At 50.2% G+C, this 144179-nt stretch overlaps 1 protein-coding gene across 4 annotated transcripts; it reads right to left on the bottom strand.

Moving 5' to 3' along the window:
• Positions 1–14837: 14837 nt before the first annotated feature.
• On the bottom strand, positions 14838–112460 carry LOC134928685 (uncharacterized). Of its 4 annotated transcripts, none has more exons than XM_063924678.1 (7): positions 112212–112460; positions 38420–38520; positions 31246–31314; positions 30044–30151; positions 19170–19802; positions 18980–19045; positions 14838–16757 (listed from the first exon to the last, which is right to left on the bottom strand). In XM_063924678.1, the coding sequence occupies exons 2-7, from the start codon at positions 38505–38507 to the stop codon at positions 16012–16014; spliced, it is 1710 nt and encodes a 569-aa protein (XP_063780748.1). In that variant the 5' UTR covers positions 38508–38520; positions 112212–112460; the 3' UTR covers positions 14838–16011. The 4 variants fall into 4 exon arrangements, with proteins under 4 accessions (XP_063780748.1, XP_063780746.1, XP_063780747.1 ...); XM_063924676.1 differs by lacking the exon at positions 112212–112460 and adding an exon at positions 100743–101006; XM_063924677.1 differs by lacking the exon at positions 112212–112460 and adding an exon at positions 41034–41257.
• Between the last annotated feature and the right edge of the window lie 31719 nt (positions 112461–144179).

A 144179-nucleotide genomic window follows, 5' to 3' on the forward strand; every position in this document is an offset into this window, starting at 1 on the left:
CTCCCTTGTGTCTCATCTGCTACATCGTCTCCCGTATACACTCAGTAACAGACCCCTCCCTTGTGTCACATCTGCTCCATCACCTCCTGTATACACTCAGTAACAGACCCCTCCCTTGTGTCACATCTGCTCCATCACCTCCTGTATACACTCAGTAACAGACCCCTCCCTTGTGTCACATCTGCTCCATCGTCTCCTGTTTACACTCAGTAACAGACCCCTCCCTTGTGTCACATCTGCTCCATCGTCTCCCGTATACACTCAGTAACAGACCCCTCCCTTGTGTCACATCTGCTCCATCGTCTCCTGTTTACACTCAGTAACAGACCCCTCCCTTGTGTCACATCTGCTCCATCACCTCCTGTATACACTCAGTAACAGACCCCTCCCTAGTGTCACATCTGCTCCATCATCTCCTGTATACACTCAGTAACAGACCCCTCCCTTGTGTCACATCTGCTCCATCGTCTCCTGTTTACACTCAGTAACAGACCCCTCCCTTGTGTCACATCTGCTCCATCGTCTCCCGTATACACTCAGTAACAGACCCCTCCCTTGTGTCACATCTGCTCCATCGTCTCCTGTTTACACTCAGTAACAGACCCCTCCCTTGTGTCACATCTGCTCCATCACCTCCTGTATACACTCAGTAACAGACCCCTCCCTTGTGTCACATCTGCTCCATCACCTCCTGTATACACTCAGTAACAGACCCCTTCCTTGTGTCACATCTGCTCCATCACCTCCCGTATACACTCAGTAACAGACCCCTCCCTTGTGTCACATCTGCTCCATCGTCTTCTGTATACACTCAGTAACAGACCCCTCCCTTGTGTCTCATCTGCTCCATCACCTCCTGTGTACACTCAGTAACAGACCCCTGCCTTGTGTCACATCTGCTCCATCACCTCCTGTATACACTCAGTAACAGACCCCTCCCTTGTGTCTCATCTGCTCCATCGTCTTCTGTATACACTCAGTAACAGACCCCTCCCTTGTGTCACATCTGCTCCATCACCTCCTGTATACACTCAGTAACAGACCCCTCCCTTGTGTCACATCTGCTCCATCACCTCCCGTATACACTCAGTAACAGACCCCTCCCTTGTGTCTCATCTGCTCCATCACCTCCTGTGTACACTCAGTAACAGACCCCTCCCTTGTGTCACATCTGCTCCATCACCTCCTGTATACACTCAGTAACAGACCCGTCCCTTGTGTCACATCTGCTCCATCGTCTTCTGTATACACTCAGTAACAGACCCCTCCCTTGTGTCTCATCTGCTCCATCACCTCCTGTGTACACTCAGTAACATACCCTTCCCTTGTGTCTCATCTGCTCCATCGTCTCCCGTATATACTCAGTAACAGACCTCTCCGTTGTGTCACATCTGCTTCATCGTCTCCTGTATACACTCAGTAACAGACCCCTCCCTTGTGTCATATCTGCTCCATCGTCTCCTGTATACACTCAGTAACAGACCCCTCCCTTGTGTCTCATCTGCTCCATCGTCTCCTGTATACACTCAGTAACAGACCCCTCCCTTGTGTCACATCTGCTCCATCACCTCCTGTATACACTCAGTAACAGACCCCTCCCTTTTGTCACATCTGCTCCATCACCTCCTGTATACACTCAGTAACAGACCCCTCCCTTGTGTTACATCTGCTCCATCACCTCCCGTATACACTCAGTAACAGACCCCTCCCTTGTGTCGCATCTGCTCCATCACCTCCCATATACACTCAGTAACAGACCCCTCCCTTGTGTCCCATCTGCTCCATAACCTCCTGTATACACTCAGTAACAGACCTCTCCCTTGTGTCACATCTACTCCATCACCTCCTGTATACATTCAGTAACAGACCCCTCCCTTGTGTCACATCTGATCCATCGTCTCCCGTATACACTCAGTAACAGACCCCTCCCTTGTGTCACATCTGATCCATCATCTCCCGTATACTCTCAGTAACAGACCCCTCCCTTGTGTCACATCTGCTCCATCTTCTCCCGTATACACTCAGTAACAGACCCCTCCCTTGTGTGACATCTGATCCATCGTCTCCCGTATACACTCAGTAACAGACCCCTCCCTTGTGTCACATCTGATCCATCGTCTCCTGTATACACTCAGTAACAGACCCCCCCCTTGTGTCACATCTGCTCCATCGTCTCCTGTATACACTCAGTAACAGACCCCTCCCTTGTGTCACATCTGCTCCATCGTCTCCCGTATACACTCAGTAACAGACCCCTCCCTTGTGTCACATCTGCTCCATCGTCTCCCGTATACACTCAGAAACAGACCCCTCCCTTGTGTCTCATCTGCTACATCGTCTCCCGTATACACTCAGTAACAGACCCCTCCCTTGTGTCACATCTGCTCCATCACCTCCTGTATACACTCAGTAACAGACCCCTCCCTTGTGTCACATCTGCTCCATCACCTCCTGTATACACTCAGTAACAGACCCCTCCCTTGTGTCACATCTGCTCCATCGTCTCCTGTTTACACTCAGTAACAGACCCCTCCCTTGTGTCGCATCTGCTCCATCGTCTCCCGTATACACTCAGTAACAGACCCCTCCCTTGTGTCACATCTGCTCCATCATCTCCTGTATACACTCAGTAACAGACCCCTCCCTTGTGTCGCATCTGCTCCATCGTCTTCTGTATACACTCAGTAACAGACCCCTCCCTTGTGTCTCATCTGCTCCATCACCTCCTGTGTACACTCAGTAACAGACCCCTCCCTTGTGTCACATCTGCTCCATCACCTCCTGTATACACTCAGTAACAGACCCCTCCCTTGTGTCTCATCTGCTCCATCGTCTTCTGTATACACTCAGTAACAGACCCCTCCCTTGTCTCATCTGCTCCATCACCTCCTGTGTACACTCAGTAACATACCCCTCCCTTGTGTCACATCTGCTCCATCATCTACTGTATACATTCAGTAACAGACCCCTCCCTTGTGTCACATCTGCTCCATCGTCTCCTGTTTACACTCAGTAACAGACCCCTCCCTTGTGTCACATCTGCTCCATCATCTCCTGTATACACTCAGTAACAGACCCCTCCCTTGTGTCACATCTGCTCCATCGTCTCCTGTTTACACTCAGTAACAGACCCCTCCCTTGTGTCACATCTGCTCCATCGTCTCCCGTATACACTCAGTAACAGACCCCTCCCTTGTGTCACATCTGCTCCATCGTCTCCTGTTTACACTCAGTAACAGACCCCTCCCTTGTGTCACATCTGCTCTATCACCTCCTGTATACACTCAGTAACAGACCCCTCCCTTGTGTCACATCTGCTCCATCACCTCCTGTATACACTCAGTAACAGACCCCTCCCTTGTGTCACATCTGCTCCATCACCTCCCGTATACACTCAGTAACAGACCCCTCCCTTGTGTCACATCTGCTCCATCGTCTTCTGTATACACTCAGTAACAGACCCCTCCCTTGTGTCTCATCTGCTCCATCACCTCCTGTGTACACTCAGTAACATACCCCTCCCTTGTGTCTCATCTGCTCCATCGTCTCCCGTATATACTCAGTAACAGACCTCTCCGTTGTGTCACATCTGCTTCATCGTCTCCTGTATACACTCAGTAACAGACCCCTCCCTTGTCTCGTCTGCTCCATCACCTCCTGTATACACTCAGTAACAGACCCCTCCCTTGTGTCACATCTGCTCCATCGTCTCCTGTTTACACTCAGTAACAGACCCCTCCCTTGTGTCACATCTGCTCCATCTTCTGTATACACTCAGTAACAGACCCCTCCCTTGTGTCACATCTGCTCCATCGTCTCCCGTATATACTCAGTAACAGACCTCTCCGTTGTCATATCTGCTTCATCGTCTCCTGTATACACTCAGTAGCAGACCCCTCCCTTGTGTCACATCTACTCCATCACCTCCTGTATACACTCAGTAACAGACCCCTCCCCTGTGTCACATCTGCTCCATCGTCTCCTGTATACACTCAGTAACAGACCCCTCCCTTGTGTCACATCTGCTCCATCACCTCCTGTATACACTCAGTAACAGACCCCTCCCCTTGTGTCACATCTACTCCATCGTCTCCCGTATACAGTCAGTAACAGACCCCTCCCTTGTGTCTCATCTGCTCCATCACCTCCTGTATGCACTCAGTAACAGACCCCTCTCTTGTGTCACATCTGCTCCATCGTCTCCCGTATACACTCAGTAACAGACCCCTCTTGTGTCACATCTGCTCCATCGTCTCCCGTATACACTCAGTAACAGACCCCTGCCTTGTGTCTCATCTGCTCCATCGTCTCCCGTATACACTCAGTAACAGACCCCTCCCTTGTGTCACATCTGCTCCATCTTCTGTATACACTCAGTAACAGACCCCTCCCTTGTGTCACATCTGCTCCATCGTCTCCCGTATACACTCAGTAACAGACCCCTCCCTTGTGTCACATCTGCTCCATCACCTCCTGTATACACTCAGTAACAGACCCCTCCCTTGTGTCACATCTGCTCCATCATCCCCCGTATACACTCAGTAACAGACCCCTCCCTTGTGTCACATCTGCTCCATCGTCTCCTGTTTACACTCAGTAACAGACCCCTCCCTTGTGTCTCATCTGCTCCATCACCTCCTGTATACACTCAGTAACAGACCCCTCCCTTATGTCACATCTGCTCCATCACCTCCTGTATACACTCAGTAACAGACCCCTCCCTTGTGTCACATCTGCTCCATCATCTCCCGTATACACTCAGTAACAGACCCCTCCCTTGTGTCACATCTGCTCCATCGTCTCCTGTTTACACTCAGTAACAGACCCCTCCCTTGTGTCACATCTGATCCATCATCTCCCGTATACACTCAGTAACAGACCCCTCCCTAGTGTCACATCTGCTCCATCACTTCCCGTATACACTCAGTAACAGACCCCTCCCTTGTGTCACATCTGCTCCATCACCTCCTGTATACACTCAGTAACAGACCCCTCCCTTGTGTCACATCTGCTCCATCACCTCCTGTATACACTCAGTAACAGACCCCTCCCTTGTGTCACATCTGCTCCATCGTCTCCTGTTTACACTCAGTAACAGACCCCTCCCTTGTGTCACATCTGCTCCATCACCTCCTGTATACACTCAGTAACAGACCCCTCCCTTGTGTCACATCTGCTCCATCACCTCCCGTATACACTCAGTAACAGACCCCTCCCTTGTGTCACATCTGCTCCATCACCTCCTGTATACACTCAGTAACAGACCCCTCCCTTGTGTCATATCTGCTCCATCCTCTCCCGTATACACTCAGTAACAGACCCCTCCCTTGTGTCACATCTGCTCCATCCTCTCCTGTATACACTCAGTAACAGACCCCTCCCTTGTGTCACATCTGCTCCATCATCCCTGTATACACTCAGTAACAGACCCCTCCCTTGTGTCACATCTGCTCCATCACCTCCCATATACACTCAGTAACAGACCCCTCCCTTGTGTCACATCTGCTCCATCGTCTCCTGTATACACTCAGTAACAGACCCCTCCCTTGTGTCACATCTGCTCCATCACCTCCCGTATACACTCAGTAACAGACCCCTCCCTTGTGTCACATCTGCTCCATCGTCTTCTGTATACACTCAGTACCAGTCCCCTCCCTTGTGTCTCATCTGCTCTATCGTTTCCTGTATACACTCAGTAACAGACCCCTCCCCTGTGTCTCATCTGCTCCATCGTCTCCTGTATACACTCAGTAACAGACCCCTCCCTTGTGTCACATCTGCTCCATCGTCTCCTGTTTACACTCAGTAACAGACCCCTCCCTTGTGTCACATCTGCTCCATCGTCTCCTGTATACACTCGGTAACAGACCCCTCCCTTGTGTCACATCTGCTCCATCATCTCCTGTATACACTCAGTAACAGACCCCTCCCCTGTGTCATATCTGCTCCATCACCTCCTGTATACACTCAGTAACAGACCCCTCCCTTGTGTCTCTTCTGCTCCATCACCTCCCATATACACTCAGTAACAGACCCCTCCTTTGTGTCTCATCTGATCCATCATCTCCTGTATACACTCAGTAACAGACGCCTCCCTTGTGTCACATCTGCTCCATCGTCTCCCGTATACACTCAGTAACAGACGCCTCCCTTGTGTCTCATCTGCTCCATCATCTCCCGTATACACTCAGTAACAGACGCCTCCCGTGTCACATCTGCTCCATCGTCTCCTGTATACACTCAGTAACAGACGCCTCCCCTGTGTCATATCTGCTCCATCGTCTCCTGTATACACTCAGTAACAGACGCCTCCCCTGTGTCATATCTGCTCCATCATCTCCTGTATACACTCAGTAACAGACGCCTCCCTTGTGTCACATCTGCTCCATCGTCTCCTGTATACACTCAGTAACAGACGCCTCCCCTGTGTCATATCTGCTCCATCGTCTCCTGTATACACTCAGTAACAGACCCCTCCCTTGTGTCTCATCTGCTCCATCACCTCCTGTATACACTCAGTAACAGACCCCTCCCTTGTGTCACATCTGCTCCATCGTCTCCTGTATACACTCAGTAACAGACGCCTCCCCTGTGTCATATCTGCTCCATCGTCTCCTGTATACACTTAGTAACAGACCCCTTCCTTGTGTCACATCTGCTCCATCACCTCCTGTATACACTCAGTAACAGACCCCTCCCTTGTGTCACATCTGCTCCATCACCTACTGTATACACTCAGTAACAGACCCCTCCCTTGTGTCACATCTGCTCCATCATCTCCTGTATACACTCAGTAACAGACCCCTCCCTTGTGTCTCATCTGCTCCATCACCTCCTGTATACACTCAGTAACAGACCCCTCCCTTGTGTCACATCTGCTCCATCATCTCCTGTATACACTCAGTAACAGACCATTCCCTTGTGTCACATCTGATCCATCGTCTCCTGTATACACTCAGTAACAGACCCCTCCCTTGTGTCACATCTGCTCCATCACCTCCTGTATACACTCAGTAACAGACCCCTCTCTTGTGTCACATCTGCTCCATCACCTCCTGTATACACTCAGTAACAGACCCCTCTCTTATGTCACATCTGCTCCATCACCTCCTGTATACACTCAGTAACAGACCCCTCCCTTGTGTCACATCTGCTCCATCACCTCCCGTATACACTCAGTAACAGACCCCTCCCTTGTGTCACATCTGCTCCATCATCTCCTGTATACACTCAGTAACAGACCCCTCCCTTGTGTCACATCTGCTCCATCATCTCCTGTGTACACTCAGTAATAGACCCCTCCCTTGTGTCACATCTGCTCCATCACCTCCTGTATACACTCAGTAACAGACCCCTCCCCTGTGTCATATCTGCTCCATCGTCTCCTGTATACACTCAGTAACAGACCCCTCCCTTATGTCACATCTGCTTCATCATCTTATGTATACACTCAGTAACAGACCCCTCCCTTGTGTCACATCTGCTCCATCACCTCCTGTATACACTCAGGAACAGACCCCTCCCTTGTGTCACATCTGCTCCATCATCTCCTGTATACACTCAGTAACAGACCCCTCCCTTGTGTCTCATCTGCTCTATCGTTTCCTATATACACTCAGGAACAGACCCCTCCCTTGTGTCACATCTGCTCCATCACCTCCCGTATACACTCAGTAACAGACCCCTCCCTTGTGTCACATCTGCTCCATCACCTCCTGTATACACTCAGTAACAGACCTCTCCCTTGTGTCACATCTGCTCCATCGTCTCCTGTATACACTCAGTAACAGACCCCTCCCTTGTGTCTCATCTGCTCCATCATCTCCTGTGTACACTCAGTAACAGACCCCTCCCTTGTGTCACATCTGCTCCATCACCTCCTGTATACACTCAGTAACAGACCCCTCCCTTGTGTCACATCTGCTCTATCGTTTCCTATATACACTCAGGAACAGACCCCTCCCTTGTGTCACATCTGCTCCATCACCTCCCGTATACACTCTGTAACAGACCTCTCCCTTGTGTCACATCTGCTCCATCGTCTCCTGTATACACTCAGTAACAGACCCCTCCCTTGTGTCACATCTGCTCCATCCTCTCCTGTATACACTCAGTAACAGACCCCTCCCTTGTGTCACATCTGATCCATCGTCTCCTGTATACACTCAGTAACAGACCCCTCCCTTGTGTCACATCTGCTCCATCACCTCCTGTATACACTCAGTAACAGACCCCTCCCTTGTGTCACATCTGCTCCATCACCTCCTGTATACACTCAGTAACAGACCCCTCCCTTGTGTCACATCTGCTCCATCATCTCCTGTATACACTCAGTAACAGACCCCTCCCTTGTGTCACATCTACTCCATCACCTCCCATATACACTCAGTAACAGACCCCTCCCTTGTGTCACATCTGCTTCATCATCTCCTGTATACACTCAGTAACAGACCCCTCCCCTGTGTCACATCTGCTCCATCGTCTCCTGTATACACTCAGTAACAGACCCCTCCCTTGTGTCACATCTGCTCCATCGTCTCCCATATACACTCAGTAACAGACCCCTCCCTTGTGTCACATCTGCTCCATCATCTCCTGTATACACTCAGTAACAGACCCCTTCCTTGTGTCACATCTGCTTCATCACCTCCTGTATACACTCAGTAACAGACCCCTCCCTTGTGTCACATCTGCTCCATCGTCTCCTGTATACACTCAGTAACAGACCCCTCCCTTGTGTCACATCTGCTCCATCGTCTCCTGTATACACTCAGTAACAGACCCCTCCCTTGTGTCACATCTGCTCCATCACCTCCTGTATACACTCAGTAACAGACCCCTCCCTTATGTCACATCTGCTCCATCACCTCCTGTATACACTCAGTAACAGACCCCTCCCTTGTGTCACATCTGCTCCATCATCTCCCGTATACACTCAGTAACAGACCCCTCCCTTGTGTCACATCTGCTCCATCGTCTCCTGTTTACACTCAGTAACAGACCCCTCCCTTGTGTCACATCTGATCCATCATCTCCCGTATACACTCAGTAACAGACCCCTCCCTAGTGTCACATCTGCTCCATCACTTCCCGTATACACTCAGTAACAGACCCCTCCCTTGTGTCACATCTGCTCCATCACCTCCTGTATACACTCAGTAACAGACCCCTCCCTTGTGTCACATCTGCTCCATCACCTCCTGTATACACTCAGTAACAGACCCCTCCCTTGTGTCACATCTGCTCCATCGTCTCCTGTTTACACTCAGTAACAGACCCCTCCCTTGTGTCACATCTGCTCCATCACCTCCTGTATACACTCAGTAACAGACCCCTCCCTTGTGTCACATCTGCTCCATCACCTCCCGTATACAATCAGTAACAGACCCCTCCCTTGTGTCACATCTGCTCCATCACCTCCTGTATACACTCAGTAACAGACCCCTCCCTTGTGTCATATCTGCTCCATCCTCTCCCGTATACACTCAGTAACAGACCCCTCCCTTGTGTCACATCTGCTCCATCCTCTCCTGTATACACTCAGTAACAGACCCCTCCCTTGTGTCACATCTGCTCCATCATCCCTGTATACACTCAGTAACAGACCCCTCCCTTGTGTCACATCTGCTCCATCACCTCCCATATACACTCAGTAACAGACCCCTCCCTTGTGTCACATCTGCTCCATCGTCTCCTGTATACACTCAGTAACAGACCCCTCCCTTGTGTCACATCTGCTCCATCACCTCCCGTATACACTCAGTAACAGACCCCTCCCTTGTGTCACATCTGCTCCATCGTCTTCTGTATACACTCAGTACCAGTCCCCTCCCTTGTGTCTCATCTGCTCTATCGTTTCCTGTATACACTCAGTAACAGACCCCTCCCCTGTGTCTCATCTGCTCCATCGTCTCCTGTATACACTCAGTAACAGACCCCTCCCTTGTGTCACATCTGCTCCATCGTCTCCTGTTTACACTCAGTAACAGACCCCTCCCTTGTGTCACATCTGCTCCATCGTCTCCTGTATACACTCGGTAACAGACCCCTCCCTTGTGTCACATCTGCTCCATCATCTCCTGTATACACTCAGTAACAGACCCCTCCCCTGTGTCATATCTGCTCCATCACCTCCTGTATACACTCAGTAACAGACCCCTCCCTTGTGTCTCTTCTGCTCCATCACCTCCCATATACACTCAGTAACAGACCCCTCCTTTGTGTCTCATCTGATCCATCATCTCCTGTATACACTCAGTAACAGACGCCTCCCTTGTGTCACATCTAATCCATCGTCTCCTGTATACACTCAGTAACAGACGCCTCCCTTGTGTCACATCTGCTCCATCGTCTCCCGTATACACTCAGTAACAGACGCCTCCCTTGTGTCTCATCTGCTCCATCATCTCCCGTATACACTCAGTAACAGACGCCTCCCGTGTCACATCTGCTCCATCGTCTCCTGTATACACTCAGTAACAGACGCCTCCCGTGTCACATCTGCTCCATCGTCTCCTGTATACACTCAGTAACAGACGCCTCCCCTGTGTCATATCTGCTCCATCGTCTCCTGTATACACTCAGTAACAGACGCCTCCCCTGTGTCATATCTGCTCCATCATCTCCTGTATACACTCAGTAACAGACGCCTCCCTTGTGTCACATCTGCTCCATCGTCTCCTGTATACACTCAGTAACAGACGCCTCCCCTGTGTCATATCTGCTCCATCGTCTCCTGTATACACTCAGTAACAGACCCCTCCCTTGTGTCTCATCTGCTCCATCACCTCCTGTATACACTCAGTAACAGACCCCTCCCTTGTGTCACATCTGCTCCATCGTCTCCTGTATACACTCAGTAACAGACGCCTCCCCTGTGTCATATCTGCTCCATCGTCTCCTGTATACACTTAGTAACAGACCCCTTCCTTGTGTCACATCTGCTCCATCACCTCCTGTATACACTCAGTAACAGACCCCTCCCTTGTGTCACATCTGCTCCATCACCTACTGTATACACTCAGTAACAGACCCCTCCCTTGTGTCACATCTGCTCCATCATCTCCTGTATACACTCAGTAACAGACCCCTCCCTTGTGTCTCATCTGCTCCATCACCTCCTGTATACACTCAGTAACAGACCCCTCCCTTGTGTCACATCTGCTCCATCATCTCCTGTATACACTCAGTAACAGACCCCTCCCTTGTGTCACATCTGATCCATCGTCTCCTGTATACACTCAGTAACAGACCCCTCCCTTGTGTCACATCTGCTCCATCACCTCCTGTATACACTCAGTAACAGACCCCTCTCTTGTGTCACATCTGCTCCATCACCTCCTGTATACACTCAGTAACAGACCCCTCTCTTATGTCACATCTGCTCCATCACCTCCTGTATACACTCAGTAACAGACCCCTCCCTTGTGTCACATCTGCTCCATCACCTCCCGTATACACTCAGTAACAGACCCCTCCCTTGTGTCACATCTGCTCCATCATCTCCTGTATACACTCAGTAACAGACCCCTCCCTTGTGTCACATCTGCTCCATCATCTCCTGTGTACACTCAGTAATAGACCCCTCCCTTGTGTCACATCTGCTCCATCACCTCCTGTATACACTCAGTAACAGACCCCTCCCCTGTGTCATATCTGCTCCATCGTCTCCTGTATACACTCAGTAACAGACCCCTCCCTTATGTCACATCTGCTTCATCATCTTATGTATACACTCAGTAACAGACCCCTCCCTTGTGTCACATCTGCTCCATCACCTCCTGTATACACTCAGGAACAGACCCCTCCCTTGTGTCACATCTGCTCCATCATCTCCTGTATACACTCAGTAACAGACCCCTCCCTTGTGTCTCATCTGCTCTATCGTTTCCTATATACACTCAGGAACAGACCCCTCCCTTGTGTCACATCTGCTCCATCACCTCCCGTATACACTCAGTAACAGACCCCTCCCTTGTGTCACATCTGCTCCATCACCTCCTGTATACACTCAGTAACAGACCTCTCCCTTGTGTCACATCTGCTCCATCGTCTCCTGTATACACTCAGTAACAGACCCCTCCCTTGTGTCTCATCTGCTCCATCATCTCCTGTGTACACTCAGTAACAGACCCCTCCCTTGTGTCACATCTGCTCCATCACCTCCTGTATACACTCAGTAACAGACCCCTCCCTTGTGTCACATCTGCTCTATCGTTTCCTATATACACTCAGGAACAGACCCCTCCCTTGTGTCACATCTGCTCCATCACCTCCCGTATACACTCTGTAACAGACCTCTCCCTTGTGTCACATCTGCTCCATCGTCTCCTGTATACACTCAGTAACAGACCCCTCCCTTGTGTCACATCTGCTCCATCCTCTCCTGTATACACTCAGTAACAGACCCCTCCCTTGTGTCACATCTGATCCATCGTCTCCTGTATACACTCAGTAACAGACCCCTCCCTTGTGTCACATCTGCTCCATCACCTCCTGTATACACTCAGTAACAGACCCCTCCCTTGTGTCACATCTGCTCCATCACCTCCTGTATACACTCAGTAACAGACCCCTCCCTTGTGTCACATCTGCTCCATCATCTCCTGTATACACTCAGTAACAGACCCCTCCCTTGTGTCACATCTACTCCATCACCTCCCATATACACTCAGTAACAGACCCCTCCCTTGTGTCACATCTGCTTCATCATCTCCTGTATACACTCAGTAACAGACCCCTCCCCTGTGTCACATCTGCTCCATCGTCTCCTGTATACACTCAGTAACAGACCCCTCCCTTGTGTCACATCTGCTCCATCGTCTCCCATATACACTCAGTAACAGACCCCTCCCTTGTGTCACATCTGCTCCATCATCTCCTGTATACACTCAGTAACAGACCCCTTCCTTGTGTCACATCTGCTTCATCACCTCCTGTATACACTCAGTAACAGACCCCTCCCTTGTGTCACATCTGCTCCATCGTCTCCTGTATACACTCAGTAACAGACCCCTCCCTTGTGTCACATCTGCTCCATCGTCTCCTGTATACACTCAGTAACAGACCCCTCCCTTGTGTCACATCTGCTCCATCACCTCCTGTATACACTCAGTAACAGACCCCTCCCTTGTGTCACATCTGCTCCATCGTCTCCTGTATACACTCAGTAACAGACCCCTCCCTTGTGTCACATCTGCTCCATCATTTCCTGTATACACTCAGTAACAGACCCCTCCCTTGTGTCACATCTGCTCCATCACCTCCCGTATACACTCAGTAACAGACCCCTCCCTTGTGTCACATCTGCTCCATCACCTCCTGTATACACTCAGTAACACACCCCTCCCTTGTGTCACATCTGCTCCATCATCTCCTGTATACAATCAGTAACAGACCCCTCCCTTGTGTCACATCTGCTCCATCACCTCCTGTATACAATCAGTAACAGACCCCTCCCTTGTGTCACATCTGCTCCATCGTCTCCCGTATACACTCAGTAACAGACCCCTCCTTTGTGTCACATCTGCTCCATCGTCTCCTGTATACACTCAGTAACAGACCCCTCCCTTGTGTCACATCTGCTCCATCGTCTCCTGTATACACTCAGTAACAGACCCCTCCCTTGTGTCACATCTACTCCATCGTCTCCCGTATACACTCAGTAACAGACCCCTCCCCTGTGTCTCATCTGCTCCATCATCTCCCGTATACTCTCAGTAACAGACCCCTCCCTTGTGTCACATCTGCTCCATCACCTCCTGTATACACTCAGTAACAGACCCCTCCCTTGTGTCACATCTGCTCCATCATCTCCCGTATACTCTCAGTAACAGACCCCTCCCTTGTGTCACATCTGCTCCATCATCTCCCGTATACTCTCAGTAACAGACCCCTCCCTTGTGTCACATCTGCTCCATCTTCTCCCGTATACACTCAGTAACAGACCCCTCCCTTGTGTCACATCTGCTCCATCGTCTCCCGTATACACTCAGTAACAGACCCCTCCCTTGTGTCACATCTGCTCCATCTTCTCCCGTATACACTCAGTAACAGACCCCTCCCTTGTGTCACATCTGCTCCATCGTCTCCCGTATACACTCAGTAACAGACCCCTCCCTTGTGTCACATCTGCTCCATCGTCTCCCGTATACACTCAGTAACAGACCCCTCCCTTGTGTCACATCTGATCCATCGTCTCCCGTATACACTCAGTAACAGACCCCTCCCTTGTGTCACATCTGCTCCATCGTCTCCTGTATACACTCAGTAACAGACCCCTCCCTTGTGTCTCATCTGCTCCATCACCTCCCGTATACACTCAGTAACAGACCCCTCCCTTGTGTCACATCTGATCCATCGTCTCTCGTATACACTCAGTAACAGACCCCTCCCTTGTGTCACATCTGCTCCATCCTCTCCTGTATACACTCAGTAACAGACCCCTCCCTTGTGTCTCATCTGCTCCATCCTCTCCCGTATACACTCAGTAACAGACCCCTCCCTTGTGTCACATCTGCTCCATCCTCTCCCGTATACACTTAGTAACAGACCCCTCCCTCGTGTCACATCTGCTCCATCGTCTCCCGTATATACTCAGTAACAGACCCCTCCCTCGTGTCACATCTGCTCCATCGTCTCCCGTATACACTCAGTAACAGACCCCTCCCTCGTGTCACATTGTCAGTGGCTGGTGCGATAGTTGGTCACTGTATCAGACACTTAGGGGATCACCTGGTAACAGCAGCTGCATTATATACTCGTTGTTAGTATAGAACACAATGGATTATTACACCTTATAAACACTTTATGGTCATTATACCCCATGAGGAAACATGAAACGTTCTCTGGTTTATTGAGGTAGTACCACTATATGTAACAATAAAAACGCAGCATCATACGGTGCAAAATCAACGTGGAACTAAAAATCTAGATGTAAAATGCGCTATGGGCGGAACTCCTGCTGTATGCAATGAGCGATTATCACACAGCGGGCCCCAATGAGTAATGAATAGGCCCCTTATTCTGTGTCATGACGGATACAGCAGCGGACAGTGAAACAATAAGACGTTGGCTGATGGGAGATTGGAAATGGCGACCAGCTCACACTGTCATAGCGATACGTGTGTTTGTAGTGTAAGCGACTGACCTGTATGTATCGTCAGTGTGAGTATATATGTGGTATTATACCTCACTCGCAGTTCACTCCTCCCCCTCCCGTGGTCCTTCACCAACAGCGCCATGCAGCGCAGCCGGACACCCTGATCCATCCCCTGCCGAATGTTCATGTTACGCACAATGGGGGGGATTCAGATCTGATCGCTAGGCTGCGTTTTTTGCTGTCCTGCGATCAGATAGTCTCCGCCTCCAGGGGGAGTGTGTATTCGCCGTGCAAGTGTGCGATCCTATGTGTAGCCGAGCTGCTAAAATCCAGTGTGTGCGCAGGCCAGGACTTACTCCTCCAGACGCCACACACCCGCCCTGACACGCCTGCATTATTCCCTGACACACCCAGAAAACGCTCAGTTACCACCCACAAACGTCCTCTTCCTATCAATTACTCTGTGAGCGCACGTGTAAATGGAATTTTCGCACCATCCCATCGCTGACCGGTGATCCCCGTTGTTGTTGTCCGACGCGCATGCGCATTGCGGTGCATATGCGTGCGCTGTTATGACCTGTTCGGCCGCTGTGCGAAAACACACTGTAGCGATCAGGTTTGAATCCCCCCCAGAGTGTGGTTCCAGCATCGCTCCCTGCAGACTGCTGACAGAACTTACACTGACATGTACAGCGCTGTATGTGACACGTATGTGACACTGAATGACAGGTCGGGTGTCCACGGTGCCAGGGATACATTAGGAACGTGTCCACACAGGGCGAGGCCTTGTCACAGTCACATGACAGAATGACGGCACATAAGTTGTGTTACTGTGAGGTTCACAAAAATATCAATGATGTAACATTGTCCAACAAGCCTCCCCGAGGGCCGTCCAGCGCTTCCCTGACAGCTCAGTGTTTCTGCAGCGACCTGGGCTGGAAAGCGTAGGCTGACCTCCTGACGTGGTGGCTGCCTGTGTAGACCTCCGAGGTGGTGGAGGAGGCGGACGCGGGCTCTGCGGAACCGGCTGGGGACAGGGCTGGAAAGTCGGACATGGCTGACAGCAGCAGGTGGCTCGGAGTGGTCTGCATCACGGGAGGCTTGGGTGACGGTACGGGAGACGAAGCCCCCGAGGCCGTGGGGCTTACGGCCGGCGCTTGCTGCAGGGTTCTCATGGCCTGCACCATAGCCCCGTAAAACTGTTTGGTGTCGCTGAGATAATTCTGGAACATGAGATTAAAGTGCGCTTGGTTCATGTGTATCTGGCGCACGTGGGCGTTCAGCTCCCGGACCTCCGCAGCCAGCCCCTCCAGATGCTGCACCACACTGGCGTTGCCGGCCACCACGTTCCGCCGCAGCTTGTGCAGCTCGGTGTTGTGCGACTGTCTCAGATGCCGCAGACCCTTGCTGTAGTCATCCTGCAGCCGCAGGTAATGCTGCTCAGCCCCTAGGGACTCCTGTGCCATGTCTGGCGGGGCGGGGATCTTATGGGACTGGTGGGGTCCGTCTGCAGACGATGTCTCATCGTGGACAGGGGCTGCAGGAGAATGGGGGGCTTCCTCCTCAGACTCGCTGACCAGCTGGATGTCCAGCGGGGAGGTGGCTTCTTCACAGTCGGAGACAGGCTCGTACGCCGGCGGCTGGATGACCTGAGTGACTGAAGCAAAGTTCCTGTCAGCTAAATATCATTAGTAACCGGTCAGCGTTCACACATTGCATTGTTCCAGAACATTACTAGTTTCTGTGACGGTGCTGACCATCCAGTACAGAGGCCATTGTTTGTTTTCCCTTACCCATAATGCCCCTGTCTAATGGAGGCGTTATAGTCTCTCTATACTAGGCCTTGGGGGCATGACCTAGTGGCAAGGAACATACATGATATCTGTATGGTGTTGTATGATGGCAGAGCAGACACGACACCCGAGACGCTGACACCCTATTCCCAGTGCTGGGCACACAAAGAGCAGACCCTGTAATACAGGGCCAGGCAACGTCTGGCACTCCAGCTGCTGTGGGACTACACATCCCAGTATGCCCTGTCACAGTTATGGTGTGACCTGACAGAAAACCAGTCAGGGCATGCTGGGATGTGTAGTACCACAGCAGCTAACCCCTGCTTTAAAACACCAGTGACCAGTTTGGTGGAAGTGGTTAATGATATGCTATAGTAATAGGTGGCATAGGACAGATTAGGTGGCTAATGTCGTCGCTATCCAGGTGTAACATAGTAACTAAGGTTGAAAAAAAGACAATTGTCCATCGAGTTCAACCTATTTGTGGTCTCCTATGCAGTCTTATTATAGATCGAGGTATTTTTATGTAGGGCAAGTTCATTTACCTATAATGCGTGCCTACACCCCATAACCCTGAATATATTTATCCAATAGGATTTTATCTAACCCATTCTTTTTTTTTTTAATAATACTTTATTGGACATTTGCATAAAACATATATATAATAATATGTAGCATAACGACATGATAACGCAGAGACAGGTTGGTATGATACAGAAATGTACAGTACTGGTTAGGTAAGGATAATAAGTGTTTCCTGACAATTCTCAAAGATTCCTAGAAAGGGGGTTGACCCGTGGCAAGCGTTTCAAGAGTGTACCAATTAGTGTGTGATATGGCTTGTCGAAGAGGGTTCCTAACGACTTCCGCCTGCGTCTGTACATAAGGGAGCCAAATATCGAAGAACCTTTTTATTTTCCTTTCCTTGCTGATCAACATTTCAAGCCACTCCATGTGAAATAGATATGATAACCTTGGTAGGAATAAAGCTAGACAATGAATCCGTAGCTATCCATTGTGACAGAATGTTTTTTTTTTGCCTGCAGCCGCTAGTTTAGTAAATAGCATGCGCTGGCCAGGTGGTGGTTTAGGGATGGAAGACGTGCTTTGCATGTCCCAGATAGCCCAATCAGGAGAAGCCACTATATCAATGTGTAGCTTATCTTTAGTGTAGGCTTGTATTAAACCCCAGAACTTGCTAACTTCAGAACAACTATCTAACCCATTCTTAAAGGTGTTGACTGAGTCGGCAGTTACTACTCCCTCAGGCAGGGAATTCCAAACATGTATCGTCCTTACTGTGAAAAAGCCTTTACGCCTCAATGTGTGGAATCTCCTCTCCTCTAACCTAAGCGAGTGACCACGTGTCTTCTGTGCTGATCTTATAGAAAACAGGACCCTCCCAAGCTCTGTGTATTGTCCCCTTATATATTTGTAGATGTTGATCATATCCCCTCTTAGTCTCCTCTTTTCCAGTGTAAACATGCCTAGTCTTGCAAGCCTTTCCTCGTATTCCAGCGTCTCCATGCCCTTGATTAGATTGGTCGCCCGCCTCTGAACCTTTTCTAGCTCCAGGATATCCTTTTTGTAGTACGGTGCCCAGAATTGTACACAGTATTCAAGGTGTGGCCTCACAAGTGATTTATATAATGGGAGTATAATACTCTCGTCCCTAGCATCAATACCCCGTTTTATACATGATAATATCTTATTAGCCTTCTTTGCTGCAGTCCTACTGTGGGTACTGCTGCTTAGTTTGTTATCTATGTGAACCCCTAAGTCATTTTCCAGTACAGAATCCCCTAATTTTACCCCATTTAGTAATATGTGTTATAGGGAGAAGTACAGATGGAGCCACATTTATCTTGGCTTCTCTGCTGCACCTAGGCGCACCATGGTTATTAGCATAAGCCTTTCATCTATTGTTCTCAGCTGCAATACAATACAGAGAGAACAATACAGCAGGGGGTTAGGTCTGACTGCCCAGTCTCAGTTATTCCTAGTAAAGGCCAAGATAAAGATGGCTCCATCTGCAGATACATCGGTTTGGGATACCAGGACTGTATAGAGGCACCAGGGTTCTTACCAGAAGTATCGATGGTGGGTGACCAGGACGAGGACAGGTGCGTGGTGGTCTCTGCGGGACTGTGATCTGCAGGAGATAATGATATAAGTCAGCACAGGTGCAGGAGGTCTGCAGGTCCGGGTGCCAGGCTGCCGCTGGGGTCTCTCATTATAATAATACATCCCGCATTGCTGCATGCTGTGCCTCTTACCTCCCAGGTCCAGGCTGGAGGGTTCACAGGTGTCCAGCACATGCTGAGGTCCACTCGCTGCCACCGAGCTGATCTTCTGCCGGAGGTTTTCCTCCCAGTGGCTGAACCTGATCTGCTCCAGAGGGTCTCCGTGGCCCAGCGCCTGGTGCTCCATGGCGGCCATCTTCAGCTTCACCGCCCGTCGACAGTCACCGTACCGCTTCTTGCACACTTCGATAGTCCTGTAAGTTGTCCCTACACTGTTGACTTTATTTACTACCTCCTGCCAGAGGCGCCGTTTCTGTGAGGCGCTGCCCTTTAGTGAGGAGTGACCACACAGCTCCTTATAGTGACTGAGTACCCCGGCCACCAGCGCCTCGTTCTCATCGTCACTGAAACGCTGGCCCCGCTGCCTCTCCTCCTCCACGTACGTCATGTCAACTTTCTTCAGCTTGCGCTCAAATTGCTGTCGATCCTTGTAGAGAAACTGGTGCCAGCCTCCTCTCCTCCTCCGCCCTGCCCTCTGGTGCCCGCTGCCCCTCTCAGTGTCTCTGGATAAGCCGTTGTACCCCGATCTGTAGGCCTGGCCCATCTTTCCATGTACAGTGTCCCCATAATGATGTTTCCTAGGGCGGCCCCCCCTGCCTCTGTATACTGCTCCCCCCGAGAGCGCAAATCAGAATGTTATATATATATATATATATATATATAGAGAGAGAGGGGGGGGAGAAAAGACAGGACACATCATCAGCGGGTGTAATTACATTATATATACTGTACCGCACACATAGTCACCCAGTAACTGCCCCCACACCTCTGTATACTGCTCCCCCCGCAACGTGCGTTACAGAGCAAATCAGAATGTTATATATAGAGAGAGAGAGGAGAGAAAAGACAGGACACGTCATCATCAGCGGGTGTAATTACATTATATATACCATACCGCACACATAGTCACCCAGTAACTGCCCCCACACCGCTGTATACTGCTCCCCCCGCAATGTGCGTTACAGAGAGCGCAAATCAGAATGTTGTTATATAGAGAGAGAGAGAGGGGAGAAAAGACAGGACACGTCATCATCAGCGGGTGTAATTACATTATATATACCGTACCGCACACATAGTCACCCAGTAACTGACCCCCCCCATTACCCTCTCCCCATCGCTGCCACACACTATGGGGGTTTTCTCCGGCAGGGTCCACAGGTTATCCACAGGATAACATTGGGATATGCTGGAGCGACAGCGGATTGGCACCAAACGATCACAAGCTTTCTGGCCTCCCAGAATGCACCGGGCTCGTCCATATAATCCCGCCCACCGACTCAGTCAAATCAGTTTTTTGTTTGGTACTGCAGGAGCCGGACCATGGTTACAGGCTGCTGTGTTTGGCAGCCCTAAGCTTTATTTGATTTATTTTTATAGTCATCTTTCCTAACAGCGTCTTATACGCATATTGGAAAGAGTCGCTCCAACAACTCTCCGCCGGGTCGCAACAACGCTTACCCACGGTACAAGTGCTGTCTCGACGGGCGTCTGTGTCGGATGTTACTAGCAGGTCCAGCAGACATTACCAGGCTGTGGCCGGAGCACGGGGAGAAGGTAAGGCATCGGTTCCATGTAGTCGGAGAACACGGACACAGCCGCACTGTATTAGGAGGAGACTATCAAACAGTAGCTGGCGTGCCGCCACCACGGGTGCTCCAGCGCTAGGCTTTAGGGATCAGTAGGTGCCAGGAATAGTTTGAGGTTGCGATCCCTAGGGTTGATGTCAGCAGAGGGGAGTCAGACGCTCTCCTGATCGCCCCTCCCCCAGTTCATGACCAGTTTCTGTGCGTCTCCCGCCATGAACTGATTGCCTCACTTCTGTCTCAGACGCTACCATGAGGGGACTCGGTCGCAGCATAGGCCGCTGCGTCTGTATACACTAAGGTTACTGCTAAGAGACTGGGTCGCAGACATGAGCGTCTGCATGCACGAACGTTCACTGAGCGTCTGTGTCCACTAAATAGTTACCAGAGCGGCAGTGTACACTAGTAGCGTCTGGATCCACTCAGTGTTCGCTAATGTATTGATTGTAGTCTCCCTGTATCCCACTCTACTGAGTACGGGTTATACAGTACTAAAATTCTATCTACATTTGTTGTATGAATAGTTAACTTTAGTGCCTATTGCATATGAGTCTGTGTACATTACTGTGGTTTTCTTTGCAATGCGTCTGAATACTTTAAAGATCTGTATAGAACAGAATTCAGTAATATGTACTCCTATATGCTTTGAGATGTGTTCGTAGTTGATAATCTGCTCATATGATGTGTATAATATATATATATATATATATATATATATATGTATAATATGTGACTGACAGCTAGTGTGATGCTGACTTAATAATAAATGATTGTCGGTTGATCTTCTGATCCTTAATGCAGGTGCATGGGAAGGGTCACACATATCACTTTAGAGAAAAGTGATTAGTTACAGTCACAAAGTTGTGTAGTACACTATGAAAGTGCTGAGTAATTATGTCTAAGGGCAGCAAACACTTAATATGTTGTTGTTCGGCATAAACTGTATTATCCTCTATGATCTGGTACAGGATGGTTATGTGTAAAAATGATTTGCTGTTTAGCATAATACATTCCTGATTTACATCAGGTATAGATAGACCCATTGAGGCGATGTTTGCACAGACCTTGTACAGTTTAGCTGAAATGTTAATTCTTACATTATTAACACATGCCGCTCACTGATTGCGGTATATCCCCAACAGCGTCTTCAATAAGACAAGCTGATGAACCGAATGTAAATAAATCATCAACTTCACAGGCTACACATGATAATCATCAGACGATGAAAGCTCTATATACTCTACCTCAGCATACGAAGAACAGGTAAAAGATATCAGCTAAATAAATAAGCTGAATAAATGAGAGAAAAAATAGGCTAGTCTGTCAATAGAGGCAGCAGAGCCTGGGGTAAAAATAAGGCACTTCGGTTTAAACGTCCCAAAAGATTCTCTGCATGAGGGCAGAATTCAGGAAAAAGGTTTGGGTTACACCCAATAAAGTAGAATGCCCAGTAAATGGGATTCCAATATCTTTTTCAAGATAGGGACTGTTTTAAATAGGGAAGTGCCTCCCAAAATAGATATGCATATCATTTGATAAGGCAAAAATCTATAGGGCCTCTGCCATCAAAAGAATAAGACTATATTGTCTTTGTCTGGGGCAGTCATAAGGCCAGCCAGGACTTCACCTTGTAGTCTACGGCTACACCACACTGGATACTCCCAATCTCATTAGATATTAGTAGCTAAGCAGTGTTCGGCCTGGTTAGTTCTTGGTGGGGAGACCACCTTGAAATACCAGGTGCTGTAGGTACATTGGGCTGAGGTACTGGAAGACAGGTTTCAGCGCCTGCAAGGGAGTAAGAATCCCATATACTGTAGCTCATATGGACACTAATGTTCTAGGGCATCAGCATAACAATCGCTGTTCAAGAACAGCTTGGTTCACGTACAGATAGGTCCACGGTTATCTTGACTAGTTTCTGTGCCTAGGCAAAACATGACTTATAGCATAAACCCTTTATCTGTACATGGGAAGCTGATTCAGAATCTAAGAAGGTTCTGGAAATTTTTGCCTTGGCTGAAAGTTTCTGTTTGAATTAACAGTTATTCCGGAGTCAGAAACAGACTCCAAGAAGGTCGCGTTCTCTTCCACATATAACCCCAAATATAGGGGTCTGATTCAGCCTTGTCGGTCATAAAGGAACGTAACAGCCTTAATACAATAAGTTTGGTAAGGCAAAGAAGCAAAGGCAACCAGAGGCCAGCTTCCAAACCAGAGGCCATCAGTATGATGGTACGGGTCTCCTTCTGGCGGATTCCAGAAGGATAAGGGGCCGACTTATCAGTTTGCACAGATTTGATAGCAGTCTACAAATAGATGCCTAGGTGCAAGAAGCGGTATCTCTAAGGTTATACTTTCCCTTCTGGAACCATTCTCCTAAAAGGTATTCGGTTTCAGCCCGTCTCGGGTAGAGGCGTAGGCGAGGGATTTGCATGAAGCAATTCAGAAAGTATTTTGTCAGGAATAGTCATTCCAGTAACCCATGCACAATGGAGGGTTTATTCCCACATGGGTCAAAAACAATCCCTCGCCCCATTATCAATTTCAAAAACAGAGAAATTTGGGTAACACGGTTCACGTGGAGGCAACTCCATAGTTGGGTGAGGAGCCAATATAATACATGGTATTCCTGGATAAGTCAGGAATTTTACCGTCAGGCTCCTATAACACTGTCATTCAGTGTTATCTCAAGGTTTACCATCATTCAGCAAAACTTCAGGTAGGCCTTACCCTTTGGGTTAGCCACAGCCCCAGAGTATTTACCAAAATGATTATGGCAATTTATCTCCGTTAGCAGAGGTTAAGAAAATTGCCATACCTTGACCACCTTCCTATCCTGACACAAATACAGGAAAGGTTCTGTGTCATCTACAACATACAAATAACTTGTCTGCAGAGGCACGGGTGGTTCGTAAATGGGATCATCTCTGGTTCCGTAACATAACTCACGGTGGGGCTATACTGAATTCGAGTTTGCAGAAAGTAGTTACGTCGGTTCAAGATATCCAAGGCAAAAACTAGGAGAGTGGTTACAATGTCAAACAATATCGATTCACGTAGCAATGCCAATGATGGGTTTGATGGTGTTAACAATACACATAGTGGAGTGGGCATAATTCCACTCAAGACTTTTTCAGCATCTCCTCCATCTAAGGCCGCATCACACTGGATATGTCCAATCTCAATGATGTTGAAAGTTAAGCAGTGTTGTACCTGGTTAAATTCTCCGAGCGCAAGACCATCTAGGAATACCAGGGGGTGTAGACGGGCCAGATGGACAGTACACAAACTAGTACGTGGTACTGGCAAAATAAGGTAAGAAGTAGCCTGGGGGCTACAGACATTCCATCTAGATCAGAGGATACCTTTATTCTTTTTGGATATGAGGTGGGGAAATCCTGACAACAAATACAAGTCTTCACGGCTATTGAGGCCATTTTCCGGAAAAATTATGATTCCGGGGATTATGGACCACAGAAGAAAGGTGCCTGCTAATAAATCTGTTAGCACTTCAGGCCATATACTGGGACCTGATTCAGGCACGAGACATTCCTAAAGGAAGATCGGTCCAGATCCGCAAGGACAAGGAAAGGGCAGTAGTGTACCTTAACTTTCAGAGAGGAACACGCAGATAAATAGCGAGGAAGGAGGTAAATCACATACTAAAGTGTGCAGAACTCCATCTTCCAGCCTTGTCCTCAGGGTTTGTTCTGGGAGCCCTACACTGAAGAGCTGATTTCTCAGTCGACACGCCATTCAGGTAAATGAATGGACTTTTGCACCCTAAAGTCGTTTCAGACTCGGGTAGACAGATGGACTTGGCCAGAGATAATTCTCATGGTGTCCCATCTGAACAACAAAAGCCATAATAGGGTCAGGAACAAAGGAAGTGATCTTTGTGGATGTCTTTTTTAAGGGGAATTTTATTTCTCTTATGTGTTCCTCAAATCATCCTGCTACTCAGGATAGTGAGGAAAATACAACAAAGACGCCGGGAGTCTAATAAGCCCCGGCTTGGCCCAGAAGGCGTTGGTACACGGATCCGCAGACTAAGACAGGGTCCTTGATTATCACAGATATCTGGATCAACTGTTTAGATGGCGTGGCTCTTGAAATCTATATACTGAGGTCCAGAGGATTCTCAGAAATGCTCAGAGCAAGGAAAAACTTCCTTGACTCGTATTTATCACCTAATAAGGCAAGCTTATATGCATTGGTGCAATAAAAGAGGTATGGACCCGAAATCTTGCAGAGTTTCCAGTGATTTAGCATGCCTTCAAGCAGGAATAGATAAAGGTTTAGCGGTGGCTTCCTTGGAAATACAAGTGTCAGCATTGACTGAATGGTTCCGAAAGAAAAAGGCCAAATTGCAGGATGTGCACACTTTTTCCCAGGGAATGCTGCGCATTCAACCTTCCCTTTCTCCTACGACAGGATCATGGAATCTAAATCTAGTCCTCAAAGCCTGTCAAGTTGCTCTGTTTAAACCACTAAGTGAAGTGTATTTTAATGGTTGACAGCTAAAGTTCTCTTCGACTGACTATGGCATCAGCTAGAAGAGTGTCGGATTTAGGAGTACTGTCATGTTAATCTCCTTTTCTGATGTTATCCAGATAAAGTAGTTCTCAGAACTAGGTCTGGGTATCTTCCTAAGGTGTGGTCTATATTCCACCTTAATGAAGATATTATAGTCCTGGTTTTTCAGGAATCTTGATTTTCTGCGGGAGAAGCATCGCTGGACGTAGTCTAGGCATTAAGTATCTACATTGATTGTACCAGTGCCATTAGAAAGACAGATTCTCTCTTCATTCTCTACGGTTTTCACAAGAGGGGATGGCCTGCTACTAAACAGACGCTAGCAAGATGACTTTGAATGACGATTTCAGAAGCATATTCTCGAGCTGATCTCCCTGTCCCGGCTAATGTCTCTGCTCGCTTTACATGTAAGGAAGGTCTTTCATGGGTAGCACAATATTGTGCTTGAGCAGAACAGATATGTAAGTCAGCCACATGGCTTCCAATAAACACATTCAATCAGACATTATGCCTGGGATATCTTTGCCTCTCATGAGACGCTGAATTCGGGCGTAAGGTTCTCCTATTAATCAGGAGCGTCCCCACCACTAAAAATTGCTTTGGGAAGTCCCATTGTTATCCTGTGGATAACCTGTGGACCCTGCCGGAGAAATATACGTTATGGTAAGAACTTACCGTTGATAACGGTATTTCTCCTAAGTCCACAGAATCCACAGGGATCCCACCCTGACGAACCTGATTTGAGGATCTTTATACTCACTATCCTCTTCCCTCTTGTATGGAAGGGTGTGCATGTGTGTTCTTATCGCCTGATTAGGGCTCTAAATGATGCTCCTGCCTAAATGCTTTGGAAACAACTGATTTGACTGAGTCAGTGGGCGGGATTATATGGACGAGCCCAGGGCATTCTGGGAGGCCAGAAAGTTTGTGATCGCTTGGTGCCAATCCGCTGTCGCTCCGTCATATCCCAATGTTATCCTGTGGAAACCTGTGGACTTAGGAGAAATACCGTTATCAACGGTAAGTTCTTACCATAACGTATATATTCAGAGGTGTTAGCAAACCAAAAAAGTTAGCACAATTCGGCAAAACCATGTGCACTGCAGGTGGGGCAGATGTAACATGTGCAGAGAGAGTTAGATTTGGGTGGGTTATATTGTTTCTGTGCAGGGTAAATACTGGCTGCTATATTTTTACACTGCAATTTATATTTCAGTTTGAATGCACCCCACCCAAATCTAACTCTCTCTGCACATGTTACATCTGCCCCACCTACAGCGCAGCATGGTGTTACCCAGGTCTCTCTGCACATGTTACAACTGCCCCACCTGAAGTGCAGCATGGTGCTATCCAATTGCTAACTTTTTTGGTTTGCTAACAATTCCGAATAATGTCCATAGTCACCCCTCCCCATCCCCCACTGCCACTATCACATGCATTTACTAATAACAGGATGCCCACTGTCACACAACATAAATGTGTCGGCCCCTGCATGTGCCACACATTTTACTAATTACATTGTTCGTTCTTTCTTTCCAGGACGGTAGGATAAATATGATAACTAATGAGTCTGGTAAAGTTCCTCTGGGGTCTACACTGTATAGGGGGCCGAAAGGCGGAGATGAGACCAGTATCTTGTGTGCATTGTATAAGGATCACTAAAATCATCACTGAATTATATAAGGATCACTAGAATGTCATCTGTATTGTATAGTGATCATTAAAATGACATCAGTATTATATAGGGATCACTAGAGTAACGTCTGTATTGCATAGGGCTCATAGAATGCCCTATTTATTGTATAAGGATCACTAGTATGGTCTATGTATTGTATAGGGCTCACTAAAATGCCCTATCTATTGTATAGCGATCCCTAGTATACTGTGGGTATTGTGTAAGGCTCACTAGAATGCCCTCTGTATTGTATAGAGATCACTAGTATGGTCTATGTATTGTATAGGGCTCACTAAAATGCCCTATTTATTGTATAAGGATCCCTCGTATACTATGGGTATTGGGGGTAATTCTAAGTTGATCGCAGCAGCAAGTTTGTTAGCAATTGGGCAAAACCATGTGCACTGCAGGTGGGGCAGATGTAACATGTGCAGAGAGAGTTAGATTTGGGTGGGTTATTTTGTTTCTGTGCAGGGTAAATACTGGCTGTTTTATTTTTACACTGCAATTTAGATTTCAGTTTGAATACACCCCACCCAAATCTAACTCTCTCTGCACATGTTACATCTGCCCCTCCTGCAGTGCACATGGTTTTGCCTAGCTGCTAACAAAATTGGTGCTGCGATCAACTCGGAATTAGGCCCATTGTGTAAGGCTCTTTAGAATGCCCTCTGTATTGTATAAGGATCACTAGTATACTGTGGGTCAGAGGCGGAACTACCGGCAGTGCAGGCAGTGCACTGCACTGGGGCCCGCCTCTGTCCAGGGGCCCAAGCATGTAATGAGTCAAACTGACTCATTACATGCCGCTGTGCGCTGCAGGCAACCGCTGCCCGCAGCGCACAGCCGCCCGGAGATAGGAGCTGAGCAGCGGTACAGACGGGGGAAGGAGGAGGGAGCCGGAGGACGGAGCCGCAGCAGCGCTTTGTTACTGGTGGAGGCGCTGCTGCTGCTGCTCCTCTGCTTCCCTATAGGCTGTCTTCCGAGAACAGCCTATAGGGAAGCAGAGGGGCAGCAGCAGCAGCGCCTCCACCAGTAACAAAGCGCTGCTGCGGCTCCGTCCTCCGGCTCCCTCCTCCTCATTCTCTACTGCCCGGGAATCGTCGTCTGACGCAGCTGCACCGAGGAGCCTGAGGGTAAGTATAATTCTTCTTTCTTTCTTTCTTTCTTTCTTTCTTTCTTTCTTTCTTTCTTTCTTTCTTTCTTTCTTTCTTTCTTTCTTTCTTTCTTTCTTTCTTTCTTTCTTTCTTTCTTTCTTTCTTTCTTTCTTTCTTTTTCTTTCTTTTTCTTTCCTTCTTTCTTTCTTGTGCCTGCCTGCCGCAATGTGTAAAAAGGGGGGACTACCTGCCGCAATGTGTAAAAAGGGGGGCCTGCCTGCCGCACTGTGTAAAAAGGGGGGACTGCCTGCCGCAATGTGTAAAAAGGGGGGACTACCTGCCGCAATGTGTAAAAAGGGAGGACTGCCTGCCGCACTGTGTAAAAAGGGGGGACTGCCTGCCGCAATGTGTAAAAAGGGGGGACTACCTGCCGCAATGTGTAAAAAGGGGGGACTGCCTGCCACTATGTGTAAAAAGGGGAATCTGCCTGCCGTAATGTGTAAAAATGGGGACGCTGTCTGCCGTAATGTGTAACAAGGGCACGCTGTCTGCCGTAATGTGTAAAAAGGGCACGCTGTCTGCCGTAATGTGTAACAAGGGCACGCGGTCTGCCGTTATGTGTAAAAAGGGGTAATCTGCCCGACGCTATGTGTAAAAATGGGGAATCTGCCTGCCGTAATGTGTAAAAAAGGGGGGCTGCCTGACGCTATGTGTAAAAATGGGGAATCTGCCTGCTGCTATGTGTAAAAAGGAGGAATCTGCCTGCCGTAATGTGTAAAAATGGGGACGCTGTCTGCCGTAATGTGTAACAAGGGCACGCTGTCTGCCGTAATGTGTAACAAGGGCACGCTGTCTACCGTAATGTGTAAAAAGGGCACGCTGTCTGCCGTAATGTGTAACAAGGGCACGCTGTCTGCCGTTATGTGTAAAAAGGGCACGCTGTCTGCTGTAATGTGTAAAAAGAGGAATCTGTTCGCTGTAAGGTGTAAAAGGGTCTCTACCTGGTGTAGTGGTGCTACAGTGCGGCGTAATTTGAATAATGGAGACTACTGTGTTGGTATTATTTTGTGGCCACACCCCTTCCCCACGAAGCCACGCCACTATGTATTTTTGCGCGCGCCTACGGCGCGCACTGCCCCCGGCGCGGACTTGGATGGGGGGGGGGGGCGGCCCAAAGCATTTTGTCGCACCTGGGCCCACCGCTTGCTTGTTCCGCCACTGCTGTGGGTATTGTGTAAGGCTCACTAGAATTCCCTCTGTATTGTATAAGGATCACTAGTATGGTCTTTGTATTGTATACGGCTCACAAAAATGCCCTATTTATTGTATAGAGATCCCTAGTATACTGTGGGTATTGTGTAAGGCTCACTAGTATGCTTTTTATATTGCAAAGAGGTCACCAGAATGCCCTCTGTATTGTATTGAAATAACAAAAATGAACTCTGTTTTGTGTAGGGACAGTGTCAGACTGGGCTATGAAGGGCCCCCCATGGAATGCAGTCGTAGGGGCCCACTCAAGCTTAAGGGATGTGGCGAGCCACCACAGAGAGACTTGACCAACCATTAGAGAGTAGAGGACATCTAACAGGACACTTTATTGGCAGGAGGGCTAATCTTGGTGTAGTTTCCAGAATTCCTGCTCCACCAAGTTACTGACTCCTGGGGGAGGGGAGAGGGGCACCGGCAATTTTCCCGGTGCACTTGTGGGACTGTCTGGCCCTGTATAGAAATCAATACAATGCGATCTGTATCTTGCAGGGGTCACATCACGTCACTCAGCACACTCTCCTGGTGCGTGCTTGTCACATTGCGTTGTCACTAAGACATATTTAAATATAAAACTAGACGCTTGACATTAGAGGAGCTTGCGGCTCACTGGCAGCGGGCATCTCGCTGCATGGCATATTGAGGCTGGATGTATGAGGACACATCTGTAACTCTGTGATTACTCACCGCGGGCAGGAAACGAGTCCGTATCATTCTTTCTCTGGATTTCCTCTTCTTCCCAAGATTCCTTCTCCACTTTGATCTCCCGCTCATCCTTTATCTGTTCATCCTCACCTGAAAGAAATAATTCCCTTAACCTCTGCAACGCAGGTCAGTGATACCCTCACCCGCTGCACCGCAGGTCAGTGATACCCTCACCCTCTGCACCACCGGTCAGTGATACCCTCACCCTCTGCACCACCGGTCAGTGATACCCTCACCCTCTGCACCGCAGGTCAGTGATTCCCTCACCCGGTGCACCGCAGGTCAGTGATCCCCTCACCCTCTGCACCACCGGTCAGTGATCCCCTCACCCTCTGCACCACCGATCAGTGATACCCTCACCCTCTGCACCACCGGTCAGTGATCCCCTCACCCTCTGCACCGCAGGTCAGTGATCCCCTCACCCTCTGCTCCGCAGGTCAGTGATCCCCTCACCCTCTGCACCACAGGTCAGTGATCCCCTCACCCTCTGCACCGCAGGTCAGTGATCCCCTCACCCTCTGCACCACAGGTCAGTGATCCCCTCACCCTCTGCACCGCTTGTCAGTGATCCCCTCACCCTCTGCACCACAGGTCAGTGATCCCCTCACCCTCTGCACAGCAGGTCAGTGATCCCCCCACCCGCTGCACCGCTGGTCAGTGATCCCCTCACCCTCTGCACCGCAGGTCAGTGATCCCCTCACCCTCTGCACCACAGGTCAGTGATCCCCTCACCCTCTGCACCGCTGGTCAGTGATCCCCTCACCCTCTGTACCGCCGGTCAGTGATTCCCTCACCCTCTGCACCGCCGGTCAGTGATACCCTCACCCTCTGCACCGCTGGTCAGTGATCCCCTCACCCTCTGCACCGCAGGTCAGTGATCCCCTCACCCTTTGCACCGCAGGTCAGTGATCCCCTCACCCTCTGCTCCGCTGGTCAGTGATACCCTCACCCTCTGTACCGCAGGTCAGTGATCCCCTCACCCTCTGCACCGCAGGTCAGTGATCCCCTCACCCTCTGCTCCGCTGGTCAGTGATACCCTCACCCTCTGCACCACAGGTCAGTGATCCCCTCACCCTCTGCACCGCAGGTCAGTGATCCCCTCACCCGCTGCACCACAGGTCAGTGATACCCTCACCCTCTGCTCCGCTGGTCAGTGATACCCTCACCCTCAGTAATTCACTCACCGTCTGTATTAGTAGAAGGGTCTTCCTCTATCTTCACCTCAATTCTCTCTAATACAACCTCAGGGAGACCTGTTATATGAGAACAAGGGTCACAGTGTGATAAAATGGCTTTATCTTCTCTGTATACTCTTCTTCCCCTCCCTCTCTGGAATGCTGGGAGACTGCAGTCTGTGGAAGTGACCCTCATGCAGTGTTATCTTGTGGGCAGCGCCCTCATACTGCTGTGTCTGTGTGCTACTACGCAATCTTGTTTTATTACGGTATTTCCCATCTGCAAGGAGCCGCGGTGTATGCTGGCAATACATAAATGGTAATAATAGTAATAATGTAACCTACCTTCTTCCCCCTCTAGGTAGGATACGTTAATTATTGAGTCCCTCCACCCAACCTATGTGGCTAAATGTATCCACTGGGCCTGCTTGGGTAAGTCCTGACTATTGGTGCCAGATATATCACTCTAATTAGAATATGCAAATATTATACATCAAATTACTGTTTAGCAATTAATGATGCTTTTGTTACAAAATAAAATGTCTTTGTTTTCCTGGAAATACTTGTCAGAGCTGTCCGGCTGATGCACCGTTCCTCACAGGGTACATAGACGTTACACAGGTAATAAAAGCCATCACTTCCCTATACGTACAATAACTATCTACCTCAGGTACTTCCCTATACGTACAATAACTATCTACCTCAGGTACTTCCCTATACGTACAATAACTATCTACCTCAGGTACTTTCCTATACGTACAATCACTATCTACCTCAGGTACTTTCCTATACGTACAATAACTATCTACCTCAGGTTCTTCCCTATACGTACAATAACTATCTACCTCAGGTACTTTCCTATATGTACAATAACTATCTACCTCAGGTACTTCCCTATACGTACAATAACTATCTACCTCAGGTACCTTCCTATATGTACAATAACTATCTACCTCAGGTACTTCCCTATACGTACAATAACTATCTACCTCAGGTACCTTCCTATACGTACAATAACTATCTACCTCAGGTACCTTCCTATACGTACAATAACTATCTACCTCAGGTACTTTCCTATACGTACAATAACTATCTACCTCAGGTACTTTCCTATACGTACAATCACTATCTACCTCAGGTACTTTCCTATACGTACAATAACTATCTACCTCAGGTACTTTCCTATATGTACAATAACTAGCTACCTCAGGTACTTTCCTATATGTACAATAACTATCTACCTCAGGTACTTCCCTATACGTACAATAACTATCTAGCTTAGGTTCTTTCCTATACGTACAATAACTACCTCAGGTACTTTCCTATATGTACAATAACTATCTACCTCAGGTACTTCCCTATACGTACAATAACTATCTACCTCAGGTACTTCCCTATACGTACAATAACTATCTACCTCAGGTACTTTCCTATACGTACAATAACTATCTACCTCAGGTTACCCTATACGTACAATAACTATCTACCTCAGGTTCCCCTATACGTACAATAACTATCTACCTCAGGTTCTTCCCTATACGTACAATAACTAGCTACCTCAGGTTCTTTCCTATACGTACAATAACTGTCTACCTCAGGTTCTTCCCTATACGTACAATAACTATCTACCTCAGGTACTTCCCTATACGTACAATAACTATCTACCTCAGGTACTTTCCTATACGTACAATAACTATCTACCTCAGGTACTTCCCTATACGTACAATAACTATCTACCTCAGGTTCTTTCCTATACGTACAATAACTATCTACCTCAGGTTCTTTCCTATGCGTACAATAACTGTCTACCTCAGGTTCTTCCCTATACGTACAATAACTATCTACCTCAGGTTCTTCCCTATACGTACAATAACGATCTACCTCAAGTTCTTCCCTATATGTACAATAACTATCTACCTCAGGTACTTCCCTATACTTACAATAACTATCTACCTCAGGTACTTTCCTATACGTACAATAACTATCTACCTCAGGTACTTCCCTATACGTACAATAACTATCTACCTCAGGTACTTTCCTATACGTACAATAACTATCTACCTCAGGTTCTTTCCTATATGTACAATAACTATCTACCTCAGGTTCTTTCCTATACCTACAATAACTATCTACCTCAGGTACCTTCCTATACGTACAATAACTATCTACCTCAGGTACTTTCCTATACGTACAATAACTATCTACCTCAGGTTCTTTCCTATACCTACAATAACTATCTACCTCAGGTACCTTCCTATACGTACAATAACTATCTACCTCAGGTACCTTCCTATACGTACAATAACTATCTACCTCAGGTACTTCCCTATACGTACAATAACTATCTACCTCAGGTTCTTTCCTATACGTACAATAACTATCTACCTCAGGTTCTTTCCTATGCGTACAATAACTGTCTACCTCAGGTTCTTCCCTATACGTACAATAACTATCTACCTCAGGTTCTTTCCTATACCTACAATAACTATCTACCTCAAGTTCTTCCCTATACGTACAATAACTATCTACCTCAGGTACTTCCCTATACGTACAATAACTATCTACCTCAGGTTCTTCCCTATAAGTACAATGACTATCTTCCTCAGGTTCTTCCCTATACGTACAATAACTATCTACCTCAGGTACCTTCCTATACATACAATAACTATCTACCTCAGGTACCTTCCTATATGTACAATAACTATCTACCTCAGGTTCTTTCCTATACGTACAATAACTATCTACCTCAGGTTCTTCCCTATACGTACAATAACTATCTACCTCAGGTACTTCCCTATACGTACAATAACTATCTACCTCAGGTACCTTCCTATACGTACAATAACTATCTACCTCAGGTACCTTCCTATATGTACAATAACTATCTACCTCAGGTTCTTTCCTATGCGTACAATAACTATCTACCTCAGGTACTTCCCTATACGTACAATAACTATCTACCTCAGGTACCTTCCTATACGTACAATAACTATCTACCTCAGGTACCTTCCTATATGTACAATAACTATCTACCTCAGGTTCTTTCCTATACGTACAATAACTAGCTACCTCAGGTTCTTTCCTATACGTACAATAACTATCTACCTCGGGTTCTTCCCTATACGTACAATAACTATCTACCTCAGGTACTTTCCTATACATACAATAACTATCTACCTCCGGTTAATCCCTATACGTGCAATAACTATCTACCTCAGGTTCTTCCCTATACGTACAATAACGATCTACCTCAAGTTCTTCCCTATATGTACAATAACTATCTACCTCAGGTACTTCCCTATACTTACAATAACTATCTACCTCAGGTACTTTCCTATACGTACAATAACTATCTACCTCAGGTACTTCCCTATACGTACAATAACTATCTACCTCAGGTACTTTCCTATACGTACAATAACTATCTACCTCAGGTTCTTTCCTATATGTACAATAACTATCTACCTCAGGTTCTTTCCTATACCTGCAATAACTATCTACCTCAGGTACCTTCCTATACGTACAATAACTATCTACCTCAGGTACTTTCCTATACGTACAATAACTATCTACCTCAGGTTCTTTCCTATACCTACAATAACTATCTACCTCAGGTACCTTCCTATACGTACAATAACTATCTACCTCAGGTACCTTCCTATACGTACAATAACTATCTACCTCAGGTACTTCCCTATACGTACAATAACTATCTACCTCTGGTTCTTTCCTATACGTACAATAACTATCTACCTCAGGTTCTTTCCTATACGTACAATAACTATCTACCTCAGGTTCTTTCCCATACGTACAATAACTATCTACCTCAGGTACTTTCCTATACGTACAATAACTATCTACCTCAGGTACTTCCCTATATGTACAATAACTATCTACCTCAGGTTCTTTCCTATACGTACAATAACTATCTACCTCAGGTACTTTCCTATACGTACAATAACTATCTACCTCAGGTTCTTCCCTATACGTACAATAACTATCTACCTCAAGTTCTTCCCTATACGTACAATAACTATCTACCTCAGGTACTTCCCTATACGTACAATAACTATCTACCTCAGGTACCTTCCTATACGTACAATAACTATCTACCTCAGGTTCTTTCCTATACGTACAATAACTATCTACCCTAGGTTAATCCCTATACGTACAATAACTATCTACCTCAGGTACTTCTCTATACGTACAATAACTATCTACCTCAGGTTCTTTCCTATACGTACAATAACTATCTACCCTAGGTTAATCCCTATACATACAATAACTATCTACCTCAGGTTCTTCCCTATACGTACAATAACTATCTACCTCAGGTACTTTCCTATACGTACAATAACTATCTACCCTAGGTTAATCCCTATACGTACAATAACTATCTACCTCAAGTTCTTCCCTATACGTACAATAACTATCTACCTCAGGTACTTCCCTATACGTACAATAACTATCTACCTCAGGTACCTTCCTATACGTACAATAACTATCTACCTCAGGTTCTTTCCTATATGTACAATAACTTCTACCTCAGGTTCTTTCCTATACCTACAATAACTATCTACCTCAGGTACCTTCCTATACGTACAATAACTATCTACCTCAGGTTCTTTTCTATACGTACAATAACTATCTACCTCAGGTTCTTCCCTAAACGTACAATAACTATCTACCTCAGGTTCTTCCCTATACGTACAATAACTATCTACCTCAGGTTCTTCCCTATATGTACAATAACTATCTACCTCAGGTACTTTCCTTTACATACAATAACTATCTACCTCAGGTTCTTCCCTATACCTACAATAACTATCTACCTCAGGTTCTTCCCTATATGTACAATAACTTCTACCTCAGGTTCTTTCCTATACCTACAATAACTATCTACCTCAGGTACCTTCCTATACGTACAATAACTATCTACCTCAGGTTCTTCCCTATATGTACAATAACTTCTACCTCAGGTTCTTTCCTATACCTACAATAACTATCTACCTCAGGTACCTTCCTATACGTACAATAACTATCTACCTCAGGTTCTTCCCTATACGTACAATAACTATCTACCTCAGGTTCTTCCCTATATGTACAATAACTATCTACCTCAGGTACTTTCCTTTACATACAATAACTATCTACCTCATGTTCTTCCCTATACCTACAATAACTATCTACCTCAGGTTCTTCCCTATACGTACAATAACTATCTACCTCAGGTTCTTTCCTATACCTACAATAACTATCTACCTCAGGTTCTTCCCTATACGTACAATAACTATCTACCTCAGGTACTTTCCTATACGTACAATAACTATCTACCTCAGGTTCTTCCCTATACGTACAATAACTATCTACCTCAGGTACTTTCCTTTACATACAATAACTATCTACCTCATGTTCTTCCCTATACCTACAATAACTATCTACCTCAGGTTCTTTCCTATACCTACAATAACTATCTACCTCAGGTACCTTCCTATACGTACAATAACTATCTACCTCAGGTTCTCTCCTATACGTACAATAACTATCTACCTCAGGTTCTTCCCTATACGTACAATAACTATCTACCTCAGGTACTTCCCTATACGTACAATAACTATCTACCTTAGGTACTTTCCTTTACATACAATAACTATCTACCTCAGGTTCTTCCCTATACCTACAATAACTATCTACCTCAGGTTCTTCCCTATATGTACAATAACTATCTACCTCAGGTTCTTTCCTATACGTACAAGAACTGTCTACCTCAGGTTCTTTCCTATACGTACAAGAACTGTCTACCTCAGGTACTTTCCTATACGTACAAGAACTATCTACCTCAGTTTCTTTCCTATACGTACAATAACTATCTAGCTGTGGCGTATAGTGTTCCTGTAGGTGTATAGGCATACCTCCCAACCGTTTTTTTGGGACTGTGCCGCTGTCCCACCCACGGGATACAGTGTCCTGCGGTGGGGGGCTCCTGGCAGTCAGTGTTCTGCTTAGCACGCGCACAGTGTCTATTCACTAGAGATGAGGGAGAGGGGGCGTGTCAGCAGCTCATAGTGCACTGGCCATGCCCCATAGTGACGGAAAACGCAGCCGTCTGAGCCCCTGTCTCTGCGGGTGCAGGATCATACATCCAGGAGAAGAGATGGCATATTGCAGTGCGATCCTGGGCTGTAATGAAAAATGGGCCGTTAGCATTGCCGTCCAGCAAACGCCCACCGCTGTCAATCACATTGCGGCCGCATCCTTCCATGCACAGTTTGACGATGATGGCAAAGTGCTCTGCAGATCACTGATGTAGCAGAGTACCAGCCCCTATGTGCGGTGTTATGTCCATGACTGCCGTCCCTGTGTCCTCTGCAGAGCCAGCGGCACTATCTCAGTGCCTCGCTGTCAGCACTCACCTCACGGAGGGCTGGATCAGGACACTAAGCACCGCCTGGATCTGAGGTGACGGCACTGCCGCAGCACCGCTCACCTGTAACACGCATCTATACACATAGAATTATTATCTACAGTGTTAATATCAATTGATCTGACATGTAACACACATAACCCCCACCGGGGGGGCGGAGTGCCGTTATAATGATAATATATGGAAATGAACAAACTAGTCTTATGGCACCAAAACCCTAATTTGTTCTTCACCTGATTAATACAGTATGTCCGTGTTTATGTGTCTGGACAGGTGGCGCTATGTGTTAGTGCCCACATCTGGCAATGGCGGCTGCGTTACTAACAGAGACTGCGATATCCCAGGAGAAGGAGGCTATCACCGCGTCATGCATTCGCCTTTCAGGTCTATGACAGCCGGCAGGGGACTGTGACAATCAGGGTTGGACTGGGCCACAGGGAAACAGGGGAAACCACCAGGGGGGCCCTACTCCCAGGGGGCGCACCTCCTCCTCCTCTAGGGATCATGTTCCAGACTGTGCACTTGAATTGTACATTATACATATTATCTACAGTGCATTGCAGTTATTAATCTGGTACATTATTATGCATGCACTAGCAGTATTTATTGTATATATTTATCATGGGGCCCAGACCATGGTTAGCCTCACCTCTAAGCATGGGCCTCTACCACTGCATTCCCCCGGCGGGCCCTCCATGCCCCAGTCCGACACTGGTGAATATATAATGCCGCAGTTATCTCAGTGCCCGCTGTACTCACGTAGCAAGTTGGGGTCCATGGTGAGGAAGGCCTGGGCACCTCTGATGGTGCTGAGGTAGGGGTGCTCCAGAGATAACATGTCCTGCATGATGGACGCTCTTCTGCAAGAGAACATAACAGAGATCACATCTCGCCCGAGTGTCAGACATATAACCAGCTGCGCAATATGCTGCGTTATATCAGCCGTGCTCCCCGGTTCTGTCTGCCCGGCCTTATGTGGAGTTGGGGGGGTCGGGTGCGAAGCACCCCCTAGGTATGTTTTTTATAAAAAATAAAATATGTAAATATCTCTTTAAAAATACTATTTAAACTTTATTAGTCGGGTCTAGGGATGGACATTGATGGTCGATGTTTGCTGACCTGCGATGTTTTTCTTACGATAGTGTATTTGCCATTTGATGGCATTCGCATGTTAACGATCTGATGGTGTTTCGATGGTTACCTTTTTTTTAAAATATGCTGAGAGCTGCGCCGTCCCTGTCTGCCTCCAACGATCGAGATGGTATATATCTGTGACTGCTCTGAGCCTCACCCCGTATCTCACCCCCAGTACCGTCCCCTATCTGCCCCCAGTCCCATCCCCTATCTGCTCCCAGTCCCATCCCCTATCTGCCCCCAGTCCCATCCCCTATCTGCCCCCAGTACATTCCCCTATATCACCCCCAGTACCGTCCCCTATCTGCCCCCAGTCCCATCCCCTATCTGCCCCCAGTCCCATCCCCTATCTGCTCCCAGTCCCATCCCCTATCTGCCCCCAGTCCCATCCCCTATCTGCCCCCAGTCCCATCCCCTATCTGCTCCCAGTCCCATCCCCTATCTGCCCCCAGTCCCATCCCCTATCTCACCCCCAGTACCGTCCCCTATCTTACCCCCAGTACCGTCCCCTATCTGCCCCCAGTCCCATCCCCTATCTGCCCCCAGTCCCATCCCCTATCTGCCCCCAGTCCCGTCCCCTATCTGCCCCCAGTCCCGTCCCCTATCTGCCCCCAGTCCCATCCCCTATCTGCCCCCAGTACATTCCCCTATCTCACCCCCAGTACATTCCCCTATCTCACCCCCAGTCCCGTCCCCTATCTGCCCCCAGTCCCGTCCCCTATCTGCCCCCAGTCCCGTCCCCTACCTGCCCCCAGTCCCGTCCCCTATCTGCCCCCAGTCCCATCCCCTATCTGCCCCCAGTACATTCCCCTATCTCACCCCCAGTACCGTCCCCTATCTGCCCCCAGTCCCGTCCCCTATCTCGCCCCCCAGTCCTGTTCCCTATCTCACCCCCAGTCCTGTTCCCTATCTCGCCCTCAGTCCCGTCCCCTATCTCGCCCCCCAGTCCTGTCCCCTATCTCTCACCCAGTCCCGTCCCCTATCTCGCCCCCCAGTCCTGTCCCCTATCTCGCCCCCCAGTCCTGTCCCCTATCTCGCCCCCCAGTCCTGTCCCCTATCTCGCCCCCCAGTCCTGTCCCCTATCTCGCCCCCAGTCCCGTCCCCTGTCTCGCCCCCAGTCCCGTCCCCTATCTCACCCCCAGTCCTGTCCCCTATCTCGCCCCCAGTCCCGTCCCCTATCTCGCCCCCAGTCCCGTCCCCTATCTCGCCCCCAGTCCCGTCCCCTATCTCGCCCCCCAGTCCTGTCCCCTATCTCGCCCCCCAGTCCCGTCCCCTATCTCGCCCCCCCAGTCCTGTCCCCTATCTCGCCCCCAGTCCTGTCCCCTATCTCGCCCCCAGTCCCGTCCCCTATCTCGCCCCCCAGTCCTGTCCCCTATCTCGCCCCCCAGTCCTGTCCCCTATCTCGCCCCCCAGTCATGTCCCCTATCTCGCCCCCCAGTCCTGTCCCCTATCTCGCCCCCCCAGTCCTGTCCCCTATCTCGCCCCCCCAGTCCTGTCCCCTATCTCGCCCCCAGTCCCGTCCCCTATCTCGCCCCCCAGTCCCGTCCCCTATCTCGCCCCCCCAGTCCTGTCCCCTATCTCGCCCCCAGTCCCGTCCCCTATCTCGCCCCCAGTCCCGTCCCCTATCTCGCCCCCCAGTCCTGTCCCCTATCTCGCCCCCAGTCCCGTCCCCTGCCATCCGCGCTTCAGGGGTATTGCGCACGCACAAGGTGTTCTGCGCATGTGCAAATCACTTTTTTTCCATCTAATACTTTTGATGCGATGGTTATTTGCTATCACATCCAAAGTTTCGATGGTGGAAACGCAGCCATCATTTGATGGTGGGCTTCCGATGTCCATCCCTCGCCTGGGCCTGGAAGGGGGCTGCGGCCTGGAGGGATTGCAATGTCCCTGCACACTGACCTCACGGCATGACAGGACTGAGAGGCCGCCCAGGCCTGGGGGCACACACACACACAACACACACACACAGAGGGGCAGGAGGCACACACACAACACACACACACAGAGGGGCAGGGGGCACACACACAACACACACACAGAGGGGCAAGGGGGCACACACACAACACACACACAGAGGGGCAGGGGGCACACACACACAACACACACACACAGAGGGGCAGGGGGCACACACACAACACACACACACAGAGGGGCAAGGGGGCACACACACAACACACACACAGAGGGGCAGGGGGCACACACACAACACACAGAGGGGCAAGGGGGCAGCTCTTACCCAATAGCAGAGAGGAGAGCGTGTGCAGAGGATATACGCAGGTCCCAGGCTGCTCTGGAATGGGGCCCCCCAGCTGGTGTGTGGGGGCCCCTGTGTCCCTGGTGACAGCAGATGCGGTGTACAGAGAGACATAAACAGTCCGGGCTCTTCCTGCTGGCTGCAGCTGACACAGAGGAAGCAGCAGCAGCAGCAGCACTGAGAGTGGGGGAGGGGGCTCAGTGCTGTGTGGGGAGGGTCAGTGTACAGAACGCAGAGGAGCTGCAGCAGCACTGGCCGGGGAACACCAGGGGCGATCTGCATGGAGCACTGTGACCCAGCTCTGCCACTGAGCTGAGAGATGCCCCAGGTGCCCCGGGGGGCATCCTAGGACTGAGGAACAGGGCGATGGTGACAGAATGCAGCACCCCGGGGTCTCTGATACCCCGCACCAGCGCAGAGGCTGGCTCAGGGTTCTGCGCTCATCGGCCACATTGCGTGCACGGAAATACGGCCCAAATGTATTAAGCCTTAACAAGAGATAAAGAGAGATAAAATGCCTGACAATCAGCTCCTAGCTGTCATTTATACAACACAGCCTGTGACGTGGGAGCTGATTGGCTGGTACTTTGGGCCTGATTCAGACCTGATCCTTGCTGTGCGTTTTCGCACAGCGGGTGATTATCGAACTACTGCACATGCGTATACACCGCAATGCGCAGGCGCGTCACCAAACAGCGACAGCCTGGTGTGAAAATTTTGATCGCATGGCTGTTCGCAAGGTGATTGACAGGAAGTGGGCGTTTGTGGGTGGTTACTGGCCGTTTTCTGGGCCTGTCAGGGAGGGTGTGTGACGTCAGCTCTGACTCCGATCAGCCTGTGTGTATCGCACTGTAGGTGTAAGTCCTGGGCTGCGCATACACTGCACACACTGCACACACTGCACACACCACACACACTGCACACACCACACACACCGCACACACCGCACACACTGCACACACTGCACACACTGCACACACCGCACACACTGCACACACTGCACACACTTCAAACACTTCACACACCGCACACACTGCACACACTGCACACACTGCACACACTTCACACACCGCACACACCGCACACACCGCACACACTCCACACACTGCACACACCGCACACACTGCACACACTGCACACACTTCACATACTTCACACACCGCACACACCGCACACACTGCACACACTGCACACACCGCACACACCGTACACACTGCACACACTGCACACACTTCACACACCGCACACACCGCACACACCGCACACACTGCACACACTGCACACACTGCACACACCGCACACACTGCACACACTGCACACACTGCACACACTTCACACACCGCACACACCGCACACACCGCACACACCGCACACACTCCACACACTGCACACACCGCACACACCGTACACACTGCACACACTGCACACACTTCACATACTTCACACACCGCACACACCGCACACACCGCACACACTCCACACACTGCACACACCGCACACACTTCACATACTTCACACACCGCACACACCGCACACACTGCACACACTGCACACACTTCACATACTTCACACACCGCACACACCGTACACACTGCACACACTCCACACACTGCACACACCGCACACACCGCACACACCGCACACACCGCACACACTCCACACACTGCACACACCGCACACACCGTACACACTGCACACACTGCACACACTTCACATACTTCACACACCGCACACACCGCACACACTCCACACACTCCACACACTGCACACACCGCACACACCGTACACACTGCACACACTGCACACACCGCACACACCGTACACACTGCACACACTGCACACACTTCACATACTTCACACACCGCACACACCGCACACACCGCACACACCGCACACACTCCACACACTGCACACACTGCACACACTGCACACACCGCACACACCGTACACACTGCACACACTGCACACACTTCACATACTTCACACACCGCACACACCGCACACACTGCACACACTGCACACACCACACACACCGTACACACTGCACACACTTCACATACTTCACACACCGCACACACCGCACACACCGCACACACCGCACACACTCCACACACTGCACACACCGCACACACCGTACACACTGCACACACTGCACACACTTCACATACTTCACACACCGCACACACCGCACACACCGCACACACTCCACACACTGCACACACCGCACACACCGTACACACTGCACACACTTCACATACTTCACACACCGCACACACCGCACACACTTCACATACTTCACACACCGCACACACCGTACACACTGCACATACTTCACACACCGCACACACCGCACACACCGCACACACTGCACACACTCCACACACTGCACACACCGTACACACTGCACACACTTCACATACTTCACACACCGCACACACCGCACACACCGCACACACTGCACACACTCCACACACTGCACACACCACACACACCGTACACACTGCACACACTGCACACACTTCACATACTTCACACACCGCACACACCGCACACACTCCACACACTGTACACACCGCACACACCGTACACACTGCACACACTCCACACACTGCACACACCGCACACACCGTACACACTGCACACACTGCACACACTTCACATACTTCACACACCGCACACACCGCACACACCGCACACACCGCACACACTCCACACACTGCACACACCGCACACACCGTACACACTGCACACACTCCACACACTGCACACACCGCACACACCGTACACACTGCACACACTGCACACACTTCACATACTTCACACACCGCACACACCGCACACACTCCACACACTGCACACACCGCACACACCGTACACACTGCACACACTGCACACACTTCACACACCGCACACACCGCACACACCGCACACACCGCACACACCGCACACACTGCACACACCACACACACCGTACACACTGCACACACTTCACATACTTCACACACCGCACACACCGCACACACTCCACACACTGCACACACCGCACACACCGTACACACTGCACACACTGCACACACTTCACATACTTCACACACCGCACACACCGCACACACCGCACACACCGCACACACTCCACACACTGCACACACCGCACACACCGTACACACTGCACACACTGCACACACTTCACATACTTCACACACCGCACACACTGCACACACTGCACACACCGCACACACCGTACACACTGCACACACTTCACATACTTCACACACCGCACACACCGCACACACCGCACACACTCCACACACTGCACACACCACACACACCGTACACACTGCACACACTGCACACACTTCACATACTTCACACACCGCACACACCGCACACACCGCACACACCGCACACACCGCACACACTGCACACACTGCACACACTGCACACACCGTACACACTGCACACACTGCACACACCGCATACACTGCACACACTGCACACACTGCACACACTTCACACACCGCACACACTGCACACACTTCACATACTTCACACACTGCACACACTGCACACACCGTACACACCGCACACACCGCACACACTGCACACACTTCACATACTTCACACACCGCACACACCGCACACACCGCACACACTGCACACACTTCACATACTTCACATACTTCACATACTTCACATACTTCACACACTGCACACACCGTACACACCGCACACACCGCACACACTGCACACACTTCACATACTTCACACACCGCACACACCGCACACACCGCACACACCGCACACACTGCACACACCGCACACACCGTACACACTGCACACACTGCACACACCGCACACACTGTACACGCCGCACACACTGCACACACCGTACACACTGCACACACTGCACATACTTCACACACCGCACACACCGCACACACTGCACACACTTCACACACCGCACACACCGCACACACCGCACACACTGCACACACTTCACATACTTCACATACTTCACACACCGCACACACCGCACACACTGCACACACTCCACACACTGCACACACCGTACACACTGCACACACTGCACACACTGCACACACTTCACATACTTCACACACCGCACACACCGCACACACTGCACACACTCCACACACTGCACACACCACACACACCGTACACACTGCACACACTGCACACACTGCACACACTGCACACACTTCACATACTTCACACACCGCACACACCGCACACACCGCACACACCGCACACACTGCACACACTGCACACACTGCACACACCGCACACACCGCACACACCGCACACACTGCACACACTGCACACACTGCACACACCGCATACACTGCACACACTGCACACACTGCACACACTTCACACACCGCACACACTGCACACACTTCACATACTTCACATACTTCACACACTGCACACACTGCACACACCGTACACACCGCACACACCGCACACACTGCACACACTGCACACACTTCACATACTTCACACACCGCACACACCGCACACACCGCACACACTGCACACACTTCACATACTTCACATACTTCACACACTGCACACACCGTACACACCGCACACACCGCACACACTGCACACACTTCACATACTTCACACACCGCACACACCGCACACACCGCACACACCGTACACACTGCACACACTGCACACACTGCACACACCGCACACGCCGTACACGCCGCACACACTGCACACACCGTACACACTGCACACACTGCACATACTTCACACACCGCACACACCGCACACACCGCACACACTGCACACACCGCACACACCGTACACACTGCACACACCGCACACACTGTACACGCCGCACACACTGCACACACCGTACACACTGCACACACTGCACACACTGCACACACTGTACACACTGTACACACCGTACACACTGCACACACCGCACACACTGCACACACTTCACACACTGTACACGCCGCACACACTTCACACACCGTACACACTGCGCACACCGCACACACTGCGCACACCGCACACACCGCACACACTGCACACACTGCACACACCGTACACACTTCACACACCGCACACACTTCACACACCGTGCACACTTCACACACCGTACACACTGCACACACCGTACACACCGCACACACCGCACACACTTCACACACCGTACACACCGCACACACTTCACACACCGTACACACTTCACACACTGCACACACCGTACGCACTTCACACACTGTACACGCCGCACACACTTCACACACCGTACACACTTCACACACTGCGCACACCGCACACACTGCGCACACCGCACACACCGCACACACCGCACACACCGTACACACCGCACACACTGCACACACTGCACACACCGTACACACTGCACACACTGCACACACTTCACATACTTCACACACCGCACACACCGCACACACTGCACATACTTCACATACTTCACACACTGCACACACTGCACACACCGCACACACCGCACACACTGCACACACTTCACACACTTCACACACCGCACACACCGCACACACCGCACACACTGCACACACCGCACACACTGCACACACTGCACACACCGCACACACTGTACACGCCGCACACACTGCACACACCGTACACACTGCACACACTGCACACACTGCACATACTTCACACACCGCACACACCGCACACACTGCACACACTTCACATACTTCACACACCGCACACACCGCACACACTTCACATACTTCACACACCGCACACACCGCACACACTGCACACACTGCACACACTGCACACACTGCACACACTGCACACACCGTACACACTGCACACACCGCACACACTGTACACGCCGCACACACTGCACACACCGTACACACTGCACACACTGTACACACCGTACACACTGCACACACCGCACACACTGCACACACTTCACACACTGTACACGCCGCACACACTTCACACACCGTACACACTTCACACACTGCGCACACCGCACACACTGCGCACACCGCACACACCGCACACACTGCACACACCGTACACACTTCACACACCGCACACACTGCACACACCGCACACACCGTACACACCGCACACACCGCACACACCGCACACACTTCACACACCGTACACACCGCACACACTTCACACACCGTACACACTTCACACACTGCACACACCGTACGCACTTCACACACTGTACACGCCGCACACACTTCACACACTGCGCACACCGCACACACTGCGCACACCGCACACACCACACACACCGCACACACCGTACACACCGCACACACTGCACACACCGTACACACTGCACACACCGCACACACCGTACACACCGCACACACTTCACACACCGTACACACCGCACACACTTCACACACCGTACACACTTTACACACTGCACACACCGCACACACTGCACACACCGTACACACTTCACACACCGCACACACTTCACACACCGTACACACTTCACACACCGTACACACTGCACACACTTCACACACTGCACACACTGCACACACTGCGCACACCGCACACACTGCGCACACCGCACACACTGCGCACACACCACGCACACCACGCACACCACACACACTGCACACACCGCACACACTGCACGCACTGCACACACCGTACACACCGCACACACTGCACACACTGCACACACCGCACACACCGTACACACTGCACACACTGCACACACCGCACACACTGTACACGCCGCACACACTGCACACACCGTACACACTGCACACACTGCACACACTGTACACACTGCACACACTGCACACACTGCACACACCGCACACACTGTACACACCGTACACACTGCACACACCGCACACACCGTACACACTGCACACACTGCACACACCGCACACACTGTACACGCCGCACACACTGCACACACCGTACACACTGCACACACTGCACACACTGTACACACCGTACACACTGCACACACTGCACACACCGCACACACTGTACACACCGTACACACTGCACACACTGCACACACTTCACACACTGTACACGCCGCACACACTTCACACACCGTACACACTTCACACACTGCGCACACCGCACACACTGCGCACACCGCACACACTGCACACACCGTACACACTTCACACACCGCACACACTTCACACACCGTGCACACTTCACACACCGTAGACACTGCACACACCGCACACACCGCACACACTTCACACACCGTACACACCGCACACACTTCACACACCGTACACACTTCACACACTGCACACACCGTACGCACTTCACACACTGTACACGCCGCACACACTTCACACACCGTACACACTTCACACACTGCGCACACCGCACACACTGCGCACACCGCACACACCGTACACACTGCACACACTGCACACACCGTACACACCGCACACACCGTACACACCGCACACACTTCACACACCGTACACACCGCACACACTTAACACACCGTACACACTTTACACACTGCACACACCGCACACACTGCACACACCGTACACACTTCACACACCGCACACACTTCACACACCGTACACACTTCACACACCGTACACACTGCACACACTTCACACACTGCACACACTGCGCACACCGCACACACTGCGCACACCGCACACACTGCGCACACCGCACACACTGCGCACACACTGCGCACACACCACGCACACCACACACACTGCACACACCGCACACACCGCACACACCGCACACACTGCACACACTGCACACACTGCACACACCGTACACACCGCACACACTGCACACACTGCACACACTTCGCACACCGTACACACTTCACACACTGTACACACTGCACACACTGCACACACTGCACACACCGTACACACCGCACACACTGCACACACTGCACACACTTCGCACACCGTACACACTTCACACACTGTACACACTGCACACACTGCACACACTTCACACACTTCACACACTGTACACACTACACACACCGTACACACCGCACACACTGCACACACCACACACACCGCACACACCGCACACACTTTACACACTGTACACACTGCACACACTGCACACACCGTACACACTGCACACACCGTACACACTGCACACACCGTACACACCGCACACACCGTACACACTGCACACACTGCACACACTTCACACACCGCACACACCGCACACACTGCACACACTTCACACACCGCACACACCGTACACACTTCACACACCGTACACACCGCACACACTTCACACACTTCACACACTGTACACACTGCACACACCGTACACACTACACACACCGTACACACCGTACACATCGCACACACTTCACACACCGTACACACTTCACACACCGTACACACTTCACACACCGTACACACCGCACACACTGCACACACAGTACACACTTCACACACCGCACACACCGTACACACTTCACACACCGTACACACTTCACACACCGTACACACTTCACACACCGTACACACTGCACACACTGCACACACTGCACACACTTCACACACCGCACACACTGCACACACTGTACACACCGTACACACTTCACACACCGTACACACTTCACACACCGTACACACTTCACACACCGTACACACTTCACACACCGTACACACTTCACACACCGTACACACTGCACACACCGTACACACTGCAACACTGTACACACCGTACACACCGCACACACTGCACACACCGTACACACTTCACACACTGTACACACTGCACACACTACACACACCGTACACACCGTACACACCGCACACACTGCACACACCGCACACACCGCACACACTTCACACACTGTACACACTGCACACACTGCACACACCGTACACACTGCACACACCGTACACACTGCACACACCGTACACACCGCACACACCGTACACACTGCACACACTTCACACACTTCACACACCGCACACACTGCACACACTTCACACACCGTACACACTTCACACACCGTACACACCGCACACACTTCACACACTTCACACACTGTACACACTGCACACACCGTACACACTACACACACCGTACACACCGCACACACCGTACACATCGCACACACCGTACACACTTCACACACCGTACACACTTCACACACCGTACACACTTCACACACCGTACACACTTCACACACCGTACACACCGCACACACTGCACACACAGTACACACTGCACACACCGCACACACCGTACACACTTCACACACCGTACACACTTCACACACCGTACACACTTCACACACCGTACACACTGCACACACTGCACACACTTCACACACCGCACACACTGCACACACTGTACACACCGTACACACTTCACACACCGTACACACTTCACACACCGTACACACTTCACACACCGTACACACTTCACACACCGTACACACTTCACACACCGTACACACTTCACACACCGTATACACTTCACACACCGTACACACTTCACACACCGTACACACTTCACACACCGTACATACTTCACACACCGTACACACTGCACACACCGTACACACTGCAACACTTCACACACTGCACACACCGCACACACCGCACACACTTCACACACTGCACACACCGTACACACTGTTCACACTTCACACACCGTACACACTTCACACACCGTACACACTTCACACACCGTACACACCGCACACACTGCACACACCGTACACACTGCAACACTGCACACACCGTACACACCGTACACACTGCACACACTTCACACACTTCACACACCTCACACACCGTACACACTGCACACACCGTACACACTGCAACACTGCACACACACCGTACACACTGCAACACTGCACACACCGTACACACCGCACACACTGCACACACTGCACACACTTCACACACTGCACACACTGCACACACCGCACACACTGCACACACCGTACACACTGCACACACTGTACACACCGTACACACTGCAACACTGCACACACCGTACACACTGCACACACCGCACACACCGTACACACTGTACACACTGTACACACACCGTACATACTGCACACACCGTACACACTTCACACACCGTACACACCGCACACACTTCACACACCGCACACACTTCACACACCGCACACACTTCACACACCGTACACACTTCACACACCGTACACACCGTACACACTGCAACACTGCACACACCGCACACACTGCACACACCGCACACGCTGCACACACCGCACACGCTGCACACACCGCACACGCTGCACACACCGCACACACCGTACACACTTCACACACCGTACACACCGTACACACTGCAACACTGCACACACCGTACACACTGCACACACTGTACACACTGCAACACTGCACACACCGTACACATTGCACACACCGTACACATTGCACACACCGTACACATTGCACACACCGTACACATTGCACACACCGTACACATTGCACACACCGTACACAACGCACACACCGCACACACCGTACATACTGCACACACACCGTACACACTGCACACACCGTACACACTTCACACACCGTACACACTGCAACACTGCACACACCGTACACACTGCAACACTGCACACACCGTACACACTGCACACACCGCATACTCCGCACACGCCTCACACGCTGCACACACCGCACACACCGTACACACTTCACACACCGTACACACCGTACACACCGTACACACTGCAACACTGCACACACCGTACACACTGCAACACTGCACACACCGTACACACTGCACACACTGCACACACCGTACACACTGCACACACCGTACACACTGCACACACCGTACACACTGCACACGCCGCACACGCTGCACACGCTGCACACACTGCACACGCCGCACACACCGCACACACCTCACACACCGTACACACTGTACACACTGCAACACTGCACACACCGTACACACTGCACACACCGTACACACTGCAACACTGCACACACCGTACACACTGCACACACTGTACACACTGCAACACTGCACACACCGTACACATTGCACACACCGTACACATTGCACACACCGTACACATTGCACACACCGTACACAACGCACACACCGTACACAACGCACACACTGTACACACTGCACACACACTGCACACACCGTACACACTTCACACACCGTACACACCGTACACACTGCAACACTGCACACACCGTACACACTGCAACACTGCACACACCGTACACACTGCACACACCGCATACACCGCACACGCCTCACACGCTGCACACACCGCACACACCGTACACACTTCACACACCGTACACACTGCAACACTGCACACACCGTACACACTGCACACACCGTACACACCGTACACACTGCAACACTGCACACACCGTACACATTGCACACACCGCGCACACTGTACACACTGTACACACACCGTACACACGGCACACACCGTACACACTGCACACACTTCACACACCGCACACACTTCACACACCGCACACACTTCACACACCGCACACACTTCACACACCGTACACACTTCACACACCGTACACACTTCAAACACCGTACACACTGCAACACTGCACACACCGTACACACTGCAACACTGCACACACCGTACACACTGCACACACCGTACACATTGCACACACTTCACACACACTGCACACACCGCACACACTGCACACACTGCACACACTGCACACACCGTACACACTGCACACACCGTACACACTGCACACATCGTACACACTTCACACACTGTACACACCATACACACTGCAACACTGCACACACCGTACACACCATACACACTGCAACACTGCACACACCGTACACATTGCACACACCGCACACACCATACACACTGTACACACCATACACACTGTACACACTGTACACACTGTACACACTGTACACACACCGTACACACTGTACACACTGCACACACTGCACACACTGCACACACCGTACACACTGCACACACCGCGCACACTGCACACACCGCACACACCGTACACACTGCACACACCGCACACACTGTACACACTGTACACACTGTACACACCGTACACACCGTACACACTGCAACACTGCACACTGCACACACCGTACACACTGCACACACCGCACACACCGCACACACCTTACACACCGTACACACTGCACACACTGCACACACCGCACACACTGTACACACCGCACACACTGTACACACCGTACACACTGCAACACTACAACACTGCACACACCGTACACACTGCACACACCGCACACACCTTACACACCGTACACACTGCACACACTGCACACACCGCACACACTGTACACACTGTACACACCGTACACACTGCACACACCGTACACACTGCACACACCGCACACACTTCACACACTTCACACCGTACACACTTCACACACCATACACACTGCAACACTGCACACACCGCACACACCGCACACCGTACACACTGCACACACTGCACACACCGTACACACTGCATACACTGCACACACTGCATACACTGCACACACCGTACACACTGCACACACCGCACACACTGCACACACCGTACACACTGCACACACTGCACGGTATGTACACACACTGCATACACTGCACACACTGCATACACTGCACACACCGTACACACCGTACACATTGCACACACCGCACACACTGCACACACCGTACACACTGCACGGTATGTACACACTGCATACACTGCACACACTGCATACACTGCACACACCGTACACACTGCACACACCGCACACACCGCACACACTTCACACACACTGCACACCGTACACACTTCACACACACACTGCACACCGTACACACTGCACACACTGTACACACTGCATACACTGCACACACCGTGCACACTGCACACACTTCACACACTGCAACACTGCACACACCGTACACACTGCAACACTTCACACACCGTACACACTGCACACATCGTACACACCGTACACACCGTACACACTGCACACACCGTACACACTGCACACACCGTACACATTGCACACACCGTACACACCATACACACCATACACACCATACACACTGTACACACACCGTACACACCGTACACACCGTACACACCGCACACACCGCACACACTGCACACACCGTACACACACTTCACACACCATACACACTTCACACCGTACACACTGCACACACTGCACACACCGTACACACTGCATACACTGCACACACTGCATACACTGCATACACCGTACACACCGTACACACTGCACACACCGCACACACCGCACACACTTAACACACACTGCACACCGTACACACTTCACACACACTGCACACCGTACACACTGCACACACTGTACACACTGCATACACTGCACACACCGTGCACACCGTACACACTGCACACACACTGCACACCGTACACACTGCACACACTGTACACACTGCATACACTGCACACACCGTGCACACCGTACACACTGCACACACCGTACACACCGTACACACTGCACACACCGTACACACCGTACACACCGCACACACCGTACACACCGCACACACTGCACACACTGCACACACTGCACACACTGCACACACCGCACACACTTCACACACACTGTACACCGTACACACCGCACACACCGTACACACCGCACACACTGCACACACCGCACACACTTCACACACACTGTACACCGTACACACTGCACAGAATGAGAAAAACATTCGATAGTGAGTGTGATGTGGACGGTTTTGCAGCGTCCGCTGACTGAGGGGAATTTTCACACAGCGTACACATGCGATCGCACATTTGCACGGGGCGGGTTTTCACTCCCCCTGGGTGGCGACTATCTATTCGCAGGACGGTGTAATCTGCAGCGCAGCGATCAGGTCTGGATTAGGCCCTTTATCCAGCTTTATCCAGATCCACTTTATCTCTTGTTAAGGCTTATTACATTTGGTCCTACATGTGGCTACTGGTCCATCTACCGATCTGTGCGCATCTATGTGACCGCACCGCCTGCGTCCATTCGCTGTGGAGACAGAGACAGTCGTTATAGCCGGGATTAAAAAAAGAAAAAAGATGTCACTGTATTTACTAGAACGTCAGTCACATTTATTCCCCCAGTTACAGTAACAGCTTCTACCAAGATACAGAACGTCAGTCACATTTATTCCCCCAGTTACAGTAACAGCTTCTACCAAGATACAGAGCGTCAGTCACATTTATTCCCCCCAGTTACAGTAACAGCTTCTACCAAGATACAGAGCGTCAGTCACATTTATTCCCCCAGTTACAGTAACAGCTTCTACCAAGATACAGAACGTCAGTCACATTTATTCCCCCAGTTACAGTAACAGCTTCTACCAAGATACAGAGCGTCAGTCACATTTATTCCCTCCAGTTACAGTAACAGCTTCTACCAAGATACAGAGCGTCAGTCACATTTATTCCCCCCAGTTACAGTAACAGCTTCTACCAAGATACAGAGCGTCAGTCACATTTATTCCCCCAGTTACAGTAACAGCTTCTACCAAGATACAGAACGTCAGTCACATTTATTCCCCCCAGTTACAGTAACAGCTTCTACCAAGATACAGAACGTCAGTCACATTTATTCCCCCCAGTTACAGTAACAGCTTCTACCAAGATACAGAACGTCAGTCACATTTATTCCCCCCAGTTACAGTAACAGCTTCTACCAAGATACAGAGCGTCAGTCACGTTTATTCCCCCCAGTTACAGTAACAGCTTCTACCAAGATACAGAGCGTCAGTCACATTTATTCCCCCCAGTTACAGTAACAGCTTCTACCAAGATACAGAGCGTCAGTCACATTTATTCCCCCAGTTACAGTAACAGCTTCTACCAAGATACAGAGCGTCAGTCACATTTATTCCCCCAGTTACAGTAACAGCTTCTACCAAGATACAGAACGTCCGTCACATTTATTCCCCCAGTTACAGTAACAGCTTCTACCAAGATACAGAACGTCAGTCACATTTATTCCCCCAGTTACAGTAACAGCTTCTACCAAGATACAGAACGTCAGTCACATTTATTCCCCCAGTTACAGTAACAGCTTCTACCAAGATACAGAGCGTCAGTCACATTTATTCCCCCAGTTACAGTAACAGCTTCTACCAAGATACAGAACGTCAGTCACATTTATTCCCCCCAGTTACAGTAACAGCTTCTACCAAGATACAGAGCGTCAGTCACATTTATTCCCCCCAGTTACAGTAACAGCTTCTACCAAGATACAGAACGTCAGTCACATTTATTCCCCCCAGTTACAGTAACAGCTTCTACCAAGATACAGAACGTCAGTCACATTTATTCCCCCAGTTACAGTAACAGCTTCTACCAAGATACAGAGCGTCAGTCACATTTATTCCCCCCAGTTACAGTAACAGCTTCTACCAAGATACAGAACGTCAGTCACATTTATTCCCCCCAGTTACAGTAACAGCTTCTACCAAGATACAGAGCGTCAGTCACATTTATTCCCCCCAGTTACAGTAACAGCTTCTACCAAGATACAGAACGTCAGTCACATTTATTCCCCCCAGTTACAGTAACAGCTTCTACCAAGATACAGAACGTCAGTCACATTTATTCCCCCAGTTACAGTAACAGCTTCTACCAAGATACAGAGCGTCAGTCACATTTATTCCCCCAGTTACAGTAACAGCTTCTACCAAGATACAGAACGTCAGTCACATTTATTCCCCCCAGTTACAGTAACAGCTTCTACCAAGATAAAGAGCGTCAGTCACATTTATTCCCCCCAGTTACAGTAACAGCTTCTACCAAGATACAGAACGTCAGTCACATTTATTCCCCCCAGTTACAGTAACAGCTTCTACCAAGATACAGAGCGTCAGTCACATTTATTCCCCCAGTTACAGTAACAGCTTCTACCAAGATACAGAACGTCAGTCACACTTATTCCCCCCAGTTACAGTAACAGCTTCTACCAAGATAAAGAGCGTCAGTCACATTTATTCCCCCCAGTTACAGTAACAGCTTCTACTAAGATACAGAGCGTCAGTCACATTTATTCCCCCCAGTTACAGTAACAGCTTCTACCAAGATACAGAACGTCAGTCACATTTATTCCCCCCAGTTACAGTAACAGCTTCTACCAAGATACAGAACGTCAGTCACATTTATTCCCCCAGTTACAGTAACAGCTTCTACCAAGATACAGAGCGTCAGTCACATTTATTCCCCCAGTTACAGTAACAGCTTCTACCAAGATACAGAGCGTCAGTCACATTTATTCCCCCCAGTTACAGTAACAGCTTCTACCAAGATACAGAACGTCAGTCACATTTATTCCCCCAGTTACAGTAACAGCTTCTACTAAGATACAGAACGTCAGTCACATTTATTCCCCCCAGTTACAGTAACAGCTTCTACCAAGATACAGAGCGTCAGTCACATTTATTCCCCCCAGTTACAGTAACAGCTTCTACCAAGATACAGAGCGTCAGTCACATTTATTCCCCCCAGTTACAGTAACAGCTTCTACCAAGATACAGAGCGTCAGTCACATTTATTCCCCCCAGTTACAGTAACAGCTTCTACTAAGATACAGAACGTCAGTCACATTTATTCCCCCCCAGTTACAGTAACAGCTTCTACCAAGATACAGAGCGTCAGTCACATTTATTCCCCCCAGTTACAGTAACAGCTTCTACCAAGATACAGAGCGTCAGTCACATTTATTCCCCCAGTTACAGTAACAGCTTCTACCAAGATACAGAACGTCAGTCACATTTATTCCCCCAGTTACAGTAACAGCTTCTACCAAGATACAGAGCGTCCATCACATTTATTCCCTCCAGTTACAGTAACAGCTTCTACCAAGATACAGAACGTCAGTCACATTTATTCCCCCCAGTTACAGTAACAGCTTCTACCAAGATACAGAACGTCAGTCACATTTATTCCCCCAGTTACAGTAACAGCTTCTACCAAGATACAGAGCGTCAGTCACATTTATTCCCCCAGTTACAGTAACAGCTTCTACCAAGATACAGAACGTCAGTCACATTTATTCCCTCCAGTTACAGTAACAGCTTCTACCAAGATACAGAGCGTCAGTCACATTTATTCCCCCCAGTTACAGTAACAGCTTCTACCAAGATACAGAGCGTCAGTCACATTTATTCCCCCAGTTACAGTAACAGCTTCTACCAAGATACAGAGCGTCAGTCACATTTATTCCCCCAGTTACAGTAACAGCTTCTACCAAGATACAGAACGTCAGTCACATTTATTCCCCCAGTTACAGTAACAGCTTCTACCAAGATACAGAGCGTCAGTCACATTTATTCCCTCCAGTTACAGTAACAGCTTCTACCAAGATACAGAGCGTCAGTCACATTTATTCCCCCAGTTACAGTAACAGCTTCTACTAAGATACAGAACGTCAGTCACATTTATTCCCCCAGTTACAGTAACAGCTTCTACCAAGATACAGAACGTCAGTCACATTTATTCCCCCCAGTTACAGTAACAGCTTCTACCAAGATACAGAACGTCAGTCACACTTATTCCCCCCAGTTACAGTAACAGCTTCTACCAAGATACAGAGCGTCAGTCACATTTATTCCCCCAGTTACAGTAACAGCTTCTACCAAGATACAGAACGTCAGTCACATTTATTCCCCCCAGTTACAGTAACAGCTTCTACCAAGATACAGAACGTCAGTCACATTTATTCCCCCAGTTACAGTAACAGCTTCTACCAAGATACAGAGCGTCAGTCACATTTATTCCCCCCAGTTACAGTAACAGCTTCTACCAAGATACAGAGCGTCAGTCACACTTATTCCCCCCAGTTACAGTAACAGCTTCTACCAAGATACAGAGCGTCGGTCACATTTATTCCTCCCAGTTACAGTAACAGCTTCTACCAAGATACAGAGCGTCAGTCACATTTATTCCCCCAGTTACAGTAACAGCTTCTACCAAGATACAGAGCGTCAGTCACATTTATTCCCCCCAGTTACAGTAACAGCTTCTACCAAGATACAGAGCGTCAGTCACATTTATTCCCCCAGTTACAGTAACAGCTTCTACCAAGATACAGAACGTCAGTCACATTTATTCCCTCCAGTTACAGTAACAGCTTCTACCAAGATACAGAGCGTCAGTCACATTTATTCCCCCCAGTTACAGTAACAGCTTCTACCAAGATACAGAGCGTCAGTCACATTTATTCCCCCAGTTACAGTAACAGCTTCTACCAAGATACAGAACGTCAGTCACATTTATTCCCCCCAGTTACAGTAACAGCTTCTACCAAGATACAGAGCGTCAGTCACATTTATTCCCCCAGTTACAGTAACGGCTTCTACCAAGATACAGAGCGTCAGTCACATTTATTCCCTCCAGTTACAGTAACAGCTTCTACTAAGATACAGAACGTCAGTCACATTTATTCCCCCAGTTACAGTAACAGCTTCTACCAAGATACAGAACGTCAGTCACATTTATTCCCCCAGTTACAGTAACAGCTTTCTACCAAGATACAGAGCGTCAGTCACATTTATTCCCCCCAGTTACAGTAACAGCTTCTACCAAGATACAGAGCGTCAGTCACATTTATTCCCCCCAGTTACAGTAACAGCTTCTACCAAGATACAGAGCGTCAGTCACATTTATTCCCCCCAGTTACAGTAACAGCTTCTACCAAGATACAGAACGTCAGTCACATTTATTCCCCCAGTTACAGTAACAGCTTCTACCAAGATACAGAGCGTCAGTCACATTTATTCCCTCCAGTTACAGTAACAGCTTCTACCAAGATACAGAGCGTCAGTCACATTTATTCCCCCCAGTTACAGTAACAGCTTCTACCAAGATACAGAACGTCAGTCACATTTATTCCTCCCAGTTACAGTAACAGCTTCTACCAAGATACAGAGCGTCAGTCACATTTATTCCCCCAGTTACAGTAACAGCTTCTACCAAGATACAGAACGTCAGTCACATTTATTCCCCCAGTTACAGTAACAGCTTCTACCAAGATACAGAGCGTCAGTCACACTTATTCCCCCCAGTTACAGTAACAGCTTCTACCAAGATACAGAGCGTCAGTCACATTTATTCCCCCAGTTACAGTAACAGCTTCTACCAAGATACAGAGCGTCAGTCACATTTATTCCCCCAGTTACAGTAACAGCTTCTACCAAGATACAGAACGTCAGTCACATTTATTCCCTCCCAGTTACAGTAACAGCTTCTACCAAGATACAGAGCGTCCAGTCACATTTATTCCCCCAGTTACAGTAACAGCTTCTACCAAGATACAGAGCGTCAGTCACATTTATTCCCCCAGTTACAGTAACAGCTTCTACCAAGATACAGAACGTCAGTCACATTTATTCCCCCCAGTTACAGTAACAGCTTCTACCAAGATACAGAACGTCAGTCACATTTATTCCCCCCAGTTACAGTAACAGCTTCTACCAAGATACAGAGCGTCAGTCACATTTATTCCTCCCAGTTACAGTAACAGCTTCTACCAAGATACAGCACGTCAGTCACATTTATTCCCCCAGTTACAGTAACAGCTTCTACCAAGATACAGAGCGTCAGTCACATTTATTCCCCCCAGTTACAGTAACAGCTTCTACCAAGATACAGAACGTCAGTCACATTTATTCCCCCCAGTTACAGTAACAGCTTCTACCAAGATACAGAACGTCAGTCACATTTATTCCCCCAGTTACAGTAACAGCTTCTGCCAAGATACAGAGCGTCCATCACATTTATTCCCTCCAGTTACAGTAACAGCTTCTACCAAGATACAGAACGTCAGTCACATTTATTCCCCCAGTTACAGTAACAGCTTCTACCAAGATACAGAACTTCAGTCACATTTATTCCCTCCAGTTACAGTAACAGCTTCTACCAAGATACAGAGCGTCAGTCACATTTATTCCCCCCAGTTACAGTAACAGCTTCTACCAAGATACAGAGCGTCAGTCACATTTATTCCCCCCAGTTACAGTAACAGCTTCTACCAAGATACAGAGCGTCAGTCACATTTATTCCCCCAGTTACAGTAACAGCCTTCTACCAAGATACAGAGCGTCAGTCACATTTATTCCCCCCAGTTACAGTAACAGCTTCTACCAAGATACAGAACGTCAGTCACATTTATTCCCTCCAGTTACAGTAACAGCTTCTACCAAGATACAGAGCGTCAGTCACATTTATTCCCCCCAGTTACAGTAACAGCTTCTACCAAGATACAGAGCGTCAGTCACATTTATTCCCCCAGTTACAGTAACAGCTTCTACCAAGATACAGAACGTCAGTCACATTTATTCCCCCCAGTTACAGTAACAGCTTCTACCAAGATACAGAGCGTCAGTCACATTTATTCCCCCAGTTACAGTAACAGCTTCTACCAAGATACAGAACGTCAGTCACATTTATTCCCCCAGTTACAGTAACAGCTTCTACCAAGATACAGAGCGTCAGTCACATTTATTCCCCCCAGTTACAGTAACAGCTTCTACCAAGATACAGAGCGTCAGTCACATTTATTCCCTCCAGTTACAGTAACAGCTTCTACCAAGATACAGAACGTCAGTCACATTTATTCCCCCAGTTACAGTAACAGCTTCTACCAAGATACAGAGCGTCAGTCACATTTATTCCCCCAGTTACAGTAACAGCTTCTACCAAGATACAGAGCGTCAGTCACATTTATTCCCCCCAGTTACAGTAACAGCTTCTACCAAGATACAGAGCGTCAGTCACATTTATTCCCTCCAGTTACAGTAACAGCTTCTACCAAGATACAGAGCGTCAGTCACATTTATTCCCCCAGTTACAGTAACAGCTTCTACCAAGATACAGAACGTCAGTCACATTTATTCCCTCCAGTTACAGTAACAGCTTCTACCAAGATACAGAGCGTCAGTCACATTTATTCCCCCCAGTTACAGTAACAGCTTCTACCAAGATACAGAGCGTCAGTCACATTTATTCCCCCAGTTACAGTAACAGCTTCTACCAAGATACAGAGCGTCAGTCACATTTATTCCCCCAGTTACAGTAACAGCTTCTACCAAGATACAGAACGTCAGTCACATTTATTCCCCCCAGTTACAGTAACAGCTTCTACCAAGATACAGAGCGTCAGTCACATTTATTCCCCCAGTTACAGTAACAGCTTCTACCAAGATACAGAACGTCAGTCACATTTATTCCCCCCAGGTACAGTAACAGCTTCTACCAAGATACAGAACGTCCGTCACATTTATTCCCCCCAGTTACAGTAACAGCTTCTACTAAGATACAGAGCGTCAGTCACATTTATTCCCCCCAGTTACAGTAACAGCTTCTACTAAGATACAGAACGTCAGTCACATTTATTCCCCCAGTTACAGTAACAGCTTCTACCAAGATACAGAGCGTCAGTCACATTTATTCCCCCAGTTACAGTAACAGCTTCTACCAAGATACAGAACGTCAGTCACATTTATTCCCCCAGTTACAGTAACAGCTTCTACCAAGATACAGAACGTCAGTCACATTTATTCCTCCAGTTACAGTAACAGCTTCTACCAAGATACAGAACGTCAGTCACATTTATTCCCCCAGTTACAGTAACAGCTTCTACCAAGATACAGAGCGTCAGTCACATTTATTCCTCCAGTTACAGTAACAGCTTCTACCAAGATACAGAACGTCAGTCACATTTATTCCCCCCAGTTACAGTAACAGCTTCTACCAAGATACAGAGCGTCAGTCACATTTATTCCTCCCAGTTACAGTAACAGCTTCTACCAAGATACAGAGCGTCAGTCACATTTATTCCCCCAGTTACAGTAACAGCTTCTACCAAGATACAGAGCGTCAGTCACATTTATTCCTCCCAGTTACAGTAACAGCTTCTACCAAGATACAGAACGTCAGTCACATTTATTCCCCCCAGTTACAGTAACAGCTTCTACCAAGATACAGAGCGTCAGTCACATTTATTCCTCCAAGTTACAGTAACAGCTTCTACCAAGATACAGAACGTCAGTCACATTTATTCCCCCCAGTTACAGTAACAGCTTCTACCAAGATACAGAGCGTCAGTCACATTTATTCCCCCCAGTCACATTTATTCCCCCCAGTTACAGTAACAGCTTCTACCAAGATACAGAACGTCAGTCACATTTATTCCCCCAGTTACAGTAACAGCTTCTACCAAGATACAGAACGTCAGTCACATTTATTCCCCCCAGTTACAGTAACAGCTTCTACCAAGATACAGAGCGTCAGTCACATTTATTCCCCCAGTTACAGTAACAGCTTCTACCAAGATACAGAGCGTCAGTCACATTTATTCCCCCCAGTTACAGTAACAGCTTCTACCAAGATACAGAACGTCAGTCACATTTATTCCCTCCAGTTACAGTAACAGCTTCTACCAAGATACAGAGCGTCAGTCACATTTATTCCCCCCAGTTACAGTAACAGCTTCTACCAAGATACAGAACGTCAGTCACATTTATTCCCCCCAGTTACAGTAACAGCTTCTACCAAGATACAGAGCGTCAGTCACATTTATTCCCCCAGTTACAGTAACAGCTTCTACCAAGATACAGAACGTCAGTCACATTTATTCCCCCAGTTACAGTAACAGCTTCTACCAAGATACAGAGCGTCAGTCACATTTATTCCCTCCAGTTACAGTAACAGCTTCTACTAAGATACAGAGCGTCAGTCACATTTATTCCCCCCAGTTACAGTAACAGCTTCTACCAAGATACAGAACGTCAGTCACATTTATTCCCCCCAGTTACAGTAACAGCTTCTACCAAGATACAGAGCGTCAGTCACATTTATTCCCCCAGTTACAGTAACAGCTTCTACCAAGATACAGAACGTCCGTCACATTTATTCCCCCCAGTTACAGTAACAGCTTCTACTAAGATACAGAGCGTCAGTCACATTTATTCCCCCCAGTTACAGTAACAGCTTCTACCAAGATACAGAGCGTCAGTCACATTTATTCCCCCAGTTACAGTAACAGCTTCTACCAAGATATAGAGCGTCAGTCACATTTATTCCCCCCAGTTACAGTAACAGCTTCTACCAAGATACAGAACGTCAGTCACATTTATTCCCTCCAGTTACAGTAACAGCTTCTACCAAGATACAGAGCGTCAGTCACATTTATTCCCCCCAGTTACAGTAACAGCTTCTACCAAGATACAGAACGTCAGTCACATTTATTCCCCCAGTTACAGTAACAGCTTCTACCAAGATACAGAGCGTCAGTCACATTTATTCCCCAGTTACAGTAACAGCTTCTACCAAGATACAGAACGTCAGTCCACATTTATTCCCCCAGTTACAGTAACAGCTTCTACCAAGATACAGAGCGTCAGTCACATTTATTCCCCCAGTTACAGTAACAGCTTCTACCAAGATACAGAGCGTCAGTCACATTTATTCCCCCCAGTTACAGTAACAGCTTCTACCAAGATACAGAGCGTCAGTCACATTTATTCCCTCCAAGTTACAGTAACAGCTTCTACCAAGATACAGAACGTCAGTCACATTTATTCCCCCCAGTTACAGTAACAGCTTCTACCAAGATACAGAGCGTCAGTCACATTTATTCCCCCCAGTCACATTTATTCCCCCCAGTTACAGTAACAGCTTCTACCAAGATACAGAACGTCAGTCACATTTATTCCCCCAGTTACAGTAACAGCTTCTACCAAGATACAGAGCGTCAGTCACATTTATTCCCCCAGTCACATTTATTCCCCCCAGTTACAGTAACAGCTTCTACCAAGATACAGAACGTCAGTCACATTTATTCCCCCCAGTTACAGTAACAGCTTCTACCAAGATACAGAACGTCAGTCACATTTATTCCCCCCAGTTACAGTAACAGCTTCTACCAAGATACAGAACGTCCGTCACATTTATTCCCCCCAGTTACAGTAACAGCTTCTACTAAGATACAGAGCGTCAGTCACATTTATTCCCCCCAGTTACAGTAACAGCTTCTACTAAGATGCAGAACGTCAGTCACATTTATTCCCCCAGTTACAGTAACAGCTTCTACCAAGATACAGAAGCGTCAGTCACATTTATTCCCCCAGTTACAGTAACAGTTTCTACCAAGATACAGAGCGTCAGTCACATTTATTCCCCAGTTACAGTAACAGCTTCTACCAAGATACAGAACGTCAGTCACATTTATTCCCCCCAGTTACAGTAACAGCTTCTACCAAGATACAGAACGTCAGTCACATTTATTCCCCCAGTTACAGTAACAGCTTCTACCAAGATACAGAACGTCAGTCACATTTATTCCTCCAGTTACAGTAACAGCTTCTACCAAGATACAGAACGTCAGTCACATTTATTCCTCCCAGTTACAGTAACAGCTTCTACCAAGATACAGAACGTCAGTCACATTTATTCCCCCCAGTTACAGTAACAGCTTCTACCAAGATACAGAACGTCAGTCACATTTATTCCTCCAGTTACAGTAACAGCTTCTACCAAGATACAGAACGTCAGTCACATTTATTCCCCCCAGTTACAGTAACAGCTTCTACCAAGATACAGAGCGTCAGTCACATTTATTCCTCCAGTTACAGTAACAGCTTCTACCAAGATACAGAACGTCAGTCACATTTATTCCCCCCAGTTACAGTAACAGCTTCTACCAAGATACAGAGCGTCAGTCACATTTATTCCCCCCAGTTACAGTAACAGCTTCTACCAAGATACAGAACGTCAGTCACATTTATTCCCCCAGTTACAGTAACAGCTTCTACCAAGATACAGAGCGTCAGTCACATTTATTCCCTCCCAGTTACAGTAACAGCTTCTACCAAGATACAGAGCGTCAGTCACATTTATTCCCCCCAGTTACAGTAACAGCTTCTACCAAGATACAGAGCGTCAGTCACATTTATTCCCTCCAAGTTACAGTAACAGCTTCTACCAAGATACAGAACGTCAGTCACATTTATTCCTCCCAGTTACAGTAACAGCTTCTACCAAGATACAGAACGTCAGTCACATTTATTCCCCCCAGTTACAGTAACAGCTTCTACCAAGATACAGAGCGTCAGTCACATTTATTCCCCAGTCACATTTATTCCCCCCCAGTTACAGTAACAGCTTCTACCAAGATACAGAACGTCAGTCACATTTATTCCCCCCAGTTACAGTAACAGCTTCTACCAAGATACAGAGCGTCAGTCACATTTATTCCCCCCAGTCACATTTATTCCCCCAGTTACAGTAACAGCTTCTACCAAGATACAGAACGTCAGTCACATTTATTCCCCCAGTTACAGTAACAGCTTCTACCAAGATACAGAGCGTCAGTCACATTTATTCCCCCCAGTTACAGTAACAGCTTCTACCAAGATACAGAGCGTCAGTCACATTTATTCCTCCCAGTTACAGTAACAGCTTCTACCAAGATACAGAACGTCAGTCACATTTATTCCCCCAGTTACAGTAACAGCTTCTACCAAGATACAGAACGTCAGTCACATTTATTCCCCCCAGTTACAGTAACAGCTTCTACCAAGATACAGAACGTCAGTCACATTTATTCCCCCAGTTACAGTAACAGCTTCTACCAAGATACAGAAGCGTCCATCACATTTATTCCCTCCAGTTACAGTAACAGCTTCTACCAAGATACAGAACGTCAGTCACATTTATTCCTCCCAGTTACAGTAACAGCTTCTACCAAGATACAGAACGTTCAGTCACATTTATTCCCCCCAGTTACAGTAACAGCTTCTACCAAGATACAGAACGTCAGTCACATTTATTCCCCCAGTTACAGTAACAGCTTCTACCAAGATACAGAACGTCAGTCACATTTATTCCCCCAGTTACAGTAACAGCTTCTACCAAGATACAGAGCGTCAGTCACATTTATTCCCCCCAGTTACAGTAACAGCTTCTACCAAGATACAGAGCGTCAGTCACATTTATTCCCCCCAGTTACAGTAACAGCTTCTACCAAGATACAGAGCGTCAGTCACATTTATTCCCCCAGTTACAGTAACAGCTTCTACCAAGATACAGAACGTCAGTCACATTTATTCCCCCAGTTACAGTAACAGCTTCTACCAAGATACAGAGCGTCAGTCACATTTATTCCTCCAGTTACAGTAACAGCTTCTACCAAGATACAGAGCGTCAGTCACATTTATTCCCCCAGTTACAGTAACAGCTTCTACCAAGATACAGAACGTCAGTCACATTTATTCCTCCCAGTTACAGTAACAGCTTCTACCAAGATACAGAGCGTCAGTCACATTTATTCCCCCAGTTACAGTAACAGCTTCTACCAAGATACAGAACGTCAGTCACATTTATTCCCCCCAGTTACAGTAACAGCTTCTACCAAGATACAGAGCGTCAGTCACACTTATTCCCCCCAGTTACAGTAACAGCTTCTACCAAGATACAGAGCGTCAGTCACATTTATTCCCCCAGGTTACAGTAACAGCTTCTACCAAGATACAGAGCGTCAGTCACATTTATTCCCCCCAGTTACAGTAACAGCTTCTACCAAGATACAGAACGTCAGTCACATTTATTCCCTCCAGTTACAGTAACAGCTTCTACCAAGATACAGAGCGTCAGTCACATTTATTCCCCCCAGTTACAGTAACAGCTTCTACCAAGATACAGAGCGTCAGTCACATTTATTCCCCCAGTTACAGTAACAGCTTCTACCAAGATACAGAACGTCAGTCACATTTATTCCCCCCAGTTACAGTAACAGCTTCTACCAAGATACAGAACGTCAGTCACATTTATTCCCCCCAGTTACAGTAACAGCTTCTACCAAGATACAGAGCGTCAGTCACATTTATTCCTCCCAGTTACAGTAACAGCTTCTACCAAGATACAGCACGTCAGTCACATTTATTCCCCCAGTTACAGTAACAGCTTCTACCAAGATACAGAGCGTCAGTCACATTTATTCCCCCCAGTTACAGTAACAGCTTCTACCAAGATACAGAACGTCAGTCACATTTATTCCCCCCAGTTACAGTAACAGCTTCTACCAAGATACAGAACGTCAGTCACATTTATTCCCCCAGTTACAGTAACAGCTTCTGCCAAGATACAGAGCGTCCCATCACATTTATTCCCCTCCAGTTACAGTAACAGCTTCTACCAAGATACAGAACGTCAGTCACATTTATTCCCCCAGTTACAGTAACAGCTTCTACCAAGATACAGAACGTCAGTCACATTTATTCCCTCCAGTTACAGTAACAGCTTCTACCAAGATACAGAGCGTCAGTCACATTTATTCCCCCAGTTACAGTAACAGCTTCTACCAAGATACAGAGCGTCAGTCACATTTATTCCCCCCAGTTACAGTAACAGCTTCTACCAAGATACAGAGCGTCAGTCACATTTATTCCCCCAGTTACAGTAACAGCTTCTACCAAGATACAGAGCGTCAGTCACATTTATTCCCCCCAGTTACAGTAACAGCTTCTACCAAGATACAGAACGTCAGTCACATTTATTCCCTCCAGTTACAGTAACAGCTTCTACCAAGATACAGAGCGTCAGTCACATTTATTCCCCCCAGTTACAGTAACAGCTTCTACCAAGATACAGAGCGTCAGTCACATTTATTCCCCCAGTTACAGTAACAGCTTCTACCAAGATACAGAACGTCAGTCACATTTATTCCCCCCAGTTACAGTAACAGCTTCTACCAAGATACAGAGCGTCAGTCACATTTATTCCCCCAGTTACAGTAACAGCTTCTACCAAGATACAGAACGTCAGTCACATTTATTCCCCCAGTTACAGTAACAGCTTCTACCAAGATACAGAGCGTCAGTCACATTTATTCCCCCCAGTTACAGTAACAGCTTCTACCAAGATACAGAGCGTCAGTCACATTTATTCCCTCCAGTTACAGTAACAGCTTCTACTAAGATACAGAACGTCAGTCACATTTATTCCCCCCAGTTACAGTAACAGCTTCTACTAAGATACAGAGCGTCAGTCACATTTATTCCCCCCAGTCACATTTATTCCCCCAGTTACAGTAACAGCTTCTACCAAGATACAGAACGTCAGTCACATTTATTCCCCCAGTTACAGTAACAGCTTCTACTAAGATACAGAGCGTCAGTCACATTTATTCCCCCCAGTCACATTTATTCCCCCCAGTTACAGTAACAGCTTCTACCAAGATACAGAACGTCAGTCACATTTATTCCCCCAGTTTACAGTAACAGCTTCTACCAAGATACAGAACGTCAGTCACATTTATTCCCCCCAGTTACAGTAACAGCTTCTACCAAGATACAGAACGTCAGTCACATTTATTCCCCCAGTTACAGTAACAGCTTCTACCAAGATACAGAGCGTCAGTCACATTTATTCCTCCAGTTACAGTAACAGCTTCTACCAAGATACAGAACGTCAGTCACATTTATTCCCCCCAGTTACAGTAACAGCTTCTACCAAGATACAGAGCGTCAGTCACATTTATTCCCCCAGTTACAGTAACAGCTTCTACCAAGATACAGAGCGTCAGTCACATTTATTCCTCCCAGTTACAGTAACAGCTTCTACCAAGATACAGAACGTCAGTCACATTTATTCCCCCAGTTACAGTAACAGCTTCTACCAAGATACAGAGCGTCAGTCACATTTATTCCATCCCAGTTACAGTAACAGCTTCTACCAAGATACAGAACGTCAGTCACATTTATTCCTCCCAGTTACAGTAACAGCTTCTACCAAGATACAGAGCGTCAGTCACATTATTCCCCCCAGTTACAGTAACAGCTTCTACCAAGATACAGAACGTCAGTCACATTTATTCCCCCCAGTTACAGTAACAGCTTCTACCAAGATACAGAGCGTCAGTCACATTTATTCCCCCCCAGTTACAGTAACAGCTTCTACCAAGATACAGAGCGTCAGTCACATTTATTCCCCCCCAGTTACAGTAACAGCTTCTACCAAGATACAGAGCGTCAGTCACATTTATTCCCCCCAGTTACAGTAACAGCTTCTACCAAGATACAGAACGTCAGTCACATTTATTCCTCCCAGTTACAGTAACAGCTTCTACCAAGATACAGAGCGTCAGTCACATTTATTCCCCCCAGTTACAGTAACAGCTTCTACCAAGATACAGAGCGTCAGTCACATTTATTCCTCCCAGTTACAGTAACAGCTTCTACCAAGATACAGAGCGTCAGTCACATTTATTCCCCCCAGTTACAGTAACAGCTTCTACCAAGATACAGAACGTCAGTCACATTTATTCCCCCCAGTCACATTTATTCCCCCCAGTTACAGTAACAGCTTCTACCAAGATACAGAACGTCAGTCACATTTATTCCCCCCAGTTACAGTAACAGCTTCTACCAAGATACAGAGCGTCAGTCACATGTATTCCCCCCAGTTACAGTAACAGCTTCTACCAAGATACAGAGCGTCAGTCACATTTATTCCCCCCAGTCACATTTATTCCCCCCAGTTACAGTAACAGCTTCTACCAAGATACAGAACGTCAGTCACATTTATTCCCCCCAGTCACATTTATTCCCCCCAGTTACAGTAACAGCTTCTACCAAGATACAGAACGTCAGTCACATTTATTCCCCCCAGTTACAGTAACAGCTTCTACCAAGATACAGAGCGTCAGTCACATTTATTCCCCCCAGTTACAGTAACAGCTTCTACCAAGATACAGAGCGTCAGTCACATTTATTCCCCCCAGTCACATTTATTCCCCCCAGTTACAGTAACAGCTTCTACCAAGATACAGAGCGTCAGTCACATTTATTCCCCCCAGTTACAGTAACAGCTTCAACCAAGATACAGAGCGTCAGTCACATTTATTCCCCCCAGTTACAGTAACAGCTTCTACCAAGATACAGAACGTCAGTCACATTTATTCCCCCAGTTACAGTAACAGCTTCTACCAAGATACAGAACGTCAGTCACATTTATTCCCCCCAGTTACAGTAACAGCTTCTACCAAGATACAGAACGTCAGTCACATTTATTCCCCCCAGTTACAGTAACAGCTTCTACCAAGATACAGAGCGTCAGTCACATTTATTCCCCCCAGTTTACAGTAACAGCTTCTACCAAGATACAGAACGTCAGTCACATTTATTCCCCCCAGTTACAGTAACAGCTTCTACCAAGATACAGAGCGTCAGTCACATTTATTCCCCCCAGTTACAGTAACAGCTTCTACCAAGATACAGAACGTCAGTCACATTTATTCCTCCCAGTTACAGTAACAGCTTCTACCAAGATACAGAACGTCAGTCACATTTATTCCTCCCAGTTACAGTAACAGCTTCTACCAAGATACAGAACGTCAGTCACATTTATTCCCCCCAGTCACATTTATTCCCCCAGTTACAGTAACAGCTTCTATCAAGATACAGAACGTCAGTCACATTTATTCCCCCCAGTTACAGTAACAGCTTCTACCAAGATACAGAGCGTCAGTCACATTTATTCCCCCCAGTCACATTTATTCCCCCCAGATACAGTAACAGCTTTCTACCAAGATACAGAGCGTCAGTCACATTTATTCCCCCAGTCACATTTATTCCCCCCCAGTTACAGTAACAGCTTCTACCAAGATACAGAGCGTCAGTCACATTTATTCCCCCCAGTTACAGTAACAGCTTCTACCAAGATACAGAGCGTCAGTCACATTTATTCCCCCCAGTTACAGTAACAGCTTCTACCAAGATACAGAGCGTCAGTCACATTTATTCCCCCCAGTTACAGTAACAGCTTCTAGCAAGATACAGAGCGTCAGTCACATTTATTCCCCCCAGTTACAGTAACAGCTTCTACCAAGATACAGAGCGTCAGTCACATTTATTCCCCCCAGTTACAGTAACAGCTTCTACCAAGATACAGAGCGTCAGTCACATTTATTCCCCCCAGTTACAGTAACAGCTTCTACCAAGATACAGAGCGTCAGTCACATTTATTCCCCCCAGTTACAGTAACAGCTTCTACCAAGATACAGAGCGTCAGTCACATTTATTCCCCCCAGTTACAGTAACAGCTTCTACCAAGATACAGAGCGTCAGTCACATTTATTCCCCCCAGTTACAGTAACAGCTTCTACCAAGATACAGAACGTCAGTCACATTTATTCCTCCCAGTTACAGTAACAGCTTCTACCAAGATACAGAACGTCAGTCACATTTATTCCTCCCAGTTACAGTAACAGCTTCTACCAAGATACAGAACGTCAGTCACATTTATTCCCCCCAGTCACATTTATTCCCCCCAGTTTCAGTAACAGCTTCTATCAAGATACAGAACGTCAGTCACATTTATTCCCCCCAGTTACAGTAACAGCTTCTACCAAGATACAGAGCGTCAGTCACATTTATTCCCCCCAGTCCACATTTATTCCCCCCAGTTACAGTAACAGCTTCTACCAAGATACAGAGCGTCAGTCACATTTATTCCCCCCAGTCACATTTATTCCCCCCAGTTACAGTAACAGCTTCTACCAAGATACAGAGCGTCAGTCACATTTATTCCCCCCAGTTACAGTAACAGCTTCTACCAAGATACAGAGCGTCAGTCACATTTATTCCCCCCAGTTACAGTAACAGCTTCTACCAAGATACAGAGCGTCAGTCCACATTTATTCCCCCCAGTCACATTTATTCCCCCCAGTTACAGTAACAGCTTCTACCAAGATACAGAGCGTCAGTCACATTTATTCCCCCCAGTTACAGTAACAGCTTCTACCAAGATACAGAACGTCAGTCACATTTATTCCTCCCAGTTACAGTAACAGCTTCTACCAAGATACAGAACGTCAGTAACATTTATTCCTCCCAGTTACAGTAACAGCTTCTACCAAGATACAGAACGTCAGTCACATTTATTCCCCCCAGTCACATTTATTCCCCCCAGTTACAGTAACAGCTTCTACCAAGATACAGAACGTCAGTCACATTTATTCCCCCCAGTTACAGTAACAGCTTCTACCAAGATACAGAGCGTCAGTCACATTTATTCCCCCCAGTCACATTTATTCCCCCCAGTTACAGTAACAGCTTCTACCAAGATACAGAGCGTCAGTCACATTTATTCCCCCCAGTCACATTTATTCCCCCAGTCACATTTATTCCCCCCAGTTACAGTAACAGCTTCTACCAAGATACAGAGCGTCAGTCACATTTATTCCCCCCCAGTTACAGTAAAAGCTTCTACCAAGATACAGAGCGTCAGTCACATTTATTCCCCCCAGTTACAGTAACAGCTTCTACCAAGATACAGAGCGTCAGTCACATTTATTCCCCCCAGTTACAGTAACAGCTTCTACCAAGATACAGAGCGTCAGTCCACATTTATTCCCCCCAGTTACAGTAACAGCTTCTACCAAGATACAGAGCGTCAGTCACATTTATTCCCCCCAGTTACAGTAACAGCTTCTACCAAGATACAGAGCGTCAGTCACATTTATTCCCCCCAGTTACAGTAACAGCTTCTACCAAGATACAGAACGTCAGTCACATTTATTCCCCCCAGTTACAGTAACAGCTTCTACCAAGATACAGAGCGTCAGTCACATTTATTCCCCCCAGTTACAGTAACAGCTTCTACCAAGATACAGAACGTCAGTCACATTTATTCCTCCCAGTTACAGTAACAGCTTCTACCAAGATACAGAACGTCAGTCACATTTATTCCTCCCAGTTACAGTAACAGCTTCTACCAAGATACAGAACGTCAGTCACATTTATTCCCCCCAGTCACATTTATTCCCCCCAGTTACAGTAACAGCTTCTACCAAGATACAGAACGTCAGTCACATTTATTCCCCCCAGTTACAGTAACAGCTTCTACCAAGATACAGAGCGTCAGTCACATTTATTCCCCCCCAGTCACATTTATTCCCCCCAGTTACAGTAACAGCTTCTACCAAGATACAGAGCGTCAGTCACATTTATTCCCCCCAGTCACATTTATTCCCCCCAGTTACAGTAACAGCTTCTACCAAGATACAGAGCGTCAGTCACATTTATTCCCCCCAGTTACAGTAACAGCTTCTACCAAGATACAGAACGTCAGTCACATTTATTCCTCCTAGTTACAGTAACAGCTTCTACCAAGATACAGAACGTCAGTCACATTTATTCCTCCCAGTTACAGTAACAGCTTCTACCAAGATACAGAACGTCAGTCACATTTATTCCCCCCAGTCACATTTATTCCCCCCAGTTACAGTAACAGCTTCTACCAAGATACAGAGCGTCAGTCACATTTATTCCCCCAGTCACATTTATTCCCCCCAGTTACAGTAACAGCTTCTACCAAGATACAGAGCGTCAGTCACATTTATTCCCCCCAGTCACATTTATTCCCCCCAGTTACAGTAACGGCTTCTACCAAGATACAGAGCGTCAGTCACATTTATTCCCCCCAGTCACATTTATTCCCCCCAGTTACAGTAACAGCTTCTACCAAGATACAGAGCGTCAGTCACATTTATTCCTCCCAGTTACAGTAACAGCTTCTACCAAGATACAGAACGTCAGTCACATTTATTCCTCCCAGTTACAGTAACAGCTTCTACCAAGATACAGAACGTCAGTCACATTTATTCCCCCCAGTTACAGTAACAGCTTCTACCAAGATACAGAGCGTCAGTCACATTTATTCCCCCCAGTCACATTTATTCCCCCCAGTTACAGTAACAGCTTCTACCAAGATACAGAACGTCAGCCACATTTATTCCCCCCAGTTACAGTAACAGCTTCTACCAAGATACAGAGCGTCAGTCACATTTATTCCCCCCAGTTACAGTAACAGCTTCTACCAAGATACAGAGCGTCAGTCACATTTATTCCCCCAGTTACAGTAACAGCTTCTACCAAGATACAGAGCGTCAGTCACACGCAGAGCGATTTATCTCTCAGGAAGTCTGGGGCTGGGTACAGGCTGAGCGTCCGCGGATGGGGCCGGCGTATCGCTCACATTAGCGCATACCGGGCAGTGTGTAAGCGGTGGCTAGCGGCGGCGGCGGCGGGTGTGATGCGCTGCATGTTCCGTCGCTCACTCTGTCTCCCGTTTCAAAATGATTACTTGTACTGTGACGGGGAATACATTGCAGGACATGACACTAGCGCAGCCAGAACTGTGTCATAAGCAGCGTCGGGTAGCACGTGCACACGCTACAATTTGTAACACTTATATCATACCGCGCAACATCGCCCTCTCCAATGCTCTGCTCCTGGGGTCGCGTTACTGGCGGCCAGGATCGCAGTGGTCAACATCCCGACACCAGGATCCCGGCTGCGGGTGTGGTATAGATAGACAGTCATTAGGTAGACACCATATGGTCGACAGTCAGACAGGGTCATAAGTGAGACACAAAAAAATTTGGTGAAATTCGGCCGCTCGCCACGCTTCGGGCGCAGTGTCTCGCTCCGCATCGCTCGCTACAACTTTACTAAAAGGTAATAGTTTGTGACATGAATAGTAAATGAGGTAAAAGTTGTAAAAAACACAGAAAAACCAAAAAACATTTTTTTGTGTGACTTATGACCTTGTCTGACTTTTGATCCTGTCTGACTATTGACCCTGTCTATTGACCCTGTCTGACTTTTGACCGTCTGACTTTTGGCCCTGTCTGACCTTTGACTGTCTGACTTTTGACCCTGTCTAAACTTTGACTGTCTGACTTTTGACCCTGTCTGACTTTTGACCCTGTCTGACTTTTGACCCTGTCTGACTTTTGACCCTGTCTGACTTTTGACCCTGTCTGACCTTTGACTGTCGACCATATGGTGTCTACCTAATGACTGTCTATCTATAGACTGAAACCTCCCGGCTGCAGAATGCCGGTGGTGGAGGTAAGCGCAATGAAGCCCCTTGCGGTCTTGGTGGCTCGCTGCTCTCGTCACAGGTTCTATTCCCACTCTATGGGTGTTGTGGACCCCACCAGTGGGAATAGTCCCTGCTAGCCGGCACACCGACCGTCAGGATTGTCAGGGTTCGGGATGTAGTGGTCAGTATTGTGACCAGCGGTCACATGACTACATCCCGTGCATACACACGGTGAAATATTGACTATGCGTTTTCACTTGATCTCCCCCAGAGCCCAGAAGCACCGATATTGTGTATACGGGTTGGTATCGTTATACCAGCGCCCAACATCCCGGCGGTCAGAATGCCAGCAGCCAGGGTGAGCGCAAAAGAGCCCCTCTTGGGCATGGTGGCGTCTATGTGCGCCACGCTATTTATTCTCCCTCCAGGGTTGTCATGGATAACCCAAGAGGGAGAATAGGTGTCAGGATCCCGAGACAGCTGGGGATATTGAATGCTTCCCGTCTATACACACAGTGTGATTTTGGCTGTGTGCGATTTTGGCTATGTGCGATTTTGGCTACGTGTGATTTTGGCTACATATGATTTTGGCTGTGTGTGATTTTGGCTATGTGTGATTTTGGCTGTTAGATTTTGGCTATGTGCGATTTTGGCTGTGTGCGATTTTGGCTGTGTGCGATTTTGGCTGCGTGCGATTTTGGCTGCGTGTGATTTTGGCTATGTGTGATTTTGGCTATGTGTGATTTTGGCTGTGTGTGATTTTGGCTGTGTGTGATTTTGGCTGTGTGTGATTTCGGCTATGTGCGATGTTAGCTGTGTGTGATTTTGGCTGTGTGTGATTTTGGCTATGTGTGATTTTGGCTGTGTGCGATTTTGGCTGTGTGTGATTTTGGCTATGTGTGATTTTGGCTGTGTGCGATTTTGGCTGTGTGCGATTTTGCCTGTGTGCGATTTTGGCTGTGTGCGATTTTGGCTGTGTGTGATGTGATGTGATGTTGGCTGTGTGTGATTTTGGCTGTGTGTGATTATGGCTGTGTGTGACTATGGCTATGTGTGATTTTGACTATGTGTGATTTTGGCTATGTGTGATTTTGCCTGTGTGCGATTTTGGCTGTGTGCGATTTTGGCTGTGTGCGATTTTGGCTGTGTGCGATTTTGGCTGTGTGCGATTTTGGCTGTGTGCGATTTTGGCTATATGTGATTTTGGCTGTGTGCGCTTTTGGCTTTGTGCGATTTTGGCTATATGTGATTTTGGCTGTGTGCGATTTTGGCTATGTGCGCTTTTGGCTATGTGCGATTTTGGCTATGTGCGATTTTGGCTGTGTGTGATTTTGGCTGTGTGTGATTATGGCTGTGTGTGATTATGGCTGTGTGTGAATATGGCTGTGTGTGATTATGGCTATGTGTGATTTTGGCTGTGTGTGATTTTGGCTGTGATGACAGAGGGACACACAGCACACAGGTGACAGAGGGACACACAGCACACAGGTGACAGAGGGACACACAGCACACAGGTGATAGAGGGACACACAGCACACAGGTGATAGAGGGACACACAGCACACAGCTGATAGAGGGACACACAGGTGACAGAGGGACACACAGCACACAGGTGACAGAGGGACACACAGCACACAGGTGATAGAGGGACACACAGCACACAGGTGACAGAGGGACGCACAGCACACAGGTGACAGAGATACACACAGCACACAGGTGACAGAGGGACACACAGCACACAGGTGACAGAGGGACACACAGCACACAGGTGACAGAGATACACACAGCACACAGGTGATAGAGGGACACACAGCACACAGGTGACAGAGGGACGCACAGCACACAGGTGACAGAGATACACACAGCACACAGGTGACAGAGGGACACACAGCACACAGGTGACAGAGGGACACACAGCACACAGGTGATAGAGGGACGCACAGCACACAGGTGACAGAGGGACGCACAGCACACAGGTGACAGAGATACACACAGCACACAGGTGACAGAGGGACACACAGCACACAGGTGACAGAGGGACACACAGCACACAGGTGACAGAGATACACACAGCACACAGGTGACAGAGGGACGCACAGCACACAGGTGACAGAGGGACGCACAGCACACAGGTGACAGAGGGACGCACAGCACACAGGTGACAGAGGGACGCACAGCACACAGGTGACATAGGGACGCACAGCACACAGGTGACAGAGGGACGCACAGCACACAGGTGACAGAGGAACGCACAGCACACAGGTGACATAGGGACGCACAGCACACAGGTGACAGAGGAACGCACAGCACACAGGTGACAGGGGGGTCACACAGCACAGCACACAGGTGACAGAGGGTCACACAGCACAGCACACAGGTGACAGAGGGACGCACAGCACACAAGTGACAGAGGGACGCACAGCACACAGGTGACAGAGGGACGCACAGCACACAGGTGACAGAGTGACGCACAGCACACAGGTGACAGATGGACGCACAGCACACAGGTGACAGAGGGACACACAGCACACAGGTGACAGAGATACACACAGCACACAGATGACAGAGGGACACACAGCACACAGGTGACAGAGATACACACAGCACACAGGTGACATAGGGACGCACAGCACACAGGTGACAGAGGAACGCACAGCACACAGGTGACAGAGGGACGCACAGCACACAGGTGACAGAGGAACGCACAGCACACAGGTGACAGAGGGTCACACAGGTGACAGAGGGACGCACAGCACACAGGTGACAGAGGGACGCACAGCACACAAGTGACAGAGGGACGCACAGCACACAGGTGACAGAGGGACGCACAGCACACAGGTGACAGAGGGACGCACAGCACACAGGTGACAGAGGGACGCACAGCACACAGGTGACAGAGGGACGCACAGCACACAGGTGACAGAGGGACGCACAGCACACAGGTGACAGAGATACACACAGCACACAGGTGACAGAGGGACACACAGCACACAGGTGACAGATACACACAGCACACAGGTGACAGAGGGACGCACAGCACACAGGTGACAGAGGGACGCACAGCACACAAGTGACAGAGGGACGCACAGCACACAGGTGACAGAGATACACACAGCACACAGGTGACAGAGGGACGCACAGCACACAGGTGACAGATACACACAGCACACAGGTGACAGAGGGACGCACAGCACACAGGTAACAGAGGGACGCACAGCACACAGGTGACAGAGGGACGCACAGCACACAGGTGACAGAGGGACGCACAGCACACAGGTGACAGAGGGACGCACAGCACACAGGTGACAGAGGGACGCACAGCACACAGGTGACAGTGGGACGCACAGCACACAGGTGACAGAGGGACGCACAGCACACAGGTGACAGAGGAACGCACAGCACACAGGTGACAGAGGAACGCACAGCACACAGGTGACAGGGGGTCACACAGCACAGCACACAGGTGACAGAGGGACGCACAGCACACAAGTGACAGAGGGACGCACAGCACACAGGTGACAGAGTGACGCACAGCACACAGGTGACAGATGGACGCACAGCACACAGGTGACAGAGGGACACACAGCACACAGGTGACAGAGATACACACAGCACACAGGTGACAGAGGGACACACAGCACACAGGTGACAGAGATACACACAGCACACAGGTGACATAGGGACGCACAGCACACAGGTGACAGTGGGACGCACAGCACACAGGTGACAGAGGAACGCACAGCACACAGGTGACAGAGGGACGCACAGCACACAGGTGACAGAGGAACGCACAGCACACAGGTGACAGAGGGTCACACAGCACAGCACACAGGTGACAGAGGGACGCACAGCACACAGGTGACAGAGGGACGCACAGCACACAAGTGACAGAGGGACGCACAGCACACAGGTGACAGAGGAACGCACAGCACACAGGTGACAGAGGGTCACACAGCACAGCACACAGGTGACAGAGGGACGCACAGCACACAGGTGACAGAGGGACGCACAGCACACAAGTGACAGAGGGACGCACAGCACACAGGTGACAGAGGGACGCACAGCACACAGGTGACAGAGGGACGCACAGCACACAGGTGACAGAGGGACGCACAGCACACAGGTGACAGAGGGACGCACAGCACACAGGTGACAGAGGGACGCACAGCACACAGGTGATAGAGGGACGCACAGCACACAGGTGACAGAGGGACGCACAGCACACAGGTGACATAGGGACGCACAGCACACAGGTGACAGAGGGACGCACAGCACACAGGTGACAGAGGAACGCACAGCACACAGGTGACAGAGGGACGCACAGCACACAGGTGACAGAGGAACGCACAGCACACAGGTGACAGGGGGTCACACAGCACAGCACACAGGTGACAGAGGGTCACACAGCACAGCACACAAGTGACAGAGGGACGCACAGCACACAGGTGACAGAGGGACGCACAGCACACAGGTGACAGAGGGACGCACAGCACACAGGTGACAGAGGGACACACAGCACACAGGTGACAGAGATACACACAGCACACAGGTGACATAGGGACGCACAGCACACAGGTGACAGAGGAACGCACAGCACACAGGTGACAGAGGGACGCACAGCACACAGGTGACAGAGGAACGCACAGCACACAGGTGACAGAGGGACGCACAGCACACAGGTGACAGAGGAACGCACAGCACACAGGTGACAGGGGGTCACACAGCACAGCACACAGGTGACAGAGGGTCACACAGCACAGCACACAAGTGACAGAGGGACGCACAGCACACAGGTGACAGAGGGACGCACAGCACACAGGTGACAGAGATACACACAGCACACAGGTGACAGAGGGACACACAGCACACAGGTGACAGATACACACAGCACACAGGTGACAGAGGGACGCACAGCACACAGGTGACAGAGGGACGCACAGCACACAAGTGACAGAGGGACGCACAGCACACAGGTGACAGAGATACACACAGCACACAGGTGACAGAGGGACGCACAGCACACAGGTGACAGATACACACAGCACACAGGTGACAGAGGGACGCACAGCACACAGGTAACAGAGGGACGCACAGCACACAGGTGACAGAGGGACGCACAGCACACAGGTGACAGAGGGACGCACAGCACACAGGTGACAGAGGGACGCACAGCACACAGGTGACAGAGGGACGCACAGCACACAGGTGACAGTGGGACGCACAGCACACAGGTGACAGAGGGACGCACAGCACACAGGTGACAGAGGAACGCACAGCACACAGGTGACAGAGGAACGCACAGCACACAGGTGACAGGGGGTCACACAGCACAGCACACAGGTGACAGAGGGACGCACAGCACACAAGTGACAGAGGGACGCACAGCACACAGGTGACAGAGTGACGCACAGCACACAGGTGACAGATGGACGCACAGCACACAGGTGACAGAGGGACACACAGCACACAGGTGACAGAGATACACACAGCACACAGGTGACAGAGGGACACACAGCACACAGGTGACAGAGATACACACAGCACACAGGTGACATAGGGACGCACAGCACACAGGTGACAGTGGGACGCACAGCACACAGGTGACAGAGGAACGCACAGCACACAGGTGACAGAGGGACGCACAGCACACAGGTGACAGAGGAACGCACAGCACACAGGTGACAGAGGGTCACACAGCACAGCACACAGGTGACAGAGGGACGCACAGCACACAGGTGACAGAGGGACGCACAGCACACAAGTGACAGAGGGACGCACAGCACACAGGTGACAGAGGAACGCACAGCACACAGGTGACAGAGGGTCACACAGCACAGCACACAGGTGACAGAGGGACGCACAGCACACAGGTGACAGAGGGACGCACAGCACACAAGTGACAGAGGGACGCACAGCACACAGGTGACAGAGGGACGCACAGCACACAGGTGACAGAGGGACGCACAGCACACAGGTGACAGAGGGACGCACAGCACACAGGTGACAGAGGGACGCACAGCACACAGGTGACAGAGGGACGCACAGCACACAGGTGATAGAGGGACGCACAGCACACAGGTGACAGAGGGACGCACAGCACACAGGTGACATAGGGACGCACAGCACACAGGTGACAGAGGGACGCACAGCACACAGGTGACAGAGGAACGCACAGCACACAGGTGACAGAGGGACGCACAGCACACAGGTGACAGAGGAACGCACAGCACACAGGTGACAGGGGGTCACACAGCACAGCACACAGGTGACAGAGGGTCACACAGCACAGCACACAAGTGACAGAGGGACGCACAGCACACAGGTGACAGAGGGACGCACAGCACACAGGTGACAGAGGGACGCACAGCACACAGGTGACAGAGGGACGCACAGCACACAGGTGACAGAGGGACACACAGCACACAGGTGACAGAGATACACACAGCACACAGGTGACATAGGGACGCACAGCACACAGGTGACAGAGGAACGCACAGCACACAGGTGACAGAGGGACGCACAGCACACAGGTGACAGAGGAACGCACAGCACACAGGTGACAGTGGGACGCACAGCACACAGGTGACAGAGGGACGCACAGCACACAGGTGACAGAGGAACGCACAGCACACAGGTGACAGAGGGACGCACAGCACACAGGTGACAGAGGGACGCACAGCACACAGGTGACAGAGGGACGCACAGCACACAGGTGACAGAGGGACGCACAGCACACAGGTGACAGAGGGACGCACCGCACACAGGTGACAGAGGGACGCACAGCACACAGGTGACAGAGGAACGCACAGCACACAGGTGACAGAGGGACGCACAGCACACAGGTGACAGAGGAACGCACAGCACACAGGTGACAGGGGGTCACACAGCACAGCACACAGGTGACAGAGGGTCACACAGCACAGCACACAGGTGACAGAGGGACACACAGCACACAGGTGACAGAGATACACACAGCACACAGGTGACAGAGGGACACACAGCACACAGGTGACAGAGATGCACACAGGTGACATAGGGACGCACAGCACACAGGTGACAGTGGGACGCACAGCACACAGGTGACAGAGGAACGCACAGCACACAGGTGACAGAGGGTCACACAGCACAGCACACAGGTGACAGAGGGACGCACAGCACACAGGTGACAGAGGGACGCACAGCACACAAGTGACAGAGGGACGCACAGCACACAGGTGACAGAGGGACGCACAGCACACAGGTGACAGAGGGACGCACAGCACACAGGTGACAGAGGGACGCACAGCACACAGGTGACAGAGGGACGCACAGCACACAGGTGACAGAGTGACGCACAGCACACAGGTGACAGATGGACACACAGCACACAGGTGACAGAGATACACACAGCACACAGGTGACAGAGGGACACACAGCACACAGGTGACAGAGATACACACAGCACACAGGTGACATAGGGACGCACAGCACACAGGTGACAGAGGAACGCACAGCACACAGGTGACAGAGGGACGCACAGCACACAGGTGACAGAGGAACGCACAGCACACAGGTGACAGAGGGTCACACAGCACAGCACACAGGTGACAGAGGAACGCACAACACACAGGTGACAGAGGGACGCACAGCACACAGGTGACAGTGGGACGCACAACACACAGGTGACAGAGGGACGCACAGCACACAGGTGACAGAGGGACGCACAGCACACAGGTGACAGAGGGACGCACAGCACACAGGTGACAGAGGAACGCACAGCACACAGGTGACAGGGGGTCACACAGCACAGCACACAGGTGACAGGGGGTCACACAGCACAGCACACAGGTGACAGAGGGACGCACAGCACACAGGTGACAGAGGGACGCACAGCACACAAGTGACAGAGGGACGCACAGCACACAGGTGACAGAGGAACGCACAGCACACAGGTGACAGAGGGTCACACAGCACAGCACACAGGTGACAGAGGGACGCACAGCACACAGGTGACAGAGGGACGCACAGCACACAAGTGACAGAGGGACGCACAGCACACAGGTGACAGAGGGACGCACAGCACACAGGTGATAGATGGACGCACAGCACACAGGTGATAGAGGGACGCACAGCACACAGGTGACAGAGGGTCACACAGCACAGCACACAGGTGACAGAGGGACGCACAGCACACAGGTGACAGAGGGACGCACAGCACACAAGTGACAGAGGGACGCACAGCACACAGGTGACAGAGGGACGCACAGCACACAGGTGACAGAGGGACGCACAGCACACAGGTGACAGAGGGACGCACAGCACACAGGTGATAGATGGACGCACAGCACACAGGTGATAGAGGGACGCACAGCACACAGGTGACAGAGGGACGCACAGCACACAGGTGACATAGGGACGCACAGCACACAGGTGACATAGGGACGCACAGCACACAGGTGACATAGGGACGCACAGCACACAGGTGACATAGGGACGCACAGCACACAGGTGACAGTGGGATGCACAGCACACAGGTGACAGAGGAACGCACAGCAAACAGGTGACAGAGGGACCCACACCACACAGGTGACAGAGGAACGCACAGCACACAGGTGACAGAGGGTCACACAGCACACAGGTGACAGAGGGACGCACAGCACACAGGTGACAGAGGGACGCACAGCACACAAGTGACAGAGGGACGCACAGCACACAGGAGACAGAGGTTCACACAGCACAGCACACAGGTGACAGAGGGATGCACAGCACACAGGTGACAGAGGGACGCACAGCACACAAGTGACAGAGGGACGCACAGCACACAGGTGCTAGAGGGACGCACAGCACACAGGTGCTAGAGGGATGCACAGCACACAGGTGATAGAGGGGCGCACAGCACCCAGGTGATAGAGGGACGCACAGCACACAGGTGATAGAGGGACCCACACCACACAGGTGACAGAGGAACGCACAGCACACAGGTGACAGAGGGACTCACAGCACACAGGTGACAGAGGGACGCACAGCACACAGGTGACAGAGGGACGCACAGCACACAGGTGACAGAGGGACGCACAGCACACAGGAGACAGAGGGACGCACAGCACACAAGTGACAGAGGGACGCACAGCACACAGGTGCTAGAGGGACGCACAGCACACAGGTGCTAGAGGGACGCACAGCACACAGGTGATAGAGGCATGCACAGCACACAGGTGACAGAGGGACACACAGCACACAGGTGACAGAGGGACGCACAGCACACAGGTGACATAGGGACGCACAGCACACAGGTGATAGAGGGACGCACAGCACACAGGTGACAGAGGGACACAGCACACAGGTGACAGACTGTCACACAGGTGCTAGAGGGACACACAGCACACAGGTGACAGAGGGACACACAGGTGCTAGAAGGACACACAGTACACAGCTGACGGAGGAACACACAGCACACAGGTGACAGAGGGACGCACAGCACACAGGTGACAGAGGGACGCACAGCACACAGGTGACAGAGGGACGCACAGCACACAGGTGACAGAGGGACGCACAGCACACAGGTGACAGTGGGACGCACAGCACACAGGTGACAGAGGGACGCACAGCACACAGGTGACAGAGGGACGCACAGCACACAGGTGACAGAGGGACGCACAGCACACAGGTGACTGAGGAACGCACAGCACACAGGTGACAGGGTCACACAGCACAGCACACAGGTGACAGGGTCACACAGCACAGCACACAGGTGACAGAGGGACGCACAGCACACAGGTGACAGAGGGACGCACAGCACACAGGTGACAGAGGGACGCACAGTACACAGGTGACAGAGGGACGCACAGCACACAGGTGACAGAGGGATGCACAGCACACAGGTCACAGAGGGACGCACAGCACACAGGTGACAGAGGAACGCACAGCACACAGGTGACAGAGGGACGCACAGCACACAGGTGACAGAGGGACGCACAGCACACAGGTGACAGAGGGACGCACAGCACACAGGTGACAGAGGGACGCACAGCACACAGGTGACAGAGGAACGCACAGCACACAGGTGACCGAGGGTCACACAGCACAGCACACAGGTGACAGAGGGACGTACAGCACACAGGTGACAGAGGGACGCACAGCACACAAGTGACAGAGGGACGCACAGCACACAGGTGACAGAGGGACGCACAGCACACAGGTGACAGGGACACACAGCACACAGGTGACAGAGGGACGCACAGCACACAGGTGACAGAGGGACGCACAGCACACAGGTGATAGAGGGACGCACAGCACACAGGTGACAGAGGGACGCACAGCACACAGGTGACAGAGGGACGCACAGCACACAGGTGACAGAGGGACGCACAGCACACAGGTGACAGAGGGACGCACAGCACACAGGTGACAGAGGGACGCACAGCACACAGGTGACAGAGGGACGCACAGCACACAGGTGACAGAGGGACGCACAGCACTCAGGTGACTGAGGAACGCACAGCACACAGGTGACAGAGGGTCACACAGCACAGCACACAGGTGACAGAGGGACGCACAGCACACAGGTGACAGAGGGACGCACAGCACACAGGTGACAGAGGGACGCACAGCACACAGGTGACAGAGGGACTCACAGCACACAGGTGACAGAGGGACGCACAGCACACTGGTGACAGAGGGACGCACAGCACACTGGTGATAGAGGGACGCACAGCACACAGGTGACAGAGGGATGCACAGCACACAGGTGACAGAGGGACGCACAGCACACAGGTGACAGAGGAACACACAGCACACAGGTGACAGAGGGACGCACAGCACACAGGTGACAGAGGGACGCACAGCACACAGGTGACAGAGGGACGCACAGCACACAGGTGACAGAGGGACGCACAGCACACAGGTGACAGAGGAACGCACAGCACACAGGTGACAGAGGGTCACACAGCACAGCACACAGGTGACAGAGGGACGTACAGCACACAGGTGACAGAGGGACGCACAGCACACAAGTGACAGAGGGACGCACAGCACACAGGTGACAGAGGGACGCACAGCACACAGGTGACAGAGGGACGCACAGCACACAGGTGACAGAGGGACGCACAGCACACAGGTGACAGAGGGACGCACAGCACACAGGTGACAGAGGGACGCACAGCACACAGGTGACAGAGGGATGCACAGCACACAGGTGACAGAGATACACACAGCACACAGGTGACAGAGGGTCACACAGCACAGCACACAGGTGACAGAGGGTCACACAGCACAGCACACAGGTGACAGAGGGACGCACAGCACACAAGTGACAGAGGGACGCACAGCACACAGGTGACAGAGGGACGCACAGCACACAGGTGACAGATGGACGCACAGCACACAGGTGACAGAGGGACACACAGCACACAGTTGACAGAGATACACACAGCACACAGGTGACAGAGGGACACACAGCACACAGGTGACAGAGATACACACAGCACACAGGTGACATAGGGACGCACAGCACACAGGTGACAGAGGAACGCACAGCACACAGGTGACAGAGGGACGCACAGCACACAGGTGACAGAGGGACGCACAGCACAGCACACAGGTGACAGAGGGACGCACAGCACACAGGTGACAGAGGGACGCACAGCACACAGGTGACAGTGGGACGCACAGCACACAGGTGACAGAGGGACGCACAGCACACAGGTGACAGAGGAACGCACAGCACACAGGTGACAGAGGGACGCACAGCACACAGGTGACAGAGGAACGCACAGCACACAGGTGACAGGGGGTCACACAGCACAGCACACAGGTGACAGAGGGTCACACAGCACAGCACACAGGTGACAGAGGGACACACAGCACACAGGTGACAGAGATACACACAGCACACAGGTGACAGAGGGACACACAGCACACAGGTGACAGAGATGCACACAGGTGACATAGGGACGCACAGCACACAGGTGACAGTGGGACGCACAGCACACAGGTGACAGAGGAACGCACAGCACACAGGTGACAGAGGGACGCACAGCACACAGGTGACAGAGGAACGCACAGCACACAGGTGACAGAGGGTCACACAGCACAGCACACAGGTGACAGAGGGACGCACAGCACACAGGTGACAGAGGGACGCACAGCACACAAGTGACAGAGGGACGCACAGCACACAGGTGACAGAGGAACGCACAGCACACAGGTGACAGAGGGTCACACAGCACAGCACACAGGTGACAGAGGGACGCACAGCACACAGGTGACAGAGGGACGCACAGCACACAAGTGACAGAGGGACGCACAGCACACAGGTGACAGAGGGACGCACAGCACACAGGTGACAGAGGGACGCACAGCACACAGGTGACAGAGGGACGCACAGCACACAGGTGACAGCGGGACGCACAGCACACAGGTGACAGAGGGACGCACAGCACACAGGTGACAGAGGGACGCACAGCACACAGGTGACAGATGGACGCACAGCACACAGGTGACAGAGGGACACACAGCACACAGGTGACAGAGATACACACAGCACACAGGTGACAGAGGGACACACAGCACACAGGTGACAGAGATACACACAGCACACAGGTGACATAGGGACGCACAGCCCACAGGTGACAGAGGAACGCACAGCACACAGGTGACAGAGGGACGCACAGCACACAGGTGACAGAGGAACGCACAGCACACAGGTGACAGTGGGACGCACAGCACACAGGTGACAGAGGGACGCACAGCACACAGGTGACAGAGGAACGCACAGCACACAGGTGACAGAGGGATGCACAGCACACAGGTGACAGGAACGCACAGCACACAGGTGACAGGGGGTCACACAGCACAGCACACAGGTGACAGAGGGACGCACAGCACACAAGTGACAGAGGGACGCACAGCACACAGGTGACAGAGGGACGCACAGCACACAGGTGACAGAGGGACGCACAGCACACAGGTGACAGAGGGTCACACAGCACACAGGTGATAGAGGGACGCACAGCACACAGGTGATAGAGGGACGCACAGCACACAGGTGACAGAGGGACGCACAGCACACAGGTGACATAGGGACGCACAGCACACAGGTGACATAGGGACGCACAGCACACAGGTGACATAGGGACGCACAGCACACAGGTGACAGTGGGACGCACAGCACACAGGTGACAGAGGAACGCACAGCAAACAGGTGACAGAGGGACCCACACCACACAGGTGACAGAGGAACGCACAGCACACAGGTGACAGAGGGTCACACAGCACACAGGTGACAGAGGGACGCACAGCACACAGGTGACAGAGGGACGCACAGCACACAAGTGACAGAGGGACTCACAGCACACAGGTGACAGAGGGACGCACAGCACACAGGTGACAGAGGGACGCACAGCACACAGGTGACAGAGGGACGCACAGCACACAGGAGACAGAGGTTCACACAGCACAGCACACAGGTGACAGAGGGATGCACAGCACACAGGTGACAGAGGGACGCACAGCACACAAGTGACAGAGGGACGCACAGCACACAGGTGCTAGAGGGACGCACAGCACACAGGTGCTAGAGGGACGCACAGCACACAGGTGATAGAGGGGCGCACAGCACCCAGGTGATAGAGGGACGCACAGCACACAGGTGATAGAGGGATGCACAGCACACAGGTGATAGAGGCATGCACAGCACACAGGTGATAGAGGGACACACAGCACACAGGTGACAGAGGGACGCACAGCACACAGGTGACATAGGGACGCACAGCACACAGGTGATAGAGGGACGCACAGCACACAGGTGACAGAGGGACACAGCACACAGGTGACAGACTGTCACACAGGTGCTAGAGGGACACACAGCACACAGGTGACAGAGGGACACACAGGTGCTAGAAGGACACACAGTACACAGCTGACGGAGGAACACACAGCACACAGGTGACAGAGGGACGCACAGCACACAGGTGACAGAGGGACGCACAGCACACAGGTGACAGAGGGACGCACAGCACACAGGTGACAGTGGGACACACAGGTGACAGAGGGACGCACAGCACACAGGTGACAGAGGGACGCACAGCACACAGGTGACAGAGGGACGCACAGCACACAGGTGACTGAGGAACGCACAGCACACAGGTGACAGGGTCACACAGCACAGCACACAGGTGACAGGGTCACACAGCACAGCACACAGGTGACAGAGGGACGCACAGCACACAGGTGACAGAGGGACGCACAGCACACAGGTGACAGAGGGATGCACAGCACACAGGTCACAGAGGGACGCACAGCACACAGGTGACAGAGGAACGCACAGCACACAGGTGACAGAGGGACGCACAGGTGACAGAGGGACGCACAGCACACAGGTGACAGAGGGACGCACAGCACACAGGTGACAGAGGAACGCACAGCACACAGGTGACAGAGGGACGCACAGCACACAGGTGACAGAGGAACGCACAGCACACAGGTGACAGAGGGTCACACAGCACAGCACATAGGTGACAGAGGGACGTACAGCACACAGGTGACAGAGGGACGCACAGCACACAGGTGACAGAGGGACGCACAGCACACAGGTGACAGAGGGACGCACAGCACACAGGTGACAGAGGGACGCACAGCACACAGGTGACAGAGGGACGCACAGCACACAGGTGACAGAGGGACGCACAGCACACAGGTGACAGAGGGACGCACAGCACACAGGTGACAGAGGGACGCACAGCACACAGGTGACTGAGGAACGCACAGCACACAGGTGACAGAGTGTCGCACAGCACACAGGTGACAGAGGGACGCACAGCACACAGGTGACAGAGGGACGCACAGCACACAAGTGACAGAGGGACGCACAGCACACAGGTGACAGAGGGACGCACAGCACACAAGTGACAGAGGGACGCACAGCACACAGGTGACAGTGGGACGCACAGCACACAGGTGACAGAGGGACGCACAGCACACAGGTGACGGAGGGACGCACAGCACACAGGTGACAGAGGGACGCACAGCACACAGGTGACAGAGGGACGCACAGCACACAGGTGACTGAGGAACGCACAGCACACAGGTGACAGAGGGACGCACAGCACACAGGTGACAGAGGGACGCACAGCACACAAGTGACAGAGGGACGCACAGCACACAGGTGACAGAGGGACGCACAGCACACAAGTGACAGAGGGACGCACAGCACACAGGTGATAGAGGGACGCACAGCACACAGGTGACAGAGATACACACAGCACACAGGTGACAGAGGGACGCACAGCACACAGGTGACAGATGGACGCACAGCACACAGGTGACAGAGGGACGCACAGCACACAGGTGACAGAGGGACGCACAGCACACAGGTGACAGTGGGACGCACAGCACACAGGTGACAGAGGAACGCACAGCACACAGGTGACAGAGGGTCACACAGCACAGCACACAGGTGACAGAGGGACGTACAGCACACAGGTGACAGAGGGACGCACAGCACACAAGTGACAGAGGGACGCACAGCACACAGGTGACAGAGGGACGCACAGCACACAGGTGACAGAGGGACGCACAGCACACAGGTGACAGAGGGACGCACAGCACACAGGTGACAGAGGGACGCACAGCACACAGGTGACAGAGGGACGCACAGCACACAGGTGACAGAGATACACACAGCACACAAGTGACAGAGGGTCACACAGCACAGCACACAGGTGACAGAGGGATGCACAGCACACAGGTGACAGAGGGACGCACAGCACACAAATGACAGAGGGACGCACAGCACACAGGTGATAGAGGGACGCACAGCACACAGGTGACAAAGGGACGCACAGCACACAGTTGACAGGGACGCACAGCACACAGGTGACAGGGACGCACAGCACACAGGTGATAGAGGGACGCACAGCACACAGGTGATAGAGGGACGCACAGCACACAGGTGACAGAGGGACGCACAGCACACAGGTGACAGAGGGACGCACAGCACACAGGTGACAGAGATACACACAGCACACAGGTGACAGAAGGACGCACAGCACACAGGTGACAGAGGGACGCACAGCACACAGGTGACAGAGGGACGCACAGCACACAGGTGACAGAGGGACGCACAGCACACAGGTGACAGAGGGGCGCACAGCACACAGGGGACAGTGGGACGCACAGCACACAGGTGACAGAGGGACGCACAGCACACAGGTGACAGAGGGACGCACAGCACACAGGTGACAGAGGGACGCACAGCACACAGGTGACAGAGGAACGCACAGCACACAGGTGACAGAGGATCACACAGCACAGCACACAGGTGACAGAGGGACGCACAGCACACAGGTGACAGAGGGACGCACAGCACACAGGTGACAGAGGGACGCACAGCACACAGGTGACAGAGGGACGCACAGCACACAGGTGACAGAGGGACGCACAGCACACAGGTGACAGAGGGACGCACAGCACACTGGTGACAGAGGGACGCACAGCACACTGGTGACAGAGGGACGCACAGCACACAGGTGATAGAGGGACGCACAGCACACAGGTGACAGAGGGACGCACAGCACACAGGTCACAGAGGGACGCACAGCACACAAGTGACAGAGGGACGCACAGCACACAGGTGACAGAGGGACGCACAGCACACAGGTGACAGAGGGACGCACAGCACACAGGTGACAGAGGGACGCACAGCACACAGGTGACAGAGGGACGCACAGCACACAGGTGACAGGGTCACACAGCACAGCACAGTTCTGCGTCTGACCTAGTGATGAGCACCGGAAATTTTTCGGGTTTTGGTTTTGGGTTCGGTTCCGCAGCCGTGTTTTGGGTTCGAACGCGTTTTGGCAAAACCTCACCGAATTTTTTTTGTCGGATTCGGGTGTGTTTTGGATTCGGGTGTTTTTTTCAAAAAACTCTAAAAAACAGCTTAAATCATAGAATTTGGGGGTCATTTTGATCCCAAAGTATTATTAACCTCAATAACCATAATTTCCACTCATTTTCAGTCTATTCTGAACACCTCACACCTCACAATATTATTTTTAGTCCTAAAATTTGCACCGAGGTCGCTGGATGACTAAGCTCAGCGACCCAAGTGGCCGACACAAACACCTGGCCCATCTAGGAGTGGCACTGCAGTGTCACGCAGGATGGCCCTTCCAAAAAACACCCCCCAAACAGCACATGACGCAAAGAAGAAAAAAAAGAGGCGCAATGAGGTAGCTGTTTGAGTAAGCTAAGCGACCCTAGTGGCCGACACAAACACCTGGCCCATCTAGGAGTGGCACTGCAGTGTCACGCAGGATGGCCCTTCCAAAAAACACCCCCCAAACAGCACATGACGCAAAGAAAAAAAGAGGCGCAATGAGGTAGCTGTGTGAGTAAGATAAGCGACCCTAGTGGCCGACACAAACACCTGGCCCATGTAGGAGTGGCACTGCAGTGTCACGCAGGATGGCCCTTCCAAAAAACACTCCCCAAACAGCACATGACGCAAAGAAAAAAAGAGGCGCAATGAGGTAGCTGTGTGAGTAAGATAAGCGACCCAAGTGGCCGACACAAACACCTGGCCCATCTAGGAGTGGCACTGCAGTGTCACGCAGGATGGCCCTTCCAAAAACTACTCCCCAAACAGCACATGACGCAAAGAAAAATGAAAGAAAAAAGAGGTGCAAGATGGAATTGTCCTTGGGCCCTCCCACCCACCCTTATGTTGTATAAACAGGACATGCACACTTTAACCAACCCATCATTTCAGTGACAGGGTCTGCCACACGACTGTGACTGAAATGACGGGTTGGTTTGGACCCCCTCCAAAAAAGAAGCAATTAATCTCTCCTTGCACAAACTGGCTCTACAGAGGCAAGATGTCCACCTCATCATCATCCTCCGATATATCACCGTGTACATCCCCCTCCTCACAGATTATCAATTCGTCCCCACTGGAATCCACCATCTCAGCTCCCTGTGTACTTTGTGGAGGCAATTGCTGCTGGTCAATGTCTCCGCGGAGGAATTGATTATAATTCATTTTAATGAACATCATCTTCTCCACATTTTCTGGATGTAACCTCGTACGCCGATTGCTGACAAGGTGAGCGGCGGCACTAAACACTCTTTCGGAGTACACACTTGTGGGAGGGCAACTTAGGTAGAATAAAGCCAGTTTGTGCAAGGGCCTCCAAATTGCCTCTTTTTCCTGCCAGTATACGTACGGACTGTCTGACGTGCCTACTTGGATGCGGTCACTCATATAATCCTCCACCATTCTTTCAATGGTGAGAGAATCATATGCAGTGACAGTAGACGACATGTCCGTAATCGTTGGCAGGTCCTTCAGTCCGGACCAGATGTCAGCATCAGCAGTCGCTCCAGACTGCCCTGCATCACCGCCAGCGGGTGGGCTCGGAATTCTGAGCCTTTTCCTCGCACCCCCAGTTGCGGGAGAATGTGAAGGAGGAGATGTTGACAGGTCGCGTTCCGCTTGACTTGACAATTTTCTCACCAGCAGTTCTTTGAACCCCTGCAGACTTGTGTCTGCCGGAAAGAGAGATACAACGTAGGTTTTAAATCTAGGATCGAGCACGGTGGCCAAAATGTAGTGCTCTGATTTCAACAGATTGACCACCCGTGAATCCTTGTTAAGCGAATTAAGGGCTCCATCCACAAGTCCCACATGCCTAGCGGAATCGCTCCGTGTTAGCTCCTCCTTCAATGTCTCCAGCTTCTTCTGCAAAAGCCTGATGAGGGGAATGACCTGACTCAGGCTGGCAGTGTCTGAACTGACTTCACGTGTGGCAAGTTCAAAGGGCAGCAGAACCTTGCACAACGTTGAAATCATTCTCCACTGCGCTTGAGCCAGGTGCATTCCCCCTCCTTTGCCTATATCATAGGCAGATGTATAGGCTTGAATGGCCTTTTGCTGCTCCTCCATCCTCTGAAGCATATAGAGGGTTGAATTCCACCTCGTTACCAGTTCTTGCTTCAGATGATGGCGGGGCAGGTTCAGCCGTTTTTGGTGGTGCTCCAGTCTTCTGTACGTGGTGCCTGTACGCCGAAAGTGTCCCGCAATTCTTCTGGCCACCGACAGCATCTCTTGCACGCCCCTCTCGTTTTTTAAATAATTCTGCACCACCAAATTCAAGGTATGTGCAAAACATGGGACGTGCTGGAATTTGCCCATATTTAATGCACACACAATATTGCTGGCGTTGTCCGATGCCACAAATCCACAGGAGAGTCCAATTGGGGTAAGCCATTCTGCGATGATCTTCCTCAGTTGCCGTAAGAGGTTTTTAGCTGTGTGCGTATTCTGGAAAGCGGTGATACAAAGCGTAGCCTGCCTAGGAAAGAGTTGGCGTTTGCGAGATGCTGCTACTGGTGCCGCCGCTGCTGTTCTTGCGGCGGGAGTCCATACATCTACCCAGTGGGCTGTCACAGTCATATAGTCCTGAGCCTGCCCTGCTCCACTTGTCCACATGTCCGTGGTTAAGTGGACATTGGGTACAACTGCATTTTTTAGGACACTGGTGAGTCTTTTTCTGACGTCCGTGTACATTCTCGGTATCGCCTGCCTAGAGAAGTGGAACCTAGATGGTATTTGGTACCGGGGACACAGTACCTCCAACAAGTCTCTAGTTGCCTCTGCAGTAATGATGGATACCGGAACCACGTTTCTCACCGCCCAGGATGCCAAGGCCTCAGTTATCCGCTTTGCAGCAGGATGACTGCTGTGATATTTCATCTTCCTCGCAAAGGACTGTTGGACAGTCAATTGCTTGGTGGAAGTAGTAAAAGTGGTCTTACGAGTACGACTTCCCCTCTGGGATGACCATCGACTCCCAGCAGCAACAACAGCAGCGCCAGCAGCAGTAGGCGTTACACGCAAGGATGCATCGGAGGAATCCCAGGCAGGAGAGGACTCGTCAGAATTGCCAGTGACATGGCCTGCAGGACTATTGGCATTCCTGGGGAAGGAGGAAATTGACACTGAGGGAGTTGGTGGGGTGGTTTGCGTGAGCTTGGTTACAAGAGGAAGGGATTTACTGGTCAGTGGACTGCTTCCGCTGTCGCCCCAAAGTTTTTGAACTTGTCACTGACTTATGATGAATGCGCTGCAGGTGACGTATAAGGGAGGATGTTCCGAGGTGGTTAACGTCCTTACCCCTACTTATTACAGCTTGACAAAGGCAACACACGGCTTGACAAATGTTGTCCGCATTTCTGTTGAAATACTTCCACACCGAAGAGCTGATTTTTTTGGTATTTTCACCAGGCATGTCAATGACCATATTCCTCCCACAGACAACAGGTGTCTCCCCGGGTGCCTGACTTAAACAAACCACCTCACCATCAGAATCCTCCTGGTCAATTTCCTCCCCAGCGCCAGCAACACCCATATCCTCCTCATCCTGGTGTACTTCAACACTGACATCTTCAATCTGACTATCAGGAACTGGACTGCGGGTGCTCCTTCCAGCACTTGCAGGGGGCGTGCAAATGGTGGAAGGCGCATGCTCTTCACGTCCAGTGTTGGGAAGGTCAGGCATCGCAACCTACACAATTGGACTCTCCTTGTGGATTTGTGATTTCGAAGAACGCACAGTTCTTTGCTGTGCTTTTGCCAGCTTGAGTCTTTTCTTTTTTCTAGCGAGAGGCTGAGTGCTTCCATCCTCATGTGAAGCTGAACCACTAGCCATGAACATAGGCCAGGGCCTCAGCCGTTCCTTGCCACTCTGTGTGGTAAATGGCATATTGGCAAGTTTACGCTTCTCCTCCGACGATTTTATTTTAGATTTTTGAGTCCTTTTTTTACTGATATTTGGTGTTTTGGATTTTACATGCTCTGTACTATGACATTGGGCATCAGCCTTGGCAGACGACGTTGATGGCATTTCATCGTCTCGGCCATGACTAGTGGCAGCAGCTTCAGCACGAGGTGGAAGTGGATCTTGATCTTTCCCTATTTTCGGAACCTCAACATTTTTGTTCTCCATATTTTAATAGGCACAACTAAAAGGCACCTCAGGTAAACAATGGAGATGGATGGATACTAGTATACTTATGGATGACGAGCGACTGCCGACACAGATGTAGCTACAGCCGTGGACTACTGTACTGCGTCTGCTAGTATAGACTGGATGATAATGATATAAAAAATATATATATATAACTACTGCAGGACAGGTATATATTATATAATGACGGACCTGCTGGACACTGTCAGCACTGCAGACTCCTAAACTACTAGTATGAAGAAGATAGAAAAAAAAAAAACCACCACAGGTAGGTATACAATTATGGACGAGCGACTGCCAGTGCCGACACAGAGGTAGCTACAGCCGTGGACTACCGTACTGCGTCTGCTAGTATAGACTGGATGATAATGATATAAAAATATATATATATCACTACTGCAGGACAGGTATATATTATATAATGACGGACCTGCTGGACACTGTCAGCACTGCAGACTCCTAAACTACTAGTATGAAGAAGATAGAAATATAATGAATGACGGACCTGCTGGACACTGTCAGCAGAATGCGTTTATATATAGAATAAAAAAAAAAAAACACCACACGAGTGTTTAACTTTTTCAGGCAGACAATATACTGGTGGTCACTGCTGGTCAGTCACACTGGCACTCTGGCAGCAAAAGTGTGCACTGTTAAATATGTACTCCTGCTATAACTGCTCCCCAGTCTCCCCCACAATTAAGCTGTGTGAGCAGTGAGCACTCAGCACAGTCAGATATACATAGATGATATTATCATGCAGCACACTGAGGCTGAGCACAGTTATGGTATGTGACTGTGTATCGTTTTTTTTCAGGCAGAGAACGGATTATATTAAATAATAAATAAAACTGGTGGTCACTAGTATAACTATCAGCAAAACTCTGCACTCTGAGTACTCCTAATGCTCCCCAAAATTACTAAGTAATCAACTCAAGTGTCTCTATCTATTCTAACGGAGAGGACGCCAGCCACGTTCTCTCCCTATCAATCTCAATGCACGTGTGAAAATGGCGGCGACGCGCAGCTCCTTATATAGAATCCGAGTCTCGCGATAGAATACGAGCCTCGCGAGAATCCGACAGCGGGATGATGACGTTCGGGCGCGCTCGGGTTAGCCGAGCAAGGCGGGAAGATCCGAGTCTGCCTCGGACCCGTGTAAAAAGGCTGAAGTTCGGGGGGGTTCGGTTTCCGAGAAACCGAACCCGCTCATCACTAGTCTGACCCTGCACCCCTTTCCCAGCACCATCACCCCTCATCCATAGCAGTCCTTATTTTTTCCTACCCAATGTAATTTAAATAAGAACAGTGTGCACATTCGGCGCACAGCCCAAAAAGATATGAGTTTTTGCTGGCAAGGGGCATGGCCACACAATAGTAACCCCAATTCAAATTATGCCTCACAGTACTGCAACTTTATTCACAATTTATCATGTGATAGTGTCCCTTATTCACATTACATCACAGTAGTACCAATTTACCTTATATACGTTACTTCACACAGTAGTGGCCCTCATTCACATAACATCACACTGAATTGCTCCTTATTCACATTACCCAACACCATATTGTTCCTTATTCACATTACACCACACCATATTGCTCTTTATTCACATTAGAACACACAGTAGTGCCCTTTCAATACGTTACGCCACACAGTAGAGCACCTTATACACATAATGCCACACATTGGTAATGCATTTCTACACATAATACCACACAGTAATGCCCCTTACACATATGACACACTTTATTAATGTCCTTATACACATAATGTCCCTTACACATATGCCGCACATTATTAGTGCCCTTATACACATAATGACACACATAATGTCCCTTACACATATGCCGCACATTATTAGTGCCCTTATACACATAATGACACATATAATTCCTGGTGTGAATCAACTGGCAGCTCTGCTAATGTCGGGTGCCTATTTTTTATGGCTAGGATGCACAAGCAGCTTCTGCTGATTAAAATGATATGCGGCATGCCTATATACTGTGTGCGACTGTGGCTATATCTGCATACAAAATGCTACAAACAGAATATAGGCATGCCGCATATCATTTTAATCAGCAGAAACTGCTTGTGTCCCTAGGCATACCAGATGCCCTAGGCAATTGCCTAGTTTGCCTATGCCTAAGGCCGGCTCTGGCAGCATCTGTGCAACGTTCCAGAACAGCAGCTCACATATTCAGGGGCCTGGTGACCCCTGGTGGAAAGACATTATACTGCAGGAAGACAATGCAAAACAGAAAGAAAAACTAGCACCTTTATTCTCACACTGCAATGTAGATCTGAGCTAGGACACGTCCCTCCCACATCTAACTCTCTGCACATGTTACATCTGCCTCCCTGCAGTGCATTATGGTGTTACCCAGGTGCTCATTTACTGGCTGCTTCTGCATGTAGCCCACACTGTCTGCACATGTTACATCTGCCCCCTGCAGTGCAGCATGATGTTACCCAGGTGCTCAGTTACTGGCTGCTTCTGCATGTAGTCCACACACGCTGGGCAGCTTTATTCTCACACTGCAATGTAGATCTGAGCTAGGGCATGCCCCTTACACACCTAACTCTCTGCACATGTTACATCTGCCCCTTGCAGTGCAGCATGGTGTTATCCAGGTGCTCAGTTACTGGCTGCATCTGCATATAGCCCACACATGCTGGGTAGCTGTATTCTCACACTGCAATGTAGATCTGAGCTAGGACACGCCCCTCCCACACCTAACTCTCTGCACATGTTACATCTGCCCCCAGTAGCGTAACTAGAAGTTTTTCTCCCCCAAGCCAAAAAATTCTTCCCCCCCCCAATCCCCCATAATTGGCACTATGAAAGTGACACACATGCGCGCGCCGAAGGCACGCGCGCCAAAAAGGGGTGTGGCTTCATTGGAATGGGCGTGGCTTTGCATAAAGGGGCGTGGTATTGCAGGAAAAGACTTCCTTATACCCCAGTTTTGCATCCTGCACGCCCAGACGTTAGCCACCACTGGAAAGAAAAATAATCCTGATTCATGCCCCTTACATTATTTGTCATTTTTCCTCCTTATAGTAATGCCCAGTATACATTATGCCACATACTGCAATGGCCCTTAGACATTATGCCGCACACAATAATGCACATGACACAATATGCACACACCGTAATGCCCCCGACACATTATGCCACACACCGTAATGCCTGTGACACATTATGCCACACACCGTAAAGCCTGTGACACATTATGCCACACACCGTAATTCCTGTGACACATTATGCCACACACCGTAATGCCTGTGACACATTATGCCACACACCGTAATGCCTGTGACACATGACGACAGGAATCGCAATGCCCGTTATACATTATGCTACACACTGCAATGCCCCTGATACATTATAGCACATACAATGTCTGTGACACATTATGCCACACACCGTAATGCCTGTGACACATTATGCCACACACCGTAATGCCTGTGACACATGACGACAGGAATCGCAATGCCCGTTATACATTATGCTACACACTGCACTGCCCCTGATACATTATACCACATACCGCAATGTCCGTGATATAGTATACCATACACCATAATACCTGTGACACACACCGCAATGCCCGATATACATTATGCCACACTGCAATGTCCCTGAGACATTATACCACATACCACAATGCACGTGATACATTATGCCACACACCGTAATGCCCATTACACATTAAGTCCTACAGTAAGGCTTCTAATTACTTTTAAATTACCTGCTCGTTGCCAGGGGTTTCATGCACTGGGTGTCATGGTCGTTGCCAGGGGTTTCATGCTCTTGGTTCCATGCACGGTGCCAGGGGTTTTCATGCTCAGGGAGTCATGCTCATTGCCAGGTGTTTCATGCTCAAGGTGTCATGCTCATTGCCAGGTGTTTCATGCACTGGGTGTCATGCTCGTTGCCAGGAGTTTCATGCACTGGGTGTCATGCTCGTTGCTAGGGGGTAGTGCTTGTTGCTAGGGCTGTGCTCCCAGTGCCACATATGTCCCCAGTGCCACATATTCCCCCACGGTGCCAGGTACTCACGTGCCCCCAGTGCCACATATAGCCCCCTCCCCCCCCATGTGCCAGGTACACATGCAGTGCCATATATACCCCCTCAGTGCCCCCCCAGTGCCATATATGCCCCCTCAGTGCCCCGTGCCCTACATGCCCCCTCAGTGCCATATATGCTCCCTCAGTGCCCCCTGTGCCATACATGCCCCCTCAGTGCCATATATGCCCCCTCTGTGCCCCCTGTGCCATACATGCCCCCTCAGTGCCATATATGCTCCCTCAGTGCCCCCTGTGCCATACATGCCCCCTCAGTGCCATATATGCCCCCTCTGTGCCCCCTGTGCCATACATGCCCCCTCAGTGCCATATATGCCCCCTGTGCCATACATGCCCCCTCAGTGCCATATATGCCCCCTGTGCCATACATGCCCCCTCAGTGCCATATATGCTCCCTCAGTGCCCCCTGTGCCATACATGCCCCCTCAGTGCCATATATGCCCCCTCTGTGCCCCCTGTGCCATACATGCCCCCTCAGTGCCATATATGCCCCCTGTGCCATACATGCCCCCTCAGTGCCATATATGCCCCCTGTGCCATACATGCCCCCTCAGTGCCATATATGCCCCCTGTGCCATACATGCCCCCTCAGTGCCATATATGCCCCCTGTGGAATACATGCCATGCCCCCTCAGTGCCATATATGCCCCCTCAGTGTCCCCCCCCCCCCCCTCGCTGCTGTGAAGGAGGGACAAGGAGGGCACAGCGAGCGCCTCTCTCATGTCCCTCCTGCATCTCCGTCTCTCTGGTCTAATAAAGGAAGTGCCGGTTCGTGAGCCAATCAGAGCTCACGAACGGCACTTCCATTATTAGACCAGACGGACGGAGACGCAGGATGGAGACTGGAGAGGCGCGCGCGGTGCGCTGTGCCCTCCGTGTCCCGTTACAGCAGGGAGGGAGAGGAGATAGCAGACTGACATGCGGACGCTTGTCCGCATGTCAATCTGCTCTAAATCAGTGGCGGCGCCCCCGCAGCCCCTCGCCCCCAAGCCACTGCGAGGGCTGCGGGGGCAGTAGTTACGCCACTGTCTGCCCCCCTGCAGTGCGGCATGGTGTTACCCAGGTGCTCAGTTACTGGCTGCTTCTGTATGTAGCCCACACATGCTGGGCAGCTTTATTCTCACACTGCAATGTAGCTCTGAGCTAGGACACACCCCTCCTACACCTAACTCTCTGCACATGTTACATCTGCCCCCTGCAGTGCGGCATGGTGTTACCCAGGTGCTCAGTTACTGGCTGCTTCTGTATGTAGCCCACACATGCTGGGCAGCTTTATTCTCACACTGCAATGTAGCTCTGAGCTAGGACACGCCCCTCCTACACCTAGCTCTCTGCACATGTTACATCTGCCCCCGGCATCGCAGCATGGTGTTACCCAGGTGCTCAGTTACTGGCTGCTTCTGCATGTAGCCCACACATGCTGGACAGCTTTATTCTCACACTGCAATGTAGCTCTGAGCTAGGACACACCCCTCCCACACCTAACTCTCTGCACATGTTACATCTGCCCCCCTGTAGTGCGGCATGGTGTTACCCAGGTGCTCAGTTACTGGCTGCTTCTGCATGTAGCCCACACATGCTGGGCAGCTTTATTCTCACACTGCAATGTAGCTCTGAGCTAGGACACGCCCCTCCTACACCTAGCTCTCTGCACATGTTACATCTGCCCCCGGCATCGCAGCATGGTGTTACCCAGGTGCTCAGTTACTGGCTGCTTCTGCATGTAGCCCACACATGCTGGACAGCTTTATTCTCACACTGCAATGTAGCTCTGAGCTAGGACATTCCCCTCCCACACCTAGCTCTCTGCACATGTTACATCTGCCCCCTGCAGTGCAGCATGGTGTTACCCAGGTGCTCAGTTACTGGCTGCTTCTGCATGTAGCCCACACATGCTGGGCAGCTTTATTCTCACACTGCAATGTAGCTCTGAGCTAGGACACACCCCTCCCACACCTAACTCTCTGCACATGTTACATCTGCCCCCTGCAGTGCAGCATGGTGTTACCCAGGTGCTCAGTTACTGGCTGCTTCTGCATGTAGCCCACACATGCTGGGCAGCTTTATTCTCACACTGCAATGTAGCTCTGAGCTAGGACACACCCCTCCCACACCTAACTCTCTGCACATGTTACATCTGCCCCCTGCAGTGCAGCATGGTGTTACCCAGGTGCTTAGTTACTGGCTGCTTCTGTATGTAGCCCACACATGCTGGGCAGATTTATTATCACACTGCAATGTAGATCTGAGCTAGGACACACCCCTCCCACACCTAACTCTCTGCACATGTTACATCTGCCCCCTGCAGTGCAGCATGGTGTTACCCAGGTGCTCAGTTACTGGCTGCTTCTGCATGTAGCCCACACATGCTGGGCAGCTTTATTCTCACACTGCAATGTAGCTCTGAGCTAGGACACACCCCTCCCACACCTAACTCTCTGCACATGTTACATCTGCCCCCTGCAGTGCAGCATGGTGTTACCCAGGTGCTCAGTTACTGGCTGCTTCTGCATGTAGCCCACACATGCTGGGCAGCTTTATTCTCACACTGCAATGTAGATCTGAGCTAGGACACACCCCTCCCACACCTAACTCTCTGCACATGTTACATCTGCCCCCTGCAGTGCAGCATGGTGTTACCCAGGTGCTCAGTTACTGGCTGCTTCTGCATGTAGCCCACACATGCTGGGCAGCTTTATTCTCACACTGCAATGTAGCTCTGAGCTAGGACACACCCCTCCCACACCTAACTCTCTGCACATGTTACATCTGCCCCCTGCAGTGCAGCATGGTGTTACCCTGGTGCTTAGTTACTGGCTGCTTCTGTATGTAGCCCACACATGCTGGGCAGATTTATTATCACACTGCAATGTAGATCTGAGCTAGGACACACCCCTCCCACACCTAACTCTCTGCACATGTTACATCTGCCCCCTGCAGTGCAGCATGGTGTTACCCAGGTGCTCAGTTACTGGCTGCTTCTGCATGTAGCCCACACATGCTGGGCAGCTTTATTCTCACACTGCAATGTAGCTCTGAGCTAGGACACACCCCTCCCACACCTAACTCTCTGCACATGTTACATCTGCCCCCTGCAGTGCAGCATGGTGTTACCCAGGTGCTCAGTTACTGGCTGCTTCTGCATGTAGCCCACACATGCTGGGCAGCTTTATTCTCACACTGCAATGTAGCTCTGAGCTAGGACACACCCCTCCCACACCTAACTCTCTGCACATGTTACATCTGCCCCCTGCAGTGCAGCATGGTGTTACCCAGGTGCTCAGTTACTGGCTGCTTCTGCATGTAGCCCACACATGCTGGGCAGCTTTATTCTCACACTGCAATGTAGCTCTGAGCTAGGACACACCCCTCCCACACCTAACTCTCTGCACATGTTACATCTGCCCCCTGCAGTGCAGCATGGTGTTACCCAGGTGCTTAGTTACTGGCTGCTTCTGTATGTAGCCCACACATGCTGGGCAGATTTATTATCACACTGCAATGTAGATCTGAGCTAGGACACACCCCTCCCACACCTAACTCTCTGCACATGTTACATCTGCCCCCTGCAGTGCAGCATGGTGTTACCCAGGTGCTCAGTTACTGGCTGCTTCTGCATGTAGCCCACACATGCTGGGCAGCTTTATTCTCACACTGCAATGTAGCTCTGAGCTAGGACACACCCCTCCCACACCTAACTCTCTGCACATGTTACATCTGCCCCCTGCAGTGCAGCATGGTGTTACCCAGGTGCTCAGTTACTGGCTGCTTCTGCATGTAGCCCACACATGCTGGGCAGCTTTATTCTCACACTGCAATGTAGCTCTGAGCTAGGACACACCCCTCCCACACCTAACTCTCTGCACATGTTACATCTGCCCCCTGCAGTGCAGCATGGTGTTACCCAGGTGCTCAGTTACTGGCTGCTTCTGCATGCAGCCCACACATGCTGGGCAGCCTTATTCTCACACTGCAATGTAGCTCTGAGATAGGACACACCCCTCCTACACCTAACTCTCTGCACATGTTACATCTGCCCCCTGCAGTGCACATGGTCTTACCCAGGTGCTCAGTTACTGGCTGCTTCTGCATGTAGCCCACACATGCTGGGCAGCCTTATTCTCACACTGCAATGTAGATCTGAGCTAGGACACATCCCTCCCACACCTAACTCTCTGCACATGTTACATCAGCCCCCTGCAGTGCAGCATGGTGTTACCCAGGTGCTCAGTTACTGGCTGCTTCTGCATGTAGCCCACACATGCTGGCAGCTTTATTCTCACACTGCAATGTAGCTCTGAGCTAGGACATTCCCCTCCCACACCTAGCTCTCTGCACATGTTACATCTGCCCCCCTGCAATGCAGCATGGTTTTACCCAGGTGCTCGGTTACTGGCTGCTTCTGCATGTAGCCCACACATGCTGGGCAGCTTTATTCTCACACTGCAATGTAGCTCTGAGCTAGGACATTCCCCTCCCACACCTAGCTCTCTGCACATGTTACATCTGCCCCCCTGCAATGCAGCATGGTTTTACCCAGGTGCTCGGTTACTGGCTGCTTCTGCATGTAGCCCACACATGCTGGGCAGCTTTATTCTCACACTGCAATGTAGCTCTGAGCTAGGACATTCCCCTCCCACACCTAGCTCTCTGCACATGTTACATCTGCCCCCCTGCAATGCAGCATGGTTTTACCCAGGTGCTCGGTTACTGGCTGCTCCTGCATGTAGCCCACACATGCTGGGCAGCTTTATTCTCACACTGCAATGTAGATCTGAGCTAGGACACACCCCTCCCACACCTAACTCTCTGCACATGTTACATCTGCCCCCCTGCAGTGCAGCGTGGTGTTACCCAGGTGCTCAGTTACTGGCTGCTCCTGCATGTAGCCCACACATGCTGGGCAGCTTTAGTCTCACACTGCAATGTAGATCTGAGCTAGGACACATCCCTCCCACACCTAACCTCTGCACATGTTACATCTGCCCCCCTGCAGTGCAGCATGGTGTTACCCAGGTGCTCAGTTACTGGCTGCTTCTGCATGTAGCCCACACATGCTGGGCAGCTTTATTCTCACACTGCAATGTAGATCTGAGCTAGGACACACCCCTCCCACACCTAACTCTCTGCACATGTTACATCTGCCTCCCTGCAGTGCAGCATGGTGTTACCCAGGTGCTCAGTTACTGGCTGCTTCTGCATGTAGCCCACACATGCTGGGCAGCTTTATTCTCACACTGCAATGTAGCTCTGAGCTAGGACACACCCCTCCCACACCTAACTCTCTGCACATGTTACATCTGCCCCCTGCAGTGCAGCATGGTGTTACCCAGGTGCTCAGTTACTGGCTGCTTCTGCATGCAGCCCACACATGCTGGGCAGCCTTATTCTCACACTGCAATGTAGCTCTGAGATAGGACACACCCCTCCTACACCTAACTCTCTGCACATGTTACATCTGCCCCCTGCAGTGCACATGGTCTTACCCAGGTGCTCAGTTACTGGCTGCTTCTGCATGTAGCCCACACATGCTGGGCAGCCTTATTCTCACACTGCAATGTAGATCTGAGCTAGGACACATCCCTCCCACACCTAACTCTCTGCACATGTTACATCAGCCCCCTGCAGTGCGGCATGGTGTTACCCAGGTGCTCAGTTACTGGCTGCTTCTGCATGTAGCCCACACATGCTGGCAGCTTTATTCTCACACTGCAATGTAGCTCTGAGCTAGGACATTCCCCTCCCACACCTAGCTCTCTGCACATGTTACATCTGCCCCCCTGCAATGCAGCATGGTTTTACCCAGGTGCTCGGTTACTGGCTGCTTCTGCATGTAGCCCACACATGCTGGGCAGCTTTATTCTCACACTGCAATGTAGCTCTGAGCTAGGACATTCCCCTCCCACACCTAGCTCTCTGCACATGTTACATCTGCCCCCCTGCAATGCAGCATGGTTTTACCCAGGTGCTCGGTTACTGGCTGCTTCTGCATGTAGCCCACACATGCTGGGCAGCTTTATTCTCACACTGCAATGTAGCTCTGAGCTAGGACATTCCCCTCCCACACCTAGCTCTCTGCACATGTTACATCTGCCCCCCTGCAATGCAGCATGGTTTTACCCAGGTGCTCGGTTACTGGCTGCTTCTGCATGTAGCCCACACATGCTGGGCAGCCTTATTCTCACACTGCAATGTAGCTCTGAGATAGGACACACCCCTCCTACACCTAACTCTCTGCACATGTTACATCTGCCCCCTGCAGTGCACATGGTCTTACCCAGGTGCTCAGTTACTGGCTGCTTCTGCATGTAGCCCACACATGCTGGGCAGATTTTTTCTCACACTGCAATGTAGATCTGAGCTAGGACACATCCCTCCCACACCTAACTCTCTGCACATGTTACATCAGCCCCCTGCAGTGCAGCATGGTGTTACCCAGGTGCTCAGTTACTGGCTGCTTCTGCATGCAGCCCACACATGCTGGGCAGCTTTATTCTCACACTGCAATGTAGATCTGAGCTAGGACATTCCCCTCCCACACCTAGCTCTCTGCACATGTTACATCTGCCCCCCTGCAATGCAGCATGGTTTTACCCAGGTGCTCGGTTACTGGCTGCTTCTGCATGTAGTCCACACATGCTGGGCAGCTTTATTCTCACACTGCAATGTAGCTCTGAGCTAGGACACACCCCTCCTACACCTAACTCTCTGCACATGTTACATCTGCCCCCTGCAGTGCACATGGTCTTACCCAGGTGCTCAGTTACTGGCTGCTTCTGCATGTAGTCCACACATGCTGGGCAGCTTTATTCTCACACTGCAATGTAGCTCTGAGATAGGACACACCCCTCCTACACCTAACTCTCTGCACATGTTACATCTGCCCCCTGCAGTGCACATGGTCTTACCCAGGTGCTCAGTTACTGGCTGCTTCTGCATGTAGCCCACACATGCTGGGCAGATTTATTCTCACACTGCAATGTAGATCTGAGCTAGGACACATCCCTCCCACACCTAACTCTCTGCACATGTTACATCAGCCCCCTGCAGTGCAGCATGGTGTTACCCAGGTGCTCAGTTACTGGCTGCTTCTGCATGCAGCCCACACATGCTGGGCAGCTTTATTCTCACACTGCAATGTAGATCTGAGCTAGGACATTCCCCTCCCACACCTAGCTCTCTGCACATGTTACATCTGCCCCCCTGCAATGCAGCATGGTTTTACCCAGGTGCTCGGTTACTGGCTGCTTCTGCATGTAGTCCACACATGCTGGGCAGCTTTATTCTCACACTGCAATGTAGCTCTGAGCTAGGACACACCCCTCCTACACCTAACTCTCTGCACATGTTACATCTGCCCCCTGCAGTGCACATGGTCTTACCCAGGTGCTCAGTTACTGGCTGCTTCTGCATGTAGTCCACACATGCTGGGCAGCTTTATTCTCACACTGCAATGTAGATCTGAGCTAGGACACCCCTCCCACACCTAACTCTCTGCACATGTTACATCTGCCCCCTGCAGTGCAGCATGGTGTTACCCAGGTGCTCAGTTACTGGCTGCTTCTGTATGTAGCCCACACATGCTGGGCAGATTTATTCTCACACTGCAATGTAGATCTGAGCTAGGACACATCCCTCCCACACCTAACTCTCTGCACATGTTACATCAGCCCCCTGCAGTGCAGCATGGTGTTACCCAGGTGCTCAGTTACTGGCTGCTTCTGCATGTAGCCCACACATGCTGGGCAGCTTTATTATCACACTGCAATGTAGATCTGAGCTAGGACATTCCCCTCCCACACCTAACTCTCTGCACATGTTACATCTGCCCCCTGCAGTGCATCATGGTGTTACCCAGGTGCTCAGTTACTGGCTGCTTCTGCATGTAGCCCACACATGCTGGGCAGCTTTATTCTCACACTGCAATGTAGCTCTGAGCTAGGACACACCCCTCCTACACCTAACTCTCTGCACATGTTACATCTGCCCCCTGCAGTGCACATGGTCTTACCCAGGTGCTCAGTTACTGGCTGCTTCTGCATGTAGTCCACACATGCTGGGCAGCTTTATTCTCACACTGCAATGTAGATCTGAGCTAGGACACCTCTCCCACACCTAACTCTCTGCACATGTTACATCTGCCCCCTGCAGTGCAGCATGGTGTTACCCAGGTGCTCAGTTACTGGCTGCTTCTGTATGTAGCCCACACATGCTGGGCAGCTTTATTCTCACACTGCAATGGTGCTCTGAGCTAGGACACGTCCCTCCCACACCTAACTCTCTGCACATGTTACATCTGCCCCCCTGTAGTGCGGCATGGTGTTACCCAGGTCCTCAGTTACTGGCTGCTTCTGCATGTAGCCCACACATGCTGGGCAGCTTTATTCTCACACTGCAATGTAGATCTGAGCTAGGACACATCCCTCCCACACCTAACTCTCTGCACATGTTACATCTGCCCCCTGCAGTGCAGCATGGTGTTACCCAGGTGCTCAGATACTGGCTGCTTCTGCATGTAGCCCACACATGCTGGGCAACTTTATTATCACACTGCAATGTAGATCTGAGCAAGGACACCCCTCCCACACCTAACTCTCTGCACATGTTACATCTGCCCCCTGCAGTGCAGCATGGTGTTACCCAGGTGCTCAGTTACTGGCTGCTTCTGCATGTAGCCCACACATGCTGGGCAGCTTTATTCTCACACTGCAATGTAGATCTGAGCTAGGACACGCCCCTCCCACACCTAACCTCTGCACATGTTACATCTGCCCCACTGCAGTGCAGCATGGTGTTACCCAGGTGCTCAGTTACTGGCTGCATCTGCATATAGCCCACACATGCTGGGTAGCTGTATTCTCACACTGCAATGTAGAACTGAGCTAGGACATGCCCCTCCCACACCTAACTCTTTGCACATGTTACATCTGCCCCCTGCAGTGCAGCATGGTGTTACCCAGGTGCTCAGTTACTGGCTGCTTCTGTATGTAGCCTACACATGCTGGGCAGATTTATTCTCACACTGCAATGTAGATCTGAGCTAGGACATTCCCCTCCCACACCTAACTCTCTGCACATGTTACATCTGCCCCCTGCAGTGCAGCATGGTGTTACCCAGGTGCTCAGTTACTGGCTGCTTCTGCATGTAGCCCACACATGTTGTGCAACTTTATTCTCACACTGCAATGTAGATCTGAGCTAGGACACGCCCCTCCCACACCTAACCTCTGCACATGTTACATCTGCCTCCCTGCAGTGCAGCATGGTGTTACACAGGTGCTCAGTTACTGGCTGTTTTTGCATGTAGCCCACACATTCTGGGCAGCTTTATTCTCACTCTACAATGTAGCTCTGAGCTAGGACACACCCCTCCCACACCTAACTCTCTGCACATGTTACATCTGCCCCCTGCAGTGCAGCATGGTGTTACCCAGGTGCTCAGTTACTGGCTGCTTCTGCATGCAGCCCACACATGCTGGGCAGCTTTATTCTCACACTGCAATGTAGATCTGAGCTAGGACACGCCCCTCCCACACCTAACCTCTGCACATGTTACATCTGCCCCCCTGCAGTGCAGCATGGTGTTACCCAGGTGCTCAGTTACTGGCTGTTTTTGCATGTAGCCCACACATTCTGGCCAGCTTTATTCTCACACTACAATGTAGCTCTGAGCTAGGACACACCCCTCCACACCTAACTCTCTGCACATGTTACATCTGCCCCCCTGCAGTGCAGCATGGTGTTACCCAGGTGCTCAGTTACTGGCTGCTTCTGCATGTAGTCCACACATGCTGGGTAGCTTTATTCTCACACTGCACTGTAGATCTGAGCTAGGACACCCCTCCCACACCTAACTCTCTGCACATGTTACATCTGCCCCCTGCAGTGCAGCATGGTGTTACCCAGGTGCTCAGTTACTGGCTGCTTCTGTATGTAGCCTACACATGCTGGGCAGATTTATTCTCACACTGCAATGTAGATCTGAGCTAGGACACACCCCTCACACATCTAACTCTCTGCACATGTTACATCTGCCCCCTGCAGTGCAGCATGGTGTTACCCAGGTGCTCAGTTACTTGCTGCTTCTGCATGTAGCCCACACATGCTGGGCAGCTTTATTCTCACACTGCAATGTAGATCTGAGCTAGGACACGCCCCTCCCACACCTAACCCCTGCACATGTTACATCTGCCCCCCTGCAGTGCAGCATGGTGTTACCCAGGTGCTCAGTTACTGGCTGCTTCTGCATGTAGCCCACACATGCTGGGCAGCTTTATTGTCCCACTGCAATGTAGCTCTGAGCTAGGACATGCCCCCCCCCCCCCCACACATATCTCTCTGCACATGTTACATCTGCCCCCCTCTGCAGTGCAGCATGGTGTTGCCCAGGTGCTCAGTTACTGGCTGCTTGTGCATGTGGCCCACACATGCTGGGCAGCTTTATTCTCACACTGCAATGTAGATCTGAGCTAGGACACGCCCCTCCCACACCTAACCTCTGCACATGTTACATCTGCCCCCCTGCAGTGCAGCATGGTGTTACCCAGGTGCTCAGTTACTGGCTGCTTCTGCATGTAGCCCACACATGCTGGGCAGCTTTATTCTCACACTGCAATGTAGCTCTGAGCAAGGGCACGTCCCTCCCACACCTAACTCTCTGCACATGTTACATCTGCCCCCTGCAGTGCAGCATGGTGTTACCCAGGTGCTCAGTTACTGGCTGCTTCTGTATGTAGCCTACACATGCTGGGCAGCTTTATTCTCACACTGCAATGTAGCTCTGAGCTAGGACATACCCCCCCCCCCCCCCCCACACACACACCTATCTCTCTGCACATGTTACATCTGCCCCCCTGCAGTGCAGCACGGTGTCACCCAGGAGTAAAGTTACTGCTCCTATTTGCTTTGCTCCCAGCTCAGAATCTGCCCCAGAGTGTGAAATGGTTTCAGTTGTAATCTGGTACATGGAGGAGTGAAAGCGTTAACAGGGTTTTATCATTAAGACAGCGATCACTGCGATTCATCTGATCTATGAACTATGTACTTTCTTATAAAATGATTTCAGATGAATTATTAACGAATCTGCAGCATGTTTGTCAGGAGAGAGTCATTGTGTGATTATTCCCTTTACCTTAGTTGCCTCAGTGCGGTGCTCCTGCCCGAGTGACGTTCTGTAGGTATAAAGTCAAACTATCGGGTGTCAGAAAAACAATCATCAGAATTCCGGCCCCGCTGGTAATTACTGCTGCGTTACACGTCCGTGTTCTGAGCCAATATTGCTGGTCTGTAGTGTGAATGCAGGAGGGTAACCAGGGAGGTAGCACCATAGTAATGGTTTCAAAGGGTCCAAAAACTACCCTCCTTTTCCCTACCCACACCTATAGCCCCCGGCCAGCCGCCCGCCACCTCCTCTGTGCTGTGCGGTACACCCCACCTCCGGCACGGAGAGGTAGGTATCATCAGAGCTCCCGTCCTCTATATGTAGCATTCTTCTTTGTGGGCTAGGATGTCGGCTCAGACCTGCTTGTTAGTGTACACTCCCACATCTTTTGGAATTCTTGGACCTGGACCAAGTCCCCGTTGAACATTCTCATTGGATACAAGGACATTCCTATTCCACCGTGGAAAGTCACCATTCACCACCCGCCGAGGAACAGCATCTTGCGGACGCAGATTCGCCTAATTGCCTCGAGGTACGTTGGTGGTAACTATTCAATCCACGAATAGGACATTGAACCTTACCAACCAAGGGGACTCATATAGGAACAGGTCCATTCTTGCCAAACTTTCCATTAGGATGATACACCATTGGGAGTTACACAATTTCTTTCATTTAAGTGTTTTCATGTGGTATTAACCACCAATGTGCATTGCATTTTATAATTTTACTCCTACAATAAATTGTGATTTAATCGTGACACACCTTTGCATTTGTGACCAATAAGCGCTAATATCTTCTCTATTGTCGGCTCAGTGGTGCTTGGTGGACATCCGCCATTAAATGTAGGGTTATCTATGAAATGGTCTCCATTCATGGCACCGTCTGTACTTTCCATCGCTGGTATACATATTACAGCTGTACGGAGAGATGGTCAGATTGTAGGATATCCGAGCCCCGTCCAGACTTCCGGTTTCCAAGTAAATCCAAACCCTGCCTCAGGGGGTTCCTGTCAGGCTCGAAGTCCAAATCCAGGCAAAACGTAAATATCACAGCGTCGGATTCTCTCGTATTTTGCATTCTACATAAGGTCCTCCCATAATGATTTGCACGCCAGTTGACTCCCGTCACCCTGCTGTGTGATGTGCTGTGTGCTGCTGTGTGATGTGATGTGCTGTGCTGTGTGCTGCTGTGTGATGTGCTGTGCTGTGTGATGTGCTGTGTGCTGCTGTGTGATGTGCTGTGCTGTGTGCTGCTGTGTGATGTGATGTGCTGTGTGCTGCTGTGTGATGTACTGTGTGCTGCTGTGTGATGTGATGTGCTGTGTGCTGCTGTGTGATGTGCTGTGTGATGTGCTGTGTGCTGCTGTGTGATGTGCTGTGTGCTGCTGTGTGATGTGATGTGCTGTGTGCTGCTGTGTGATGTGCTGTGTGCTGCTGTGTGATGTGATGTGCTGTGCTGTGTGCTGCTGTGTGATGTGCTGTGCTGTGTGATGTGCTGTGTGCTGCTGTGTGATGTGCTGTGCTGTGTGCTGCTGTGTGATGTGATGTGCTGTGTGCTGCTGTGTGATGTACTGTGTGCTGCTGTGTGATGTGATGTGCTGTGTGCTGCTGTGTGATGTGCTGTGTGATGTGCTGTGTGCTGCTGTGTGATGTGCTGTGTGCTGCTGTGTGATGTGATGTGCTGTGTGCTGCTGTGTGATGTGCTCTGCTGTGTGATGTGCTGTGTGATGTGCTCTGCTGTGTGATGTGCTATTCTGTGTGATGTGCAGTGCTGTGTGGTGTGATGTGCTCTGCTGTGTGATGTGCTGTGCTGTGTGCTGCTGTGTGATGTGCTATGCTGTGTGATGTGCAGTGCTGTGTGATGTGCTGTGTGATGTGCTATGCTGTGTGATGTGCTGTGTGATTTGCTCTGCTGTGTGATGTGCTGTGATGTGCTGTGTGATGTGCTCTGCTGTGTGCTGCTGTGTGATGTGCTCTGCTGTGTGCTGCTGTGTGATGTGCTGTGTGATGTGCTCTGCTGTGTGCTGCTGTGTGATGTGCTCTGCTGTGTGCTGCTGTGTGATGTGATGTGCTCTGCTGTGTGCTGCTGTGTGATGTGCTCTGCTGTGTGCTGCTGTGTGATGTGCTCTGCTGTGTGCTGCTGTGTGATGTGCTGTGCTGTGTGATGTGCTGTGGTGCGTGATGTGATGTGCTATGCTGTGTGATGTGCTGTCAGTGCCGTTTCTAGCGGCGGGCGAGCCGTGCAACCGCACGGGGCGCCCGCCGCGGCACTTTGTGACTACTCCTCTCCTCCCTCTCTCTCCCCCCGAGCGCTCCTGCTCGGGGGGCGGGGCTTCGCGGAATGACGCGTTTGCGTCGTGACATCACGACGCAAACGCGTCATTCCGCGAAGCCCCGCCCCCCGAGCAGGAGCGCTCGGGGGGAAGAGAGAGGGAGGAGAGGACTGGAGATAACCATCGACGGAGGAGGCGGCCGGCGCGCGGGACCCGAAGAGCGGCAAGTTGTAAGTATTCTCTCTCTCTCTCTCTCTCTCTCTCCCCCTCCCTCCTCCCACTTGACACCTGCCGCACTGTGTAAAATGGGGATACCTGCCGCACTGTGTAAAATGGGGACACCTGCCGCACTGTGTAAAATGGGGACACCTGCCGCACTGTGTAAAATGGGGACACCTGCCGCACTGTGTAAAATGGGGACACCTGCCGCACTGTGTAAAATGGGGATACCTGCCGCACTGTGTAAAATGGGGACACCTGCCGCACTGTGTAAAATGGGGACACCTGCCGCACTGTGTAAAATGGGGACACCTGCCGCACTGTGTAAAATGGGGATACCTGCCGCACTGTGTAAAATGGGGGCACCTGCCTGCGTACTGTGTAAAATGGGGGCACCTGCCTGCGTACTGTGTAAAATGGGGATATCTGCCTGCGTACTGTGTAAAATGGGGATATCTGCCTGCGTACTGTGTAAAATGGGGACACCTGCCTGCCGTACTGTGTAAAATGGGGACACCTGCCTGCCGCACTTTGTAAATGGGGACACCTGCCTGCCGCACTTTGTAAATGGGGACACCTGCCTGCCGCGCTGTGTAATATGGGGACACTTGCCTGGTGTAATGTGTAAAAAGGGGACTTATTTATTTTTATTTTTTCCCCCTGTGGTGGGTGTGATATCAGACGAGGCCACGCCCACTGTAATGAGACCACGCCCATTTTAATCAGGCCACACAGCCTTGTCGGGAGCGTGCGCGCCTTAGGCGCGCGCATGCTTTTTTTCTGGCTATATGGGGGGGGCACGCAATTTTTTTTTATAGCAATGGGGAGGGGGGGGGTGCACATTTTGAAATCTCGCACTGGGAGCCAAATTGTCTAGAAACGGCCCTGTGTGCTGTGCTGTGTGATGTGCTCTGCTGTGTGCTGCTGTGTGATGTGATGTGCTGTGTGCTGCTGTGTGATGTGATGTGCTGTGTGCTGCTGTGTGATGTGCTGTGCTGTGTGATGTGCTATGCTGTGTCCGTCCACAAGTGGCTGTGCTGTGTCCTGTACCCTTAGTCTAATAAGTCTGTTACACAGGGGTACTGCACTGACTCCACAGGCTGTACCCCACTGCGTCCACATATAAACAATGTGACTCTGCAGTGTCAGTTGTGAAAAAAAATATACAAAGTTAATATGAAGCAAAAAAAAAAACATTTAAAAAAAAATGTTTCTACAACCTGTGTGCGCTGTATCTCAGTACGTTTGTTCATATATATATATATATATATATATACATATATATATATATATAAAAGCCATTTTGAATACCCACAGTGTGAGATGAGCTGTGAATTGAAAAATTAAAAAAATATATTGCTCTGTTTGTACTGCTCTGTGCGTTGTACCGCAGTGCATTGGTGTATGTACCTATAATAGCCCTTTGACTTCCCGCAGAGTGAGCTAAGCTACAAATAAAAAAAAAGATATTGTTATATTTTTGGTAGTAATCTGTTTGCTGTACTCTTGTATATTTGTTCATGTACGTATAAATGACCCACAGAGGTCAAATGACCCACACACTACACCCCACTGGCCCACGTTCCTCAGCTCCCGGCTCCCAGCCACCTCACCCCACTGGCCCACGTTCCTCAGCTCCCGGCTCCCAGCCACCTCACCCCACTGGCCCACGTTCCTCAGCTCCCGGCTCCCAGCCACCTCACCCCGCTGGCCCGCGTTCCTCAGCTCCCGGCTCCCAGCCACCTCACCCCACTGGCCCACGTTCCTCAGCTCCCGGCTCCCAGCCACCTCACCCCACTGGCCCACGTTCCTCAGCTCCCGGCTCCCAGCCACCTCACCCCACTGGCCCACGTTCCTCAGCTCCCGGCTCCCAGCCACCTCACCCCGCTGGCCCGCGTTCCTCAGCTCCCGGCTCCCAGCCACCTCACCCCACTGGCCCACGTTCCTCAGCTCCCGGCTCCCAGCCACCTCACCCCACTGGCCCACGTTCCTCAGCTCCCGGCTCCCAGCCACCTCACCCCACTGGCCCACGTTCCTCAGCTCCCGGCTCCCAGCCACCTCACCCCGCTGGCCCGCGTTCCTCAGCTCCCGGCTCCCAGCCACCTCACCCCACTGGCCCACGTTCCTCAGCTCCCGGCTCCCAGCCACCTCACCCCACTGGCCCACGTTCCTCAGCTCCCGGCTCCCAGCCACCTCACCCCACTGGCCCGCGTTCCTCAGCTCCCAGCCGACTCACCCCACCGACTCCCAAGAGGAAGGTGGGGGAGGGAGAGAGGTGACCCTGCTGTGATATTACTAGAAGAAGGAGGGGGGGGGGACAGGGCACACTGAGAGACACAGAATAAAGAGGGGAGACACTTAGAGACCTATTATGAAGGGTAGAGACACACTGAGAGATAGAATTAATGGAGAGGGAGTCACAGACATAGAATGTGATGGTAAGAACTTTGCAGGGGGTAGGTGATGGCATGCTGAGAGACAACACAGGGGGTAGGTGATGGTGTGCTGAGAGACAACACAGGGGGTAGGTGATGGTGTGTTAAGAGACGACACGGGGGTTCTCGTGGAACCGCTGTTGTATGATGCTGGCCTTGTTAATTTTCCTACACAACTTGACGATGGAATCTCCTACATGAATAGTGACTACCGACTGAAGACGCCGTCTGCCTCAGAGGATACAGGTCTTCAGAGGTTCCACATTGTGCTCAACCATCATATAGGTAAGGTGCATTTGGAATTGGAAAGAATGTTCCAAGTGTGACAAGAAACAGGTGTTGACCATGTTGACACACGCCCATTTTCAGTGACCACACCCCTTCTGGTATGTAGCCACGCCCATTAATTTCCAAGCGTGCCTTCAGCGTGCTCACATCATTAGCTTTGTACAGTAGTTCTATTTGGGAGTGGGGTCCCAACTGGGACCACCCATTACCAAATGTCTAGTTTGGCCTATGCTTGGCCTTTATTTCTGAGTGGTGGTTCTGCATCTGTCAGTGAGGCTCCTCCTTCTGCGTCTCATGATGATGGAAGACCGTTTCACTCAGAGTCTAGAGGAAGTGTCAAAAAATAAATAAATGAAGACAAACTGTGTGTTCAGAAACAGAAATGTGAAAAAACCCTGAGACTAAGGGTATATTTACTGAAGTATGGGTTTTTAGATCTGGAGATCTGCCCGTAGCAACCAGATTCTACTTATCATGTATCGAACACCTTCTAGAAAATAATAGCTAGAATCTGATTGGTTGCTAAGGGCAATATCCACTTTAAAACCCCCCACTTTAGATAACATAGTAACATAGTATCTGAGGTTGAAAAAAGACAATTTGTCCATCGAGTTCAACCTATTTGTGGTCTCCAATGCAGGATTATTTTTGGACTAAATTTTGCCTGGTGCTCATGTCAGCCGTTGTGTTTTAATAACTATAATGTGTGACTATGCACCATAACCCTGAATATCCTTATCCATTAGGAATTTGTCCAGCCCATTCTTAAAGGTGTTGACTGAGTCGGCCATTACAACTCCCTCAGGCAGGGAAATCCAAACACGTATTGTCCTTACCGTGAAAAAGCCTTTACGCCGTATTGTGCGGACTCTCCTCTCCTCTAACCTGAGCGAGTGTCCACGTGTCCTGTATTGATCTTACCAAAAACAGATCCTCTGTAAGCTCTGTATATTGTCCTCTTATATATTTGTAGATGTTGATCATGTCCCCTCTTAGTCTCCTCTTTTCCAGTGTAAACATGCCTATCCTTGCAAGCCTTTCCTCATATTCCAGCGTCTCCATGCCCTTAATTAGTTTGGTCGCTCGCCTCTGAACCTATTCTAGCTCCAGGATATCCTTTTTGTAGTACGGTGCACAGAATTGTACACAGTATTCAAGACGTGACCTCACTAGCAGGGACGTGGAGGCAGGGGAGGTAGGAGGCAGTGCCTCCCCTGTCATCAATGATTAAAATAATACAAAGAAGATACTTATGACACATATTCTGTGTCATTAGTATCTCCTTTAGCCTTTATATTATTTTAATCGTTATTATCTTCCTAAAATAAAGTTTAAAAAGGGTTTCGGAGGCACCGCTGTCGGTGGAAAAGGGCTGGAAGCGGGGGGAGGGGCCGAGCGTCGAGCAGAGAAAACCCATTGACAAAAATCCCTGTAAGCTGCACTTGTACAAGTGCCGCTTTGACAGGGGCGTACTTTCATCCCATATGGAAGCACGCCCCTGTCACTTAGTTAGGTTGCTGATTGGCGGCTGCGCAGAATTCCGGACCTGCATGCCACGACTGCGGCGGGGGATTCCTTCTGTTGTGCAGTATCCAGGTACAGTAACACGGAGGACACAGCCTGTTAGTGCCTCTCCCCGCCTCCTCTCTCTCATGTGGATGTCTGTCACCGGCCGCCGCACGCTGCATCCTCTCACCCGCTGGTTACACATAGGAGTCCCCTTCAGGTTCTCCCTCCTGCGCCTTTAACCCCTTCAGCGCCATCATCCCCGCCACCAAAGTGGAGCTAACAATCTATTGCAGGTGAGGACCATTTCTGACCCCTCTCTCTCCACAACCCCTTCCCTGAGCACAGGGCGTCTTCCGGCCATGCTTCTGTCCTGGACGTTCCCCTTCAGTGGGATCTCGCTCAGCAAGTTTTGTGGTGTAACGCGCGTAAGCGGCTCCTCTGTGGTGTAACGTGCGTAAGCGCCTCCTCTGTGGTGTAACGTGCGTAAGCGTCTCCTCTGTGGTGTAACGTGTGTAAGCGTCTCCTCTGTGGTGTAACGCGCGTAAGCGTTTCCCCTGTGGTGTAACGCGCGTAAGCGTCTCCTCTGTGGTGTAACGTGTGTAAGCATCTCCTCTGTGGTGTAACGCGCGTAAGCGTCTCCTCTGTGGTGTAACGCACGTAAGCGGCTCCTCTGTGGTGTAACGTGTGTAAGCGTCTCCTCTGTGGTGTAACGCGCGTAAGCGTCTCCTCTGTGGTGTAACGCGCGTAAGCGTCTCCTCTGTGGTGTAACACGCGTAAGCGGCTCCTCTGTGGTGTAACACGCGTAAGCGTCTCCTCTGTGGTGTAACGTGTGTAAGCGTCTCCTCTGTGGTGTAACGCGTGTAAGCGTCTCCTCTGTGGTGTAACGCGCGTAAGCGTCTCCTCTGTGGTGTAACGCGCGTAAGCGTCTCCTCTGTGGTGTAACGCGCGTAAGCGTCTCCTCTGTTGTGTAACGCGCGTAAGCGTCTCCTCTGTTGTGTAACGCGCGTAAGCGTCTCCTCTGTGGTGTAACGCGCGTAAGCGTCTCCTCTGTGGTGTAACGCGCGTAAGCGTCTCCTCTGTGGTGTAACGCGCGTAAGCGTCTCCTCTGTGGTGTAACGCGCGTAAGCGTCTCCTCTGCGGTGTAACGCGCGTAAGCGTCTCCTCTGCGGTGTAACGTGCGTAAGCGTCTCCTCTGCGGTGTAAAGTGCGTAAGCGTCTCCTCTGCGGTGTAACGTGCGTAAGCGTCTCCTCTGCGGTGTAACGTGCGTAAGCGTCTCCTCTGTGGTGTAACGTGCGTAAGCGTCTCCTCTGTGGTGTAACGTGCGTAAGCGTCTCCTCTGTGGTGTAACGTGCGTAAGCGTCTCCTCTGTGGTGTAACGTGTGTAAGCATCTCCTCTGTGGTGTAACGTGTGTAAGCGTCTCCTCTGTGGTGTAACATGCGTAAGCGTCTCTGTGGTGTAACGTGTGTAAGCGTCTCCTCTGTGGTGTAACGTGCGTAAGCGTCTCTGTGGTGTAACGTGCGTAAGCGTCTCCTCTGTGGTGTAACGCGCGTAAGCATCTCCTCTGTGGTGTAACGTGCGTAAGCGTCTCTGTGGTGTAACGTGCGTAAGCGTCTCTGTGGTGTAACGTGCGTAAGCGTCTCCTCTGTGGTGTAACACGCGTAAGCGTCTCCTCTGTGGTGTAACACGCGTAAGCGTCTCCTCTGTGGTGTAACGTGCGTAAGCGTCTCCTCTGCGGTGTAACGTGCGTAAGCGTCTCCTCTGCGGTGTAACGTGTGTAAGCAACTCCTCTGCGGTGTAACGTGTGTAAGTGTCTCCTCTGCGGTGTAACGTGTGTAAGTGTCTCCTCTGCGGTGTAATGTGCGTAAGCGTCTCCTCTGTGGTGTAACGTGCGTAAGCGTCTCCTCTGTGGTGTAACGTGCGTAAGCGTCTCCTCTGTGGTGTAACGTGCGTAAGCGTCTCCTCTGTGGTGTAACGTGCGTAAGCGTCTCCTCTGTGGTGTAACGTGCGTAAGCGTCTCCTCTGTGGTGTAACGTGCGTAAGCGTCTCCTCTGTGGTGTAACGTGTGTAAGCGTCTCCTCTGTGGTGTAACATGCGTAAGCGTCTCTGTGGTGTAACGTGTGTAAGCGTCTCCTCTGTGGTGTAACGTGCGTAAGCGTCTCTGTGGTGCAACGTGCGTAAGCGTCTCCTCTGTGGTGTAACGCGCATAAGCGTCTCCTCTGTGGTGTAACGTGCGTAAGCGTCTCTGTGGTGTAACGTGCGTAAGCGTCTCTGTGGTGTAACGTGTGTAAGCGTCTCCTCTGTGGTGTAACACGCGTAAGCGTCTCCTCTGTGGTGTAACGTGCGTAAGCGTCTCCTCTGCGGTGTAACGTGCGTAAGCGTCTCCTCTGCGGTGTAACGTGCGTAAGCGTCTCCTCTGTGGTGTAACGTGCGTAAGCGTCTCCTCTGTGATGTAACGTGCGTAAGCGTCTCTGTGGTGTAACGTGCGTAAGCGTCTCCTCTGTGGTGTAACGTGCGTAAGCGTCTCTGTGGTGTAACGCGCGTAAGCGTCTCCTCTGTGGTGTAACGTGCGTAAGCGTCTCTGTGGTGTAACGTGCGTAAGCGTCTCTGTGGTGTAACGTGCGTAAGCGTCTCCTCTGTGGTGTAACACGCGTAAGCGTCTCCTCTGTGGTGTAACGTGCGTAAGCGTCTCCTCTGCGGTGTACGTGCGTAAGCGTCTCCTCTGCGGTGTAACGTGTGTAAGCAACTCCTCTGCGGTGTAACGTGTGTAAGTGTCTCCTCTGCGGTGTAACGTGTGTAAGTGTCTCCTCTGTGGTGTAACGTGCGTAAGCGTCTCCTCTGTGGTGTAACGTGCATAAGCGTCTCCTCTGTGGTGTAATGTGTGTAAGCGTCTCCTCTGTGGTGTAACATGCGTAAGCGTCTCTGTGGTGTAACGTGTGTAAGCGTCTCCTCTGTGGTGTAACGTGCGTAAGCGTCTCTGTGGTGTAACGTGCGTAAGCGTCTCCTCTGTGGTGTAACGCGCATAAGTGTCTCCTCTGTGGTGTAACGTGCGTAAGCGTCTCTGTGGTGTAACGTGCGTAAGCGTCTCTGTGGTGTAACGTGTGTAAGCGTCTCCTCTGTGGTGTAACACGCGTAAGCGTCTCCTCTGTGGTGTAACGCGCGTAAGCGTCTCCTCTGCGATGTAACGCGCGTAAGCGTCTCCTCTGCGATGTAACGCGCGTAAGCGTCTCCTCTGCGGTGTAACGCGCGTAAGCGTCTCCTCTGTGATGTAACGTGCGTAAGCGTCTCCTCTGTGATGTAACGTGCGTAAGCGTCTCCTCTGTGGTGTAACGTGCGTAAGCGTCTCTGTGGTGTAACGCGCGTAAGCGTCTCTGTGGTGTAACGCGCGTAAGCGTCTCTGTGGTGTAACGCGCGTAAGCGTCTCCTCTGTGGTGTAACGCGCGTAAGCGTCTCCTCTGTGGTGTAACGCGCGGAAGCGTCTCCTCTGTGGTGTAACGTGCGTAAGCGTCTCTGTGGTGTAACGTTCGTAAGCGTCTCTGTGGTGTAACGCGCGTAAGCGTCTCCTCTGTGGTGTAACGCGCGTAAGCGTCTCCTCTGTGGTGTAACGCGCGTAAGCGTCTCCTCTGTGGTGTAACGCGCGTAAGCGTCTCCTCTGTGGTGTAACGTGCGTAAGCGTCTCTGTGGTGTAACGTGCGTAAGCGTCTCCTCTGTGGTGTAACGCGCGGAAGCGTCTCCTCTGTGGTGTAACGCGTGGAAGCGTCTCCTCTGTGGTGTAACGCGCGGAAGCGTCTCCTCTGTGGTGTAACGTGTGTAAGCGTCTCCTCTGTGGTGTAACGTGTGTAAGCGTCTCCTCTGTGGTGTAACATGCGTAAGCGGCTCCTCTGTGGTGTAACATGTGTAAGCGTCTCCTCTGTGGTGTAACGTGTGTAAGCGTCTCCTCTGTGGTGTAACGCGTGTAAGCGTCTCCTCTTTGGTGTAACGCGCGTAAGCGTCTCCTCTGTGGTGTAACGCGCGTAAGCGTCTCCTCTGTGGTGTAACGCGCGTAAGCGTCTCCTCTGTGGTGTAACGTGCGTAAGCATCTCCTCTGTGGTGTAACGCGTGTAAGCGTCTCCTCTGTGGTGTAACGCGTGTAAGCGTCTCCTCTGTGGTGTAACGCGCGTAAGCGTCTCCTCTGTGGTGTAACGCGCGGAAGCGTCTCCTCTGTGGTGTAACGTGCGGAAGCGTCTCCTCTGTGGTGTAACGTGCGTAAGCGTCTCTGTGGTGTAACGTGCGTAAGCGTCTCTGTGGTGTAACGCGCGTAAGCGTCTCCTCTGTGGTGTAACGCGCGTAAGCGTCTCCTCTGTGGTGTAACGCGCGTAAGCGTCTCTGTGGTGTAACGTGCGTAAGCGTCTCTGTGGTGTAACGTGCGTAAGCGTCTCCTCTGTGGTGTAACGCGCGTAAGCGTCTCCTCTGTGGTGTAACGCGCGTAAGCGTCTCCTCTGTGGTGTAACGCGCGTAAGCGTCTCCTCTGTGGTGTAACGCGCGTAAGCGTCTCCTCTGTGGTGTAACGCGCGTAAGCGTCTCCTCTGTGGTGTAACGCGCGTAAGCGTCTTCCCTGTGGTGTAACGCGCGTAAGCGTCTCCCCTGTGGTGTAACGCGCGTAAGCGTCTCCCCTGTGGTGTAACGCGCGTAAGCGTCTCCTCTGTGGTGTAACGCGCGTAAGCGTCTCCTCTGTGGTGTAACGCGCGTAAGCGTCTCCTCTGTGGTGTAACGCGCGTAAGCGTCTCCTCTGTGGTGTAACGCGCGTAAGCGTCTCCTCTGTGGTGTAACGCGCGTAAGCGTCTCCTCTGTGGTGTAACGCGCGTAAGCGTCTCCTCTGTGGTGTAACGCGCGTAAGCGTCTCCTCTGTGGTGTAACGCGCGTAAGCGTCTCCTCTGTGGTGTAACGCGCGTAAGCGTCTCCTCTGTGGTGTAACACGCGTAAGCGTCTCCTCTGTGGTGTAACGTGCGTAAGCGTCTTCTCTGTGGTGTAACGCGCGTAAGCGTCTCCTCTGTGGTGTAACGCGCGTAAAGGTCGCCTCTGTGGTGTAACGCGCGTAAGTGTCTCCTCTGTGGTGTAACGCGCGTAAGTGTCTCCTCTGTGGTGTAACGCGTGTAAGCGTCTCCTCTGTGGTGTAACGCGCGTAAAGGTCGCCTCTGTGGTGTAACGCGCGTAAGCGGCTCCTCTGTGGTGTAACGCGCGTTAGCGTCTCCTCTGTGGTGTAACGCGCGTAAGCGTCTCCTCTGTGGTGTAACGCGCGTAAGCGTCTCCTCTGTGGTGTAACGCGCGTAAACGTCTCCTCTGTGGTGCAACGCGCGTAAGCGTCTCCTCTGTGGTGCAACGCGCGTAAGCGTCTCCTCTGTGGTGCAACGCGCGTAAGCGTCTCCTCTGTGGTGTAACGCGCGTAAGCGTCTCCTCTGTGGTGTAACGCGCGTAAGCGTCTCCTCTGTGGTGTAACGCGCGTAAGCGTCTCCTCTGTGGTGTAACACGCGTAAGCGTCTCCTCTGTGGTGTAACGCGCGTAAAGGTCGCCTCTGTGGTGTAACGCGCGTAAGCGGCTCCTCTGTGGTGTAACGTGTGTAAGCGTCACCCTCTCCCTGGTGTTACTCCCTGTCACCCTCTCCCTGGCGTCACTCCCTGTCACCCGCTCCTTGGCGTCATTCCCTGTCACCCTCTCACTGGCGCCACTCCCTGTCACCCTCTCATTGGCGTCACTCCCTGTCACCCGCGTCACTCCCTGTCACCCGCTGCTGTCACCCTCTCACTGGTGTCACTCCCTGTCACCCGCTGCGGTAACCTTCTCCCTGGCATCACTCCCTGTCACCCGCTCCCTGGCGTCACTTCCTGCCACCCGCTTCTGTCACCCTCTCACTGGCATCACTTCCTGTCACCCGCCCCTGGCATCACTCCCTGTCACCCGCTTCTGTCACCCTCTCACTGGCGTCACTCCCTGTCACCCACTGCTGTCACCCTCTCCCTGGCGTCACTCCCTGTCACCCGCTGTTATCACCCTCTCACTGGCATCACTCCCTGTCACCTGCTGCTGTCACCCTTTCCCTGGCATCACTCCCTGTCACCCTCTTCTTGGCGTCACCCGCTGCTGTCACCCTCTCCCTGGCGTCACTCCCTGTCACCCTCTACCTTGCGTCACACTCTTCCTGTCACTTTCTCGCTGCTGTCACCCTATCTCTGTCACCCACAGCTGTCACCCTCTTCCTGTCACAGACTGCTGTCACCCTCTCCCTAGCATCACCATCTCCCTCTCACCCACTGCTGTCACCCTCTACCTGGCGTCACTCCCTGTCACCCGCTGTTATCACCCTCTCCCTGGCGTCACTCCCTGTCACCCGCTGTTATCACCCTCTCACTGGCATCACTCCCTGTCACCCACTGCTGTCACCCTCTCCCTGGCGTCACTCCCTGTCACCCGCTTCTGTCACCCTCTCCCTGGCATCACTCCCTGTCACCCGCTGCTGTCACCCTTTCCCTGGCATCACTCCCTGTCACCCGCTGCTGTCACCCTTTCCCTGGCATCACTCCCAGTCACCCTCTTCTTGGCATCACCCGCTGCTGTCACCCTCTCCCTGGCGTCACTCCCTGTCACCCTCTCCCTTGCGTCACACTCTTGCTGTCACTTTCTCGCTGCTGTCACCCTATCTCTGTCACCCACAGCTGTCACCCTCTTCCTGTCACAGACTGCTGTCACCCTCTCCCTAGCATCACCATCTCCCTCTCACCCACTGCTGTCACCCTCTACCTGGCGTCACCCTCTCCCTAGTTTGTTGTCCAGGACTTCCATTAACTTAATAGCGCCGCACCCACAGCACTATTAAGTTAATGGAAGCCCTGGACAACAAAATTGCATTCATGTCCTCCTCCCACTCCTTCCCCAGTCCCAAACACTAATATTTATTTTATAAAAATGTACAATATATTAACCGCCTGCTCACCACAAGTTTTATGAGCCGGCTGGCTGCGGGCATTGGCAGCGACGGTATTAGACAGAGATGCGAATTAGTGGCGGTGGGCCTGGGCAGTTGATGGTGGGCGATTTTGTAAGCCATTGGCGGGGGTGGTGGCCATTAGTGGCAGGGGTAGCAGGCTTCAGAGATGGCGGCGTTAGCCGGCATTGGCTCAGGGGCAGTAGCGGGCATTGGTTCCACGGTAGTAGGTGTCGCTGGCAGGACTCGGCGGACATTATGGCTGTAGTGCCTCACCAGCCACTGACCTCACCGCACGCCACTGCTCACTAGTGATTTATATAACGGGAGTATAATACTCTCGTCCCTAGCATCAATTCCCCGTTTTATGCATGCTAATATCTTATTAGCCTTCTTTGCTGCAGTCCTACTTTGGGTACTACTGCTTAGTTTGTTATCTATGTGAACCCCTAAGTGTTTTCCAGTACAGAATCTCCTAGTATTACCCCATTTAGTAGGTAGGTGTTATTTTTGTTTCTGTTACCTACCACAGTGCATTACCTTACACTTGTCTGTGTTGAATCTCATTCTCCATTGTGCTGCCCATGCTTCTAGTTTAACTAAGTCATTCTGAAGAGACTCAGCATCCCCCTCCGCATTTATAGCCTTACACAATTTTGTATCGTCTGCAAAGATTGACACCATGCTCTCTAGATCTACTGCTAGATCGGTAATGAAAATGTTAAACAATAGTGGTCCAAGTACAGACCCTTGCGGCACACCACTTAGCACTTCGCTCCAAGTTGAAAATGATCCATTGACCACAACGCGCTGCTCCCTATTATCTAACCAATTTCTGACCCAAGTGCATATTGTGCTTCCTAGCCCTATTTCTTGTAGCTTGTAGATAAGACACATGTGTGGTACTGTGTCGAAAGCTTTGGCAAAGTCTAAAAAGATTACATACACCTCCTTACCCTGATCAAGGTTTTCACTTACTGTTTCATAAAAGCCAAGTAAGTTGGTTTGACATGATCTGTCCTTCACAAATCCATGTTGATTTCTTTTAATGACCTTATTGGCTTCAAGGAACTTCTGAATACTATCCCTTAGAATACCTTCCAATACTTTCCCCACTATAGATGTAAGACTAACTGGTCTATAATTACCTGGTTCAGCTTTGATTCCCTTTTTGAATATAGGCACTACTTCCACTATACGCCAGTCCTTGGGAACCATACCCGATATAACTGAATCTGTAAAGATCAAAAATAGTGGTCTTGCAAGTTCAGAGCGAAGCTCCATAAGAACTCTTGGGTGAATTCCATCGGGACCCAGTGACTTATTAATCTTTAAATGTTTTAATCAGTCACAGACTACCACTTCACCTAAATAAGCATTTAGCAGTGGTACATTATCTTTGTTCAGATTGTGTGTTAGTCCCTGCATTTGGTCCTCTCTTGTAAATACTGTTGGAAAAAACTCATTTAGTTTGTCTGCTATGTCATTATCATTTTTTATTAAGACTCCCAACTTGTCCTTTAAAGGGCCTATACTCTCCTTCTTTAATCTCTTGCTGTTGATATATTTAAAAAATAATTTGGGATTTGTTTTGCTTTCCTTTGCTACTAGTTTTTCAGTTTCTACTTTAGCCGCTCTTATTTCTTTTTTGCATATTTTGTTAAAATCCTTATAGTGCTGAAATGACTGCGTTCTTGTCAGATATGTATTTTTTGAATGACTCGCCTTTTCTTGCTCATTAGTTCCTTTATCTTTTGTTAAGCCACATTGGTTTGGGATTGTTGTTCCTTTTTTTGCTGCTCGTGGGAATAAATTTGCGAGTATTTTTAACTAGCAGGAATTTTAATACATCCCATTTCTTTGTAGTATTTTTCTCTTGAAACAGAATTTCCCATTCAATGTCCCTTAAAGCTTACCTCATCATATCAAAGTTGGCTGTGCTAAAGTTTAGAGTTCTAGTTGAGCCAGTATAGGACTGCTTATGAAAACTGATATTGAATGTGACCATATTGTGGTCGCTGTTTCCTATGGGCTCCCCCACTTTAATATCTGATACCAATTCCCCATTGTTTGTAAATGCCAGGTCTAAGATTGCATTGTACTTAGTTGGTTTCTTGATTAATTGAACTAAGTAGTTATCATTTAGTGTGTTTAAAAATAATATACTTAATATACTCCATAATGTGGAGTATAAAAATAATTAATATACTCCATAATGTGTCCACGAGTACTATGTGTGAGCCTGACCTTTCTGTTACCATACTCAGATAAACCACTTTCCACCATTTCTGCACCCTCTGCAAATGTGGGGATGAGCAGCACAAGTCAACATGCTGAAATTAAGGATGCTACCGTAGAAGTGCAAGAGGATGAGGGGGATATTTGTGTAGCTGACACTGGTGCGGATGAGGATGTTGTTTTTGTAAGTCAGTGGAAGCAGTTCTTGCCCATGATATAAAGAAGGTCATTGTCACGCCTGGGCATAGGACCAAAAAAATCCAGCTCTTATGTGTGAAATTATTTTTTAGCCAAATCCTGACAAAACTTGTCTAGCCATCTGTAGTGTTTGTAAAACCACAGTAAGTAGAGGTAGGACGTTAACCATCTAGGAACCTCCTCCCTGTTATGTCATTTGCAGTAAGTTCATGAAAAGTCTTTTTCAATATCAGAAACTTATGCTGAAAAAATTCCAACAACAGTCCAGCATCAGCTAGCTTCCTTCTCTTAACTAGATCCCAAAAGCCTGCAATCTCCACCGCCAACACCTTCATCCTTGATATTCTCATTAATGATTGGAGGTAGTCCTGCATCCAATTTGATAAGGCTAAGTGACTCCTCCCCAATCCAGGATTCCTCAGAAGAATCCTTCAGTGCTAGGTCTGCTGCTGCTGCTAGGGATGGATCTTCATCCCAGTAGGGGACCAAGAAGACTAGTATTTGAAAATGAAAATTGCCTGTTAATCCTTTGCAAGTATGACGGCTGTCACCCAGTCGCACAGCAGATCACAGACGCCATGACTGCTTTGCTAGTATTAGATCTATGGCCAATATCTACAATTAATGCAGTGGATTTTAAACAGTTAATTGAGGTCCTGTGCTCCCGCTACAAAATCCCATGTCCGTTCCATTTTACTGGATAAGCAATAACTCACCTGTACCAGGATGTTAATAAAACCTAATTATCGACCTTGAAAAGTATGTTGGACTTGTAGATCAGGCACTTTATTTGCTTAGCCAGGGTAGTCAGTATCTTGAAATTGGATCACTACATTTTGGCCACCGTGCTTGATCCTAGGTTTAAGTCATATATCCGGCAGGATGTAATGCAGTCCGAGATCGCTGTATGTGCGGGTTACCGGCTAATTTTGGATGTTTTTTAAAGGGACAATCACTTACAAGGCAAAACCATGCCATGCAAGTGATTGTTCCTTTACAAAAACATCTGAAATCGGCCGGCAACCTGCACCTCCGGGGATCTCTAACTGCATTACATCCCACCGCATATGTCTTTCTTTCCAACTGACCCAGAGCTTAAGAGATACAAAGAGCTCCTGGTGAGCAAGTAAGCAGCTCAAGTGACACATGGCACAATGACATCTCCTCCTTCAGTTTCTCCGGTAACTGCTGCTGTCAGGAAAATACTCATCTTTCCCAAAAGACTCAGTGGCGATGCAGATAAGTCAGCAAAAATTTTGACATCTGATCGGGTCTAAAAGAATTGCCCAAAATTAGTGACACCTCTACTGTAGCTCCATCTGATATGGTCACCATCCAAAGAATGGTGGAGGATTATTTTAATGACAGCATACAAATAAGCAGAATAAGCAGAGTCCCTTTGACTACCGGAAGAAAAAAAAGCAATTTGGGGTCCCTTGCACAAAATGGCTTTGCTTTACTTAAGCTGCCCACCCTCCAGTGTGTACTCAAAGTATTTTCAGCACAGCCGGGAACCTTGTCAGTGATCGGCGCAGGAGGCTACTTCCTCAAAATGTGGAAAAGATAATGTTCATCAAAATAAACTAAAATTCCATGAGGAAGAACTTTACCGCCAATTATGCTAAAGTACAGAGACTTCTGTAATGGTGGATTCCATCAGGGATTAGCTAATGTTGTGTGAGAAGAATGTTAACACTGATGAGGGTGAGGATGAGAATGACAATGACATCTTGGTCACTGTAGAGCTTTTAGTTTAGCTGCCTTAAGTCCATTGGTATTTTGTTTTGTAGGGGCCCAAACAAACTAAGCATTTCTGCACAAAAGTGGAAGTCCCTGTCACTGAAGTGCTTGGTTTGTTAAACTGTGTATATCCTTTTTAATATCCAATATAAGGGCGGGTAGGAGAGCCCGAGGACAATTCCATCTTGCACCACATTTCTTTTCTGACAGTGCTGTGTGGTAATGTTTCATAGATGTACTATAAACTGCCGTGGGTTTGTGCCGCTGCTCTGTCGCTTAGTAACCAGCCAGCTCGTTGCAGCCTTTGGCAAATAATAGTGAAAACAATATTGTGAGCTGTGAGGAAGTCAAAATTGAATGGAAATGACTGAAAATGAATGATATTAAGGTTAACATACTGTAGGAACAAAAAAAGGCACAGAATCTGCGATTTTAGGTGATTTTTCTTATAAATTTTTGCAAAAATATACAGATCCAAAACCCAACAAAGGATTATACTCAAAACCAGCAAAAATGGTCCTGCGCACATCTTCAAATGATACCTGAGAGTTAAAATCCTTTTCAGCCATGGCTTTTGCATGCTTAATGCTATTAATAGTGCAATCAGGGCAGCGGCTGGTGGGGGAAGTGCTTCTGCTATTGACTAAAGATTATAATATTACTATATCTGGAAGAGAAAGTTCTCAGCGTAATCAGACATTACCGTTATTCACTACATTGTAAAGATAAGAACACGGCAGTACAAGGCAAAAGTTTCTCAGCGTTCAACTAATTGCAAAATAAAACACAATATATCATTCACATATACAGCTGTAGCCCATAGTAACGGGCAGCACAGAGAGACAGAGATGGGTTACAGGTGATTATTACTTTTATCCGGACAACATTCATATCTGAGCAACATGCAAGATCAATATAATGACTTTTATGGATTATAACAGTGATAAAATTATTGCACAGCAATAACAATTAATCACTTTTTTCAGTGACATTCTATGTTTCATCCATGTTAATAATGTCACTACGGACAATAAAAGTAATGGCCATGGCAAGTTACTGCAGCCAATACAGGCATAAGATCCCCTCCCGGTGCATTCGGTGAGCCCTCCGGTGTCTGTGGCTCCCAATACAGGCGTAAGGTCCCCTCCCGGTGCATTCAGTGAGCCCTCAGGTGTCTGTGGCAGCCAATACAGGCGTAAGGTCCCCTCCCGGTGCATTCGGTGAGCCCTTCAGTGTCTGTGGCTCCCAATACAGGCATAATGTCCCCTCCCGGTGCATTCGGTGAGCCCTCAGGTGTCTGTGGCACCCAATAGAGGCGTAAGGTCCCCTCCCGGTGCATTCAGTGAGCCCTCCGGTGTCTGTGGCACCCAATGCAGGCATAAGGTCCCCTCCCGGTGCATTCGGTGAGCCCTCCGGTGTCTGTGGCACCCAATACAGGCATAAGGTCCCCTCTCGGTGCATTTGGTGAGCCCTCCGGTGTCTGTGGCACCCAATAGAGGCGCAAGGTCCCCTCCCGGTGCATTCGGTGAGCCCTCCGGTGTCTGTGGCTCCCAATACAGGCATAAGGTCCCCTCCCGGTGCATTCGGTGAGCCCTCCGGTGTCTGTGGCACCCAGTACAGACATAAGGTCCCCTACCGGTGCATTCTGTGAGCCCTCCGGTGTCTGTGGCACCCAGTACAGGCATAAGGTCCCCTCCCGATGCATTTGGTGAGCCCCCCGGTGTCTGTGGCACCCAATACAGGCATAAGGTCCCCTCCCGGTGCATTCGGTGAGCCCTTCGGTGTCTGTGGCTCCCAATACAGGCATATCGGTGAGCCCTCCGGTGTCTGTGGCACCCAATAAAGGCATAAGGTCCCCTCCCGGTGCATTCGGTGAGCCCTTTGGTGTCTGTGGCTCCCAATACAGGCATAAGGTCCCCTCCCGGTGCATTCGGTGAGCCCTCCGGTGTCTGTGGCACCCACTTTGAGATTTCCTGCGGAGAACAGAGTGATTACAGAGACATTAGTGCGTGTGTACAGTATGTAACAACACTGTATGACAGGGAAGACACGTACAGTACTTGTAGCGTCGTCACAGCCTGATCACTGACTGATACCATATTCACAAGATTTATACATAATCTTACACAAATTATAATTTATAACGGTACCCGTCACTTTCCCCATTACTGACCAGTCACATCCACATTTACAAAACTATAGCAATACTGTTTAATATTCCATTTATCCCTGAGCCCTGTCATAACCAATATGATGCCCTAGGCAAGATTTTGGCTGGTGCCCCCTAGCACCACTGCTAGTTCTGCCTCTAACCCTGCACCCCTTTCCCAGCACCATCACCCCCCACCCATAGCAGTCCTCATTTTGGTGCCCCTACCCCCTATATTTTAAATAGGAACAGTGCGCACATTCGACGCGCAGCCTAAAAAGGGGCGTGTTCTTGCTGGGAAGGGGCGTGGCCACACAATTCAAATGATGCCACACAGTAGGGCAACTTTAGTCACATTATATCATGCGATAGTGTCCCTTATTCACATTACATCACACAGTAGTACCGCTTTACCTTATATACGTTACTAATCACAGTAGTGCCCCTTATTCACATAACATCACACCATATTGCTCTTTATTCACATTAGACCACACAGTATTGCCCTTTCTATACGTTACGCCACACAGTAGTGCCCCTTATTCACATAACATCACACCATATTGCTCTTTATTCACATTAGACCACACAGTATTGCCCTTTCTATACGTTACGCCACACAGTAGAGCACCTTATACACATATTGCCACACATTAGTAATGCCTTTTATACACATAATACCACACAGTAATGTCCTTTACACATATGACACACATTATTATTATTATTATTATTATTATTATTATCATCATCCTTTATTTATATGGCTCCACAAGGGTTCTGCAGAGCCCAATTACAGAGTACATATGCACATAATCAAAACAGGAAAAACAGTGACTTACAGTTGCAGACAATATAGGACAAGTACAGGGTAACTAAGCATAACTACATCAGTAGACAATACTGAGATAAGTATCAAGGTGGCCGAGAAATGCAGGATTTGGGCAGTTGAGGATTATTAAAGTAAGAAAAGGATAAGCACATGAGGGAAGAGGGCCCTACTCATGAGAGCTTAAATTCTAAAGGGGAGGGGCAGACAGGGGTGACACAGATGGGGTAGACCCAGCGTGGGACAGAGGTTTAGGATGAGATTTGGCTGGATTTGGGGAAGAAGTGCCTCTTGAGAGCCCGTTTGAATTTCTGTAGAGAGGTGGAGAGTCTGAGGGGGAGAGGTATGGAATTCCAGAGAAAGGGAGCAGCACGTGAGAAATCTTGGAGATAGGAGTGGGAGGAGCTAATCAGCAGGCAGGAGAGTCAGCGTGTATTAGCAGAGCAAAGAGGACGGGTGGGAGAGTAAAGGGAGATAAGATCAGAGATGTAGATGTGAGAGGAGTGGGTGAGGGCTTTGTAAGTGAGTGTGAGAAGCTTGAAATGGATTCTGAAAGGGAAGGGAAGCCAGTGAAGGGCTTGTAGGAGAGGAGAGGTGGACATAGTGCGTTTGGTGAGCAAGATGAGCCGGGCAGCAGCATTGAGTATAGATTGGAGTGGAGAGAGGTGTTTGTCAGGAATGCCAGTCAGGAGGAGATTACAGTAGTCCAGTCTGGAAATGATCAGTGAGTGGATAAGAGTCTTAGTAGCATCCTTGGTGAGAAAGGGTCTGATCCTGGAAATGTTTTTGAGATGAAAATGACAAGTTTGTGAGAGGTGCTGAATGTGTGGTTTGTAGGAGAGGGAGGAGTCAAGGATTACGCCAAGACAGCGTACTTGGGGGCTAGAGGAGATAGTCATGCCATCAATGGATAATGAGATTGTGGGAGGTGAGGTTGTGCGGGAGGGTGGGAAGATGATCAGCTCAGTCTTGGACATGTTGAGTTTAAGAAAGCGCTGGGACATCCAGGAAGAGATAGCAGAAAGACAGTTGGAGGTACGAGTGAGGAGAGCAGGGGAGAGATCAGGGGAGGAGAGGTAGATTTTACACTTATACACATCATTAATCTCCTTATAAACATAATGCACCTTACACATTATGTCAAACTTTATTACTGCCCTTTTACACATAATGCCCCTTACACATTTGCCGCACATTATTAAGACACACATAATGCCCCTTACACATATGCCGCAAATTATTAATGCCCTTATACACATAATAACACACATAATGTCCCTTACACATATGCCACACATTATTAATGCCCTTATACAGACAATGACATACATAATGTCCCTTACACATATGCCACACATTATTAGTGCCCTTATACACATAATGACACACACAGTGCCCCTTACACATATGCTGCACATTATTAATACACTTATACACATAACAAACATAATGCCCCTTACACATATGCTGCACATTATTAATACACTTATACACATAATAACAAACAAAATGCCCTTTACACATATGCCACACATTATTAATGCCCTTATACAGACAATGACACATAATGTCCCTTACACATATGCCACACATTATTAGTGCCCTTATACACATAATGACACACACAGTGCCCCTTACACATATGCTGCACATTATTAATACACTTATACACATAATAACAAACATAATGCCCCTTACACATATGCTGCACATTATTAATGCTCTTATACACATAATGACACACATAATGCCCCTTACACATATGCCGCACATTATTAGTGCCCTTATACACATAATGACACACATAATGTCCCTTACACATATTGAACACTATTGCACAACTGACCCACATGCTCACAGCACTCTCATGGCCACTAACACTGTGACCTTTGCCTCTGCTTGGATACAGATGTGTCCTTATACATCTTGCCTCAATACGCCATGCAGCAGGAGATGCCTGCCGTGAGTCAGCTGGCAGCTCTGCTAAAATCAGGCACCATTTTTTTTTGCAGAAAATGCGTCTTATTTACATTACTCTGTGACTAGGAGAACAAGCAGCTTCTGCTGATTACAATGATATGCAGCATGCCTATATTCTGTGTGCGACTGTGGCTGTATCTGCATATGAAATGCTATGTTACAGTGATTTCCAGGAATACACTGTGACATAGCATTTCATATGCAGATACAGCTACAGTCACACACAGAATATAGGCATGCTGCATATCATTTTAATCATCAAAAGCTGCTTGTGCCCCATAGCATTCTAAATGCACTAGTCATTTGCCTAGTTTGCCTATGCCTAGGTCCGGCTGGATAGAGGATCCCAATTCATTGCCCAGTTCTGGAAGTCATTCTGCTCTTCGTTGGGTATTATCCTCAGTCTATCTTCTCGATATCTATAAGAACTGGGTGAAAAACATACTGTATTTGCCTTTAGCACAGTTTACGTATAATGTCACTACTCTACTAAAGTGTCAACATTCTTTTGTGTGTTTGGATATCACCCCAGATGAAAATTCCTTTTCATCATTGATGCCAACTAATGTGTCGCTGATTCATAATACAACTGCTCACCTCAAGATGATTTAGAAGAAATTCCACCCAAATTTGTTCACACATCAACATCGTAGGCCCTGTATTTTTAAGGTGGGCGATAAGGTGTGGTTGTTTACTTGCAATATTAAACTTTGTCAACCATCACAGATGTTTGGTCCTAGGTACATTGGGCCTTTTCAGATGGTCAAGCAGGTGAATTCTGTTGCTGTTCGCCTTAAGTTGCCTAAACCTTTGAGAATTCCACACAACTTTTATTGCTCTCTGTTAAAGCCTGTGGTCACTTCCAAAAATTAAAGTATTTTCACCCTAGGAGACCATCTTCAGTTGTGATTCAGGGGCAATGGAAGTATATCATAGAGAAGAATCTGAACTCTAAATATGTTGAAGGTCAAGTCCACTTCTTGGTGTGTGTGTGTGTGTGTGTGTGTGTGTGTGTGTGTGTGTGTGTGTGTGTGTGTGTGTGTGTGTGTGTGTGTGTGTGTGTGTGGAGGGGGGGGGGGGGTATTGTTATGACTTAGTCCTGCACCAACTCTGCTCCACATACCATCTTTAAGCTACCACAGCCTCAGTCCTGCTCTGTGGTCACCTGCTTCTGCTCCACATACCATCTGCAAGCTACCACAGCCTCAGTCCTGCTCTGTGGTCACCTGCTTCTGCTCCACATACCACCTGCAAGCTACCACAGCCTCAGTCCTGCTCTGTGGTCACCTGCTTCTGCTCCACATACCATCTGCAAGCTACCACAGCCTCCATCCTGCTCTGTGGCCACCTGCTTCTGCTCCACATACCACCTGCAAGCTACCACAGCCTCAGTCCTGCTCTGTGGTCACCTGCTTCTGCTCCACATACCACCTGCAAGCTACCACAGCCTCAGTCCTGCTCTGTGGTCACCTGCTTCTGCTCCACATACCACCTGCAAGCTACCACAGCCTTAGTCCTGCTCTGTGGTCACCTGCCTCTGCTCCACATACCACCTGCAAGCTACCACAGCCTCAGTCCTGCTCTGTGGTCACCTGCTTCTGCTCCACATACCATCTGCAAGCTACCACAGCCTCAGTCCTGCTCTGTGGTCACCTGCTTCTGCTCCACATACCACCTGCAAGCTACCACAGCCTCAGTCCTGCTCTGTGGTCACCTGCTTCTGCTCCACATACCACCTGCAAGCTACCACAGCCTCAGTCCTGCTCTGTGGTCACCTGCTTCTGCTCCACATACCACCTGCAAGCTACCACAGCCTCAGTCCTGCTCTGTGGTCACCTGTTTCTGCTCCACATACCACCTGCAAGCTACCACAGCCTCAGTCCTGCTCTGTGGTCACCTGCTTCTGCTCCACATACCACCTGCAAGCTACCACAGCCTCAGTCCTGCTCTGTGGTCACCTGCTTCTGCTCCACATACCACCTGCAAGCTACCACAGCCTCAGTCCTGCTCTGTGGTCACCTGTTTCTGCTCCACATACCACCTGCAAGCTACCACAGCCTCAGTCCTGCTCTGTGGTCACCTGCTTCTGCTCCACATACCACCTGCAAGCTACCACAGCCTCAGTCCTGCTCCGTGTTCACCTGTTTCTGCTCCACATACCACCTGCAAGCTACCACAGCCTCAGTCCTGCTCTGTGGTCACCTGCTTCTGCTCCACATACCACCTGCAAGCTACCACAGCCTCAGTCCTGCTCTGTGGTCACCTGCCTCTGCTCCACATACCACCTGCAAGCTACCACAGCCTCAGTCCTGCTCTGTGGTCACCTGCCTCTGCTCCACATACCACCTGCAAGCTACCACAGCCTCAGTCCTGCTCTGTGGTCACCTGCTTCTGCTCCACATACCATCTGCAAGCTACCACAGCCTCAGTCCTGCTCTGTGGTCACCTGCTTCTGCTCCACATACCACCTGCAAGCTACCACAGCCTCAGTCCTGCTCTGTGGTCGCCTGTTTCTACTCCACATACCATCTGCAATCTACCACAGCCTCAGTCCTGCTCTGTGGTCACCTGCCTCTGCTCCACATACCACCTGCAAGCTACCACAGCCTCAGTCCTGCTCTGTGGTCGCCTGTTTCTACTCCACATACCATCTGCAATCTACCACAGCTTCAGTCCTGCTCTGTGGTCACCTGCTTCTGCTCCACATACCACCTGCAAGCTACCACAGCTTCAGTCCTGCTCTGTGGTCACCTGCTTCAGCTCCACATACCACCTGCAAGCTACCACAGCCTCAGTCCTGCTCTGTGGTCACCTGCTTCTACTCCACATACCACCTGCAAGCTACCACAGCCTCAGTCCTGCTCTGTGGTCACCTGCTTCTGCTCCACATACCACCTGCAAGCTACCACAGCCTCAGTCCTGCTCTGTGGTCACCTGCTTCTACTCCACATACCACCTGCAAGCTACCACAGCCTCAGTCCTGCTCTGTGGTCACCTGCTTCTGCTCCACATACCACCTGCAAGCTACCACAGCCTCAGTCCTGCTCTGTGGTCACCTGCTTCAGCTCCACATACCGTCTGCAAGCTACCACAGCCTCAGTCCTGCTCTGTGGTCACCTGCTTCTGCTCCACATACCATCTGCAAGCTACCACAGCCTCAGTCCTGCTCTGTGGTCACCTGCTTCTGCTCCACATACCATCTGCAAGCTACCACAGCCTCAGTCCTGCTCTGTGGTCACCTGCTTCTGCTCCACATACCACCTGCAAGCTACCACAGCCTCAGTCCTGCTCTGTGGTCACCTGCTTCTGCTCCACATACCATCTGCAAGCTACCACAGCCTCAGTCCTGCTCTGTGGTCACCTGCTTCTGCTCCACATACCACCTGCAAGCTACCACAGCCTCAGTCCTGCTCTGTGGTCACCTGCTTCTGCTCCACATACCACCTGCAAGCTACCACAGCCTCAGTCCTGCTCTGTGGTCACCTGCCTCTGCTCCACATACCACCTGCAAGCTACCACAGCCTCAGTCCTGCTCTGTGGTCACCTGTTTCTGCTCCACATACCATCTGCAAGCTACCACAGCATCAGTCCTGCTCTGTGGTCACCTGCCTCTGCTCCACATACCACCTGCAAGCTACCACAGCCTCAGTCCTGCTCTGTGGTCACCTGCTTCTGCTCCACATACCACCTGCAAGCTACTACAGCCTCAGTCCTGCTCTGTGGTCACCTGTTTATACTCCACATACCACCTGCAAGCTACCACAGCCTCAGTCCTGCTCTGTGGTCACCTGCTTCTGCTCCACATACCACCTGCAAGCTACCACAGCCTCAGTCCTGCTCTGTGGTCACCTGTTTCTGCTCCACATACCACCTGCAAGCTACCATAGCCTCAGTCCTGCTCTGTGGTCACCTGCTTCTGCTCCACATACCATCTGCAAGCTACCACAGCCTCAGTCCTGCTCTGTGGTCACCTGCTTCTGCTCCACATACCACCTGCAAGCTACCACAGCCTCAGTCCTGCTCTGTGGTCACCTGCTTCTGCTCCACATACCACCTGCAAGCTACCACAGCCTCAGTCCTGCTCTGTGGTCACCTGTTTCTGCTCCACATACCATCTGCAAGCTACCACAGCCTCAGTCCTGCTCTGTGGTCACCTGCCTCTGCTCCACATACCACCTGCAAGCTACCACAGCCTCAGTCCTGCTCTGTGGTCACCTGCTTCTGCTCCACATACCACCTGCAAGCTACTACAGCCTCAGTCCTGCTCTGTGGTCACCTGTTTATACTCCACATACCACCTGCAAGCTACCACAGCCTCAGTCCTGCTCTGTGGTCACCTGCTTCTGCTCCACATACCACCTGCAAGCTACCACAGCCTCAGTCCTGCTCTGTGGTCACCTGTTTCTGCTCCACATACCACCTGCAAGCTACCATAGCCTCAGTCCTGCTCTGTGGTCACCTGCTTCTGCTCCACATACCACCTGCAAGCTACCACAGCCTCAGTCCTGCTCTGTGGTCACCTGCTTCTGCTCCACATACCATCTGCAAGCTACCACAGCCTCAGTCCTGCTCTGTGGTCACCTGCTTCTGCTCCACATACCACCTGCAAGCTACCACAGCCTCAGTCCTGCTCTGTGGTCACCTGTTTCTGCTCCACATACCACCTGCAAGCTACCATAGCCTCAGTCCTGCTCTGTGGTCACCTGCTTCTACTCCACATACCACCTGCAAGCTACCACAGCCTCAGTCCTGCTCTGTGGTCACCTGCTTCTGCTCCACATACCACCTGCAAGCTACCACAGCCTCAGTCCTGCTCTGTGGTCACCTGCTTCTGCTCCACATACCATCTGCAAGCTACCACAGCCTCAGTCCTGCTCTGTGGTCACCTGTTTCTGCTCCACATACCACCTGCAAGCTACCACAGCCTCAGTCCTGCTCTGTGGTCACCTGCTTCTGCTCCACATACCATCTGCAAGCTACCACAGCCTCAGTCCTGCTCTGTGGTCACCTGCTTCTGCTCCACATACCATCTGCAAGCTACCACAGCCTCAGTCCTGCTCTGTGGTCACCTGCTTCTGCTCCACATACCACCTGCAAGCTACCACAGCCTCAGTCCTGCTCTGTGGTCACCTGCCTCTGCTCCACATACCACCTGCAAGCTACCACAGCCTCAGTCCTGCTCTGTGGTCACCTGCCTCTGCTCCACATACCATCTGCAAGCTACCACAGCCTCAGTCCTGCTCTGTGGTCACCTGCTTCTGCTCCACATACCATCTGCAAGCTACCACAGCCTCAGTCCTGCTCTGTGGTCACCTGCTTCTGCTCCACATACCACCTGCAAGCTACCACAGCCTCAGTCCTGCTCTGTGGTCACCTGCTTCTGCTCCACATACCATCTGCAAGCTACCACAGCCTCAGTCCTGCTCTGTGGTCACCTGCTTCTGCTCCACATACCACCTGCAAGCTACCACAGCCTCAGTCCTGCTCTGTGGTCACCTGCCTCTGCTCCACATACCACCTGCAAGCTACCACAGCCTCAGTCCTGCTCTGTGGTCACCTGCCTCTGCTCCACATACCATCTGCAAGCTACCACAGCCTCAGTCCTGCTCTGTGGTCACCTGCCTCTGCTCCACATACCATCTGCAAGCTACCACAGCCTCAGTACTGCTCTGTGGTCACCTGCTTCTGCTCCACATACCATCTGCAAGCTACCACAGCCTCCGTCCTGCTCTGTGGTCTCCTGCTTCTGCTCCACATACCACCTGCAAGCTACCACAGCCTCAGTCCTGCTCTGTGGTCACCTGCTTCTGCTCCACATACCACCTGCAAGCTACCAAAGCCTCAGTCCTGCTCTGTGGTCGCCTGTTTCTACTCCACATACCATCTGCAAGCTACCACAGCCTCAGTCCTGCTCTGTGGTCAGCTGCTTATGCTCCACATACCACCTGCAAGCTACCACAGCCTCAGTCCTGCTCTGTGGTCACCTGCTTCTGCTCCACATACCACCTGCAAGCTACCACAGCCTCAGTCCTGCTCTGTGGTCACCTGCTTCTGCTCCACATACCACCTGCAAGCTACCACAGCCTCAGTCCTGCTCTGTGGTCACCTGCCTCTGCTCCACATACCATCTGCAAGCTACCACGGCCTCAGTCCTGCTCTGTGGTCACCTGCCTCTGCTCCACATACCACCTGCAAGCTACCACAGCCTCAGTCCTGCTCTGTGGTCACCTGCCTCTGCTCCACATACCATCTGCAAGCTACCACGGCCTCAGTCCTGCTCTGTGGTCACCTGTTTCTACTCCACATACCACCTGCAAGCTACCACAGCCTCAGTCCTGCTCTGTGGTCACCTGCTTCTGCTCCACATACCACCTGCAAGCTACCACAGCCTCAGTCCTGATCTGTGGTCACCTGCTTCTGCTCCACATACCACCTGCAAGCTACCACAGCCTCAGTCCTGCTCTGTGGTCACCTGCTTCTGCTCCACATACCACCTGCAAGCTACCACAGCCTCAGTCCTGCTCTGTGGTCACCTGCCTCTGCTCCACATACCATCTGCAAGCTACCACGGCCTCAGTCCTGCTCTGTGGTCACCTGCCTCTGCTCCACATACCACCTGCAAGCTACCACAGCCTCAGTCCTGCTCTGTGGTCACCTGCCTCTGCTCCACATACCATCTGCAAGCTACCACGGCCTCAGTCCTGCTCTGTGGTCACCTGTTTCTACTCCACATACCACCTGCAAGCTACCACAGCCTCAGTCCTGCTCTGTGGTCACCTGCTTCTGCTCCACATACCACCTGCAAGCTACCACAGCCTCAGTCCTGATCTGTGGTCACCTGCTTCTGCTCCACATACCACCTGCAAGCTACCACAGCCTCAGTCCTGCTCTGTGGTCACCTGCTTCTGCTCCACATACCACCTGCAAGCTACCACAGCCTCAGTCCTGATCTGTGGTCACCTGCTTCTGCTCCACATACCACCTGCAAGCTACCACAGCCTCAGTCCTGCTCTGTGGTCACCTGCTTCTGCTCCACATACCACCTGCAAGCTACCACAGCCTCAGTCGTGCCCTGGGGTTATTCAGCTTATATCTGCTCCTGTTATTTGTATACGATCCTACTGGTATCCGTTCACATGGTCGACCATGTTATGGTCGACAGTCATTAGGTCGACCACTATTGGTCGACATTGACATGGTCGACATGGACACATGGTCGACACATGAAAGGTCGACACATGAAAAGGTCGACATGAGTTTTTAACTTTTTTTTCTTTTGGGGAACTTTTCCATACTTTACGATCCACGTGGACTATGATCGGAACGGTAATCTGTGCCGAGCGAAGCGGTAGCGGAGCGAAGGCACCATGCCCGAAGCATGGCGAGCGAAGCGGTGCACTAATTGGGGTTCCCAGTCACTTTACGCAAAAAACGACACCAAAAAAAGTTAAAAAAACTCATGTCGACCTTTTTATGTGTCGACCTTTCATGTGTCAACCATTTCCATGTGTCGACCATGTGTCCATGTCGACCAATAGTGGTCGACCTAATGACTGTCGACCATAACATGGTCGACCATTCATACCGGAACCGATCCTACTATCCTGTGTTTAGGATCAGATGGCTTCTCAGTACCAGTGAGATCATCTATTGCTATGGGAAAGGGTCGGCTGTTACAGACAGATACCTCTATAGTGTGATTCTATGGGTCTTATGCAAATACTCAGGTGTATAATATCATTATATCTGAATGCAAAAATGTAGCTGGTAGTAGATCTGTGTCCAGGTGGAACCTGCTTCACAAAGCCCTGCTCAAGTCCTGGCTAATCCCATCCAGACAATTGCAAAGGTGGTTCGGGATGTGTCTGTCCAGTTATCAGCGCTCTTATGTAAATACTCAGGTGTACCATGGGGGTAATTCTGAGTTGATCGCAGCAGGACATTTTTTAGCAGTTGGGTAAAACCATGTGCACTGCAGGGGGGGCAGATATAACATGTGCAGAGAGAGTTAGATTTGGGTGGGTTATATTGTTTCTGTGCAGGGTAAATACTGGCTGCTTTATTTTTACACTGCAATTTATATTGCAGATTGAATACACCCCACCCAAATCTAACTCTCCCTGCACATGTTATATCTGCCTCCCCTGCAGTGCACATGGTTTTGCCCAACTGCTAACAGAATTCCTGCTGCGATCAACTCAGAATTCCCCCCAATAACCAGTGTTGTGCACATACGGTATCATAAATGTTTGCAAAGGGTTTTTCAAATGTGATTCAAATGATTAGTTATTTTTATCAGGTAGTTCAAAGCAAGTGCTAATGTATGCTTCTATTAATGCTATTAATACTGCTATCAGGGCAGAGGCTGATGGGTAAAGTGCTTCTGCTATTGACTAAAGATTATAATATTACTATATCTCTGTAACAGAACGTTCTAAGCTTAATAACACATTACTGTTATTCACTACGTGCAAAGATAAGAACACGGACAGTTATTATAAGGTAAAAGTTCTCACTATTCAACTGTTTGCAATTTCAAACATATTATCATTCACATTTAAAGCTGTAGATTATAATAATGTGAAAACATAGACACAGATGGATTGCAAATGATTCTTATGGGCCCTACACACTGGACGAAGTGCCCGATGGCCGATACGGCCGACGGATGACCAGGCAGTGACGGGAGGAGTGAAGCATCTTTCCTCCCTGACGTCACCCGGGCCCATAGCCCTGCATGCTAGTATGGACGATATTGTCCATATTAGGTTGCAGGTATAAACAATCCGGCACCAATGATGAATGAGCGCGGGGCCACACATCGCTCATCTATGGTGCCTGCACATTGAAAGATATGAACAATTTCTCATTCATTAATGAACGAGATTGTTCACATATTGGCCACACACAGCGGCCAGTGTGTAGGGCCCTTTACTTTTATCTGCAAGACTTATTCTCTAGGAAGCAATGCGAGCCATCCAGGAGTTAGATGAGGCAGAGGTGAGATGAGTTGATGAAATTCTGGTGAACCAATGGAGAAAATGTCAAAAGCCTCCCAAGAATCCCAACTCCAGACAGTTTTAGTTTTCTTCTAGATTTTAAAGAAGCGGCTATCAAAGTGGTG

The sequence above is a fragment of the Pseudophryne corroboree genome, chromosome 5 (genome assembly GCF_028390025.1).
Source record: "Pseudophryne corroboree isolate aPseCor3 chromosome 5, aPseCor3.hap2, whole genome shotgun sequence".
NCBI classification, from domain to species: Eukaryota; Metazoa; Chordata; class Amphibia; order Anura; family Myobatrachidae; genus Pseudophryne; species Pseudophryne corroboree.

Bases quoted from the DNA above. Each gene is read 5' to 3' on its own strand.
- LOC134928685 (XM_063924676.1), bottom strand. From the start codon at position 100,765: ATGAAACCCCTGGCAACGAGCAG. The intron at 31,315-38,419 runs GTGAGTACAGCG...CTCATATAACAG, and splicing joins CATGGACCCCAACTTGCTAC to GTCTCCCTGAGGTTGTATTA. The intron at 16,758-18,979 runs GTAAGAACCCTG...ACTTTGCTTCAG, and splicing joins ACCCACCATCGATACTTCTG to TCACTCAGGTCATCCAGCCG.